The sequence below is a fragment of the Chanodichthys erythropterus genome, chromosome 17 (genome assembly GCF_024489055.1).
Source record: "Chanodichthys erythropterus isolate Z2021 chromosome 17, ASM2448905v1, whole genome shotgun sequence".
Classification (NCBI taxonomy): domain Eukaryota; kingdom Metazoa; phylum Chordata; class Actinopteri; order Cypriniformes; family Xenocyprididae; genus Chanodichthys; species Chanodichthys erythropterus.
This window is the reverse complement of record NC_090237.1, coordinates 41,557,171-41,679,066: the sequence shown is the minus strand read 5'-3', so window position 1 is coordinate 41,679,066 and position 121,896 is coordinate 41,557,171. Positions and strand designations below refer to the sequence as shown.

At 42.2% G+C, this 121,896-nt stretch overlaps 1 protein-coding gene and 149 non-coding genes across 150 annotated transcripts; 149 read left to right on the top strand and 1 right to left on the bottom strand.

The window, feature by feature from the left end:
- Nucleotides 1-13,352: 13,352 nt before the first annotated feature.
- On the bottom strand, nt 13,353-32,996 carry cbln20 (cerebellin 20). The gene is made up of 4 exons (XM_067364458.1): nt 32,925-32,996; nt 14,916-15,057; nt 14,650-14,790; nt 13,353-13,780 (listed from the first exon to the last, which is right to left on the bottom strand). Exons 1-4 carry the CDS (start codon nt 32,994-32,996, stop codon nt 13,353-13,355), a joined length of 783 nt encoding a protein of 260 aa, XP_067220559.1.
- trnat-cgu (transfer RNA threonine (anticodon CGU)) lies at nt 15,821-15,894 on the top strand. Its single transcript has one exon. It is a non-coding gene; the product is annotated as a tRNA-Thr (tRNA).
- Nucleotides 16,184-16,257, top strand: trnat-ugu (transfer RNA threonine (anticodon UGU)). Its single transcript has one exon. It is a non-coding gene; the product is annotated as a tRNA-Thr (tRNA).
- Nucleotides 16,370-16,458, top strand: trnar-ucu (transfer RNA arginine (anticodon UCU)). The gene is given in 2 exon segments: nt 16,370-16,406; nt 16,423-16,458. It is a non-coding gene; the product is annotated as a tRNA-Arg (tRNA).
- Nucleotides 16,869-16,942, top strand: trnat-agu (transfer RNA threonine (anticodon AGU)). The gene has a single exon. It is a non-coding gene; the product is annotated as a tRNA-Thr (tRNA).
- On the top strand, nt 18,906-18,979 carry trnat-ugu (transfer RNA threonine (anticodon UGU)). The gene has a single exon. It is a non-coding gene; the product is annotated as a tRNA-Thr (tRNA).
- On the top strand, nt 19,092-19,180 carry trnar-ucu (transfer RNA arginine (anticodon UCU)). The gene is given in 2 exon segments: nt 19,092-19,128; nt 19,145-19,180. It is a non-coding gene; the product is annotated as a tRNA-Arg (tRNA).
- Nucleotides 19,591-19,664, top strand: trnat-agu (transfer RNA threonine (anticodon AGU)). The gene has a single exon. It is a non-coding gene; the product is annotated as a tRNA-Thr (tRNA).
- trnat-cgu (transfer RNA threonine (anticodon CGU)) lies at nt 20,250-20,323 on the top strand. The gene has a single exon. It is a non-coding gene; the product is annotated as a tRNA-Thr (tRNA).
- Nucleotides 20,603-20,676, top strand: trnat-cgu (transfer RNA threonine (anticodon CGU)). The gene has a single exon. It is a non-coding gene; the product is annotated as a tRNA-Thr (tRNA).
- Nucleotides 20,956-21,029, top strand: trnat-cgu (transfer RNA threonine (anticodon CGU)). Its single transcript has one exon. It is a non-coding gene; the product is annotated as a tRNA-Thr (tRNA).
- On the top strand, nt 21,429-21,502 carry trnat-agu (transfer RNA threonine (anticodon AGU)). The gene has a single exon. It is a non-coding gene; the product is annotated as a tRNA-Thr (tRNA).
- trnat-cgu (transfer RNA threonine (anticodon CGU)) lies at nt 22,087-22,160 on the top strand. The gene has a single exon. It is a non-coding gene; the product is annotated as a tRNA-Thr (tRNA).
- trnat-ugu (transfer RNA threonine (anticodon UGU)) lies at nt 22,450-22,523 on the top strand. The gene has a single exon. It is a non-coding gene; the product is annotated as a tRNA-Thr (tRNA).
- On the top strand, nt 22,636-22,724 carry trnar-ucu (transfer RNA arginine (anticodon UCU)). The gene is given in 2 exon segments: nt 22,636-22,672; nt 22,689-22,724. It is a non-coding gene; the product is annotated as a tRNA-Arg (tRNA).
- On the top strand, nt 23,135-23,208 carry trnat-agu (transfer RNA threonine (anticodon AGU)). Its single transcript has one exon. It is a non-coding gene; the product is annotated as a tRNA-Thr (tRNA).
- On the top strand, nt 23,794-23,867 carry trnat-cgu (transfer RNA threonine (anticodon CGU)). The gene has a single exon. It is a non-coding gene; the product is annotated as a tRNA-Thr (tRNA).
- On the top strand, nt 24,274-24,347 carry trnat-agu (transfer RNA threonine (anticodon AGU)). The gene has a single exon. It is a non-coding gene; the product is annotated as a tRNA-Thr (tRNA).
- trnat-ugu (transfer RNA threonine (anticodon UGU)) lies at nt 24,637-24,710 on the top strand. The gene has a single exon. It is a non-coding gene; the product is annotated as a tRNA-Thr (tRNA).
- Nucleotides 24,827-24,915, top strand: trnar-ucu (transfer RNA arginine (anticodon UCU)). The gene is given in 2 exon segments: nt 24,827-24,863; nt 24,880-24,915. It is a non-coding gene; the product is annotated as a tRNA-Arg (tRNA).
- On the top strand, nt 25,326-25,399 carry trnat-agu (transfer RNA threonine (anticodon AGU)). The gene has a single exon. It is a non-coding gene; the product is annotated as a tRNA-Thr (tRNA).
- trnat-cgu (transfer RNA threonine (anticodon CGU)) lies at nt 25,985-26,058 on the top strand. Its single transcript has one exon. It is a non-coding gene; the product is annotated as a tRNA-Thr (tRNA).
- On the top strand, nt 26,465-26,538 carry trnat-agu (transfer RNA threonine (anticodon AGU)). The gene has a single exon. It is a non-coding gene; the product is annotated as a tRNA-Thr (tRNA).
- trnat-cgu (transfer RNA threonine (anticodon CGU)) lies at nt 26,818-26,891 on the top strand. The gene has a single exon. It is a non-coding gene; the product is annotated as a tRNA-Thr (tRNA).
- Nucleotides 27,181-27,254, top strand: trnat-ugu (transfer RNA threonine (anticodon UGU)). The gene has a single exon. It is a non-coding gene; the product is annotated as a tRNA-Thr (tRNA).
- trnar-ucu (transfer RNA arginine (anticodon UCU)) lies at nt 27,367-27,455 on the top strand. Its single transcript is given in 2 exon segments — nt 27,367-27,403; nt 27,420-27,455. It is a non-coding gene; the product is annotated as a tRNA-Arg (tRNA).
- trnat-agu (transfer RNA threonine (anticodon AGU)) lies at nt 27,866-27,939 on the top strand. Its single transcript has one exon. It is a non-coding gene; the product is annotated as a tRNA-Thr (tRNA).
- trnat-cgu (transfer RNA threonine (anticodon CGU)) lies at nt 28,525-28,598 on the top strand. The gene has a single exon. It is a non-coding gene; the product is annotated as a tRNA-Thr (tRNA).
- trnat-ugu (transfer RNA threonine (anticodon UGU)) lies at nt 29,361-29,434 on the top strand. The gene has a single exon. It is a non-coding gene; the product is annotated as a tRNA-Thr (tRNA).
- On the top strand, nt 29,547-29,635 carry trnar-ucu (transfer RNA arginine (anticodon UCU)). The gene is given in 2 exon segments: nt 29,547-29,583; nt 29,600-29,635. It is a non-coding gene; the product is annotated as a tRNA-Arg (tRNA).
- trnat-agu (transfer RNA threonine (anticodon AGU)) lies at nt 30,039-30,112 on the top strand. The gene has a single exon. It is a non-coding gene; the product is annotated as a tRNA-Thr (tRNA).
- On the top strand, nt 30,697-30,770 carry trnat-cgu (transfer RNA threonine (anticodon CGU)). The gene has a single exon. It is a non-coding gene; the product is annotated as a tRNA-Thr (tRNA).
- Nucleotides 31,060-31,133, top strand: trnat-ugu (transfer RNA threonine (anticodon UGU)). Its single transcript has one exon. It is a non-coding gene; the product is annotated as a tRNA-Thr (tRNA).
- Nucleotides 31,246-31,334, top strand: trnar-ucu (transfer RNA arginine (anticodon UCU)). Its single transcript is given in 2 exon segments — nt 31,246-31,282; nt 31,299-31,334. It is a non-coding gene; the product is annotated as a tRNA-Arg (tRNA).
- trnat-agu (transfer RNA threonine (anticodon AGU)) lies at nt 31,745-31,818 on the top strand. Its single transcript has one exon. It is a non-coding gene; the product is annotated as a tRNA-Thr (tRNA).
- Nucleotides 32,404-32,477, top strand: trnat-cgu (transfer RNA threonine (anticodon CGU)). The gene has a single exon. It is a non-coding gene; the product is annotated as a tRNA-Thr (tRNA).
- Nucleotides 32,767-32,840, top strand: trnat-ugu (transfer RNA threonine (anticodon UGU)). The gene has a single exon. It is a non-coding gene; the product is annotated as a tRNA-Thr (tRNA).
- Nucleotides 32,997-43,595: 10,599 nt separating the features above from the next.
- Nucleotides 43,596-43,669, top strand: trnat-agu (transfer RNA threonine (anticodon AGU)). The gene has a single exon. It is a non-coding gene; the product is annotated as a tRNA-Thr (tRNA).
- A 585-nt stretch (nt 43,670-44,254) lies between these two features.
- trnat-cgu (transfer RNA threonine (anticodon CGU)) lies at nt 44,255-44,328 on the top strand. The gene has a single exon. It is a non-coding gene; the product is annotated as a tRNA-Thr (tRNA).
- Nucleotides 44,329-44,617: 289 nt separating this feature from the next.
- Nucleotides 44,618-44,691, top strand: trnat-ugu (transfer RNA threonine (anticodon UGU)). The gene has a single exon. It is a non-coding gene; the product is annotated as a tRNA-Thr (tRNA).
- Nucleotides 44,692-44,803: 112 nt separating this feature from the next.
- On the top strand, nt 44,804-44,892 carry trnar-ucu (transfer RNA arginine (anticodon UCU)). The gene is given in 2 exon segments: nt 44,804-44,840; nt 44,857-44,892. It is a non-coding gene; the product is annotated as a tRNA-Arg (tRNA).
- A 410-nt stretch (nt 44,893-45,302) lies between these two features.
- Nucleotides 45,303-45,376, top strand: trnat-agu (transfer RNA threonine (anticodon AGU)). Its single transcript has one exon. It is a non-coding gene; the product is annotated as a tRNA-Thr (tRNA).
- A 585-nt stretch (nt 45,377-45,961) lies between these two features.
- trnat-cgu (transfer RNA threonine (anticodon CGU)) lies at nt 45,962-46,035 on the top strand. Its single transcript has one exon. It is a non-coding gene; the product is annotated as a tRNA-Thr (tRNA).
- A 289-nt stretch (nt 46,036-46,324) lies between these two features.
- On the top strand, nt 46,325-46,398 carry trnat-ugu (transfer RNA threonine (anticodon UGU)). Its single transcript has one exon. It is a non-coding gene; the product is annotated as a tRNA-Thr (tRNA).
- A 10,725-nt stretch (nt 46,399-57,123) lies between these two features.
- Nucleotides 57,124-57,197, top strand: trnat-agu (transfer RNA threonine (anticodon AGU)). The gene has a single exon. It is a non-coding gene; the product is annotated as a tRNA-Thr (tRNA).
- A 584-nt stretch (nt 57,198-57,781) lies between these two features.
- Nucleotides 57,782-57,855, top strand: trnat-cgu (transfer RNA threonine (anticodon CGU)). The gene has a single exon. It is a non-coding gene; the product is annotated as a tRNA-Thr (tRNA).
- Nucleotides 57,856-58,144: 289 nt separating this feature from the next.
- On the top strand, nt 58,145-58,218 carry trnat-ugu (transfer RNA threonine (anticodon UGU)). The gene has a single exon. It is a non-coding gene; the product is annotated as a tRNA-Thr (tRNA).
- Nucleotides 58,219-58,330: 112 nt separating this feature from the next.
- trnar-ucu (transfer RNA arginine (anticodon UCU)) lies at nt 58,331-58,419 on the top strand. Its single transcript is given in 2 exon segments — nt 58,331-58,367; nt 58,384-58,419. It is a non-coding gene; the product is annotated as a tRNA-Arg (tRNA).
- Nucleotides 58,420-58,829: 410 nt separating this feature from the next.
- Nucleotides 58,830-58,903, top strand: trnat-agu (transfer RNA threonine (anticodon AGU)). Its single transcript has one exon. It is a non-coding gene; the product is annotated as a tRNA-Thr (tRNA).
- A 585-nt stretch (nt 58,904-59,488) lies between these two features.
- Nucleotides 59,489-59,562, top strand: trnat-cgu (transfer RNA threonine (anticodon CGU)). Its single transcript has one exon. It is a non-coding gene; the product is annotated as a tRNA-Thr (tRNA).
- Nucleotides 59,563-59,851: 289 nt separating this feature from the next.
- Nucleotides 59,852-59,925, top strand: trnat-ugu (transfer RNA threonine (anticodon UGU)). The gene has a single exon. It is a non-coding gene; the product is annotated as a tRNA-Thr (tRNA).
- A 112-nt stretch (nt 59,926-60,037) lies between these two features.
- trnar-ucu (transfer RNA arginine (anticodon UCU)) lies at nt 60,038-60,126 on the top strand. Its single transcript is given in 2 exon segments — nt 60,038-60,074; nt 60,091-60,126. It is a non-coding gene; the product is annotated as a tRNA-Arg (tRNA).
- A 410-nt stretch (nt 60,127-60,536) lies between these two features.
- trnat-agu (transfer RNA threonine (anticodon AGU)) lies at nt 60,537-60,610 on the top strand. Its single transcript has one exon. It is a non-coding gene; the product is annotated as a tRNA-Thr (tRNA).
- A 585-nt stretch (nt 60,611-61,195) lies between these two features.
- Nucleotides 61,196-61,269, top strand: trnat-cgu (transfer RNA threonine (anticodon CGU)). Its single transcript has one exon. It is a non-coding gene; the product is annotated as a tRNA-Thr (tRNA).
- Nucleotides 61,270-61,558: 289 nt separating this feature from the next.
- Nucleotides 61,559-61,632, top strand: trnat-ugu (transfer RNA threonine (anticodon UGU)). The gene has a single exon. It is a non-coding gene; the product is annotated as a tRNA-Thr (tRNA).
- A 112-nt stretch (nt 61,633-61,744) lies between these two features.
- Nucleotides 61,745-61,833, top strand: trnar-ucu (transfer RNA arginine (anticodon UCU)). The gene is given in 2 exon segments: nt 61,745-61,781; nt 61,798-61,833. It is a non-coding gene; the product is annotated as a tRNA-Arg (tRNA).
- Nucleotides 61,834-62,243: 410 nt separating this feature from the next.
- Nucleotides 62,244-62,317, top strand: trnat-agu (transfer RNA threonine (anticodon AGU)). Its single transcript has one exon. It is a non-coding gene; the product is annotated as a tRNA-Thr (tRNA).
- A 585-nt stretch (nt 62,318-62,902) lies between these two features.
- Nucleotides 62,903-62,976, top strand: trnat-cgu (transfer RNA threonine (anticodon CGU)). Its single transcript has one exon. It is a non-coding gene; the product is annotated as a tRNA-Thr (tRNA).
- Nucleotides 62,977-63,265: 289 nt separating this feature from the next.
- trnat-ugu (transfer RNA threonine (anticodon UGU)) lies at nt 63,266-63,339 on the top strand. The gene has a single exon. It is a non-coding gene; the product is annotated as a tRNA-Thr (tRNA).
- Nucleotides 63,340-63,451: 112 nt separating this feature from the next.
- On the top strand, nt 63,452-63,540 carry trnar-ucu (transfer RNA arginine (anticodon UCU)). The gene is given in 2 exon segments: nt 63,452-63,488; nt 63,505-63,540. It is a non-coding gene; the product is annotated as a tRNA-Arg (tRNA).
- Nucleotides 63,541-63,950: 410 nt separating this feature from the next.
- Nucleotides 63,951-64,024, top strand: trnat-agu (transfer RNA threonine (anticodon AGU)). The gene has a single exon. It is a non-coding gene; the product is annotated as a tRNA-Thr (tRNA).
- Nucleotides 64,025-64,609: 585 nt separating this feature from the next.
- Nucleotides 64,610-64,683, top strand: trnat-cgu (transfer RNA threonine (anticodon CGU)). The gene has a single exon. It is a non-coding gene; the product is annotated as a tRNA-Thr (tRNA).
- A 289-nt stretch (nt 64,684-64,972) lies between these two features.
- Nucleotides 64,973-65,046, top strand: trnat-ugu (transfer RNA threonine (anticodon UGU)). The gene has a single exon. It is a non-coding gene; the product is annotated as a tRNA-Thr (tRNA).
- Nucleotides 65,047-65,158: 112 nt separating this feature from the next.
- On the top strand, nt 65,159-65,247 carry trnar-ucu (transfer RNA arginine (anticodon UCU)). The gene is given in 2 exon segments: nt 65,159-65,195; nt 65,212-65,247. It is a non-coding gene; the product is annotated as a tRNA-Arg (tRNA).
- A 410-nt stretch (nt 65,248-65,657) lies between these two features.
- Nucleotides 65,658-65,731, top strand: trnat-agu (transfer RNA threonine (anticodon AGU)). The gene has a single exon. It is a non-coding gene; the product is annotated as a tRNA-Thr (tRNA).
- Nucleotides 65,732-66,316: 585 nt separating this feature from the next.
- Nucleotides 66,317-66,390, top strand: trnat-cgu (transfer RNA threonine (anticodon CGU)). Its single transcript has one exon. It is a non-coding gene; the product is annotated as a tRNA-Thr (tRNA).
- A 289-nt stretch (nt 66,391-66,679) lies between these two features.
- Nucleotides 66,680-66,753, top strand: trnat-ugu (transfer RNA threonine (anticodon UGU)). Its single transcript has one exon. It is a non-coding gene; the product is annotated as a tRNA-Thr (tRNA).
- A 112-nt stretch (nt 66,754-66,865) lies between these two features.
- Nucleotides 66,866-66,954, top strand: trnar-ucu (transfer RNA arginine (anticodon UCU)). The gene is given in 2 exon segments: nt 66,866-66,902; nt 66,919-66,954. It is a non-coding gene; the product is annotated as a tRNA-Arg (tRNA).
- A 410-nt stretch (nt 66,955-67,364) lies between these two features.
- trnat-agu (transfer RNA threonine (anticodon AGU)) lies at nt 67,365-67,438 on the top strand. The gene has a single exon. It is a non-coding gene; the product is annotated as a tRNA-Thr (tRNA).
- A 585-nt stretch (nt 67,439-68,023) lies between these two features.
- On the top strand, nt 68,024-68,097 carry trnat-cgu (transfer RNA threonine (anticodon CGU)). Its single transcript has one exon. It is a non-coding gene; the product is annotated as a tRNA-Thr (tRNA).
- A 289-nt stretch (nt 68,098-68,386) lies between these two features.
- Nucleotides 68,387-68,460, top strand: trnat-ugu (transfer RNA threonine (anticodon UGU)). The gene has a single exon. It is a non-coding gene; the product is annotated as a tRNA-Thr (tRNA).
- A 112-nt stretch (nt 68,461-68,572) lies between these two features.
- trnar-ucu (transfer RNA arginine (anticodon UCU)) lies at nt 68,573-68,661 on the top strand. Its single transcript is given in 2 exon segments — nt 68,573-68,609; nt 68,626-68,661. It is a non-coding gene; the product is annotated as a tRNA-Arg (tRNA).
- A 410-nt stretch (nt 68,662-69,071) lies between these two features.
- trnat-agu (transfer RNA threonine (anticodon AGU)) lies at nt 69,072-69,145 on the top strand. The gene has a single exon. It is a non-coding gene; the product is annotated as a tRNA-Thr (tRNA).
- Nucleotides 69,146-69,730: 585 nt separating this feature from the next.
- trnat-cgu (transfer RNA threonine (anticodon CGU)) lies at nt 69,731-69,804 on the top strand. The gene has a single exon. It is a non-coding gene; the product is annotated as a tRNA-Thr (tRNA).
- Nucleotides 69,805-70,093: 289 nt separating this feature from the next.
- trnat-ugu (transfer RNA threonine (anticodon UGU)) lies at nt 70,094-70,167 on the top strand. The gene has a single exon. It is a non-coding gene; the product is annotated as a tRNA-Thr (tRNA).
- A 112-nt stretch (nt 70,168-70,279) lies between these two features.
- trnar-ucu (transfer RNA arginine (anticodon UCU)) lies at nt 70,280-70,368 on the top strand. Its single transcript is given in 2 exon segments — nt 70,280-70,316; nt 70,333-70,368. It is a non-coding gene; the product is annotated as a tRNA-Arg (tRNA).
- A 410-nt stretch (nt 70,369-70,778) lies between these two features.
- trnat-agu (transfer RNA threonine (anticodon AGU)) lies at nt 70,779-70,852 on the top strand. Its single transcript has one exon. It is a non-coding gene; the product is annotated as a tRNA-Thr (tRNA).
- A 585-nt stretch (nt 70,853-71,437) lies between these two features.
- Nucleotides 71,438-71,511, top strand: trnat-cgu (transfer RNA threonine (anticodon CGU)). The gene has a single exon. It is a non-coding gene; the product is annotated as a tRNA-Thr (tRNA).
- Nucleotides 71,512-71,800: 289 nt separating this feature from the next.
- On the top strand, nt 71,801-71,874 carry trnat-ugu (transfer RNA threonine (anticodon UGU)). The gene has a single exon. It is a non-coding gene; the product is annotated as a tRNA-Thr (tRNA).
- A 112-nt stretch (nt 71,875-71,986) lies between these two features.
- Nucleotides 71,987-72,075, top strand: trnar-ucu (transfer RNA arginine (anticodon UCU)). Its single transcript is given in 2 exon segments — nt 71,987-72,023; nt 72,040-72,075. It is a non-coding gene; the product is annotated as a tRNA-Arg (tRNA).
- Nucleotides 72,076-72,485: 410 nt separating this feature from the next.
- Nucleotides 72,486-72,559, top strand: trnat-agu (transfer RNA threonine (anticodon AGU)). The gene has a single exon. It is a non-coding gene; the product is annotated as a tRNA-Thr (tRNA).
- A 585-nt stretch (nt 72,560-73,144) lies between these two features.
- On the top strand, nt 73,145-73,218 carry trnat-cgu (transfer RNA threonine (anticodon CGU)). Its single transcript has one exon. It is a non-coding gene; the product is annotated as a tRNA-Thr (tRNA).
- Nucleotides 73,219-73,507: 289 nt separating this feature from the next.
- Nucleotides 73,508-73,581, top strand: trnat-ugu (transfer RNA threonine (anticodon UGU)). The gene has a single exon. It is a non-coding gene; the product is annotated as a tRNA-Thr (tRNA).
- A 112-nt stretch (nt 73,582-73,693) lies between these two features.
- Nucleotides 73,694-73,782, top strand: trnar-ucu (transfer RNA arginine (anticodon UCU)). The gene is given in 2 exon segments: nt 73,694-73,730; nt 73,747-73,782. It is a non-coding gene; the product is annotated as a tRNA-Arg (tRNA).
- A 410-nt stretch (nt 73,783-74,192) lies between these two features.
- On the top strand, nt 74,193-74,266 carry trnat-agu (transfer RNA threonine (anticodon AGU)). The gene has a single exon. It is a non-coding gene; the product is annotated as a tRNA-Thr (tRNA).
- A 585-nt stretch (nt 74,267-74,851) lies between these two features.
- Nucleotides 74,852-74,925, top strand: trnat-cgu (transfer RNA threonine (anticodon CGU)). The gene has a single exon. It is a non-coding gene; the product is annotated as a tRNA-Thr (tRNA).
- A 289-nt stretch (nt 74,926-75,214) lies between these two features.
- On the top strand, nt 75,215-75,288 carry trnat-ugu (transfer RNA threonine (anticodon UGU)). Its single transcript has one exon. It is a non-coding gene; the product is annotated as a tRNA-Thr (tRNA).
- A 112-nt stretch (nt 75,289-75,400) lies between these two features.
- On the top strand, nt 75,401-75,489 carry trnar-ucu (transfer RNA arginine (anticodon UCU)). The gene is given in 2 exon segments: nt 75,401-75,437; nt 75,454-75,489. It is a non-coding gene; the product is annotated as a tRNA-Arg (tRNA).
- Nucleotides 75,490-75,899: 410 nt separating this feature from the next.
- On the top strand, nt 75,900-75,973 carry trnat-agu (transfer RNA threonine (anticodon AGU)). The gene has a single exon. It is a non-coding gene; the product is annotated as a tRNA-Thr (tRNA).
- A 585-nt stretch (nt 75,974-76,558) lies between these two features.
- Nucleotides 76,559-76,632, top strand: trnat-cgu (transfer RNA threonine (anticodon CGU)). The gene has a single exon. It is a non-coding gene; the product is annotated as a tRNA-Thr (tRNA).
- A 289-nt stretch (nt 76,633-76,921) lies between these two features.
- trnat-ugu (transfer RNA threonine (anticodon UGU)) lies at nt 76,922-76,995 on the top strand. The gene has a single exon. It is a non-coding gene; the product is annotated as a tRNA-Thr (tRNA).
- A 112-nt stretch (nt 76,996-77,107) lies between these two features.
- On the top strand, nt 77,108-77,196 carry trnar-ucu (transfer RNA arginine (anticodon UCU)). The gene is given in 2 exon segments: nt 77,108-77,144; nt 77,161-77,196. It is a non-coding gene; the product is annotated as a tRNA-Arg (tRNA).
- A 410-nt stretch (nt 77,197-77,606) lies between these two features.
- trnat-agu (transfer RNA threonine (anticodon AGU)) lies at nt 77,607-77,680 on the top strand. Its single transcript has one exon. It is a non-coding gene; the product is annotated as a tRNA-Thr (tRNA).
- A 585-nt stretch (nt 77,681-78,265) lies between these two features.
- On the top strand, nt 78,266-78,339 carry trnat-cgu (transfer RNA threonine (anticodon CGU)). Its single transcript has one exon. It is a non-coding gene; the product is annotated as a tRNA-Thr (tRNA).
- A 289-nt stretch (nt 78,340-78,628) lies between these two features.
- trnat-ugu (transfer RNA threonine (anticodon UGU)) lies at nt 78,629-78,702 on the top strand. The gene has a single exon. It is a non-coding gene; the product is annotated as a tRNA-Thr (tRNA).
- Nucleotides 78,703-78,814: 112 nt separating this feature from the next.
- trnar-ucu (transfer RNA arginine (anticodon UCU)) lies at nt 78,815-78,903 on the top strand. The gene is given in 2 exon segments: nt 78,815-78,851; nt 78,868-78,903. It is a non-coding gene; the product is annotated as a tRNA-Arg (tRNA).
- A 410-nt stretch (nt 78,904-79,313) lies between these two features.
- trnat-agu (transfer RNA threonine (anticodon AGU)) lies at nt 79,314-79,387 on the top strand. The gene has a single exon. It is a non-coding gene; the product is annotated as a tRNA-Thr (tRNA).
- Nucleotides 79,388-79,972: 585 nt separating this feature from the next.
- trnat-cgu (transfer RNA threonine (anticodon CGU)) lies at nt 79,973-80,046 on the top strand. The gene has a single exon. It is a non-coding gene; the product is annotated as a tRNA-Thr (tRNA).
- Nucleotides 80,047-80,335: 289 nt separating this feature from the next.
- On the top strand, nt 80,336-80,409 carry trnat-ugu (transfer RNA threonine (anticodon UGU)). Its single transcript has one exon. It is a non-coding gene; the product is annotated as a tRNA-Thr (tRNA).
- A 112-nt stretch (nt 80,410-80,521) lies between these two features.
- On the top strand, nt 80,522-80,610 carry trnar-ucu (transfer RNA arginine (anticodon UCU)). The gene is given in 2 exon segments: nt 80,522-80,558; nt 80,575-80,610. It is a non-coding gene; the product is annotated as a tRNA-Arg (tRNA).
- Nucleotides 80,611-81,020: 410 nt separating this feature from the next.
- Nucleotides 81,021-81,094, top strand: trnat-agu (transfer RNA threonine (anticodon AGU)). The gene has a single exon. It is a non-coding gene; the product is annotated as a tRNA-Thr (tRNA).
- Nucleotides 81,095-81,679: 585 nt separating this feature from the next.
- Nucleotides 81,680-81,753, top strand: trnat-cgu (transfer RNA threonine (anticodon CGU)). The gene has a single exon. It is a non-coding gene; the product is annotated as a tRNA-Thr (tRNA).
- A 289-nt stretch (nt 81,754-82,042) lies between these two features.
- trnat-ugu (transfer RNA threonine (anticodon UGU)) lies at nt 82,043-82,116 on the top strand. The gene has a single exon. It is a non-coding gene; the product is annotated as a tRNA-Thr (tRNA).
- Nucleotides 82,117-82,228: 112 nt separating this feature from the next.
- Nucleotides 82,229-82,317, top strand: trnar-ucu (transfer RNA arginine (anticodon UCU)). The gene is given in 2 exon segments: nt 82,229-82,265; nt 82,282-82,317. It is a non-coding gene; the product is annotated as a tRNA-Arg (tRNA).
- A 410-nt stretch (nt 82,318-82,727) lies between these two features.
- Nucleotides 82,728-82,801, top strand: trnat-agu (transfer RNA threonine (anticodon AGU)). Its single transcript has one exon. It is a non-coding gene; the product is annotated as a tRNA-Thr (tRNA).
- Nucleotides 82,802-83,386: 585 nt separating this feature from the next.
- Nucleotides 83,387-83,460, top strand: trnat-cgu (transfer RNA threonine (anticodon CGU)). The gene has a single exon. It is a non-coding gene; the product is annotated as a tRNA-Thr (tRNA).
- A 289-nt stretch (nt 83,461-83,749) lies between these two features.
- On the top strand, nt 83,750-83,823 carry trnat-ugu (transfer RNA threonine (anticodon UGU)). The gene has a single exon. It is a non-coding gene; the product is annotated as a tRNA-Thr (tRNA).
- A 112-nt stretch (nt 83,824-83,935) lies between these two features.
- On the top strand, nt 83,936-84,024 carry trnar-ucu (transfer RNA arginine (anticodon UCU)). The gene is given in 2 exon segments: nt 83,936-83,972; nt 83,989-84,024. It is a non-coding gene; the product is annotated as a tRNA-Arg (tRNA).
- A 410-nt stretch (nt 84,025-84,434) lies between these two features.
- On the top strand, nt 84,435-84,508 carry trnat-agu (transfer RNA threonine (anticodon AGU)). The gene has a single exon. It is a non-coding gene; the product is annotated as a tRNA-Thr (tRNA).
- Nucleotides 84,509-85,093: 585 nt separating this feature from the next.
- trnat-cgu (transfer RNA threonine (anticodon CGU)) lies at nt 85,094-85,167 on the top strand. The gene has a single exon. It is a non-coding gene; the product is annotated as a tRNA-Thr (tRNA).
- Nucleotides 85,168-85,456: 289 nt separating this feature from the next.
- On the top strand, nt 85,457-85,530 carry trnat-ugu (transfer RNA threonine (anticodon UGU)). The gene has a single exon. It is a non-coding gene; the product is annotated as a tRNA-Thr (tRNA).
- Nucleotides 85,531-85,642: 112 nt separating this feature from the next.
- trnar-ucu (transfer RNA arginine (anticodon UCU)) lies at nt 85,643-85,731 on the top strand. The gene is given in 2 exon segments: nt 85,643-85,679; nt 85,696-85,731. It is a non-coding gene; the product is annotated as a tRNA-Arg (tRNA).
- A 410-nt stretch (nt 85,732-86,141) lies between these two features.
- Nucleotides 86,142-86,215, top strand: trnat-agu (transfer RNA threonine (anticodon AGU)). The gene has a single exon. It is a non-coding gene; the product is annotated as a tRNA-Thr (tRNA).
- Nucleotides 86,216-86,800: 585 nt separating this feature from the next.
- Nucleotides 86,801-86,874, top strand: trnat-cgu (transfer RNA threonine (anticodon CGU)). Its single transcript has one exon. It is a non-coding gene; the product is annotated as a tRNA-Thr (tRNA).
- A 289-nt stretch (nt 86,875-87,163) lies between these two features.
- On the top strand, nt 87,164-87,237 carry trnat-ugu (transfer RNA threonine (anticodon UGU)). The gene has a single exon. It is a non-coding gene; the product is annotated as a tRNA-Thr (tRNA).
- Nucleotides 87,238-87,349: 112 nt separating this feature from the next.
- On the top strand, nt 87,350-87,438 carry trnar-ucu (transfer RNA arginine (anticodon UCU)). The gene is given in 2 exon segments: nt 87,350-87,386; nt 87,403-87,438. It is a non-coding gene; the product is annotated as a tRNA-Arg (tRNA).
- A 410-nt stretch (nt 87,439-87,848) lies between these two features.
- trnat-agu (transfer RNA threonine (anticodon AGU)) lies at nt 87,849-87,922 on the top strand. The gene has a single exon. It is a non-coding gene; the product is annotated as a tRNA-Thr (tRNA).
- A 585-nt stretch (nt 87,923-88,507) lies between these two features.
- On the top strand, nt 88,508-88,581 carry trnat-cgu (transfer RNA threonine (anticodon CGU)). The gene has a single exon. It is a non-coding gene; the product is annotated as a tRNA-Thr (tRNA).
- Nucleotides 88,582-88,870: 289 nt separating this feature from the next.
- On the top strand, nt 88,871-88,944 carry trnat-ugu (transfer RNA threonine (anticodon UGU)). Its single transcript has one exon. It is a non-coding gene; the product is annotated as a tRNA-Thr (tRNA).
- A 112-nt stretch (nt 88,945-89,056) lies between these two features.
- trnar-ucu (transfer RNA arginine (anticodon UCU)) lies at nt 89,057-89,145 on the top strand. Its single transcript is given in 2 exon segments — nt 89,057-89,093; nt 89,110-89,145. It is a non-coding gene; the product is annotated as a tRNA-Arg (tRNA).
- A 410-nt stretch (nt 89,146-89,555) lies between these two features.
- Nucleotides 89,556-89,629, top strand: trnat-agu (transfer RNA threonine (anticodon AGU)). The gene has a single exon. It is a non-coding gene; the product is annotated as a tRNA-Thr (tRNA).
- Nucleotides 89,630-90,214: 585 nt separating this feature from the next.
- trnat-cgu (transfer RNA threonine (anticodon CGU)) lies at nt 90,215-90,288 on the top strand. The gene has a single exon. It is a non-coding gene; the product is annotated as a tRNA-Thr (tRNA).
- A 289-nt stretch (nt 90,289-90,577) lies between these two features.
- On the top strand, nt 90,578-90,651 carry trnat-ugu (transfer RNA threonine (anticodon UGU)). The gene has a single exon. It is a non-coding gene; the product is annotated as a tRNA-Thr (tRNA).
- Nucleotides 90,652-90,763: 112 nt separating this feature from the next.
- On the top strand, nt 90,764-90,852 carry trnar-ucu (transfer RNA arginine (anticodon UCU)). The gene is given in 2 exon segments: nt 90,764-90,800; nt 90,817-90,852. It is a non-coding gene; the product is annotated as a tRNA-Arg (tRNA).
- Nucleotides 90,853-91,262: 410 nt separating this feature from the next.
- trnat-agu (transfer RNA threonine (anticodon AGU)) lies at nt 91,263-91,336 on the top strand. Its single transcript has one exon. It is a non-coding gene; the product is annotated as a tRNA-Thr (tRNA).
- A 585-nt stretch (nt 91,337-91,921) lies between these two features.
- trnat-cgu (transfer RNA threonine (anticodon CGU)) lies at nt 91,922-91,995 on the top strand. The gene has a single exon. It is a non-coding gene; the product is annotated as a tRNA-Thr (tRNA).
- Nucleotides 91,996-92,284: 289 nt separating this feature from the next.
- trnat-ugu (transfer RNA threonine (anticodon UGU)) lies at nt 92,285-92,358 on the top strand. Its single transcript has one exon. It is a non-coding gene; the product is annotated as a tRNA-Thr (tRNA).
- A 112-nt stretch (nt 92,359-92,470) lies between these two features.
- trnar-ucu (transfer RNA arginine (anticodon UCU)) lies at nt 92,471-92,559 on the top strand. The gene is given in 2 exon segments: nt 92,471-92,507; nt 92,524-92,559. It is a non-coding gene; the product is annotated as a tRNA-Arg (tRNA).
- A 410-nt stretch (nt 92,560-92,969) lies between these two features.
- On the top strand, nt 92,970-93,043 carry trnat-agu (transfer RNA threonine (anticodon AGU)). The gene has a single exon. It is a non-coding gene; the product is annotated as a tRNA-Thr (tRNA).
- Nucleotides 93,044-93,628: 585 nt separating this feature from the next.
- trnat-cgu (transfer RNA threonine (anticodon CGU)) lies at nt 93,629-93,702 on the top strand. Its single transcript has one exon. It is a non-coding gene; the product is annotated as a tRNA-Thr (tRNA).
- A 289-nt stretch (nt 93,703-93,991) lies between these two features.
- trnat-ugu (transfer RNA threonine (anticodon UGU)) lies at nt 93,992-94,065 on the top strand. Its single transcript has one exon. It is a non-coding gene; the product is annotated as a tRNA-Thr (tRNA).
- Nucleotides 94,066-94,177: 112 nt separating this feature from the next.
- Nucleotides 94,178-94,266, top strand: trnar-ucu (transfer RNA arginine (anticodon UCU)). Its single transcript is given in 2 exon segments — nt 94,178-94,214; nt 94,231-94,266. It is a non-coding gene; the product is annotated as a tRNA-Arg (tRNA).
- A 410-nt stretch (nt 94,267-94,676) lies between these two features.
- trnat-agu (transfer RNA threonine (anticodon AGU)) lies at nt 94,677-94,750 on the top strand. Its single transcript has one exon. It is a non-coding gene; the product is annotated as a tRNA-Thr (tRNA).
- Nucleotides 94,751-95,335: 585 nt separating this feature from the next.
- On the top strand, nt 95,336-95,409 carry trnat-cgu (transfer RNA threonine (anticodon CGU)). Its single transcript has one exon. It is a non-coding gene; the product is annotated as a tRNA-Thr (tRNA).
- Nucleotides 95,410-95,698: 289 nt separating this feature from the next.
- trnat-ugu (transfer RNA threonine (anticodon UGU)) lies at nt 95,699-95,772 on the top strand. Its single transcript has one exon. It is a non-coding gene; the product is annotated as a tRNA-Thr (tRNA).
- A 112-nt stretch (nt 95,773-95,884) lies between these two features.
- trnar-ucu (transfer RNA arginine (anticodon UCU)) lies at nt 95,885-95,973 on the top strand. The gene is given in 2 exon segments: nt 95,885-95,921; nt 95,938-95,973. It is a non-coding gene; the product is annotated as a tRNA-Arg (tRNA).
- Nucleotides 95,974-96,383: 410 nt separating this feature from the next.
- Nucleotides 96,384-96,457, top strand: trnat-agu (transfer RNA threonine (anticodon AGU)). The gene has a single exon. It is a non-coding gene; the product is annotated as a tRNA-Thr (tRNA).
- A 585-nt stretch (nt 96,458-97,042) lies between these two features.
- Nucleotides 97,043-97,116, top strand: trnat-cgu (transfer RNA threonine (anticodon CGU)). Its single transcript has one exon. It is a non-coding gene; the product is annotated as a tRNA-Thr (tRNA).
- A 289-nt stretch (nt 97,117-97,405) lies between these two features.
- On the top strand, nt 97,406-97,479 carry trnat-ugu (transfer RNA threonine (anticodon UGU)). The gene has a single exon. It is a non-coding gene; the product is annotated as a tRNA-Thr (tRNA).
- A 112-nt stretch (nt 97,480-97,591) lies between these two features.
- Nucleotides 97,592-97,680, top strand: trnar-ucu (transfer RNA arginine (anticodon UCU)). Its single transcript is given in 2 exon segments — nt 97,592-97,628; nt 97,645-97,680. It is a non-coding gene; the product is annotated as a tRNA-Arg (tRNA).
- Nucleotides 97,681-98,090: 410 nt separating this feature from the next.
- Nucleotides 98,091-98,164, top strand: trnat-agu (transfer RNA threonine (anticodon AGU)). Its single transcript has one exon. It is a non-coding gene; the product is annotated as a tRNA-Thr (tRNA).
- A 585-nt stretch (nt 98,165-98,749) lies between these two features.
- On the top strand, nt 98,750-98,823 carry trnat-cgu (transfer RNA threonine (anticodon CGU)). Its single transcript has one exon. It is a non-coding gene; the product is annotated as a tRNA-Thr (tRNA).
- Nucleotides 98,824-99,112: 289 nt separating this feature from the next.
- trnat-ugu (transfer RNA threonine (anticodon UGU)) lies at nt 99,113-99,186 on the top strand. Its single transcript has one exon. It is a non-coding gene; the product is annotated as a tRNA-Thr (tRNA).
- A 112-nt stretch (nt 99,187-99,298) lies between these two features.
- On the top strand, nt 99,299-99,387 carry trnar-ucu (transfer RNA arginine (anticodon UCU)). Its single transcript is given in 2 exon segments — nt 99,299-99,335; nt 99,352-99,387. It is a non-coding gene; the product is annotated as a tRNA-Arg (tRNA).
- A 410-nt stretch (nt 99,388-99,797) lies between these two features.
- On the top strand, nt 99,798-99,871 carry trnat-agu (transfer RNA threonine (anticodon AGU)). The gene has a single exon. It is a non-coding gene; the product is annotated as a tRNA-Thr (tRNA).
- A 585-nt stretch (nt 99,872-100,456) lies between these two features.
- On the top strand, nt 100,457-100,530 carry trnat-cgu (transfer RNA threonine (anticodon CGU)). The gene has a single exon. It is a non-coding gene; the product is annotated as a tRNA-Thr (tRNA).
- Nucleotides 100,531-100,819: 289 nt separating this feature from the next.
- trnat-ugu (transfer RNA threonine (anticodon UGU)) lies at nt 100,820-100,893 on the top strand. Its single transcript has one exon. It is a non-coding gene; the product is annotated as a tRNA-Thr (tRNA).
- Nucleotides 100,894-112,174: 11,281 nt separating this feature from the next.
- On the top strand, nt 112,175-112,248 carry trnat-agu (transfer RNA threonine (anticodon AGU)). The gene has a single exon. It is a non-coding gene; the product is annotated as a tRNA-Thr (tRNA).
- Nucleotides 112,249-112,832: 584 nt separating this feature from the next.
- trnat-cgu (transfer RNA threonine (anticodon CGU)) lies at nt 112,833-112,906 on the top strand. The gene has a single exon. It is a non-coding gene; the product is annotated as a tRNA-Thr (tRNA).
- Nucleotides 112,907-113,115: 209 nt separating this feature from the next.
- On the top strand, nt 113,116-113,204 carry trnar-ucu (transfer RNA arginine (anticodon UCU)). The gene is given in 2 exon segments: nt 113,116-113,152; nt 113,169-113,204. It is a non-coding gene; the product is annotated as a tRNA-Arg (tRNA).
- Nucleotides 113,205-121,896: the final 8,692 nt, after the last annotated feature.

Sequence of the window (121,896 nt, the reverse complement as noted above, 5' to 3'; positions counted from 1 at the left end):
TCGCCTGTTGATGAGATGATCCAAAGTGCACTGCTTGTATTTCAGAACTGTACTTGCAGGTGAAGTTCTCCGAAAAATCAATGTGAATTAGACATTCATCAGTGGCCATGCTCTTTCTCAGCTCACGGTAGTAGGCATACTGTTGCCTAATATTGAATGAATGCTTCTTGAACTTGCTCAGGTGTGTGTGGAACTGCTCAGCAAGTTGCTCCTGGGTTCCCTCAACAATTTGTTTAACAGATATCTTTACTTTTGGCCCCTCCTGATCATCCATTTTTGCCTTCTCTTCTGTCCCCCACTGAGTATAGGACACTTTTTTTACACTGTCGTACATACTGGAGAGGGGAACTGTTTTATCTTTACAGTTCTCACACTCCCCATACATACAATCCTTGCGAGTGGTATCACAGGACACAATTTTAGTAAGTCTCTCAAGATCTGAGGTCTCAATCAACTTCAGCTGATTAAGCTTTTCTGCTAGAAAGCTTAAATTTTCATGCAGTTTGCACTGGCATGTCTCACGATCAGACAAAGAGGGGTGCACAACCCAAAAGGGACGTAGGCGGCAAAATGAAGAGTATGAGATCCTCACATTATTCTCTGCTAGAAATTTTCTGTGGAGGTTTCTCATTGTGTCTCCAAGAAACCTTTTTGCATCTTTACTTTGTTTCTAGTAATGGTTTGTTTTCTTCCTGTAGTTATCCTGCTGACATCATCTCTGTTAAAGAAGCTCTTTATGTTCTTCTGAATAGATGTATCTGCAAACCTGTTGACAGTCTTTCTGGTAAAACTGGTCAGGCTTTTGCTCTTCAAAAGGTTTCTGCGTTTCTTTGAAAACCCCAACGCCTGTTCTGACCATCTCTGCAGCCTATACTTTTTGACAATCTTTCCCACAGTAACCTTGGCTAAGATTTGCTTATCTCTTTCATTTCTGGCATTCTGGTATTTTCTCTTGATGTCAGAAATGAGTGCTTCATGAAGTAGTAATGTTTTTCTGATCCTATTGTTCACAGGACAGTTCTTAACCAGTTCACGGACTTTGGATCTTGGAGATTCATTTTGTTTTACTGATCGCTGGAGCCTCTTTTTGTACTTTTCTTTAAGTTTCCTCTCCTTTGTGAGTGCATGTTGGAGTTGTGCTATCTCTTTGTGCAGTTTGTATCTTGCTCTTCGGGATTGTTTCTTTCCCTCCAAATGTTGCCTGAATCAAATTATTTTTTTTATTATTTATTATAAATAAATAATAAATAAATAATAATAAATAATAATTATTATTAAATTAAATTATTAAAATAAATAATTACCAAACTGCAGCCAACATTTAAAATCTCACATGGACAAACCCCTAAATACACTTACAGAAACAGTATACACTTACTCTCTCTAACACACACTAACTTACACTCAACTTCATCTAATCTAAATTAACTCATTACAACTGACCTCGAGGACCCAGATCTAGGTTGCTCTGCATTTTGATTATCAGGACTTTGTGGAGGGGTGTCGCTATTCCTCAAAGCTTCCCTGTTCTTCTGTCTTTTTTTAGCATCCCTCCACATCTTTCGCTTATGTCGTTTAGCTCTGTCACCCAGATTGCTTATTTTTTTCTTTTTCCCTGCCTCTGTGTCCCTTTTCCACCTTTCACGCTCACTCCTGAGATAATTTTTCCCGTCTCTCTGGGTCTGCATCCCTTCTTGCTCTGTACTGTCTTTGCCTCTCTGCTGCTGTTTTTGCCATTGGGATGTCTGAAAATATTGAACATAAAATACCATAATCGATTATTTCTGATAGTTCACATCACAATACAACAAGTCTACAATTGAATAATCTACTAAGAAGTGTCAAACATTCAACCCTGTCACAACGATTCAACCCTGTTATAATAAAAAATGTGACGGGGTTGAATGTGACGGGGTTGAAGTTTTTGGCTAACAGTAGCTCTAACTCCATACTTAGCTAAGACAGTAGCACCACATGGCATTTAGGACATCATAAAATTGTAATGTTTTGCAAAACTATTATTTATTTCATCTTAAACCGTTGTTTACTATCATTTAGTTATACAACAGAGTTGAAATGTTGACCCTGACAATCTAAATCTGACAGTAAAAACATGAAATATAGGTAAGAAAAGATACTGACACTTGCCTTTCTTTGCAGCATGTTCTTCAAGAGACTTGTGTGATGTCACTGCCTGGATGTGATGCCACAGGGATTGATCCATTATTTTTTTAGGGGGGAAATAGTATGGCGTGACGGGGTTGAAAACAAACTGGAGGACGTGTATAAATATTGCAATTTCATATATAATTAATGCATTTTTATATATATATTTATATTTTAGTTAAAGTAGACCAACATATGATTATATTAGCAGCAACGTTTTGGTATTAATTGCACTTTTTATTTGTTTGATATTCGATGAAAAAGTAATGATGGTTAGTGAGGACATGCAAACATGCTTGTTGTCTACTACTTAGGCAACCCATTATCTTTAAATTTAAATTTTAAAAAAGCAATTGTGTTGCATTATAATGCAAAGGCACCTGGTTCTATTAATTTACAGCGTTAAAATGCATTTTGTGATTTCCTTCAATTGAAAATCTTTGAAGTAAGTTTGGGGGACTTGAAGGGCACCCAATTCAGAGAATCACCCATTTGTAATTGAGTACCATCTTTATGAAATTCATTAATTTGGATTATATAAGATTTTCTTATGTTGAGAATTGCTGTACCGGTATTTTAAAAGGTATGTAGCAAAAGTACTATACACAACAGTCCTTTATTAATTTTTTTTGAATCTTTATTGACACATAATATCCACTCATTTCTATATTTCCCTATTGTTATAAATAAATTTTAGTGTTAATATTTTCATACTTACCCTTTGTGTTGATTGAAGTTATTCTTGTTGTCGGAGGGTTCTTGCTGTATATAAATATTATTAAATGAGTATAAGCCTAAATACTTTGAGTTACAATAGTCATATAGGGTAATAGGGGGAATATTAATTCATAGTCGGGAGACATCTGTCAGAACCCGGTGCTCCGCCCTATTAAAGGTTAAGGGTAGGGGGCGCTACATAAAGTTTCCATTGATGCTTCGCAGACCAATGACTACGGACCGTCTCTGCCACTGCAAGCCGGATCTTGTTGTAATAAAAAAAAAAGCACCGACACACTTTGCTTTTTTCAGATTAAAATTTACTTAGTTTTTTTGGTGAATGTGCTGTGACTATAAAATAGTTAAATAGTATTTGTAAATATAAGATACAATTTACTTTTTCTTCTCAGTTATGTTATTACATGAATAAATTGTGTAAATTTTACTCAAGATATTATAGTACCAACTTAATCTTGATTTTACAATGTATAAATTACATGAATTAATGTAATAGATTTTACCATACCACAAAGTCATTATTTTCAATGTACTATGCACAAAGCCATGGCGGCAAGCACCTCATCGACATGAAAACCAGTAGCACAGATCCTCAAAAAACTATCTCTATACCAGCGTGATGAATCTGATCTACCAGATGGAACTGGTTTAAATATTTAGATTGTTCCAATCTGACTTCTGACTTGTAAAGCTGCCTGGGTCATAAATCATGCACTGTACGTTTGTTTGTTGTTTGGGTTCCTTGCCTCTGGCTTTCTTAGTTGGGGACACTTAACACTTAATATTCAACAATATTACTGATCTGCCTGCATTGAAACCATTGTATGAGAACTGAACTGAGCTGTAAGATAACATCACTGTTTTCTCCAGAGCTGCTGTAAAGATCCATCCATCCATCCATCCATTTTCTTCCGCTTATTGGGGGCCGGGTCGCGGGGGCAGCAGCCTAAGCAGAAATGCCCAGACTTCCCTCTCCCCCGACACTTCCTCCAGCTCTTCCGGGGGAATTCTGAGGTGTTCCCAGGCCAGCCGAGAGACGTAGTCCCTCCAGCATGTCTTAGGTCTTCCCCGGGGCCTCCTCCCGGTGGGACATGCCCGGAAAACCTCCCCAGGGAGTCGTCCAGGAGGCATCCGAAACAGATGCCCGAGCCACCTCAGCTGGCTCTTCTCGATGTGGAGGAGCAGTGGCTCTACTCTGAGCTCCTCCCGAGTGACCGAGCTCCTCACCCTATCTCTAAGTGAGCATCCAGCCACCCTGCGGAGGATCATTTCGACCGCCTGTATCCGGGATCTCGTTCTTTCGATCGTGACCCAAAGCTCATGACCATAGGTGAGAGTAGGAACATAGATTGACCAGTAAATCGAGAGCTTCGCCTTGCAGCTCAGCGCCTTCTTCACCACGCCAGACTGGTACAACGACTGCATTACTGCAGAAGCTACACCGATCCACCTGTCAATCTCCCGCTCCATCCTTCCTTCACTCGTGAACAAGACCCCAAGATACTTAAACTCCTCCACTTGAGGCAGGACTACTCCACCAACCTGAAGGGGGCAAGCCACCCTTTTCCGGCTGAGAACCATGACCTCAGACTTGGAGGTGCTGATTCTCATCCCAGCCGTTTCACACTGTGCTGCAAACCGTACCAGTGCACGTTGAAGGTCCTGGTTTGATGGAGCCAATAGGACAACATCATCTGCAAAAAGCAGCGACTAGATCCTATGGTCCCCAAACTGGACTCCCTCTGGCCCTTGGCTGCTCCTGGAAATCCTGTCCATAAAAATAATGAACAGGACCAGTGACAGAGGGCAGCCCTGCTGGAGTCTAACACGCACTGGGAACAGGTCTGACTTACTGCCGGCAATGCGAACCAAGCTCCTGCTCTGGTTGTACAGGGACCGGACAGCCCTTAGAAGAGGGCCCCGGACCCCTATACTCCCAAAGCACCCCCCACAGGGCACCGCGAGGGACACAGTCGAATGCCCTCTCCAAATCCACAAAGCACATGTGTACTGGTTGGGCAAACTCCCATGAACCCTCCAGCACCCTGAAGAGGGTGTAGAGCTGGTCCAGTGTTTCACGACCGGGACGAAAACAGCATTGTTCCTCCTGGATCCGAGGTTCGACTATCGTCCGAATTCTCCTCTCCAGTACCCTGGCATCGACTTTCCCAGGGAGGCTGAGGAGAGTGATCCCCCTGTAGTTGGAACACACCCTCTGGTCCCCCTTCTTGAAAAGTGGGATCACCACCCCGGTCTGCCAGTCCAGGGGCACTGTCCCCAACTGCCACGCGATGTTGCAGGCGCGTGTCAACCAAGACAGCCCCACAATATCCAGAGACTTAAGGTACTCAGGGGGATCTCATCCACCCCCGGTGCCTTGCCACCGGGGAGTTTCTGAACTACCTCGGTGACTTCAGCTTGGATGATGGACGAGTCCACCTCTGAGCCCTCAGCCTCTGCTTCCTCCGAGGAAGATCTGTCGGTGGGGTTCAGGAGATCCTCGAAGTATTCCTTCCACTGTCCGACGTCCCCAGTTGAGGTCAGCAGCTGCCCGCCTCCACTGTAAACAGTGTTGGCAGGGCACTGCTTCCCCCTCCTGAGGCGCCGTATGGTTTGCCAGAACCTCCTCGAGGCCGACCGATAGTCCGTCACCATAGCCTCACCAAACTCCTCCCAGACCCGTCTCTCGGGATCCGGTCGAAGCTCTGCCGGAGATGGGAGTTGAAGATCTCTCTGACAGAGGACTCAGCCAAATGTTCCCAACAGACCCTCACAGTACGTTTGGGTCTGCCTAGTCTGTCCAGCTTCCTCCCCCGCCATCGGATCCAACTCACCACTAGGTGGTGATCAGTTGATAGCTCCGCCCCTCTCTTCAAGTTCCATGTCTGGCCCCTGGGTGGGATAAGTAGGCCTAAGTAGGATATCACTTAGACTTCAGCACTCCCCCCACATGCTTGAAGTGGCATCTTTTCAGTAGTTGGTAGTCTTTCTCGCTCTTGAGACCTCTACTCATTGCTTTACTTACTCATTGAGGACTTAGAATCAGTCAAGCTAAGCGGCCTCTCTTTGAAGAAGGCCCTCCTTACCACGCTCACCTCTACAAGTGTTCTCTGGTAGTGAAGCGTGCTTTTGGGTCCGGTCCGGCATACTCTCATGTTGTCCTGAAACCCCAGCCTCGCTATGTGTCCAAAGTTCCTACTACTCCTTTTAAGGATCAAGTGGTGAACTAGCAAGTGCTCCCTCATGTCGACACAGACCCAGCCTTATCCTTGCTGTTACCATTGCATGCTAAGTGCATTTATTTGGACCGGACAGAGCGTTTAGATGCTCAGGAATTGCTCTTTGTCTGTTTCGGCAGATAGCAGAATGGGAAGGCTGTCTCCAAACAGAGGATCGCCCACTGGATTGTGGATGCCATTTCTTGGCATATCAAGTCCAGGATGTGCCTTACCCTTTGGGAATGCAAGCACACTTTGTTCCTTTGTCCTCCCTGAGGTTTTTCCCCCATGTGAATCCCCTGTATCCAGCGAACCCTGGACACCCTTCTATTCTCCAGCAATCATTGGGGTAACACTTTACTTGAAGGGGTGTGCATAAGACTGACATGACACCTTCATAATCTTGACATGACACGTGTCATGAATATGAAGGAGTTTTATGAATGTTTATGACAACTGTCATTAAGTGTCATTCGCTCAATTATGTCATTTTTAATGCAAAGATGACATTGTTTGAGATGTCCGAGTTATGACAACTTGACAACACATAATAACCTGTCTGTGTCTTTGTCACGACAACTTGACATCATTTAGCTTTATGGGTTAACATTACATTAAACTGTCATGTGGTTGGTTTTGACATTGGCTGTCATGAGGCCATTATAATAGTGTCATAAATATGTATCTTGAGCTCAAGTACAGTGGTACAAATTGAACTTGTCATTAAAATGTCATTAAGTGACAATACTGACAAATAATTAATTTCATGTTTTGTTTTTTTTGTTTTTTAAAGTTTCCTCCAACAGAAGGTCAGATAATAGACAATTTCAAATTCTGTAAAAAAGATGACAGTGTTATAAATTAATGGTAACACTTTATTTTAGGGTCTTTTAACTAGTTGCTTATTACTATTAGCATTCATATGGCTAAAATATTGGCTATTTATTAGTACTTATAAAGCACATATTAATGCCTTATTCTGCATGATCTTATTCTACATTGTTAATCCTACCCAATACCTAAACCTAACAATTAACTATAATGAGCAGTAAATTAAGAGTTTATTGAGGGAAAAGTCATGGTTAATCGTTTATATATGTGTTCCCTATACTGAAGTGTTACCAAAATAATGTAATGTATTGTTAACCCATAAAGTATTTTTTAAGTTTGATAATTAATCTATGTCATGTTTATGACAGGTTATGATGTTTTGCTAATGTCAAGTTGTCATGACAAAGACACTGACAGGTTATGATGTATTGGTTTATGTCAAGTTGTCATAACTCGGACATCTCAAACAATGTCATCTTTGCATTAAAAATGACATAACTGAGCGAATGACATTTAATGACAGTTGTCATAAACATGCATAAAACCTCCTTCATATTCATGATATGTGTCATGTCAAGATTATGAAGGTTTCATGTCAGTCTTATGCACACCCCTTCAAGTAAAGTGTTACCATCATTGGTAGCAGAATTCGGTGGCGGAAATCACTGCCAGGCCCATTACTTGTGGTATGCCACTTTTTAGCTCCATATGTGCTGACTTCCTGATGGTTATGCTATACAATGTATTCTGCACTGTTCAGTTTCACATAGCTTCACAGGTTCAACTTTTTGCAAAACATTTTGCACAGTTCTCTACATTAGACACATCACTCAAAACTAACAGCTCTTGTGTTTCATTTGGAAAACGCTGCCATTTACAGTTTTTTTTTTTTTTTTTTTTTTTTCAAATTGCTTACACACTAAAAGTGCCACTTGAGGCCCACTCAGTGAAACCATTCACTCATATACCTAATCTTTAGACTAGGTTTGCCATACCAAAAGCACATTATCTGCTTTACACTCAGTTTTCAATTGTAAAACAAACTTTTTGCAAAACTTTAAACACAGTTCTCTACATTAGACACATCACTCAAAACTAACAGCGAACTCCTGTACATTCCACTGCACTCTGAACAAGCAAAAGACCCAAGATAACAATGTTTTGCATTTTTTCACATATACAGTATAGTCCAAAAGTTTGGAACCACTAAGATTTTTAATGTTTTTAAAAGAAGTTTCGTCTGCTCACCAAGGCTACATTTATTTAATTAAAAATACAGTAAAAACAGTAATATTGTGAAATATTATTACAATTTAAAATAACTGTTTTCTATTTGAATATATTTCACAAAGTAATTTATTCCTGTGATCAAAGCTGAATTTTCAGCATCATTACTCCAGTCTTCAGTGTCACATGATCCTTCAGAAATCATTCTAATATGATGATCTGCTGCTCAAGAAACGTTTAATGTGTCCAATAGTACAAAATATTTGTGTACAATATTTTTTTTCAGGATTATTTGATGAATAGAAAGTTCAAAAGAACAGTGTTTATCTGAAATCTAATCTTTTGTAACATTATAAATGTCTTTACTGTCACTTTTGTTTGATTTAATGCATCCTTGCTGAATAAAAGTATTAATTTCTTTCATTTCTTTTCAAAAAAATAAAAATTCTTACTGACCCCAAACTTTTGAACGGTAGTGTATAATGCTACAGAAGCTTTGTATTTCAGATAAATGCGGTTCTTTTGAACTTTCTATTCAAGGAATCCTGAAAAAAAAAAAAGTACACAACTGTTTTCAACATTGAAAATAATCATAAATGTTTCTTGAGCAGAAGATCATCATATTAGAATGATTTCTGAAGGATCATGTGACACTGAAGACTGGAGCAACGATGCTGAAAATTCAGCTTTGATCACAGGAATAAATTACTTTGTCAAATATATTCAAATAGAAAACAGTTATTTTAAATTGTAGTAATATTTCACAATATTACTGTTTTTTACTGTATTTTTAATTAAATAAATGTAGCCTTTGTGGGCAGACAATCTTCTTTTAAAAACATTAAAAAACTGTAATATACAAATAATAATTATCAAACTTAAAGTTAATGGACTGATTTAGTTATCTGAATATGATTAAGTCCAAATATGAAATGAAAGTAGAAATGGTGTAGGTATTTGTGGGGATGGAAAATCAGTTCTGAAAAAAAGAAAAGAAAAGAAACTGTAAAGGGTTATTAACCTCTTTAAGGCAAAATGAGTGAAAGCATCAGCTAACCAAATCAGAAATCTCCAAATCACAAGACAAGTCACCTTTATTTATATACTTTGGTGACAGAGATGTTCAGACTGCCATCAAAAATCCTACAATCTTGTGCCTTTTGCTTGTTCAGTGTGCTGTGGAGTGTACAGGAGTTTGTCAAGCATACATGTATGTCATGTATGTGCACAAATACACTGTTTATACAGTATGTATGTGCAATTTTACAGTTTTTATCGGAACTGAATCAACACTGAACTGATGGAATAATGACACTATTGGCTTGCTAGAGCTGCTTTACAACCAAATTTGAATTTATTACTATTGTGAAGCTGCTTTGAAATAATTTGTATTGTATAAAGTAATATAGAAATAGAGGTGACTTGTCTTGCATGCATATTCAGTATGTATTTACAGAAAAACAGAAATGCAAGGGTGAAAAATTTACTTGTTTCTCAAAACACTGAGTTTTGATTTCTAAATGATCAAATTACAATATATTTACACTATAAGGGGGTAAAACGTTTTTTTTTTTTTTTACTGCAAGGGGTAAAAAAAAAAAAAAAAACATTTGTTTCTCAAAACAATGAGTTTTGATTTCTGAGTGAACAAATTATGTGTAAGTGTTTTCACACATGATCGTTGGGTGTAGGTAATGGGGAAATGATTATGGCATTTAAATTCCAGTGATTCCCAAATGAAATGCAAGAGCTGTTCATTTTGAGTGATGTGTCTAATGTAAAGAAATTTGTCTAGAGTTTTGCAAAAAGTTTGTTTTACAATTGCAAACTGAATGTAAAGCAGACTACAGTTTTGCAGACTTGGTCTCAAGATTACGTACATTAAATGGTTTCACTGAGTGGGCCTCAAGTACCACCTTTATTGTGTAAGGAATTAAAAAAAACTGTTCTGTGTACGGGTAACTCTTAGTGGGGGAATGCTTACAGACAAAATTTCTGAAACCTGACACTCAAACACCAGAACCACACACCAAATACCATACACAAATTCTCAGCCTTCGAGTTTTCAATTTCATAAAACACTTTTTGCAAAACTATGTAACACACAAAAATCTAACATGAAGTATCTTGATTTCCTTTTTCAAACACAACCACTGTGTCTGTCCAACTACACATGGTTGATGTATTTCTTTTCTTTTGTACTGAGTAATACTGTATTCACAACCACAAATGCTTACTTTAAAAAAAAAAAAAAGAATAGTTTTTACTTTGTTTGCTTTTGAGATGTGTTTGTGATATTTTAAATACAGAAATGTGAGGCATTTTGCATTTTGTGTGTGCAATTCTTGGATGTGGGTGTAAAGTTTTGAAAAAAACTGTAAAGCCTTCATAGTCTCCAGAGTCTTCAGTAAATAATGCCCGGCTTCTGGTCACAACACATGATAGAATTACCACTCTCTTTTCCTAGATATCCCTTACACCACTACACAAAAGTGTAGATAACCTTACAGTTTTTTACGATTGCTTACACACTAAAATTAAAAATAACACACAGTTACTGAAACCTTACACTCAAGGAGCAAAACCTAAGCCCAGATCTGCACAACTATAAGCTCATTCTCAGCCTCACACTTTTTGCAAAACACTAAACACACTTCTCTACATTAGACACAGAAATCTAACATAATGTCACTTCTTTGCCATTTCAAGACACTGCTTTCCAAAATACCACTCCTATAAACCAATTGATCAAACACAGCCGTCAGGTGTGCAGACACTCAGGTGCTTAACAGTAAACTCAACAATCAGGTGCAAGTACTATAAAAAGGCAAAAGGTGAGTTTATGAGTCTTCAACAAAATGGAAGGCAATGTTGCAGAAAGAGGGAGAGTCCTCCACCTGCATGCCAACTTAGACCCTTACAACACGGCCCACATATTCACATTTCAGACAGACTGCACAAAATCGTCACAGCAGAAGACCAAATGGATGCAGAGCAGATGAGATACATTGTCATATGGGATCTGTCAATCTGCTCTGGTCCAAAACTGGTTTCATTAGCATCCTCAATTTTCACTCCAATACATCCCACCATACGGTCCCTTCCTTAAACCCATTGAGTTTTTTTGTTTGTTTGTTTTTTTGGCATGGAAGGTTTACAATCTCCAGCCCTGTGTCAGGATATCCCTCATTCAAGCCATGGAGAAGGCCTGACTGAACTGATGCAGGATCTGTGCAAGGATGGATTCACCTTTCAAGAAGATTCTTCCCTCGCTGTCTTGCGTGAAAGGACATCGCCTGAGATGTGGATGAAGCGCTATGGCCAGATCCAGCTAGGCCAAGAGATGATGCTTTGGTGTTTTGTCTCCACAAATATTTTTGTTTTTGTAATATATTGTATTTAGAATATGTTCTAATTTTCAGTGCAAAATATAACCTTTGGAAAGGCATTGATGTATTGAATGGTTTTACAATGTGGTGAGAAATTAATATTTTCATCAATGTGCAGTACTGATCTTGTGTTTATATATATATATATATATATATATATATATATATATATATATATATATATATATATATATATATATATTCATGTACTTTACTCTAACAATATCTCTGAAAAAAAATCAAACCAGACTATATAATTAGAAAAGTATTAAAGTTACAAGTGTTTAAGATTGAGCACAGCAGTGTGTAAATGAATCAAACAGAATCAGAATGTATGAACCATGTGTGCTCCACACGGTGACAAAGTTGGGTTTTGTTAAATTAATGTAAAGTTTTGAATTTAAGTGTTTCTTTTTGCAAAATAATTGAGGTGTTCTGTTACTTGTGTATGTGGATCTGTGAATTGTGTGTAGTGTTTTGACAAAATGAGCCTTGTTTTTTAAAATTGTGCTTAAGTAATCGTAAAAAAAAAAAAAGTAAGATAACCAGAGGGCCCTGGGCTACAGCATTGTGGTGTATTTTTATTATTATAAAATTTGCCTTTTGCCAATTAAGTCAAAATTTGTCTTCTCGATAACATATACACAATAATATGCAAATTCACTCTTTGACTTTGGATCTAGATGGTAGGTAAAATGAGAGCAATAAAAAAACAAACAAACAAACAAACAAAAAAAAACCCTGAAACAAACATGCAAGGACCCCAATCCTTTCCCATCAAAACCCTCTTTTAAATGCTTATAGTAATAAAGGCAGCTCTAGCCCCAGACTACATTGCATGTTTGAGCTGTCTTAACTGAAAGTAACTTGAAATATTTCAGTGCCATTGTTCTGTATACATAAAAAATGCACTTTATTTTAGGGTCTTTTAACTAGTTCCTTATTACTATTAGCATTCATATGGCTAAAATATTGGCTATTTATTAGTACTTATAAAGCACATATTAATGCCTTATTCTGCATGATCTTATTCTACATTCTTTATCCTACCCAATACCTAAACCTAACAATGAACTATAATAAGCAGTAAATTAAGAGTTTATTGAGGTTATGGTTAATCATTTATATATGTGTTCCCTATACTGAAATGTTACCAAAATAATGTAATGTAATGTTAACCCATAAAGCTAAGTATTTTTTTAAGTTTGATAAGTAATCTGCTATGTCATGTTTATGACAGGTTATGATGTTTTGCTAATGTCAAGTTGTCATGACAAAGACACTGACAGGTTATGATGTATTGGTTTATGTTAAGTTGTCTTAACACAGACATCTCAAACAATGTCATCTTTGCATAGTTGCTAATGTTTTGACAGACGATCTAAAGTTCACAGCAAGAGAAGCTCTGAGTTCCTCATGTAGTGGGCAAATTCAACTGTTTCAATGTGAGATGAATCAATAAATGTTGCTTTTGGAGTAAGATAATATTACTCCGTCCTCATATTTTGATTTCAGCTCTAAGTGTAGTTTGAAAGAAGTCTTGTTTTATTATGTGTAAACATACAGGGTGCTACAGAGAGAGAAACATAGAATTTGTTAATGCGTTTGAAGTCACAATATACCATTCTGGCACTATTGAAATCACCAAGTAGCATACAACAAGATCAACTTTAAGTAGTTGTTGCAAACTTAGTATTGCATTTTATACATTTTTTTTATTTTTATGTAACATTCAGTATAAACTGTGTAGTATGTAATATTGAAAACAGCATTAGTTCTCTCTATATTAATCAGTTGCATAGAGCAGGAACCCGGTGAAAGTGTTGTAGTGGTTGTTGTCGTCACACAGAACGCAACCGGCTGGAAGAGCAACATCCACCCTGTCCCCTGCACGCAGCTGCACTGCTAGCAGAGCGCTAACACTGTCCTCCTGGTCTTGATTGTTCTTCTCACTCGGTGATGCAAGTGTGCGCCCATTCAGCCGGAGTCGAGCACAAGCAGCTAATGCAGCTCCAGCAGCACCAGCATCACTATAAACAGTTAGTGCCAGGCTGTAGACACCAGAACGTGGTGCTACAAAGACACCAGTGTTAGTGCTGTAGCCATCTCCCAAGTTAATAAATACACTGCCATACTTCACAACAGTGTCTTCTCGATTTGGGCCGACACATAGGCGTGTGTCAGTAAGAGCCACAGAGAAGGCACTCCGACTGGCTGTACAAACATAAGAAAAGGCAAAGTGACTCAGCCATTATTAACTTAGAAAAATTGTCACTATGGCACTTTCAGAAGGATATAGCAGTGCTAAGAAGAAAGTAGAACAGTGTTGTAATTTTAGGTAGGTTCATGTTTTAGGCTTTGGCCTAGAGGTAATTAAGGGTGTTTTCACACTTGGCAGGTTTGGTTTAATTAAAATGAACTCTGGTGCAATTGCTCTGTTAGTGCAGTTCATTTGAATAAATATGAACGCTGCCATCTGAACCCTGGTGCGCACCAGTTTTGACTCCTTTACACAATTTATATGCTTTTCACGAGTTGTCAGCTCTATTATATATCATCATATACAACGAGCGTATTTAGCCCAGCGCACAGAATAAAATATGTCATAAAAGCCGTTTTTTATCTTCAGGTTTGGTGTTAAAAATAACAGTGTGAATGCTAAGTGAAATAGGACTAAATGTATCATCTTCTTTTTTAGTCCTGACCAAAAAAACCAAGAGAACCGAACAACAAGTGTGTGAACACACCCTTAATATACATTAGATCCATTTTGCTATTGTCATGACAATTAATATGTGTTTAATAAATTGTTAAACCAAATAAAATAGTAACCACAATTCAATATACAAATACATGGAAGAAATAAGAATAATTGCTATGTAGTATATAAAATTATGATTCCATAGCTGTCAGCTTCATTAAGAATTCTGAACCTTCTAATAATAAATGTTAGCAGGCGATTTTCAAACTTAAATTTTGTTTAAAATGTTTAAAGATGTTTGAATAAAATGCATCCAACAGTTCAAGCTAATTTGAAGTTTGAATGCTAAGAATAGCAAGATTACTACAAATGGCTGTCTTACCACGGATATTGTTTAACACTGCATGGGCTCTCTCCAGTCCCTTTTCTAGCTCATTTAAGCTCAAGTTGAAAAACATCTCCATCTTCCACATCTGCTTCTGCATCAGGCAGCATCCACAAGACGCCACATCAGTCGGACACACTTCAGAGGCAAAGAGACAAGCATCATCATAGCTCACTACCCCTATGCTTGAATTGTTGTTTAAGGTTTTTATATTACATTTTTATTTGCATGTTTTTTTTTTTTTTTTTTTTTTTTTAAGTCACCATTCTCATTGGGGTCAACATCACTGGGTTCTCCCGGACCATTCCATGAAAAAATTCTGTCTTGTGCAAGTGCACATCCCAAAAGGCTTAAGATTACAAGGGCTAAAACATATAAAAGAAAGTTATATACATCCAGGAAATCCTGTACATAATTATATGCAATTGTATAAACAGGTGAAGGATTTAAAATGTAATTTAATTTATTTTAAAGTCAGTCTCACCTTTCATTTCTGCTGATGTCTCTTGACTGTGGTCTTACAGGAAGATGTGTTAACATCAACTTGAATAGATCTGGTTATAAAGGCTACACCTCCAGTCTTTCAATAGCAATGGGCAGGGCCTTTTGTGTGTATGAGTTTTCCATGCAATACAGTGCTGAATATGGGACAAGTATTGTTTTTCAGATAAAGCACATCATGTTATTCCCATGGCTGTTTTCTCTAGGGTACCACTTATACGTAAGTTTGTCTTTGAGCAGAGTATACCAAACAATGTACTGTATGTTGAATTGTAACAACAGTATGCAAAGTGCCTAAATGAACACTTGCCGTGTCAAATAATGGATTTTGACTAAGGTTGATCTAAGGTAAATGACAAATTATATTTTATTACAGCACCTAAATAATAGATTTAACAGGCAACAGGCTTTCTGCATGTTTCCTTTAATGGATACACCCAGCTCAGACCATATTAGCTCAATTAGCTCAATTGACCTTTTTGAAATAAGGAGGATAAAGAAAATGTATCTGGGAGGTTTCACGAATGGTTTGAAAACCACTGACTTAGGCCCAAATCTGCTACTACCTATTGCTGAGCTAAAGCCCATGGACATGTGTAGAAAACACGTGACGGGCTACCTCTTTTAGACTTGTTATACCAACCAATTTGCATCAAGTTTTACACCTGGTGCTGTGGCTTAGTTGGTCAAAGAGCCTGTCTCGTAAACAGGAGATCCTGGGTTCAAATCCCAGCAATGCCTAGGCCACATGATATGGGGGTGCTTTTCTTAATATATATTCTTATATGAAGGTCTTTGCGTGCCGGACAGCGTGCGTCGGCGCAAAACCGGAAAACTCGAGTTTAGATCCAAAAGGAAACGATATCAGATATTCCCTCATCCTTCAACAGAGGCCTGAATGTCCCTTAGGTTTTGGAAATAATCCCGTAACCTCTAAGGGACCTCTTTCATGATGTAATCAGCTATTTTCCTGACGGGCTGCCTCTTTTAGACTTTTTATACCAACCAATTTGCACCAAGCTTTACACCCGGCGGTGTGGCTTAGTTGGTCAAAGCGCCTGTCTTGTAAACAGGAGATCCTGGGTTCAAATCCCAGCAGTGCCTATGCCACAAGATGTGAGGGTGCTCATTTAAACTTTTCAAATAGGAAAACCTTTGGATGCCCAGCACTGCATATCTGCACCAAACTGGAACTCTAAGAAGGCCCTCAAAGCGTGGCTCTGTGGCGCAATGGATAGCGCATTGGACTTCTAGGTTGCCAACAAAGGTATTCAAAGGTTGTGGGTTCGAGTCCCACCAGAGGCGTGGTTTGCCTCTTTTGCTCAGATGTCTTTGTAAGACATTCTCATTTGCTCAGTTCACCTGTTCTAAACAAAGGGAGAGAACAAGAACGGTTTGAAAACCACTAGCGTAGGTCAAAATCTGCTACTACCTATTGTTGGCTACCTACCTGGCAAAAATTGCCTTCCGTTTATCCTAGCTGAGACAGTGTTTAGATGTACTGTAACTGGAGGTTCACAAAACATTTGACACACGAGTATTGAGAGTTTAGATCCAAACTGAAATGATCTGAGGTATTCCCTTATCCCTGAACAGAAGCCTGCACACGTTTCAGGTTTTGGAAAATAATCCTCAAACCTCAAAATGACCTATTCCATGATGTGCTGCCTCTTTTAGACTTTGGCTACAAAAGTTTTGATCCAGGCTGAGTACCCGGCGCTGTGGCTTAGTCGGTTAAAGCGCCTGTCTAGTAAACAGGAGATCCTGGGTTCGAATCCCAGCAGTGCCTAACCGGTGGGTTGTAGGAGTAGACCTTTGATCTTTTCAAATATAAAAGTCTCTGCAGGACAGACAGCCTGGACTTCTAGGTGGTAAACGAAGGCTTTATAAAGGTTGTTGCTGACTCCCACCAGAGGCACGAATGTTGTCTCTTTGCAAGACAGACGTTTGCTTCAACTTGGCATTTTCAAACTTTTTTTTCAGAAGCCTGCCCAGCACATTTGTTCTTGTTTTCCTTATTGGACACAGCCCAGTCACATCAGAGAGTACGTTACTAATCAGTCAATTGGTTAATTCACCTGTTTCAAATGAGAAAGATAACAAAAAAACGTGGTGCAGACAGGCTTGTAGAATGGTTGGAATGCCTCTGGCTTAGGCCAAAATCAGAAGAAAGCTCAAGAAACATTTGAGATGCGAGTATTGAGAGTGTAGAGCCAAAATCCAATGAGTTCCGACATTCCATTGAGGCCTGAGCGGCCCGTTATGTTTTGGAAATAATCCTCCTACCTCCAGGGGACCTCTTTCATGATGTAATCAGCTATCTCCTACCTCTTTTAGGCTTTTTATGCAAAGAAATTTCACCTAGCTTAGCAAGAGGCGCTGTGGCTTAGTTGGTCAAAGCGCCTGTCTCGTTAAACAGGAGATCCTGGGTTCAAATCCCAGCAGTGCCTAGGCCACAAGATATGGGGGTGCTTTTCTTAATATGAAGAGTTTATTTGCAAAAACAGATAACTCCATTTTTATGAATTCTCACAAATCATGTTTTTTTTATTGTGCATTCCAAGTAATAACAATCAAACTGCAGTTGGGCTGTTTTGATTAAGTAATGATAACTCTAAAAAATACAGGTAAATTAAAAAATTAAAATTCATTGAAAGTATGTTTTATATATATATTAAAAGTTTATTTTTTAGCAAAAGCAGATAACTCCAACAGTCGTTTTTTGGCAAAAGCAGATAACTCCAACATTTCATGTTTCATAGTTAAACAAAACCCAAGTAATTGCATTTAAAACACTCTCAAACACACATGTGCACACAAACGCACACACACACACACACCCACCCACCCACACACACACACACACACACACACACACACACACACACACACACACACACACACACACACACACACACACACACACACACACACACACAAACAGATCGGCACACACGTACACACACACACATACACACACGCGTGCACGCTCTCTCTCTCTCAAACACATACACACACACAGATCGGCACACAAGTACACACACACGCACTAATCCACACACGCACGTGCGCGCGCGCGCACACACACACAAGCAAAAGGACAACCAATTTTTCAGCATGTAAGTCGTGTATGATGTACAAGGACTTACAGGAGTCGAAATCATAAATCCTCGATCACTTTTAGTGAGCTTTGATAAAACTTCCCTCAGCTAGCGCGTCTTTTTGAAGTGACTAGAAGCCTTGTCACCTGACCTGAATACTGCGCGCTGATTCGCTAAAACGGACTTATTGGTTTCTGTCTGTACACAAACAAGGGCGCTTGTCGGCTTCTGCTGTAAAACGTGAACTTGCGATGCCTGAAAGTGGACAAAACCGGCTCTTCTGACAAAATTGATTTAGGGTACAGAACGTGCTATATATGGAGAATAATGCACAGCACTTAGTTCATTTTTTAAAAAAATGGCGTTTATCGGTTTTTGCAAATGAACTCTTCATATATATTCCCATATGAAGATCTTTGCGTGCCGGACAGCGTGCGTCAGCGCAAAACCGGAAAACTCGAGTTTAGATCCAAAAGGAAACGATATCAGATATTCCCTCATCCTTCAACAGAGGCCTGAATGTCCCTCAGGTTTTGGAAATAATCCCGTAACCTCTAAGGGACCTCTTTCATGATGAAATCAGCTATTTTCCTGACGGGCTGCCTCTTTTAGACTTTTTATACCAACCAATTTGCATCAGGCTTTACACCCGGTGATGTGGCTTAGTTGGTCAAAGCGCCTGTCTTGTAAACAGGAGATCCTGGGTTCAAATCCCAGCAGTGCCTATGCCACAAGATGTGAGGGTGCTCATTTAAACTTTTCAAATAGGAAAGCCTTTGGATGCCCAGCACTGCATATCTGCACCAAACTGGAACTCTAAGAAGGCCCTCAAAGCGTGGCTCTGTGGCGCAATGGATAGCGCATTGGACTTCTAGGTTGCCAATGGAGGTATTCAAAGGTTGTGGGTTCGAGTCCCACCAGAGTTGTGGTTTGCCTCTTTTGCTCAGATGTCTTTGTAAGACATTCTCATTTGCTCAGTTCACCTGTTCTAAACAAAGGGAGAGAACAAGAACGGTTTGAAAACCACTAGCGTAGGTCAAAATCTGCTACTACCTATTGTTGGCTACCTACCTGGCAAAAATTGCCTTCCGTTTATCCTAGCTGAGACAGTGTTTAGATGTACTGTAACTGGAGGTTCACAAAACATTTGACACACGAGTATTGAGAGTTTAGATCCAAACTGAAATGATCTGAGGTATTCCCTTATCCCTGAACAGAAGCCTGCACACGTTTCAGGTTTTGGAAAATAATCCTCAAACCTCAAAATGACCTATTCCATGATGTGCTGCCTCTTTTAGACTTTGGCTACAAAAGTTTTGATCCAGGCTGAGCACCAGGCGCTGTGGCTTAGTTGGTTAAAGCGCCTGTCTAGTAAACAGGAGATCCTGTGTTTGAATCCCAGCAGTGCCTAACTGGTGGGTTGTAGGAGTAGACTTTTGATCTTTTCAAATATAAAAATCTCTGCAGGACAGACAGCCTGGACTTCTAGGTGGTAAACGAAGGCTTTATAAAGGTTGTTGCTGACTCCCACCAGAGGCACGAATGTTGTCTCTTTGCAAGACAGACGTTTGCTTCAACTTGGCATTTTCAAACTTTTTTTCAGAAGCCTGCCCAGCACATTTGTTCTTGTTTTCCTTATTGGACACAGCCCAGTCAGATCAGAGAGTACGTTACTAATCAGTCAATTGGTTAATTCACCTGTTTCAAATGAGAAAGATAACAAAAAAACGTGGTGCAGACAGGCTTGAAGAATGGTTGGAATGCCTCTGGCTTAGGCCAAAATCAGAAGAAAGCTCAAGAAACATTTGAGATGCGAGTATTGAGAGTGTAGAGCCAAAATCCAATGAGTTCCGACATTCCATTGAGGCCTGAGCGGCCCGTTATGTTTTGGAAATAATCCTCCTACCTCCAGGGGACCTCTTTCATGATATAATCAGCTTTCTCCTACCTCTTTTAGGCTTTTTATGCAAAGAAATTTCACCTAGCTTAGCAAGAGGCGCTGTGGCTTAGTTGGTCAAAGCGCCTGTCTCGTAAACAGGAGATCCTGGGTTCAAATCCCAGCAGTGCCTAGGCCACATGATATGGGGATGCTTTTCTTAATATATATTCCCATATGAAGGTCTTTGCGTGCCGGACAGCGTGCGTCGGCGCAAAACCGGAAAACTCGAGTTTAGATCCAAAAGGAAACGATATCAGATATTCCCTCATCCTTCAACAGAGGCCTGAATGTCCCTCAGGTTTTGGAAATAATCCTCCTACCTCCAGGGGACGTTTTTCATGATGTAATCAGCTATCTCCTACCTCTTTTAGGATTTTTATGCAAAGAAATTTCACCTAGCTTAGCAAGAGGCGCTGTGGCTTAGTTGGTCAAAGCGCCTGTCTCGTAAACAGGAGATCCTGGGTTCAAATCCCAGCAGTGCCTAGGCCACATGATATGGGGGTGCTTTTCTTAATATATATTCCCATATGAAGGTCTTTGCGTGCCGGACAGCGTGCGTCGGCGCAAAACCGGAAAACTCGAGTTTAGATCCAAAAGGAAACGATATCAGATATTCCCTCATCCTTCAACAGAGGCCTGAATGTCCCTCAAGTTTTGGAAATAATCCTCCTACCTCCAGGGGACCTTTTTCATGATGTAATCAGCTATCTCCTACCTCTTTTAGGATTTTTATGCAAAGAAATTTCACCTAACTTAACAAGAGGCGCTGTGGCTTAGTTGGTCAAAGCGCCTGTCTCGTAAACAGGAGATCCTGGGTTCAAATCCCAGCAGTGCCTAGGCCACAAGATGTGAGGGTGCTCATTTAAACTTTTTCATTTGCTCAGTTCACCTGTTCTAAACAAAGGGAGAGAACAAGAACGGTTTGAAAACCACTAGCGTAGGTCAAAATCTGCTACTACCTATTGTATACCTGGCAAAAATTGCCTACCGTTTATCCTAGCTGAGACAGTGTTTAGATGTACTGCAAATGGAGGTTCACAAAACATTTGACACACGAGTATTGAGAGTTTAGATCCAAAATGAAATGATCTGAGGTATTCCCTTATCCCTGAACAGAAGCCTGCACACGTTTCAGGTTTTGGAAAATAATCCTCAAACCTCAAAATGACCTATTCCATGATGTGCTGCCTCTTTTAGACTTTGGCTACAAAAGTTTTGATCCAGGCTGAGCACCCGGCGCTGTGGCTTAGTTGGTTAAAGCGCCTGTTTAGTAAACAGGAGATCCTGGGTTCGAATCCCAGCAGTGCCTAACCGGTGGTTTGTAGAAGTAGACATTTGATCTTTTCAAATATAAAAGTCTCTGCAGGACAGACAGCCTGGACTTCTAGGTGGTAAACGAAGGCTTTATAAAGGTTGTTGCTGACTCCCACCAGAGGCACGAATGTTGTCTCTTTGCAAGACAGACATTGCTTCAACTTGGCATTTTCAAACTTTTTTTCAGAAGCATGCCCAGCACATTTGCTCTTGTTTTCCTTATTGGACACAGCCCAGTCAGATCAGAGAGTACATTACTAATCAGTCAATTGGTTAATTCACCTGTTTCAAATGAGAAAGATAACAAAAAAACGTGGTGCAGACAGGCTTGAAGAATGGTTGGAATGCCTGTGGCTTAGGCCAAAATCAGAAGAAAGCTCAAGAAACATTTGAGATGTGAGTATTGAGAGTGTAGAGCCAAAATCCAATGAGTTCCGACATTCCATTGAGGCCTGAGCGGCCCGTTATGTTTTGGAAATAATCCTCCTACCTCCAGGGGACCTCTTTCATGATGTAATCAGCTATCTCCTACCTCTTTTAGGCTTTTTAAGCAAAGAAATTTCATCTAGCTTAGCAAGAGGCGCTGTGGCTTAGTTGGTCAAAGCGCCTGTCTCGTAAACAGGAGATCCTGGGTTCAAATCCCAGCAGTGCCTAGGCCACATGATATGGGGGTGCTTTTTTTAATATATATTCACATATGAAGGTCTTTGCGTGCCGGACAGCGTGCGTCGGTGCAAAACCGGAAAACTCGAGTTTAGATCCAAAAGGAAACGATATCAGATATTCCCTCATCCTTCAACAGAGGCCTGAATGTCCTTCAGGTTTTGGAAATAATCCCGTAACCTCTAAGGGACCTCTTTCATGATGTAATCAGCTATTTTCCTGACGGGCTGCCTCTTTTAGACTTTTTATACCAACCAATTTGCATCAGGCTTTACACCCGGCGCTGTGGCTTAGTTGGTCAAAGCGCCTATCTTGTAAACAGGAGATCCTGGGTTCAAATCCCAGCAGTGCCTATGCCACAAGATGTGAGGGTGCTCATTTAAACTTTTCAAATAGGAAAACCTTTGGATGCCCAGCACTGCATATCTGCAGCAAACTGGAACTCTAAGAAGGCCCTCAAAGCGTGGCTCTGTGGCGCAATGGATAGCGCATTGGACTTCTAGGTTGCCAACGGAGGTATTCAAAGGTTGTGGGTTCGAGTCCCTTCAGAGTCGTGGTTTGCCTCTTTTGCTTAGATGTCTTTGTAAGACATTCTCATTTGCTCAGTTCACCTGTTCTAAACAAAGGGAGAGAACAAGAACGGTCTGAAAACCACTAGCGTAGGTCAAAATCTGCTACTACCTATTGTTGGCTACCTACCTGGCAAAAATTGCCTTCCGTTTATCCTAGCTGAGACAGTGTTTGGATGTACTGTAACTGGAGGTTCACAAAACATTTGACACAGGAGTATTGAGAGTTTAGATCCAAAATGAAATGATCTGAGGTATTCCCTTATCCCTGAACAGAAGCCTGCACACGTTTCAGGTTTTGGAAAATATTCCTCAAACCTCAAAACGACCTATTCCATGATGTGCCGCCTCTTTTAGACTTTGGCTACAAAAGTTTTGATCCAGGCTGAGCACCCGGCGCTGTGGCTTAGTTGGTTAAAGCGCCTGTCTAGTAAACAGGAGATCCTGGGTTCGAATCCCAGCAGTGCCTAACCGGTGGGTTGTAGGAGTAGACCTTTGATCTTTTCAAATATAAAAGTCTCTGCAGGACAGACAGCCTGGACTTCTAGGTGGTAAACGAAGGCTTTATAAAGGTTGTTGCTGACTCCCACCAGAGGCACGAATGTTGTCTCTTTGCAAGACAGACGTTTGCTTCAACTTGGCATTTTCAAACTTTTTTTCAGAAGCCTGCCCAGCACATTTGTTCTTGTTTTCCTTATTGGACACAGCCCAGTCAGATCAGAGAGTACGTTACTAATCAGTCAATTGGTTAATTCACCTGTTTCAAATGAGAAAGATAACAAAAAAACGTGGTGCAGACAGGCTTGAAGAATGGTTGGAATGCTTCTGGCTTAGGCCAAAATCAGAAGAAAGCTCAAGAAACATTTGAGATGCGAGTATTGAGAGTGTAGAGCCAAAATCCAATGAGTTCCGACATTCCATTGAGGCCTGAGCGGCCCGTTATGTTTTGGAAATAATCCTCCTACCGCCAGGGGACCTCTTTCATGATGTAATCAGCTATCTCCTACCTCTTTTAGGCTTTTTAAGCAAAGAAATTTCACCTAGCTTAGCAAGAGGCGCTGTGGCTTAGTTGGTCAAAGCGTCTGTCTCGTAAACAGGAGATCCTGGGTTCAAATCCCAGCAGTGCCTAGGCCACATGATATGGGGGTGCTCATTTAAACTTTTTCATTTGCTCAGTTCACCTGTTCTAAACAAAGGGAGAGAACAAGAATGGTTTGAAAACCACTAGCGTAGGTCAAAATCTGCTACTACCTATTGTTGGCTACCTACCTGGCAAAAATTGCCTTCCGTTTATCCTAGCTGAGACAGTGTTTAGATGTACTGTAACTGGAGGTTCACAAAACATTTGACACACGAGTATTGAGAGTTTAGATCCAAAATGAAATGATCTGAGGTATTCCCTTATCCCTGAACAGAAGCCTGCACACGTTTCAGGTTTTGGAAAATAATCCTCAAACCTCAAAATGACCTATTCCATGATGTGCTGCCTCTTTTAGACTTTGGCTACAAAAGTTTTGATCCAGGCTGAGCACCCGGCGCTGTGGCTTAGTTGGTTAAAGCGCCTGTCTAGTAAACAGGAGATCCTTGGTGCAAATCCCAGCAGTGCCTAGGCCACATGATATGGGGGTGCTTTTCTTAATATATATTACCATATGAAGGTCTTTGCGTGCCGGACAGCGTGCGTCGGCGCAAAACCGGAAAACTCGAGTTTAGATCCAAAAGGAAACGATATCAGATATTCCCTCATCCTTCAACAGAGGCCTGAATGTCCCTCAGGTTTTGGAAATAATCCCGTAACCTCTAAGGGACCTCTTTCATGATGTAATCAGCTATTTTCCTGACGGGCTGCCTCTTTTAGACTTTTTATACCAACCAATTTGCACCAGGCTTTACACCTGGCGCTGTGGCTTAGTTGGTCAAAGCGCCTGTCTTGTAAACAGGAGATCCTGGGTTCAAATCCCAGCAGTGCCTATGCCACAAGATGTGAGGGTGCTCATTTAAACTTTTCAAATAGGAAAACCTTTGGATGCCCAGCACTGCATGCATATCTGCACCAAACTGGAACTCTAAGAAGGCCCTCAAAGCGTGGCTCTGTGGCGCAATGGATAGCGCATTGGACTTCTAGGTTGCCAACGGAGGTATTCAAAGGTTGTGGGTTCGAGTCCCACCAGAGTCGTGGTTTGCCTCTTTTGCTCAGATGTCTTTGTAAGACATTCTCATTTGCTCAGTTCACCTGTTCTAAACAAAGGGAGAGAACAAGAACGGTTTGAAAACCACTAGCGTAGGTCAAAATCTGCTACTACCTATTGTTGGCTACCTACCTGGCAAAAATTGCCTTCCGTTTATCCTAGCTGAGACAGTGTTTAGATGTACTGTAACTGGAGGTTCACAAAACATTTGACACACGAGTATTGAGAGTTTAGATCCAAACTGAAATGATCTGAGGTATTCCCTTATCCCTGAACAGAAGCCTGCACACGTTTCAGGTTTTGGAAAATAATCCTCAAACCTCAAAATGACCTATTCCATGATGTGCTGCCTCTTTTAGACTTTGGCTACAAAAGTTTTGATCCAGGCTGAGCACCCGGCGCTGTGGCTTAGTTGGTTAAAGCGCCTGTCTAGTAAACAGGAGATCCTGGGTTCGAATCCCAGCAGTGCCTAACCGGTGGGTTGTAGGAGTAGACCTTTGATCTTTTCAAATATAAAAGTCTCTGCAGGACAGACAGCCTGGACTTCTAGGTGGTAAACGAAGGCTTTATAAAGGTTGTTGCTGACTCCCACCAGAGGCACGAATGTTGTCTCTTTGCAAGACAGACGTTTGCTTCAACTTGGCATTTTCAAACTTTTTTTCAGAAGCCTGCCCAGCACATTTGTTCTTGTTTTCCTTATTGGACACAGCCCAGTCAGATCAGAGAGTACGTTACTAATCAGTCAATTGGTTAATTCACCTGTTTCAAATGAGAAAGATAACAAAAAAACGTGGTGCAGACAGGCTTGTAGAATGGTTGGAATGCCTCTGGCTTAGGCCAAAATCAGAAGAAAGCTCAAGAAACATTTGAGATGCGAGTATTGAGAGTGTAGAGCCAAAATCCAATGAGTTCCGACATTCCATTGAGGCCTGAGCGGCCCGTTATGTTTTGGAAATAATCCTCCTACCTCCAGGGGACCTCTTTCATGATGTAATCAGCTATCTCCTACCTCTTTTAGGCTTTTTAAGCAAAGAAATTTCACCTAGCTTAGCAAGAGGCGCTGTGGCTTAGTTGGTCAAAGCGTCTGTCTCGTAAACAGGAGATCCTGGGTTCAAATCCCAGCAGTGCCTAGGCCATATGATATGGGGGTGCTCATTTAAACTTTTTCATTTGCTCAGTTCGCCTGTTCTAAACAAAGGGAGAGAACAAGAATGGTTTGAAAACCACTAGCGTAGGTCAAAATCTGCTACTACCTATTGTTGGCTACCTACCTGGCAAAAATTGCCTTCCGTTTATCCTAGCTGAGACAGTGTTTAGATGTACTGTAACTGGAGGTTCACAAAACATTTGACAAACGAGTATTGAGAGTTTAGATCCAAAATGAAATGATCTGAGGTATTCCCTTATCCCTGAACAGAAGCCTGCACACGTTTCAGGTTTTGGAAAATAATCCTCAAACCTCAAAATGACCTATTCCATGATGTGCTGCCTCTTTTAGACTTTGGCTACAAAAGTTTTGATCCAGGCTGAGCACCCGGCGCTGTGGCTTAGTTGGTTAAAGCGCCTGTCTAGTAAACAGGAGATCCTTGGTGCAAATCCCAGCAGTGCCTAGGCCACAAGATATGGGGGTGCTTTTCTTAATATATATTACCATATGAAGGTCTTTGCGTGCCGGACAGCGTGCGTCGGCGCAAAACCGGAAAACTCGAGTTTAGATCCAAAAGGAAACGATATCAGATATTCCCTCATCCTTCAACAGAGGCCTGAATGTCCCTCAGGTTTTGGAAATAATCCTCCTACCTCCAGGGGACCTTTTTCATGATGTAATCAGCTATCTCCTACCTCTTTTAGGATTTTTATGCAAAGAAATTTCACCTAGCTTAGCAAGAGGCGCTGTGGCTTAGTTGGTCAAAGCGCCTGTCTCGTAAACAGGAGATCCAGGGTTCAAATCCCAGCAGTGCCTAGGCCACATGATATGGGGGTGCTTTTCTTAATATATATTCCCATATGAAGGTCTTTGCGTGCCGGACAGCGTGCGTCGGCGCAAAACTGGAAAACTCGAGTTTAGATCCAAAAGGAAACGATATCAGATATTCCCTCATCCTTCAACAGAGGCCTGAATGTCCCTCAGGTTTGGGAAATAATCCCGTAACCTCTAAGGGACCTCTTTCATGATGTAATCAGCTATTTTCCTGACGGGCTGCCTCTTTTAGACTTTTTATACCAACCAATTTGCACCAGGCTTTACACCCGGCGCTGTGGCTTAGTTGGTCAAAGTGCCTGTCTTGTAAACAGGAGATCCTGGGTTCAAATCCCAGCAGTGCCTATGCCACAAGATGTGAGGGTGCTCATTTAAACTTTTCAAATAGGAAAACCTTTGGATGCCCAGCACTGCATATCTGCACCAAACTGGAACTCTAAGAAGGCCCTCAAAACATGGCTCTGTGGCGCAATGGATAGCGCATTGGACTTCTAGGTTGCCAACGGAGGTATTCAAAGGTTGTGGGTTCGAGTCCCACCAGAGTCGTGTTTTGCCTCTTTTGCTCAGATGTCTTTGTAAGACATGCTCATTTGCTCAGTTCACCTGTTCTAAACAAAGGGAGAGAACAAGAACGGTTTGAAAACCACTAGCGTAGGTCAAAATCTGCTACTACCTATTGTTGGCTACCTACCTGGCAAAAATTGCCTTCCGTTTATCCTAGCTGAGACAGTGTTTAGATGTACTGTAACTGGAGGTTCACAAAACATTTGACACACGAGTATTGAGAGTTTAGATCCAAACTGAAATGATCTGAGGTATTCCCTTATCCCTGAACAGAAGCCTGCACACGTTTCAGGTTTTGGAAAATAATCCTCAAACCTCAAAATGACCTATTCCATGATGTGCTGCCTCTTTTAGACTTTGGCTACAAAAGTTTTGATCCAGGCTGAGCACCAGGCGCTGTGGCTTAGTTGGTTAAAGCGCCTGTCTAGTAAACAGGAGATCCTGTGTTCAAATCCCAGCAGTGCCTAACTGGTGGGTTGTAGGAGTAGACTTTTGATCTTTTCAAATATAAAAATCTCTGCAGGACAGACAGCCTGGACTTCTAGGTGGTAAACGAAGGCTTTATAAAGGTTGTTGCTGACTCCCACCAGAGGCACGAATGTTGTCTCTTTGCAAGACAGACGTTTGCTTCAATTTGGCATTTTCAAACTTTTTTTCAGAAGCCTGCCCAGCACATTTGTTCTTGTTTTCCTTATTGGACACAGCCCAGTCAGATCAGAGAGTACGTTACTAATCAGTCAATTGGTTAATTCACCTGTTTCAAATGAGAAAGATAACAAAAAAACGTGGTGCAGACAGGCTTGAAGAATGGTTGGAATGCCTCTGGCTTAGGCCAAAATCAGAAGAAAGCTCAAGAAACATTTGAGATGCGAGTATTGAGAGTGTAGAGCCAAAATCCAATGAGTTCCGACATTCCATTGAGGCCTGAGCGGCCCGTTATGTTTTGGAAATAATCCTCCTACCTCCAGGGGACCTTTTTCATGATGTAATCAGCTATCTCCTACCTCTTTTAGGATTTTTATGCAAAGAAATTTCACCTAGCTTAGCAAGAGGCGCTGTGGCTTAGTTGGTCAAAGCGCCTGTCTCGTAAACAGGAGATCCTGGGTTCAAATCCCAGCAGTGCCTAGGCCACAAGATGTGAGGGTGCTCATTTAAACTTTTTCATTTGCTCAGTTCACCTGTTCTAAACAAAGGGAGAGAACAAGAACGGTTTGAAAACCACTAGCGTAGGTCAAAATCTGGTACTACCTATTGTATACCTGGCAAAAATTGCCTTCCGTTTATCCTAGCTGAGACAGTATTTAGATGTACTGCAAATGGAGGTTCACAAAACATTTGACACACGAGTATTGAGAGTTTAGATCCAAAATGAAATGATCTGAGGTATTCCCTTATCCCTGAACAGAAGCCTGCACACGTTTCAGGTTTTGGAAAATAATCCTCAAACCTCAAAATGACCTATTCCATGATGTGCTGCCTCTTTTAAACTTTGGCTACAAAAGTTTTGATCCAGGCTGAGCACCCGGAGCTGTGGCTTAGTTGGTTAAAGCGCCTGTCTAGTAAACAGGAGATCCTTGGTGCAAATCCCAGCAGTGCCTAGGCCACATGATATGGGGGTGCATTTCTTAATATATATTACCATATGAAGGTCTTTGCGTGCCGGACAGCGTGCGTCGGCGCAAAACCGGAAAACTCGAGTTTAGATCCAAAAGGAAACGATATCAGATATTCCCTCATCCTTCAACAGAGGCCTGAATGTCCCTCAGGTTTTGGAAATAATCCCGTAACCTCTAAGGGACCTCTTTCATGACGTAATCAGCTATTTTCCTGACGGGCTGCCTCTTTTAGACTTTTTATACCAACCAATTTGCACCAGGCTTTACACCCAGTGCTGTGGCTTAGTTGGTCAAAGCGCCTGTCTTGTAAACAGGAGATCCTGGGTTCAAATCGCAGCAGTGCCTATGCCACAAGATGTGAGGGTGCTCATTTAAACTTTTCAAATAAGAAAACCTTTGGATGCCCAGCACTGCTTATCTGCACCAAACTGGAACTCTAAGAAGGCCCTCAAAGCGTGGCTCTGTGGCGCAATGGATAGCGCATTGGACTTCTAGGTTGCCAACGGAGGTATTCAAAGGTTGTGGGTTCGAGTCCCACCAGAGTCGTGGTTTGCCTCTTTTGCTCAGATGTCTTTGTAAGACATTCTCATTTGCTCAGTTCACCTGTTCTAAACAAAGGGAGAGAACAAGAACGGTTTGAAAACCACTAGCGTAGGTCAAAATCTGCTACTACCTATTGTATACCTGGCAAAAATTGCCTTCCGTTTATCCTAGCTGAGACAGTGTTTAGATGTACTGCAAATGGAGGTTCACAAAACATTTGACACACGAGTATTGAGAGTTTAGATCCAAAATGAAATGAACTGAGGTATTCCCTTATCCCTGAACAGAAGCCTGCACACGTTTCAGGTTTTGGAAAATAATCCTCAAACCTCAAAATGACCTATTCCATGATGTGCTGCCTCTTTTAGACTTTGGCTACAAAAGTTTTGATCCAGGCTGAGCACCCGGCGCTGTGGCTTAGTTGGTTAAAGTGCCTGTTTAGTAAACAGGAGATCCTGGATTCGAATCCCAGCAGTGCCTAACCGGTGGGTTGTAGAAGTAGACATTTGATCTTTTCAAATATAAAAGTCTCTGCAGGACAGACAGCCTGGACTTCTAGGTGGTAAACGAAGGCTTTATAAAGGTTGTTGCTGACTCCCACCAGAGGCACGAATGTTGTCTCTTTGCAAGACAGACATTGCTTCAACTTGGCATTTTCAAACTTTTTTTCAGAAGCATGCCCAGCACATTTGCTCTTGTTTTCCTTATTGGACACAGCCCAGTCAGATCAGAGAGTACATTACTAATCAGTCAATTGGTTAATTCACCTGTTTCAAATGAGAAAGATAACAAAAAAACGTGGTGCAGACAGGCTTGAAGAATGGTTGGAATGCCTGTGGCTTAGGCCAAAATCAGAAGAAAGCTCAAGAAACATTTGAGATGTGAGTATTGAGAGTGTAGAGCCAAAATCCAATGAGTTCCGACATTCCATTGAGGCCTGAGCGGCCCGTTATGTTTTGGAAATAATCCTCCTACCTCCAGGGGACCTCTTTCATGATGTAATCAGCTATCTCCTACCTCTTTTAGGCTTTTTAAGCAAAGAAATTTCATCTAGCTTAGCAAGAGGCGCTGTGGCTTAGTTGGTCAAAGCGCCTGTCTCGTAAACAGGAGATCCTGGGTTCAAATCCCAGCAGTGCCTAGGCCAGATGATATGGGGGTGCTTTTTTTAATATATATTCACATATGAAGGTCTTTGCGTGCCGGACAGCGTGCGTCGGCGCAAAACCGGAAAACTCGAGTTTAGATCCAAAAGGAAACGATATCAGATATTCCCTCATCCTTCAACAGAGGCCTGAATGTCCCTCAGGTTTTGGAAATAATCCCGTAACCTCTAAGGGACCTCTTTCATGATGTAATCAGCTATTTTCCTGACGGGCTGCCTCTTTTAGACTTTTTATACCAACCAATTTGCATCAGGCTTTACACCCGGCGCTGTGGCTTAGTTGGTCAAAGCGCCTGTCTTGTAAACAGGAGATCCTGGGTTCAAATCCCAGCAGTGCCTATGCCACAAGATGTGAGGGTGCTCATTTAAACTTTTCAAATAGGAAAACCTTTGGATGCCCAGCACTGCATATCTGCACCAAACTGGAACTCTAAGAAGGCCCTCAAAGCGTGGCTCTGTGGCGCAATGGATAGCGCATTGGACTTCTAGGTTGCCAACGGAGGTATTCAAAGGTTGTGGGTTTGAGTCCCACCAGAGTTGTGGTTTGCCTCTTTTGCTCAGATGTCTTTGTAAGACATTCTCATTTGCTCAGTTCACCTGTTCTAAACAAAGGGAGAGAACAAGAACGGTTTGAAAACCACTAGCGTAGGTCAAAATCTGCTACTACCTATTGTTGGCTACCTACCTGGCAAAAATTGCCTTCCGTTTATCCTAGCTGAGACAGTGTTTGGATGTACTGTAACTGGAGGTTCACAAAACATTTGACACACGAGTATTGAGAGTTTAGATCCAAAATGAAATGATCTGAGGTATTCCCTTATCCCTGAACAGAAGCCTGCACACGTTTCAGGTTTTGGAAAATATTCCTCAAACCTCAAAATGACCTATTCCTTGATGTGCCGCCCCTTTTAGACTTTGGCTACAAAAGTTTTGATCCAGGCTGAGCACCCGGCGCTGTGGCTTAGTTGGTTAAAGAGCCTGTCTAGTAAACAGGAGATCCTGGGTTCGAATTCCAGCAGTGCCTAACCGGTGGGTTGTAGGAGTAGACGTTTGATCTTTTCAAATATAAAAGTCTCTGCAGGACAGACAGCCTGGACTTCTAGGTGGTAAACGAAGGCTTTATAAAGGTTGTTGCTGACTCCCACCAGAGGCACGAATGTTGTCTCTTTGCAAGACAGACGTTTGCTTCAACTTGGCATTTTCAAACTTTTTTTCAGAAGCCTGCCCAGCACATTTGTTCTTGTTTTCCTTATTGGACACAGCCCAGTCAGATCAGAGAGTACGTTACTAATCAGTCAATTGGTTAATTCACCTGTTTAAAATGAGAAAGATAACAAAAAAACGTGGTGCAGACAGGCTTGAAGAATGGTTGGAATGCCTCTGGCTTAGGCCAAAATCAGAAGAAAGCTCAAGAAACATTTGAGATGCGAGTATTGAGAGTGTAGAGCCAAAATCCAATGAGTTCCGACATTCCATTGAGGCCTGAGCGGCCCGTTATGTTTTGGAAATAATCCTCCTACCGCCAGGGGACCTCTTTCATGATGTAATCAGCTATCTCCTACCTCTTTTAGGCTTTTTAAGCAAAGAAATTTCACCTAGCTTAGCAAGAGGCGCTGTGGCTTAGTTGGTCAAAGCGTCTGTCTCGTAAACAGGAGATCCTGGGTTCAAATCCCAGCAGTGCCTAGGCCACATGATATGGGGGTGCTTTTCTTAATATATATTCCCATATGAAGGTCTTTGCGTGCCGGACAGCGTGCGTCGGCGCAAAACCGGAAAACTCGAGTTTAGATCCAAAAGGAAACGATATCAGATATTCCCTCATCCTTCAACAGAGGCCTGAATGTCCCTCAGGTTTTGGAAATAATCCCGTAACCTCTAAGGGACCTCTTTCATGATGTAATCAGCTATTTTCCTGACGGGCTGCCTCTTTTAGACTTTTTATACCAACCAATTTGCACCAGGCTTTACACCCGGCGCTGTGGCTTAGTTGGTCAAAGCGCCTGTCTTGTAAACAGGAGATCCTGGGTTCAATTCCCAGCAGTGCCTATGCCACAAGACGTGAGGGTGCTCATTTAAACTTTTCAAATAGGAAAACCTTTGGATGACCAGCACTGCATATCTGCACCAAACTGGAACTCTAAGAAGGCCCTCAAAGCGTGGCTCTGTGGCGCTCCCTGCCACCTGTAGATTGTGGTTATTCATGGTTGTGACAGCCAATCACGTTCCCGGCTGCAACCAAGAATCGAATGCTATGGCCAATCAGCGCTCGTATCACAACCATGATTCCCCCAGTAACAACCAGGAATCGACCAATCAACGTCGGAGACCTGCATACATGGCTGGAGAAGGTGATGACGTTCGTCAATTAACTTGACTATTTTTTTTTTTAAAATAAAGTGGCAAATATATATAGATGTTTTAAATGAATAATCTGTTGCTCAGACTATCTAATAATTCAGGTAATTAATACAAAATATTATTAAAAAATAAGGTATGTTAGATCTCTATAGATTATCCTATTGATATCGTTCATCGATTAACTTCTGATCAACATTTGCAAAGTAAGTCAGTCTTTTGTCGATAAAAATAAAGGGGCAATTATATATATAGTTGTTTTGGTAACACTTTACAACAAGATTCATTAGTTAAACATTAGTACATGTATAACTAACATGAACTAACCATGAGCAATACATTTATTACCGTATTTAATAATCTTTGTTAACATTAGTTAATGAAAATACAGCTGTTCTGTGTTTGTTCATGATAGTTCACAGTGCCTTAACTAATGTTAACAAGATTTTAATAATGTGTTAGTAAATGTTGAAATTAATATTAACAAAGATTAATAAATGCTGTAAAATAAGTGCAGTTCATTATAAGTTAATATTTACTAATGTAGTTTACTGTTAACTAATTAACCTTATTGTAAACTGTTACTTTTGTTTTAAAAGAATAACCTGAAGCTCAGACTAGCTAATAATTCAGGCAATTAATACAAAATGTTATTACAAAATATTATATATTTTTTTATAGATTAGCTGACCAAGCAGAATATAAAGTATATACTGTTATAGTTTACTACAGCTTTACCAGCTGCAACATTAAAATGATTCTTACACAGTAATACATCACTAATTATAATCCAATAATATAGTGTACATTATGATTCTACTTTTAGTACTTTAAGTATGTTTTGATGCTAAACTTTGTTGTTTTAGCTAAGTAAAAATTTGAATGCATGACCTTTACATGTTATAGAGCAGAGGGTTTCAAAGTGGGGAAAATCTTTTCAGGGGAGGTTCAGTGAATGGAAGTGAAAAATCCGTCTTCAAAAGGAGATAACATAGAAAAAAAATTTACTTCAAAAGGAGATAGAATAGACTAAACTTTCCCTTATCCACTACCCATTACTTACTTGAAAAATCTTCTGTCTCAGGTGGGACAAAAGTTTAGTGGTATAATATGTATATAGTATTTAATGGTAAAAAAAAATTTGAAACAATTTCCTCTTACTCTGGAATGATTCTGAAATGTTAGCTAACATTTTGAGCCTGTTGGAAATATACAGGCAAAGCATTATATAAAATCAACATCATCAAGGGTATCATAAATATAGTAATGTAATATAAATTACACAGCTGCATTAACTAATGTGTTACCAAATGTGTTTGCTTCTCTATAGTCTTTATATCTTCACATTTTAATTTTGATGGAACCGCGCTTCAGGAGACGGGCTGATGGCAGCCTGAATCTGGCCGATACATTGGAAGCGGCAAAGGTAAAGGAGGCCAACAAGGGAAAGCCGTACACGAGACCCCTGTCCCCGGAGATAGTGCTGAACAAGGCCAAGAAAAGCTTAATTATGCACCACGGAGATCTAGCGAACCGAAAGCACCTGCTAGGTTTCTTTGAAATCCAGTTTGGTGTATTTCGTGGGCAAACATTCAGGTGGGTGGCTGAAAATGCTCTGGGGTATGCTGCTTACCTGGTGGCAGCTATGAAGAGGGACCCCACAGGAGGCAGCAAAGACTCCCAAGAACATGCCCACAACAAGGGGAGTTTTAGGGAGTATATTGAGCTATTTCCTTCTGGCAGAATTGCCATTGCCTTGAAGGAAGAGCAATATGCTGAGAAAGCTCCCCAGCACGCTGCCGCCACCCAGCTCACTCCTCCCACCCAGCACGCTGCCGCCACCCAGCTCACTCCTCCCACCCAGTACGCTGCCGCCACCCAGCTCACTCCTCCCACCCAGTACGCTGCCGCCACCCAGCTCACTCCTCCCACCCAGTACGCTGCCGCCACCCAGCTCACTCCTCCCACCCAGCTCACTCCCATGACCCAGCACACCGCCACCACCCATACTTCCACCGCCTCTCTCCGCTCCCTCTTGGTTACCAGGTTGCCTAACCAGAAAAGTCTGACTAAGACTGTAGAAAGGCTGGTTTCCCCCCACAAAGCTACACCTTGTAAGCAAAGATTTATTTGTATAACACTTTTTTGGTTTGTTAAGGATTTATTGCTGTTCAGTAGTCATGTTTATCTCTTTGTCCTGTGTTTTGTTTTATAGCTTTGGCCCAAGCACGTGCGAAGCCCTCAGCCACCCTCACCCGACCGGCCGCTTCCATTGAGGGAGCCACAGGGCCCTCAGCCACCCTCACCCGACCGGCCGCTTCCATTGAGGGAGCCACAGGGCCCTCAGCCACCCTCACCCGACCGGCCGCTTCCATTGAGGGAGCCACAGGGCCCTCAGCCACCCTCACCCGACCGGCCGCTTCCATTGAGGGAGCCACAGGACCCTCAGCCACCCTCACCCGACCGGCCGCTTCCATTGAGGGAACCACAGGGTCCTCAGCCACCCTCGCCCTCCCCACTGAGATAGATGACAGCACACTGCTGGCAGAGGCAACTGTGTTTGAGGAGGCATATGTGGCATGTATGTTTATACTTAATTTAAACATACAACAAAATATGTTCCTTTCTAGAAATAATAAAGTGAAGCAATGTGAATTTATATATGTTTATTTATGTGTTTATTTCTGTTTTTGTTTTGTTTTTTTTCCAGCACAACGAGTCTGTCTTCCAGCTGGATGGATACACACCCTGCCTGAAGTGGATCAGAGGTGGATATCCAAAGCCCTGTTCAGGTGGACAGCACAGGGGCATCCTGAGCTGATCTTTAGCAGGGTGGACAAACTTTGGTGGTATCCTCCACAGGTGCCACCGAAGACCAGTAATTCTCCTTCCTTGGAGAATTACTTTGGCCATCCCTTGCTGCTCTGGATGCCACGAAAACTGTGGCAAGTGAAGCTGACCTGTCCCCATCCAGACTGTCAGAAAGACCTTCTGACCTCAGCTGGCTTGCATCAAAAGATCAGGCAGGTGGTTGCCTTGGGTAAGATGTACTTTGTGGCATCTGAGTACCTGGCCTGCCGAAGATGTAAGAGGAAGGTCATCAGCTGGAGCCATGGTATCGTCTCCCAACTCGACATTGGCCACAGGGTGCAGTTCCCTTGTATTCTTACATCAAAACTTGCATGTGACCTGGAGGTAGTAAGTTTGATGCGCCAACGAGGGCTGGGAAACAGCAGCAGCCAGATCCAGTGCAAGCTGCAGGAACGTCATGCTGAGGTCTGGTTGCAAAAGACAGTCCAGTATCTGACAGATTGCATGGGGATTGCCAGTGCTGTCACGTCGAGCCTGATCCTGCCTGTGACATTTGAACCTGCTCCTTCAATGCCTTCTATCCCTAAGCACCGGTGGCTGATGCAGGTGTATGCCCAGGATGTCCTGCAAAGGCTGGATGAGAACAAGACCTCTATCACATCACAATATGGTCGGATCTTAAAAATGGATTCAACAAAAAAAGTGGCCAGAAAACTAGCCGGACGCAGCTATGGCACAGCTACCTGGGCAACCAATGTTGGAAATGAGTATGGACAGGTGATCATGTCCGTACTCACAGCCAGTGAAGGTTTTGGTCTCGGACCAATGATTGAAGGCCTCATCAAGCGATACAGAGTGGCTGGGGTGGCTCCTCCCGAGGTACTGTATGTCGACCGAGACTGCTGTGGCAACACTCTTCTGAGGAGGATGTTTGAAGAGTGGGAGCAAATGACCATCCGGTTAGATGTATGGCACTTTATGCAGAGGTTTTCTGTGGGTTGCACCACCGACTCTCATCAGTTGTATGCCACATTTATGAGTCGCCTCAGCCACTGTATTTTCATGTGGGACCAGGGGGACTTGACGGCCCTGAAGAAGGCGAAGCGTGCAGAGCTAGAAGCTGACCGGAAACCATCATCCGAGGCTGATGTGCTGCGCTGTATCAGCCGTAGCGAGCTAGCCCTACATTGCAGGAGGACCACCCGTGGTACCAAGGAGACCTTGGCGATGATTGAGAGCCATATTCAGGCCTTTGATGGAGATGCTGGTCGTGACACTCTTGGAGTCCCACTAATAAACTCAGCCCGGATGAGGGAGATCTTAAAGTCCCAGCGGAAGCATGTGGCCTACATCCAGGATCCTCTAGGTGTGCAGCTCTACATGCAGACAGGCACTGTAGTGAAGGGAGGGCACCGGCTGCCAACCTACCGCTGTGCCAGAGGTTCCACTTCGCTTGAGTCTTTTCACCTGCACCTTAACAGATTCATCCCAGGTAAATAAGCAACTTAACTGAATTATTAAAATAAGATTTGATTTAATTATATATTGAAATAATAATGAGAATTGTAAGAACAGCTATTTGTGTATTTATATGAAATTTTGGTGGTCTTTTTTTTTCTTTTTTGAATTTACAGGTACACTGGCTAGTGACACCTTCTTCCAGGCGTATCTTTTGGATGGACTTGCAAGGTGGAATGAGGACCGGGCTGTGGCAGCAACAACTGATGAGCAGCAGCCACATTCCTACAATCATCTTCTGCGTCATGCTGTCAATACTCTTGCAGAGAAGGTTATGGGCATGAAAATCACCCCTTATGTTGAGCCAAGAAAGTACACTGGTAGATAACTATTTGTTGTTTTTGTTTCATTCAAGTGTACACATACCATTTAACCACTGAGTTATAATATAATATCTTGGTATATTATTTAATTGTCAATGTTTTAATATTTTAAAGGTGAGCTTATTGGAGTGGAATACCTTTACCAGCAAACTGGTAACGTTCTGCAGGACTACAAGTTGGCCATTGAAGAGTTAGAGACCACTGAGGTTGTTATAGAGGAGGGTGAAGATTATGCTGAATTTGAGGAGTTTCAGGACATCACTGTCCCCACCGTTGACACAGAACGGACACCTGCTGCCTCTTCACAAGCATTAGTGTCTGCAGCATCATCTCCAACCCCTCCAGCAACCAGCCCCATGTCATCACTGTCTGTGGTCCCTCCATCACCAGTGACACCTCCTGTTTCCAGCTCCACGTCATCACAGTTTGTAGTCCCTCCATTACCAATGACATCTCCTGTTTCCAGCTCCACGTCATCACTGTCTGTGGTCCCTCCATCACCAGTGAAATCTCCTGTCAATCTCCAATCAAAGCCATCACTCTCTCCTGTGGCACATAGCTGTGAGTTTTACCAAATTGTTCATAGAGGTTTCTATATTATTTGTTGTCAAACTAACTCTAAATGTACATTTGTCATATTGAAAGACACAAAGAAACAAATACAAATTTAAACTAAATATTTATCCTTTTCATGTAGTCCCAGTGGATCAGTTATCTGCAGAAACTGATCTTCCAACATCTGAAGAGAATATTTCACATGATGTAAGTGCACAGTTTCTTTTTTAATGTACATTTACATATGGGTAAACAAAATCCGGGTTATGTTGGCTGTGCTTTCATGTAAATATTTATATTCATTGCTGCTATCAAAAGTTCCTAAAGTATCTTTCATTTTAGGATTCTGTTGGTCCTGATAATATTGAGGGGTAGGGAGCCGTGCAGGACTTGGCTGAGTTTTTGGTTAGCCTCAGAGACCACCGTCTGGCCTTGACTGGAGAAGAGTGTGTCAAGATCATCACCCTATGGCAGGCACTGGGGGAGTATGACAAGAAAAAGACCATTTACTCATCACGTCATCAAACCACCCTAAAACAGGGACGATTCAGGGCCACTAAGAAGATTGTGGCACCAGGTGTGGAGAGCACTAAAAGGTATCTTAAATTTAGCAAACACAGGGTCTGGATTGCCTTTGTCTAAAAGGTTTTGTTTAAATATATATAACTGGCTGAAATATCATCTCCAGCTTTATTTGTTTAGTAAGGATTTCTAGTAAAATTAGTAAAACCTGAAGCCTTCATAGCTAGTTTATCTTCCTGCAGCTTGTTAAGTTCAAACCTAGCCTAGTTATAACAAATTATTAGTTGTGATTTACATTTAATGCTGACTTTATGTTATGTTGCTAAGTAAGTTACGTTGCTATGGACACAGTTCCAACTGTACATCAGACTATTCTATTTAGCAGAAGCAACACAGTCATTTCTTAATCAGTTAAGTCATTTTGGATCAATATTTTGTGTCAAATGATTTGTCTTACTGTCTGTTAGTAAGTAGCTGTGTAATAAGTGGAATAATATGCAGCTATTATTGTGAAAAACAAAAACAAAAAACTGACAGGCTGACTAACGACACCGTATAATGCAGTATAAAGCTGTAATAATGCCACAACACAGTAACCCAGTAAAGACCTAATTTATTGATATGATATTTCAACATCGACCTAGAAAACAAACAAGACAACATAACTATGCACAGATATTAAAAATTAACATCTAGACAACACAAAGCAAAACATACAGAATAGAAAAGGGAAAATAAAATAAAAATAACAGAGTAAGGATCACAAATCGTAAACAATCATACATTAATAATATGTATTCTTTTGTAACTTGCAGGTGTTTCGTTGGGGCTCATAGTCCTGCACAGTGGCCTGACTGCAACCGAGTGGTGGAGGCCATCTTCACAAGGCTCTGTGCTCTCTACCCGAATGCGGTGCGCTGTGATGGAGTGAGGGTGTCCCGCTTCACAATGGTAACACGTGTTTACAAGCACATTCGAGAGTGCATCCTCACCAATGCTAAGGTGATGAGCGAGACCACCATCCAGCTCCCTGAAGTGAACGCTGCAACAGTCACACAGTGGTGAGTAAATTAGCATTGTAACTGCTAAGCCTAAACCTAAAGCATCTGAGGGCTACACAGAGGGTTCAAGTAACTGACGCAGTTAACTTAATGTTAGTGACTGCTTTGACGGGTCTAGAAACAAATCAATTCAACAATTCAGCAATATGAAAGATAATATTTTTTGCTCAGGAAATGGTCTTCAACAGACTGCAAGAATCCATAATCCATAATAGAATGGTTATCTCAATGAAGTAGCCATTTTACAAAAGCAATAATACATGAGACGAGGGTGTGATCAATTGCTATGTGATCTCAGCTGTGTCATGCTTCTGCATCATAGTCGTGATCAAATAGTAGTTGATCACACCATCTTTTGTATTATTGCTTAAATGTTTATTAATATTGGTTGTTTATGTTTTCCCAGGTTCAGCAGGCGTTGCAAGTCTCAGGAACAGGAGATTTTAAAGCAGGGTATCCAAGCCCCAGACGCACCCATGGCAGGACCTGAGGAGCTTCCTGCGGCTATACAGAAAGGACCCACTCTCTATTCAGGCAGTCTGGCTGAGCCTCACCTTTTATCCTGCCACCAAACACTGCTGGGGAGGCAAAACTCAAGGGGAGGTCGCAACCTCAGGCCATCTCCAAGGCTCCACCATCACATCAAGGACTTCCTGTCATAGCACGTCCTATTGCACCAGCACTACCGTTCTCTCTCCCTTTCATTTTACCATCTGTGCAGCTTCCTACAGTGATAGACGCAAGTGCGCCGTCCTCTACAGTGCCTGGTACCTCACAGGTGATGTTCTTCAACCTCCCATTACCTTCAGCTATGCCACCATCAGCTCAGACACAGACATCCAGTCAAGCTGTTCCTTACTCCACTCAGCAATACAGAAAGAGAAAACAGGAGAGGGAGCTCACTGGAACTGTCACAAGAAAATATGTGAGGAAGACAGACGTCATTCTTTGTAAAAAGTGTAAAAAAGAAAGACGGCCACCATCACATCTTCAGTACTTTGGTAACTGGTACTGCAAAGAGTCTGAGACTCAATCATATGGTGAATGGAGGGCTGTGCTGGAGGAACGAGGTTATAGGAAAAAAAAGCCAGGAAATGACAACCCTCCAGCTTCATAAAATTGCTCTTTCAGCACGTTTTTTTTTTTGTTTTGTTTTGTTTATTTATTTGGTTAATGTTTGCATTATAGAGCAATTTACAAGTCTCCAACAATGACTAAAATGTATAATAGGTTTCTAAAAAATCTCTAAAAAAAAACATGTTTTTTTCTTCACTGCTTGTTTCCTCTGCTGCATGCCTCTGTTGGGAAAATATTTCAGGTATAAATGTGATATAATATAATATAATATAATATAATATAATATAATATAATATAATATAATATAATATAATATATATATATGTATGTTTATTAGTGCTGTTCAACGATAACCGTGGTTACCGTGTACAAAATAAGAGTCTGTGTTTACGTAATATATGTGTGTTTGTTTTGTGTATAATTATTATGTATATATAAATATACACACATACATGTATATATTTAAGAAAAATATCTTATATTTCTATATAAATATTTACATTTATATATAATTTAAATATATAAAAATATAAATACATTTATATATTTATACATACATGCTTATATTTCTTAAATATATACATGTATGTGTGTGTATTTATATATACATAATAATTATACACAAAACAAACACATATATTACGTAAACACAGACTCTTATTTTGTACACGGTAACCACGGTTATCATTGAACAGCCCTAATGTGTGTAATATATATATATATATATATATATATATATATATATATATATATATATATATATATATATAAATAATGGTAAGTTTACCTTGTTATTCATGTGTGAGTTTTTTATTTTTATTTTCTCAGGCTGTTATGTCAAAATTGCACTGCAGATGTTTGTTTTGGTTAATTATTTATTCTTTTCTCAGGCTGTTATGTCAAAATTGCACTGCAGATGTTTGTTTTGGTTTATTATTTATTCTTTTCTCAGGCTGTTATGTCAAAATTGCACTGCAGATGTTTGTTTTGGTTTATTATTTATTCTTTTCTCAGGCTGTTATGTCAAAATTGCACTGCAGATGTTTGTTTTGGTTAATTATTTATTCTTTTCTCAGGCTGTTATGTCAAAATTGCACTGCAACTGTTTGTTTTGGTTTATTATTCTTTTCTCAGGCTGTTATGTCAAAATTGCACTGCAGATGTTTGTTTTGGTTTATTATTTATTCTTTTCTCAGGCTGTTATGTCAAAATTGCACTGCAACTGTTTGTTTTGGTTTATTATTTATTCTTTTCTCAGGCTGTTATGTCAAAATTGCACTGCAACTGTTTGTTTTGGTTTATTATTTATTCTTTTCTCAGGCTGTTATGTCAAAATTGCACTGCTGTTCTAAATTTTTTTTATTGACTAAAAATCTATGCAAATAAAAACGGTTGTTAATCTTTGCCCTCACATTATTGTTTCTGTGTGCCTATTTGTATTTTCAAAATATTTGTAGCTGTGGACACAATATGTTTTTTTAAAAACATAAAAACATACAAACATAACTGTAAAACACAATAAAAACAGGGACAGTAAGAATAGGGCAGAAAATATAATTTATAGTTTCTATACTGTAAAAAAAAAAAAAAAAAAAAAAAAAAGGTATCAATTTACATATATTCATATATTCTGTTATGAAAACGCACCAAGAAGATGGCTATTGTTATTGCCGTGTGTTTATTGTCTTCACATTTATTATGTCAAAACATTTCGGCTTTTTTTATCCAGTGATAGCTGGATGCCTTTGTCCACATAAGGTATTTCCTGGAGCGTCACAAATTAGTACTTTTACGAGTCCATTTTGGTCCGCTTTGGGCTTTTCTGCGAGAGAGCGCCCTCCGCCGTCCGGTATGAACGAAACATACACAACGTGAGAGCGTTTACGTTGGAGAGTGCCCAAATTAAAGTACGGGGGGCGAATTTACGTCTGATTAAAGTACGGGGGGCAATAACGATGACACACGCGTGCACCGGCGGCGTCAAAGGGACACGTTCCGCAAATTCCGATCACCGGTCGGAGCGGGGCGCGAACTCGGGTCGCTGTGCCTCTTATGGTTGCTTTACCACGACTAACTGGCGCCGGCCTTGGCGCAATGGATAGCGCATTGGACTTCTAGGTTGCCAACGGAGGTATTCAAAGGTTGTGGGTTCGAGTCCCACCAGAGTCGTGGTTTGCCTCTTTTGCTCAGATGTCTTTGTAAGACATTCTCATTTGCTCAGTTCACCTGTTCTAAACAAAGGGAGAGAACAAGAACGGTTTGAAAACCACTAGCGTAGGTCAAAATCTGCTACTACCTATTGTTGGCTACCTACCTGGCAAAAATTGCCTTCCGTTTATCCTAGCTGAGACAGTGTTTAGATGTACTGTAACTGGAGGTTCACAAAACATTTGACACACGAGTATTGAGGGTTTAGATCCAAAATGAAATGATCTGAGGTATTCCATTATCCCTGAACAGAAGCCTGCACACGTTTCAGGTTTTGGAAAATAATCCTCAAACCTCAAAATGACCTATTCCATGATGTGCTGCCTCTTTTAGACTTTGGCTACAAAAGTTTTGATCCTAGCTGAGCACCCGGCGCTGTGGCTTAGTTGGTTAAAGCGCCTGTCTAGTAAACAGGAGATCCTGGGTTCGAATCCCAGCAGTGCCTAACCGGTGGGTTGTAGGAGTAGACATTTGATCTTTTCAAATATAAAAGTCTCTGCAGGACAGACAGCCTTGACTTCAAGGTGGTAAACGAAGGCTTTATAAAGGTTGTTGCTGACTCCCACCAGAGGCACGAATGTTGTCTCTTTGCAAGACAGACGTTTGCTTCAACTTGGCATTTTCAAACTTTTTTTCAGAAGCCTGCCCAGCACATTTGTTCTTGTTTTCCTTATTGGACACAGCCCAGTCACATCAGAGAGTACGTTACTAATCAGTCCATTGGTTAATTCACCTGTTTCAAATGAGAAAGATAACAAAAAAACGTGGTGCAGACAGGCTTGAAGAATGGTTGGAATGCCTCTGGCTTAGGCCAAAATCAGAAGAAAGCTCAAGAAACATTTGAGATGCGAGTATTGAGAGTGTAGAGCCAAAATCCAATGAGTTCCGACATTCCATTGAGGCCTGAGCGGCCCGTTATGTTTTGGAAATAATGCTCCTACCTCCAGGGGACCTCTTTCATGATGTAATCAGCTATCTCCTACCTCTTTTAGGCTTTTTATGCAAAGAAATTTCACCTAGCTTAGCAAGAGGCGCTGTGGCTTAGTTGGTCAAAGCGCCTGTCTCGTAAACAGGAGATCCTGGGTTCAAATCCCAGCAGTGCCTAGGCCACATGATATGGGGGTGCTTTTCTTAATATATATTCTTATATGAAGGTCTTTGCGTGCCGGACAGCGTGCGTCGGCGCAAAACCGGAAAACTCGAGTTTAGATCCAAAAGGAAAAGATATCAGATATTCCCTCATCCTTCAACAGAGGCCTGAATGTCCCTCAGGTTTTGGAAATAATCCCGTAACCTCTAAGGGACCTCTTTCATGATGTAATCAGCTATTTTCCTGACGGGCTGCCTCTTTTAGACTTTTTATACCAACCAATTTGCACCAGGCTTTACACCCGGCGCTGTGGCTTAGTTGGTCAAAGCGCCTGTCTTGTAAACAGGAGATCCTGGGTTCAAATCCCAGCAGTGCCTATGCCACAAGATGTGAGGGTGCTCATTTAAACTTTTCAAATAGGAAAACCTTTGGATACCCAGCACTGCATATCTGCACCAAACTGGAACTCTAAGAAGGCCCTCAAAGCGTGGCTCTGTGGCGCAATGGATAGCGCATTGGACTTCTAGGTTGCCAATGGAGGTATTCAAAGGTTGTGGGTTTGAGTCCCACCAGAGTCGTGTTTTGCCTCTTTTGCTCAGATGTCTTTGTAAGACATTCTCATTTGCTCAGTTCACCTGTTCTAAACAAAGGGAGAGAACAAGAACGGTTTGAAAACCACTAGCGTAGGTCAAAATCTGCAACTACCTATTGTTGGCTACCTACCTGGCAAAAATTGCCTTCCGTTTATCCTAGCTGAGACAGTGTTTAGATGTACTGTAACTGGAGGTTCACAAAACATTTGACACACGAGTATTGAGAGTTTAGATCCAAAATGAAATGATCTGAGGTATTCCCTTATCCCTGAACAGAAGCCTGCACACGTTTCAGGTTTTGGAAAATAATCCTCAAACCTCAAAATGACCTATTCCATGATGTGCTGCCTCTTTTAGACTTTGGCTACAAAAGTTTTGATCCAGGCTGAGCACCCGGCGCTGTGGCTTAGTTGGTTAAAGCGCCTGTCTAGTAAACAGGAGATCCTGGGTTCGAATCCCAGCAGTGCCTAACCGGTGGGTTGTAGGAGTAGACCTTTGATCTTTTCAAATATAAAAGTCTCTGCAGGACAGACAGCCTGGACTTCTAGGTGGTAAACGAAGGCTTTATAAAGGTTGTTGCTGACTCCCACCAGAGGCACGAATGTTGTCTCTTTGCAAGACAGACGTTTGCTTCAACTTGGCATTTTCAAACTTTTTTTCAGAAGCCTGCCCAGCACATTTGTTCTTGTTTTCCTTATTGGACACAGCCCAGTCAGATCAGAGAGTACGTTACTAATCAGTCAATTGGTTAATTCACCTGTTTCAAATGAGAAAGATAACAAAAAAACGTGGTGCAGACAGGCTTGAAGAATGGTTGGAATGCCTCTGGCTTAGGCCAAAATCAGAAGAAAGCTCAAGAAACATTTGAGATGCGAGTATTGAGAGTGTAGAGCCAAAATCCAATGAGTTCCTACATTCCATTGAGGCCTGAGCGGCCCGTTATGTTTTGGAAATAATCCTCCTACCTCCAGGGGACCTCTTTCATGATGTAATCAGCTATCTCCTACCTCTTTTAGGCTTTTTATGCAAAGAAATTTCACCTAGCTTAGCAAGAGGCGCTGTGGCTTAGTTGGTCAAAGCGTCTGTCTCGTAAACAGGAGATCCTGGGTTCAAATCCCAGCAGTGCCTAGGCCACATGATATGGGGGTGCTTTTCTTAATATATATTCCCATATGAAGGTCTTTGCGTGCCGGACAGCGTGCGTCGGCGCAAAACCGGAAAACTCGAGTTTAGATCCAAAAGGAAACGATATCAGATATTCCCTCATCCTTCAACAGAGGCCTGAATGTCCCTCAGGTTTTGGAAATAATCCCGTAACCTCTAAGGGACCTCTTTCATGATGTAATCAGCTATTTTCCTGACGGGCTGCCTCTTTTAGACTTTTTATACCAACCAATTTGCACCAGGCTTTACACCCGGCGCTGTGGCTTAGTTGGTCAAAGCGCCTGTCTTGTAAACAGGAGATCCTGGGTTCAATTCCCAGCAGTGCCTATGCCACAAGACGTGAGGGTGCTCATTTAAACTTTTCAAATAGGAAAACCTTTGGATGACCAGCACTGCATATCTGCACCAAACTGGAACTCTAAGAAGGCCCTCAAAGCGTGGCTCTGTGGCGCTCCCTGCCACCTGTAGATTGTGGTTATTCATGGTTGTGACAGCCAATCACGTTCCCGGCTGCAACCAAGAATCGAATGCTATGGCCAATCAGCGCTCGTATCACAACCATGATTCCCCCAGTAACAACCAGGAATCGACCAATCAACGTCGGAGACCTGCATACATGGCTGGAGAAGGTGATGACGTTCGTCAATTAACTTGACTATTTTTTTTTTTTTAAATAAAGTGGCAAATATATATAGATGTTTTAAATGAATAATCTGTTGCTCAGACTATCTAATAATTCAGGTAATTAATACAAAATATTATTAAAAAATAAGGTATGTTAGATCTCTATAGATTATCCTATTGATATCGTTCATCGATTAACTTCTGATCAACATTTGCAAAGTAAGTCAGTCTTTTGTCGATAAAAATAAAGGGGCAATTATATATATAGTTGTTTTGGTAACACTTTACAACAAGATTCATTAGTTAAACATTAGTACATGTATAACTAACATGAACTAACCATGAGCAATACATTTATTACCGTATTTAATAATCTTTGTTAACATTAGTTAATGAAAATACAGCTGTTCTGTGTTTGTTCATGATAGTTCACAGTGCCTTAACTAATGTTAACAAGATTTTAATAATGTGTTAGTAAATGTTGAAATTAATATTAACAAAGATTAATAAATGCTGTAAAATAAGTGCAGTTCATTATAAGTTAATATTTACTAATGTAGTTTACTGTTAACTAATTAACCTTATTGTAAACTGTTACTTTTGTTTTAAAAGAATAACCTGAAGCTCAGACTAGCTAATAATTCAGGCAATTAATACAAAATGTTATTACAAAATATTATATATTTTTTTATAGATTAGCTGACCAAGCAGAATATAAAGTATATACTGTTATAGTTTACTACAGCTTTACCAGCTGCAACATTAAAATGATTCTTACACAGTAATACATCACTAATTATAATCCAATAATATAGTGTACATTATGATTCTACTTTTAGTACTTTAAGTATGTTTTGATGCTAAACTTTGTTGTTTTAGCTAAGTAAAAATTTGAATGCATGACCTTTACATGTTATAGAGCAGAGGGTTTCAAAGTGGGGAAAATCTTTTCAGGGGAGGTTCAGTGAATGGAAGTGAAAAATCCGTCTTCAAAAGGAGATAACATAGAAAAAAAATTTACTTCAAAAGGAGATAGAATAGACTAAACTTTCCCTTATCCACTACCCATTACTTACTTGAAAAATCTTCTGTCTCAGGTGGGACAAAAGTTTAGTGGTATAATATGTATATAGTATTTAATGGTAAAAAAAAATTTGAAACAATTTCCTCTTACTCTGGAATGATTCTGAAATGTTAGCTAACATTTTGAGCCTGTTGGAAATATACAGGCAAAGCATTATATAAAATCAACATCATCAAGGGTATCATAAATATAGTAATGTAATATAAATTACACAGCTGCATTAACTAATGTGTTACCAAATGTGTTTGCTTCTCTATAGTCTTTATATCTTCACATTTTAATTTTGATGGAACCGCGCTTCAGGAGACGGGCTGATGGCAGCCTGAATCTGGCCGATACATTGGAAGCGGCAAAGGTAAAGGAGGCCAACAAGGGAAAGCCGTACACGAGACCCCTGTCCCCGGAGATAGTGCTGAACAAGGCCAAGAAAAGCTTAATTATGCACCACGGAGATCTAGCGAACCGAAAGCACCTGCTAGGTTTCTTTGAAATCCAGTTTGGTGTATTTCGTGGGCAAACATTCAGGTGGGTGGCTGAAAATGCTCTGGGGTATGCTGCTTACCTGGTGGCAGCTATGAAGAGGGACCCCACAGGAGGCAGCAAAGACTCCCAAGAACATGCCCACAACAAGGGGAGTTTTAGGGAGTATATTGAGCTATTTCCTTCTGGCAGAATTGCCATTGCCTTGAAGGAAGAGCAATATGCTGAGAAAGCTCCCCAGCACGCTGCCGCCACCCAGCTCACTCCTCCCACCCAGCACGCTGCCGCCACCCAGCTCACTCCTCCCACCCAGTACGCTGCCGCCACCCAGCTCACTCCTCCCACCCAGTACGCTGCCGCCACCCAGCTCACTCCTCCCACCCAGTACGCTGCCGCCACCCAGCTCACTCCTCCCACCCAGCTCACTCCCATGACCCAGCACACCGCCACCACCCATACTTCCACCGCCTCTCTCCGCTCCCTCTTGGTTACCAGGTTGCCTAACCAGAAAAGTCTGACTAAGACTGTAGAAAGGCTGGTTTCCCCCCACAAAGCTACACCTTGTAAGCAAAGATTTATTTGTATAACACTTTTTTGGTTTGTTAAGGATTTATTGCTGTTCAGTAGTCATGTTTATCTCTTTGTCCTGTGTTTTGTTTTATAGCTTTGGCCCAAGCACGTGCGAAGCCCTCAGCCACCCTCACCCGACCGGCCGCTTCCATTGAGGGAGCCACAGGGCCCTCAGCCACCCTCACCCGACCGGCCGCTTCCATTGAGGGAGCCACAGGGCCCTCAGCCACCCTCACCCGACCGGCCGCTTCCATTGAGGGAGCCACAGGGCCCTCAGCCACCCTCACCCGACCGGCCACTTCCATTGAGGGAGCCACAGGACCCTCAGCCACCCTCACCCGACCGGCCGCTTCCATTGAGGGAACCACAGGGTCCTCAGCCACCCTCGCCCTCCCCACTGAGATAGATGACAGCACACTGCTGGCAGAGGCAACTGTGTTTGAGGAGGCATATGTGGCATGTATGTTTATACTTAATTTAAACATACAACAAAATATGTTCCTTTCTAGAAATAATAGAGTGAAGCAATGTGAATTTATATATGTTTATTTATGTGTTTATTTCTGTTTTTGTTTTGTTTTTTTTCCAGCACAACGAGTCTGTCTTCCAGCTGGATGGATACACACCCTGCCTGAAGTGGATCAGAGGTGGATATCCAAAGCCCTGTTCAGGTGGACAGCACAGGGGCATCCTGAGCTGATCTTTAGCAGGGTGGACAAACTTTGGTGGTATCCTCCACAGGTGCCACCGAAGACCAGTAATTCTCCTTCCTTGGAGAATTACTTTGGCCATCCCTTGCTGCTCTGGATGCCACGAAAACTGTGGCAAGTGAAGCTGACCTGTCCCCATCCAGACTGTCAGAAAGACCTTCTGACCTCAGCTGGCTTGCATCAAAAGATCAGGCAGGTGGTTGCCTTGGGTAAGATGTACTTTGTGGCATCTGAGTACCTGGCCTGCCGAAGATGTAAGAGGAAGGTCATCAGCTGGAGCCATGGTATCGTCTCCCAACTCGACATTGGCCACAGGGTGCAGTTCCCTTGTATTCTTACATCAAAACTTGCATGTGACCTGGAGGTAGTAAGTTTGATGCGCCAACGAGGGCTGGGAAACAGCAGCAGCCAGATCCAGTGCAAGCTGCAGGAACGTCATGCTGAGGTCTGGTTGCAAAAGACAGTCCAGTATCTGACAGATTGCATGGGGATTGCCAGTGCTGTCACGTCGAGCCTGATCCTGCCTGTGACATTTGAACCTGCTCCTTCAATGCCTTCTATCCCTAAGCACCGGTGGCTGATGCAGGTGTATGCCCAGGATGTCCTGCAAAGGCTGGATGAGAACAAGACCTCTATCACATCACAATATGGTCGGATCTTAAAAATGGATTCAACAAAAAAAGTGGCCAGAAAACTAGCCGGACGCAGCTATGGCACAGCTACCTGGGCAACCAATGTTGGAAATGAGTATGGACAGGTGATCATGTCCGTACTCACAGCCAGTGAAGGTTTTGGTCTCGGACCAATGATTGAAGGCCTCATCAAGCGATACAGAGTGGCTGGGGTGGCTCCTCCCGAGGTACTGTATGTCGACCGAGACTGCTGTGGCAACACTCTTCTGAGGAGGATGTTTGAAGAGTGGGAGCAAATGACCATCCGGTTAGATGTATGGCACTTTATGCAGAGGTTTTCTGTGGGTTGCACCACCGACTCTCATCAGTTGTATGCCACATTTATGAGTCGCCTCAGCCACTGTATTTTCATGTGGGACCAGGGGGACTTGACGGCCCTGAAGAAGGCGAAGCGTGCAGAGCTAGAAGCTGACCGGAAACCATCATCCGAGGCTGATGTGCTGCGCTGTATCAGCCGTAGCGAGCTAGCCCTACATTGCAGGAGGACCACCCGTGGTACCAAGGAGACCTTGGCGATGATTGAGAGCCATATTCAGGCCTTTGATGGAGATGCTGGTCGTGACACTCTTGGAGTCCCACTAATAAACTCAGCCCGGATGAGGGAGATCTTAAAGTCCCAGCGGAAGCATGTGGCCTACATCCAGGATCCTCTAGGTGTGCAGCTCTACATGCAGACAGGCACTGTAGTGAAGGGAGGGCACCGGCTGCCAACCTACCGCTGTGCCAGAGGTTCCACTTCGCTTGAGTCTTTTCACCTGCACCTTAACAGATTCATCCCAGGTAAATAAGCAACTTAACTGAATTATTAAAATAAGATTTGATTTAATTATATATTGAAATAATAATGAGAATTGTAAGAACAGCTATTTGTGTATTTATATGAAATTTTGGTGGTCTTTTTTTTTCTTTTTGAATTTACAGGTACACTGGCTAGTGACACCTTCTTCCAGGCGTATCTTTTGGATGGACTTGCAAGGTGGAATGAGGACCGGGCTGTGGCAGCAACAACTGATGAGCAGCAGCCACATTCCTACAATCATCTTCTGCGTCATGCTGTCAATACTCTTGCAGAGAAGGTTATGGGCATGAAAATCACCCCTTATGTTGGGCCAAGAAAGTACACTGGTAGATAACTATTTGTTGTTTTTGTTTCATTCAAGTGTACACATACCATTTAACCACTGAGTTATAATATAATATCTTGGTATATTATTTAATTGTCAATGTTTTAATATTTTAAAGGTGAGCTTATTGGAGTGGAATACCTTTACCAGCAAACTGGTAACGTTCTGCAGGACTACAAGTTGGCCATTGAAGAGTTAGAGACCACTGAGGTTGTTATAGAGGAGGGTGAAGATTATGCTGAATTTGAGGAGTTTCAGGACATCACTGTCCCCACCGTTGACACAGAACGGACACCTGCTGCCTCTTCACAAGCATTAGTGTCTGCAGCATCATCTCCAACCCCTCCAGCAACCAGCCCCATGTCATCACTGTCTGTGGTCCCTCCATCACCAGTGACACCTCCTGTTTCCAGCTCCACGTCATCACAGTTTGTAGTCCCTCCATTACCAATGACATCTCCTGTTTCCAGCTCCACGTCATCACTGTCTGTGGTCCCTCCATCACCAGTGAAATCTCCTGTCAATCTCCAATCAAAGCCATCACTCTCTCCTGTGGCACATAGCTGTGAGTTTTACCAAATTGTTCATAGAGGTTTCTATATTATTTGTTGTCAAACTAACTCTAAATGTACATTTGTCATATTGAAAGACACAAAGAAACAAATACAAATTTAAACTAAATATTTATCCTTTTCATGTAGTCCCAGTGGATCAGTTATCTGCAGAAACTGATCTTCCAACATCTGAAGAGAATATTTCACATGATGTAAGTGCACAGTTTCTTTTTTAATGTACATTTACATATGGGTAAACAAAATCCGGGTTATGTTGGCTGTGCTTTCATGTAAATATTTATATTCATTGCTGCTATCAAAAGTTCCTAAAGTATCTTTCATTTTAGGATTCTGTTGGTCCTGATAATATTGAGGGGTATGGAGCCGTGCAGGACTTGGCTGAGTTTTTGGTTAGCCTCAGAGACCACCGTCTGGCCTTGACTGGAGAAGAGTGTGTCAAGATCATCACCCTATGGCAGGCACTGGGGGAGTATGACAAGAAAAAGACCATTTACTCATCACGTCATCAAACCACCCTAAAACAGGGACGATTCAGGGCCACTAAGAAGATTGTGGCACCAGGTGTGGAGAGCACTAAAAGGTATCTTAAATTTAGCAAACACAGGGTCTGGATTGCCTTTGTCTAAAAGGTTTTGTTTAAATATATATAACTGGCTGAAATATCATCTCCAGCTTTATTTGTTTAGTAAGGATTTCTAGTAAAATTAGTAAAACCTGAAGCCTTCATAGCTAGTTTATCTTCCTGCAGCTTGTTAAGTTCAAACCTAGCCTAGTTATAACAAATTATTAGTTGTGATTTACATTTAATGCTGACTTTATGTTATGTTGCTAAGTAAGTTACGTTGCTATGGACACAGTTCCAACTGTACATCAGACTATTCTATTTAGCAGAAGCAACACAGTCATTTCTTAATCAGTTAAGTCATTTTGGATCAATATTTTGTGTCAAATGATTTGTCTTACTGTCTGTTAGTAAGTAGCTGTGTAATAAGTGGAATAATATGCAGCTATTATTGTGAAAAACAAAAACAAAAAACTGACAGGCTGACTAACGACACCGTATAATGCAGTATAAAGCTGTAATAATGCCACAACACAGTAACCCAGTAAAGACCTAATTTATTGATATGATATTTCAACATCGACCTAGAAAACAAACAAGACAACATAACTATGCACAGATATTAAAAATTAACATCTAGACAACACAAAGCAAAACATACAGAATAGAAAAGGGAAAATAAAATAAAAATAACAGAGTAAGGATCACAAATCGTAAACAATCATACATTAATAATATGTATTCTTTTGTAACTTGCAGGTGTTTCGTTGGGGCTCATAGTCCTGCACAGTGGCCTGACTGCAACCGAGTGGTGGAGGCCATCTTCACAAGGCTCTGTGCTCTCTACCCGAATGCGGTGCGCTGTGATGGAGTGAGGGTGTCCCGCTTCACAATGGTAACACGTGTTTACAAGCACATTCGAGAGTGCATCCTCACCAATGCTAAGGTGATGAGCGAGACCACCATCCAGCTCCCTGAAGTGAACGCTGCAACAGTCACACAGTGGTGAGTAAATTAGCATTGTAACTGCTAAGCCTAAACCTAAAGCATCTGAGGGCTACACAGAGGGTTCAAGTAACTGACGCAGTTAACTTAATGTTAGTGACTGCTTTGACGGGTCTAGAAACAAATCAATTCAACAATTCAGCAATATGAAAGATAATATTTTTTGCTCAGGAAATGGTCTTCAACAGACTGCAAGAATCCATAATCCATAATAGAATGGTTATCTCAATGAAGTAGCCATTTTACAAAAGCAATAATACATGAGACGAGGGTGTGATCAATTGCTATGTGATCTCAGCTGTGTCATGCTTCTGCATCATAGTCGTGATCAAATAGTAGTTGATCACACCATCTTTTGTATTATTGCTTAAATGTTTATTAATATTGGTTGTTTATGTTTTCCCAGGTTCAGCAGGCGTTGCAAGTCTCAGGAACAGGAGATTTTAAAGCAGGGTATCCAAGCCCCAGACGCACCCATGGCAGGACCTGAGGAGCTTCCTGCGGCTATACAGAAAGGACCCACTCTCTATTCAGGCAGTCTGGCTGAGCCTCACCTTTTTATCCTGCCACCAAACACTGCTGGGGAGGCAAAACTCAAGGGGAGGTCGCAACCTCAGGCCATCTCCAAGGCTCCACCATCACATCAAGGACTTCCTGTCATAGCACGTCCTATTGCACCAGCACTACCGTTCTCTCTCCCTTTCATTTTACCATCTGTGCAGCTTCCTACAGTGATAGACGCAAGTGCGCCGTCCTCTACAGTGCCTGGTACCTCACAGGTGATGTTCTTCAACCTCCCATTACCTTCAGCTATGCCACCATCAGCTCAGACACAGACATCCAGTCAAGCTGTTCCTTACTCCACTCAGCAATACAGAAAGAGAAAACAGGAGAGGGAGCTCACTGGAACTGTCACAAGAAAATATGTGAGGAAGACAGACGTCATTCTTTGTAAAAAGTGTAAAAAAGAAAGACGGCCACCATCACATCTTCAGTACTTTGGTAACTGGTACTGCAAAGAGTCTGAGACTCAATCATATGGTGAATGGAGGGCTGTGCTGGAGGAACGAGGTTATAGGAAAAAAAAGCCAGGAAATGACAACCCTCCAGCTTCATAAAATTGCTCTTTCAGCACGTTTTTTTTTTGTTTTGTTTTGTTTATTTATTTGGTTAATGTTTGCATTATAGAGCAATTTACAAGTCTCCAACAATGACTAAAATGTATAATAGGTTTCTAAAAAATCTCTAAAAAAAACATGTTTTTTTCTTCACTGCTTGTTTCCTCTGCTGCATGCCTCTGTTGGGAAAATATTTCAGGTATAAATGTGATATAATATAATATAATATAATATAATATAATATATATATATGTATGTTTATTAGTGCTGTTCAACGATAACCGTGGTTACCGTGTACAAAATAAGAGTCTGTGTTTACGTAATATATGTGTGTTTGTTTTGTGTATAATTATTATGTATATATAAATATACACACATACATGTATATATTTAAGAAAAATATCTTATATTTCTATATAAATATTTACATTTATATATAATTTAAATATATAAAAATATAAATACATTTATATATTTATACATACATGCTTATATTTCTTAAATATATACATGTATGTGTGTGTATTTATATATACATAATAATTATACACAAAACAAACACATATATTACGTAAACACAGACTCTTATTTTGTACACGGTAACCACGGTTATCATTGAACAGCCCTAATGTGTGTAATATATATATATATATATATATATATATATATATATATATATATATATATATATATATATATATAAATAATGGTAAGTTTACCTTGTTATTCATGTGTGAGTTTTTTATTTTTATTTTCTCAGGCTGTTATGTCAAAATTGCACTGCAGATGTTTGTTTTGGTTAATTATTTATTCTTTTCTCAGGCTGTTATGTCAAAATTGCACTGCAGATGTTTGTTTTGGTTTATTATTTATTCTTTTCTCAGGCTGTTATGTCAAAATTGCACTGCAGATGTTTGTTTTGGTTTATTATTTATTCTTTTCTCAGGCTGTTATGTCAAAATTGCACTGCAGATGTTTGTTTTGGTTAATTATTTATTCTTTTCTCAGGCTGTTATGTCAAAATTGCACTGCAACTGTTTGTTTTGGTTTATTATTCTTTTCTCAGGCTGTTATGTCAAAATTGCACTGCAGATGTTTGTTTTGGTTTATTATTTATTCTTTTCTCAGGCTGTTATGTCAAAATTGCACTGCAACTGTTTGTTTTGGTTTATTATTTATTCTTTTCTCAGGCTGTTATGTCAAAATTGCACTGCAACTGTTTGTTTTGGTTTATTATTTATTCTTTTCTCAGGCTGTTATGTCAAAATTGCACTGCTGTTCTAAATTTTTTTTATTGACTAAAAATCTATGCAAATAAAAACGGTTGTTAATCTTTGCCCTCACATTATTGTTTCTGTGTGCCTATTTGTATTTTCAAAATATTTGTAGCTGTGGACACAATATGTTTTTTTAAAAACATAAAAACATACAAACATAACTGTAAAACACAATAAAAACAGGGACAGTAAGAATAGGGCAGAAAATATAATTTATAGTTTCTATACTGTAAAAAAAAAAAAAAAAAAAAAAAGGTATCAATTTACATATATTCATATATTCTGTTATGAAAACGCACCAAGAAGATGGCTATTGTTATTGCCGTGTGTTTATTGTCTTCACATTTATTATGTCAAAACATTTCGGCTTTTTTTATCCAGTGATAGCTGGATGCCTTTGTCCACATAAGGTATTTCCTGGAGCGTCACAAATTAGTACTTTTACGAGTCCATTTTGGTCCGCTTTGGGCTTTTCTGCGAGAGAGCGCCCTCCGCCGTCCGGTATGAACGAAACATACACAACGTGAGAGCGTTTACGTTGGAGAGTGCCCAAATTAAAGTACGGGGGGCGAATTTACGTCTGATTAAAGTACGGGGGGCAATAACGATGACACACGCGTGCACCGGCGGCGTCAAAGGGACACGTTCCGCAAATTCCGATCACCGGTCGGAGCGGGGCGCGAACTCGGGTCGCTGTGCCTCTTATGGTTGCTTTACCACGACTAACCGGCGCCGGCCTTGGCGCAATGGATAGCGCATTGGACTTCTAGGTTGCCAACGGAGGTATTCAAAGGTTGTGGGTTCGAGTCCCACCAGAGTCGTGGTTTGCCTCTTTTGCTCAGATGTCTTTGTAAGACATTCTCATTTGCTCAGTTCACCTGTTCTAAACAAAGGGAGAGAACAAGAACGGTTTGAAAACCACTAGCGTAGGTCAAAATCTGCAACTACCTATTGTTGGCTACCTACCTGGCAAAAATTGCCTTCCGTTTATCCTAGCTGAGACAGTGTTTAGATGTACTGTAACTGGAGGTTCACAAAACATTTGACACACGAGTATTGAGAGTTTAGATCCAAAATGAAATGATCTGAGGTATTCCATTATCCCTGAACAGAAGCCTGCACACGTTTCAGGTTTTGGAAAATAATCCTCAAACCTCAAAATGACCTATTCCATGATGTGCTGCCTCTTTTAGACTTTGGCTACAAAAGTTTTGATCCAGGCTGAGCACCCGGCGCTGTGGCTTAGTTGGTTAAAGCGCCTGTCTAGTAAACAGGAGATCCTGGGTTCGAATCCCAGCAGTGCCTAACCGGTGGGTTGTAGGAGTAGACATTTGATCTTTTCAAATATAAAAGTCTCTGCAGGACAGACAGCCTGGACTTCTAGGTGGTAAACGAAGGCTTTATAAAGGTTGTTGCTGACTCCCACCAGAGGCACGAATGTTGTCTCTTTGCAAGACAGACGTTTGCTTCAACTTGGCATTTTCAAACTTTTTTCAGAAGCCTGCCCAGCACATTTGTTCTTGTTTTCCTTATTGGACACAGCCCAGTCACATCAGAGAGTACGTTACTAATCAGTCCATTGGTTAATTCACCTGTTTCAAATGAGAAAGATAACAAAAAAACGTGGTGCAGACAGGCTTGAAGAATGGTTGGAATGCCTCTGGCTTAGGCCAAAATCAGAAGAAAGCTCAAGAAACATTTGAGATGCGAGTATTGAGAGTGTAGAGCCAAAATCCAATGAGTTCCGACATTCCATTGAGGCCTGAGCGGCCCGTTATGTTTTGGAAATAATGCTCCTACCTCCAGGGGACCTCTTTCATGATGTAATCAGCTATCTCCTACCTCTTTTAGGCTTTTTATGCAAAGAAATTTCACCTAGCTTAGCAAGAGGCGCTGTGGCTTAGTTGGTCAAAGCGCCTGTCTCGTAAACAGGAGATCCTGGGTTCAAATCCCAGCAGTGCCTAGGCCACATGATATGGGGGTGCTTTTCTTAATATATATTCTTATATGAAGGTCTTTGCGTGCCGGACAGCGTGCGTCGGCGCAAAACCGGAAAACTCGAGTTTAGATCCAAAAGGAAAAGATATCAGATATTCCCTCATCCTTCAACAGAGGCCTGAATGTCCCTCAGGTTTTGGAAATAATCCCGTAACCTCTAAGGGACCTCTTTCATGATGTAATCAGCTATTTTCCTGACGGGCTGCCTCTTTTAGACTTTTTATACCAACCAATTTGCACCAGGCTTTACACCCGGCGCTGTGGCTTAGTTGGTCAAAGCGCCTGTCTTGTAAACAGGAGATCCTGGGTTCAAATCCCAGCAGTGCCTATGCCACAAGATGTGAGGGTGCTCATTTAAACTTTTCAAATAGGAAAACCTTTGGATCCCCAGCACTGCATATCTGCACCAAACTGGAACTCTAAGAAGGCCCTCAAAGCGTGGCTCTGTGGCGCAATGGATAGCGCATTGGACTTCTAGGTTGCCAACGGAGGTATTCAAAGGTTGTGGGTTCGAGTCCCACCAGAGTCGTGGTTTGCCTCTTTTGCTCAGATGTCTTTGTAAGACATTCTCATTTGCTCAGTTCACCTGTTCTAAACAAAGGGAGAGAACAAGAACGGTTTGAAAACCACTAGCGTAGGTCAAAATCTGCAACTACCTATTGTTGGCTACCTACCTGGCAAAAATTGCCTTCCGTTTATCCTAGCTGAGACAGTGTTTAGATGTACTGTAACTGGAGGTTCACAAAACATTTGACACACGAGTATTGAGAGTTTAGATCCAAAATGAAATGATCTGAGGTATTCCCTTATCCCTGAACAGAAGCCTGCACACGTTTCAGGTTTTGGAAAATAATCCTCAAACCTCAAAATGACCTATTCCATGATGTGCTGCCTCTTTTAGACTTTGGCTACAAAAGTTTTGATCCAGGCTGAGCACCCGGCGCTGTGGCTTAGTTGGTTAAAGCGCCTGTCTAGTAAACAGGAGATCCTGGGTTCGAATCCCAGCAGTGCCTAACCGGTGGGTTGTAGGAGTAGACATTTGATCTTTTCAAATATAAAAGTCTCTGCAGGACAGACAGCCTTGACTTCAAGGTGGTAAACGAAGGCTTTATAAAGGTTGTTGCTGACTCCCACCAGAGGCACGAATGTTGTCTCTTTGCAAGACAGACGTTTGCTTCAACTTGGCATTTTCAAACTTTTTTTCAGAAGCCTGCCCAGCACATTTGTTCTTGTTTTCCTTATTGGACACAGCCCAGTCACATCAGAGAGTACGTTACTAATCAGTCCATTGGTTAATTCACCTGTTTCAAATGAGAAAGATAACAAAAAAACGTGGTGCAGACAGGCTTGAAGAATGGTTGGAATGCCTCTGGCTTAGGCCAAAATCAGAAGAAAGCTCAAGAAACATTTGAGATGCGAGTATTGAGAGTGTAGAGCCAAAATCCAATGAGTTCCGACATTCCATTGAGGCCTGAGCGGCCCGTTATGTTTTGGAAATAATCCTCCTACCTCCAGGGGACCTCTTTCATGATGTAATCAGCTATCTCCTACCTCTTTTAGGCTTTTTATGCAAAGAAATTTCACCTAGCTTAGCAAGAGGCGCTGTGGCTTAGTTGGTCAAAGCGCCTGTCTCGTAAACAGGAGATCCTGGGTTCAAATCCCAGCAGTGCCTAGGCCACATGATATGGGGGTGCTTTTCTTAATATATATTCTTATATGAAGGTCTTTGCGTGCCGGACAGCGTGCGTCGGCGCAAAACCGGAAAACTCGAGTTTAGATCCAAAAGGAAAAGATATCAGATATTCCCTCATCCTTCAACAGAGGCCTGAATGTCCCTCAGGTTTTGGAAATAATCCCGTAACCTCTAAGGGACCTCTTTCATGATGTAATCAGCTATTTTCCTGACGGGCTGCCTCTTTTAGACTTTTTATACCAACCAATTTGCACCAGGCTTTACACCCGGCGCTGTGGCTTAGTTGGTCAAAGCGCCTGTCTTGTAAACAGGAGATCCTGGGTTCAAATCCCAGCAGTGCCTATGCCACAAGATGTGAGGGTGCTCATTTAAACTTTTCAAATAGGAAAACCTTTGGATCCCCAGCACTGCATATCTGCACCAAACTGGAACTCTAAGAAGGCCCTCAAAGCGTGGCTCTGTGGCGCAATGGATAGCGCATTGGACTTCTAGGTTGCCAACGGAGGTATTCAAAGGTTGTGGGTTCGAGTCCCACCAGAGTCGTGGTTTGCCTCTTTTGCTCAGATGTCTTTGTAAGACATTCTCATTTGCTCAGTTCACCTGTTCTAAACAAAGGGAGAGAACAAGAACGGTTTGAAAACCACTAGCGTAGGTCAAAATCTGCAACTACCTATTGTTGGCTACCTACCTGGCAAAAATTGCCTTCCGTTTATCCTAGCTGAGACAGTGTTTAGATGTACTGTAACTGGAGGTTCACAAAACATTTGACACACGAGTATTGAGAGTTTAGATCCAAAATGAAATGATCTGAGGTATTCCATTATCCCTGAACAGAAGCCTGCACACGTTTCAGGTTTTGGAAAATAATCCTCAAACCTCAAAATGACCTATTCCATGATGTGCTGCCTCTTTTAGACTTTGGCTACAAAAGTTTTGATCCAGGCTGAGCACCCGGCGCTGTGGCTTAGTTGGTTAAAGCGCCTGTCTAGTAAACAGGAGATCCTGGGTTCGAATCCCAGCAGTGCCTAACCGGTGGGTTGTAGGAGTAGACATTTGATCTTTTCAAATATAAAAGTCTCTGCAGGACAGACAGCCTGGACTTCTAGGTGGTAAACGAAGGCTTTATAAAGGTTGTTGCTGACTCCCACCAGAGGCACGAATGTTGTCTCTTTGCAAGACAGACGTTTGCTTCAACTTGGCATTTTCAAACTTTTTTTCAGAAGCCTGCCCAGCACATTTGTTCTTGTTTTCCTTATTGAACACAGCCCAGTCACATCAGAGAGTACGTTACTAATCAGTCCATTGGTTAATTCACCTGTTTCAAATGAGAAAGATAACAAAAAAACGTGGTGCAGACAGGCTTGAAGAATGGTTGGAATGCCTCTGGCTTAGGCCAAAATCAGAAGAAAGCTCAAGAAACATTTGAGATGCGAGTATTGAGAGTGTAGAGCCAAAATCCAATGAGTTCCGACATTCCATTGAGGCCTGAGCGGCCCGTTATGTTTTGGAAATAATCCTCCTACCTCCAGGGGACCTCTTTCATGATGTAATCAGCTATCTCCTACCTCTTTTAGGCTTTTTATGCAAAGAAATTTCACCTAGCTTAGCAAGAGGCGCTGTGGCTTAGTTGGTCAAAGCGCCTGTCTCGTAAACAGGAGATCCTGGGTTCAAATCCCAGCAGTGCCTAGGCCACATGATATGGGGGTGCTTTTCTTAATATATATTCTTATATGAAGGTCTTTGCGTGCCGGACAGCGTGCGTCGGCGCAAAACCGGAAAACTCGAGTTTAGATCCAAAAGGAAAAGATATCAGATATTCCCTCATCCTTCAACAGAGGCCTGAATGTCCCTCAGGTTTTGGAAATAATCCCGTAACCTCTAAGGGACCTCTTTCATGATGTAATCAGCTATTTTCCTGACGGGCTGCCTCTTTTAGACTTTTTATACCAACCAATTTGCACCAGGCTTTACACCCGGCGCTGTGGCTTAGTTGGTCAAAGCGCCTGTCTTGTAAACAGGAGATCCTGGGTTCAAATCCCAGCAGTGCCTATGCCACAAGATGTGAGGGTGCTCATTTAAACTTTTCAAATAGGAAAACCTTTGGATCCCCAGCACTGCATATCTGCACCAAACTGGAACTCTAAGAAGGCCCTCAAAGCGTGGCTCTGTGGCGCAATGGATAGCGCATTGGACTTCTAGGTTGCCAACGGAGGTATTCAAAGGTTGTGGGTTCGAGTCCCACCAGAGTCGTGGTTTGCCTCTTTTGCTCAGATGTCTTTGTAAGACATTCTCATTTGCTCAGTTCACCTGTTCTAAACAAAGGGAGAGAACAAGAACGGTTTGAAAACCACTAGCGTAGGTCAAAATCTGCAACTACCTATTGTTGGCTACCTACCTGGCAAAAATTGCCTTCCGTTTATCCTAGCTGAGACAGTGTTTAGATGTACTGTAACTGGAGGTTCACAAAACATTTGACACACGAGTATTGAGAGTTTAGATCCAAAATGAAATGATCTGAGGTATTCCATTATCCCTGAACAGAAGCCTGCACACGTTTCAGGTTTTGGAAAATAATCCTCAAACCTCAAAATGACCTATTCCATGATGTGCTGCCTCTTTTAGACTTTGGCTACAAAAGTTTTGATCCAGGCTGAGCACCCGGCGCTGTGGCTTAGTTGGTTAAAGCGCCTGTCTAGTAAACAGGAGATCCTGGGTTCGAATCCCAGCAGTGCCTAACCGGTGGGTTGTAGGAGTAGACATTTGATCTTTTCAAATATAAAAGTCTCTGCAGGACAGACAGCCTGGACTTCTAGGTGGTAAACGAAGGCTTTATAAAGGTTGTTGCTGACTCCCACCAGAGGCACGAATGTTGTCTCTTTGCAAGACAGACGTTTGCTTCAACTTGGCATTTTCAAACTTTTTTTCAGAAGCCTGCCCAGCACATTTGTTCTTGTTTTCCTTATTGGACACAGCCCAGTCACATCAGAGAGTACGTTACTAATCAGTCCATTGGTTAATTCACCTGTTTCAAATGAGAAAGATAACAAAAAAACGTGGTGCAGACAGGCTTGAAGAATGGTTGGAATGCCTCTGGCTTAGGCCAAAATCAGAAGAAAGCTCAAGAAACATTTGAGATGCGAGTATTGAGAGTGTAGAGCCAAAATCCAATGAGTTCCGACATTCCATTGAGGCCTGAGCGGCCCGTTATGTTTTGGAAATAATCCTCCTACCTCCAGGGGACCTCTTTCATGATGTAATCAGCTATCTCCTACCTCTTTTAGGCTTTTTATGCAAAGAAATTTCACCTAGCTTAGCAAGAGGCGCTGTGGCTTAGTTGGTCAAAGCGCCTGTCTCGTAAACAGGAGATCCTGGGTTCAAATCCCAGCAGTGCCTAGGCCACATGATATGGGGGTGCTTTTCTTAATATATATTCTTATATGAAGGTCTTTGCGTGCCGGACAGCGTGCGTCGGCGCAAAACCGGAAAACTCGAGTTTAGATCCAAAAGGAAAAGATATCAGATATTCCCTCATCCTTCAACAGAGGCCTGAATGTCCCTCAGGTTTTGGAAATAATCCCGTAACCTCTAAGGGACCTCTTTCATGATGTAATCAGCTATTTTCCTGACGGGCTGCCTCTTTTAGACTTTTTATACCAACCAATTTGCACCAGGCTTTACACCCGGCGCTGTGGCTTAGTTGGTCAAAGCGCCTGTCTTGTAAACAGGAGATCCTGGGTTCAAATCCCAGCAGTGCCTATGCCACAAGATGTGAGGGTGCTCATTTAAACTTTTCAAATAGGAAAACCTTTGGATCCCCAGCACTGCATATCTGCACCAAACTGGAACTCTAAGAAGGCCCTCAAAGCGTGGCTCTGTGGCGCAATGGATAGCGCATTGGACTTCTAGGTTGCCAACGGAGGTATTCAAAGGTTGTGGGTTCGAGTCCCACCAGAGTCGTGGTTTGCCTCTTTTGCTCAGATGTCTTTGTAAGACATTCTCATTTGCTCAGTTCACCTGTTCTAAACAAAGGGAGAGAACAAGAACGGTTTGAAAACCACTAGCGTAGGTCAAAATCTGCAACTACCTATTGTTGGCTACCTACCTGGCAAAAATTGCCTTCCGTTTATCCTAGCTGAGACAGTGTTTAGATGTACTGTAACTGGAGGTTCACAAAACATTTGACACACGAGTATTGAGGGTTTAGATCCAAAATGAAATGATCTGAGGTATTCCATTATCCCTGAACAGAAGCCTGCACACGTTTCAGGTTTTGGAAAATAATCCTCAAACCTCAAAATGACCTATTCCATGATGTGCTGCCTCTTTTAGACTTTGGCTACAAAAGTTTTGATCCAGGCTGAGCACCCGGCGCTGTGGCTTAGTTGGTTAAAGCGCCTGTCTAGTAAACAGGAGATCCTGGGTTCGAATCCCAGCAGTGCCTAACCGGTGGGTTGTAGGAGTAGACATTTGATCTTTTCAAATATAAAAGTCTCTGCAGGACAGACAGCCTGGACTTCTAGGTGGTAAACGAAGGCTTTATAAAGGTTGTTGCTGACTCCCACCAGAGGCACGAATGTTGTCTCTTTGCAAGACAGACGTTTGCTTCAACTTGGCATTTTCAAACTTTTTTTCAGAAGCCTGCCCAGCACATTTGTTCTTGTTTTCCTTATTGGACACAGCCCAGTCACATCAGAGAGTACGTTACTAATCAGTCCATTGGTTAATTCACCTGTTTCAAATGAGAAAGATAACAAAAAAACGTGGTGCAGACAGGCTTGAAGAATGGTTGGAATGCCTCTGGCTTAGGCCAAAATCAGAAGAAAGCTCAAGAAACATTTGAGATGCGAGTATTGAGAGTGTAGAGCCAAAATCCAATGAGTTCCGACATTCCATTGAGGCCTGAGCGGCCCGTTATGTTTTGGAAATAATCCTCCTACCTCCAGGGGACCTCTTTCATGATGTAATCAGCTATCTCCTACCTCTTTTAGGCTTTTTATGCAAAGAAATTTCACCTAGCTTAGCAAGAGGCGCTGTGGCTTAGTTGGTCAAAGCGCCTGTCTCGTAAACAGGAGATCCTGGGTTCAAATCCCAGCAGTGCCTAGGCCACATGATATGGGGGTGCTTTTCTTAATATATATTCTTATATGAAGGTCTTTGCGTGCCGGACAGCGTGCGTCGGCGCAAAACCGGAAAACTCGAGTTTAGATCCAAAAGGAAAAGATATCAGATATTCCCTCATCCTTCAACAGAGGCCTGAATGTCCCTCAGGTTTTGGAAATAATCCCGTAACCTCTAAGGGACCTCTTTCATGATGTAATCAGCTATTTTCCTGACGGGCTGCCTCTTTTAGACTTTTTATACCAACCAATTTGCACCAGGCTTTACACCCGGCGCTGTGGCTTAGTTGGTCAAAGCGCCTGTCTTGTAAACAGGAGATCCTGGGTTCAAATCCCAGCAGTGCCTATGCCACAAGATGTGAGGGTGCTCATTTAAACTTTTCAAATAGGAAAACCTTTGGATCCCCAGCACTGCATATCTGCACCAAACTGGAACTCTAAGAAGGCCCTCAAAGCGTGGCTCTGTGGCGCAATGGATAGCGCATTGGACTTCTAGGTTGCCAACGGAGGTATTCAAAGGTTGTGGGTTCGAGTCCCACCAGAGTCGTGGTTTGCCTCTTTTGCTCAGATGTCTTTGTAAGACATTCTCATTTGCTCAGTTCACCTGTTCTAAACAAAGGGAGAGAACAAGAACGGTTTGAAAACCACTAGCGTAGGTCAAAATCTGCAACTACCTATTGTTGGCTACCTACCTGGCAAAAATTGCCTTCCGTTTATCCTAGCTGAGACAGTGTTTAGATGTACTGTAACTGGAGGTTCACAAAACATTTGACACACGAGTATTGAGGGTTTAGATCCAAAATGAAATGATCTGAGGTATTCCATTATCCCTGAACAGAAGCCTGCACACGTTTCAGGTTTTGGAAAATAATCCTCAAACCTCAAAATGACCTATTCCATGATGTGCTGCCTCTTTTAGACTTTGGCTACAAAAGTTTTGATCCAGGCTGAGCACCCGGCGCTGTGGCTTAGTTGGTTAAAGCGCCTGTCTAGTAAACAGGAGATCCTGGGTTCGAATCCCAGCAGTGCCTAACCGGTGGGTTGTAGGAGTAGACATTTGATCTTTTCAAATATAAAAGTCTCTGCAGGACAGACAGCCTGGACTTCTAGGTGGTAAACGAAGGCTTTATAAAGGTTGTTGCTGACTCCCACCAGAGGCACGAATGTTGTCTCTTTGCAAGACAGACGTTTGCTTCAACTTGGCATTTTCAAACTTTTTTTCAGAAGCCTGCCCAGCACATTTGTTCTTGTTTTCCTTATTGGACACAGCCCAGTCACATCAGAGAGTACGTTACTAATCAGTCCATTGGTTAATTCACCTGTTTCAAATGAGAAAGATAACAAAAAAACGTGGTGCAGACAGGCTTGAAGAATGGTTGGAATGCCTCTGGCTTAGGCCAAAATCAGAAGAAAGCTCAAGAAACATTTGAGATGCGAGTATTGAGAGTGTAGAGCCAAAATCCAATGAGTTCCGACATTCCATTGAGGCCTGAGCGGCCCGTTATGTTTTGGAAATAATCCTCCTACCTCCAGGGGACCTCTTTCATGATGTAATCAGCTATCTCCTACCTCTTTTAGGCTTTTTATGCAAAGAAATTTCACCTAGCTTAGCAAGAGGCGCTGTGGCTTAGTTGGTCAAAGCGCCTGTCTCGTAAACAGGAGATCCTGGGTTCAAATCCCAGCAGTGCCTAGGCCACATGATATGGGGGTGCTTTTCTTAATATATATTCTTATATGAAGGTCTTTGCGTGCCGGACAGCGTGCGTCGGCGCAAAACCGGAAAACTCGAGTTTAGATCCAAAAGGAAAAGATATCAGATATTCCCTCATCCTTCAACAGAGGCCTGAATGTCCCTCAGGTTTTGGAAATAATCCCGTAACCTCTAAGGGACCTCTTTCATGATGTAATCAGCTATTTTCCTGACGGGCTGCCTCTTTTAGACTTTTTATACCAACCAATTTGCACCAGGCTTTACACCCGGCGCTGTGGCTTAGTTGGTCAAAGCGCCTGTCTTGTAAACAGGAGATCCTGGGTTCAAATCCCAGCAGTGCCTATGCCACAAGATGTGAGGGTGCTCATTTAAACTTTTCAAATAGGAAAACCTTTGGATCCCCAGCACTGCATATCTGCACCAAACTGGAACTCTAAGAAGGCCCTCAAAGCGTGGCTCTGTGGCGCAATGGATAGCGCATTGGACTTCTAGGTTGCCAACGGAGGTATTCAAAGGTTGTGGGTTCGAGTCCCACCAGAGTCGTGGTTTGCCTCTTTTGCTCAGATGTCTTTGTAAGACATTCTCATTTGCTCAGTTCACCTGTTCTAAACAAAGGGAGAGAACAAGAACGGTTTGAAAACCACTAGCGTAGGTCAAAATCTGCAACTACCTATTGTTGGCTACCTACCTGGCAAAAATTGCCTTCCGTTTATCCTAGCTGAGACAGTGTTTAGATGTACTGTAACTGGAGGTTCACAAAACATTTGACACACGAGTATTGAGGGTTTAGATCCAAAATGAAATGATCTGAGGTATTCCATTATCCCTGAACAGAAGCCTGCACACGTTTCAGGTTTTGGAAAATAATCCTCAAACCTCAAAATGACCTATTCCATGATGTGCTGCCTCTTTTAGACTTTGGCTACAAAAGTTTTGATCCAGGCTGAGCACCCGGCGCTGTGGCTTAGTTGGTTAAAGCGCCTGTCTAGTAAACAGGAGATCCTGGGTTCGAATCCCAGCAGTGCCTAACCGGTGGGTTGTAGGAGTAGACATTTGATCTTTTCAAATATAAAAGTCTCTGCAGGACAGACAGCCTGGACTTCTAGGTGGTAAACGAAGGCTTTATAAAGGTTGTTGCTGACTCCCACCAGAGGCACGAATGTTGTCTCTTTGCAAGACAGACGTTTGCTTCAACTTGGCATTTTCAAACTTTTTTTCAGAAGCCTGCCCAGCACATTTGTTCTTGTTTTCCTTATTGGACACAGCCCAGTCACATCAGAGAGTACGTTACTAATCAGTCCATTGGTTAATTCACCTGTTTCAAATGAGAAAGATAACAAAAAAACGTGGTGCAGACAGGCTTGAAGAATGGTTGGAATGCCTCTGGCTTAGGCCAAAATCAGAAGAAAGCTCAAGAAACATTTGAGATGCGAGTATTGAGAGTGTAGAGCCAAAATCCAATGAGTTCCGACATTCCATTGAGGCCTGAGCGGCCCGTTATGTTTTGGAAATAATCCTCCTACCTCCAGGGGACCTCTTTCATGATGTAATCAGCTATCTCCTACCTCTTTTAGGCTTTTTATGCAAAGAAATTTCACCTAGCTTAGCAAGAGGCGCTGTGGCTTAGTTGGTCAAAGCGCCTGTCTCGTAAACAGGAGATCCTGGGTTCAAATCCCAGCAGTGCCTAGGCCACATGATATGGGGGTGCTTTTCTTAATATATATTCTTATATGAAGGTCTTTGCGTGCCGGACAGCGTGCGTCGGCGCAAAACCGGAAAACTCGAGTTTAGATCCAAAAGGAAAAGATATCAGATATTCCCTCATCCTTCAACAGAGGCCTGAATGTCCCTCAGGTTTTGGAAATAATCCCGTAACCTCTAAGGGACCTCTTTCATGATGTAATCAGCTATTTTCCTGACGGGCTGCCTCTTTTAGACTTTTTATACCAACCAATTTGCACCAGGCTTTACACCCGGCGCTGTGGCTTAGTTGGTCAAAGCGCCTGTCTTGTAAACAGGAGATCCTGGGTTCAAATCCCAGCAGTGCCTATGCCACAAGATGTGAGGGTGCTCATTTAAACTTTTCAAATAGGAAAACCTTTGGATCCCCAGCACTGCATATCTGCACCAAACTGGAACTCTAAGAAGGCCCTCAAAGCGTGGCTCTGTGGCGCAATGGATAGCGCATTGGACTTCTAGGTTGCCAACGGAGGTATTCAAAGGTTGTGGGTTCGAGTCCCACCAGAGTCGTGGTTTGCCTCTTTTGCTCAGATGTCTTTGTAAGACATTCTCATTTGCTCAGTTCACCTGTTCTAAACAAAGGGAGAGAACAAGAACGGTTTGAAAACCACTAGCGTAGGTCAAAATCTGCAACTACCTATTGTTGGCTACCTACCTGGCAAAAATTGCCTTCCGTTTATCCTAGCTGAGACAGTGTTTAGATGTACTGTAACTGGAGGTTCACAAAACATTTGACACACGAGTATTGAGAGTTTAGATCCAAAATGAAATGATCTGAGGTATTCCATTATCCCTGAACAGAAGCCTGCACACGTTTCAGGTTTTGGAAAATAATCCTCAAACCTCAAAATGACCTATTCCATGATGTGCTGCCTCTTTTAGACTTTGGCTACAAAAGTTTTGATCCAGGCTGAGCACCCGGCGCTGTGGCTTAGTTGGTTAAAGCGCCTGTCTAGTAAACAGGAGATCCTGGGTTCGAATCCCAGCAGTGCCTAACCGGTGGGTTGTAGGAGTAGACATTTGATCTTTTCAAATATAAAAGTCTCTGCAGGACAGACAGCCTGGACTTCTAGGTGGTAAACGAAGGCTTTATAAAGGTTGTTGCTGACTCCCACCAGAGGCACGAATGTTGTCTCTTTGCAAGACAGACGTTTGCTTCAACTTGGCATTTTCAAACTTTTTTTCAGAAGCCTGCCCAGCACATTTGTTCTTGTTTTCCTTATTGAACACAGCCCAGTCACATCAGAGAGTACGTTACTAATCAGTCCATTGGTTAATTCACCTGTTTCAAATGAGAAAGATAACAAAAAAACGTGGTGCAGACAGGCTTGAAGAATGGTTGGAATGCCTCTGGCTTAGGCCAAAATCAGAAGAAAGCTCAAGAAACATTTGAGATGCGAGTATTGAGAGTGTAGAGCCAAAATCCAATGAGTTCCGACATTCCATTGAGGCCTGAGCGGCCCGTTATGTTTTGGAAATAATCCTCCTACCTCCAGGGGACCTCTTTCATGATGTAATCAGCTATCTCCTACCTCTTTTAGGCTTTTTATGCAAAGAAATTTCACCTAGCTTAGCAAGAGGCGCTGTGGCTTAGTTGGTCAAAGCGCCTGTCTCGTAAACAGGAGATCCTGGGTTCAAATCCCAGCAGTGCCTAGGCCACATGATATGGGGGTGCTTTTCTTAATATATATTCTTATATGAAGGTCTTTGCGTGCCGGACAGCGTGCGTCGGCGCAAAACCGGAAAACTCGAGTTTAGATCCAAAAGGAAAAGATATCAGATATTCCCTCATCCTTCAACAGAGGCCTGAATGTCCCTCAGGTTTTGGAAATAATCCCGTAACCTCTAAGGGACCTCTTTCATGATGTAATCAGCTATTTTCCTGACGGGCTGCCTCTTTTAGACTTTTTATACCAACCAATTTGCACCAGGCTTTACACCCGGCGCTGTGGCTTAGTTGGTCAAAGCGCCTGTCTTGTAAACAGGAGATCCTGGGTTCAAATCCCAGCAGTGCCTATGCCACAAGATGTGAGGGTGCTCATTTAAACTTTTCAAATAGGAAAACCTTTGGATCCCCAGCACTGCATATCTGCACCAAACTGGAACTCTAAGAAGGCCCTCAAAGCGTGGCTCTGTGGCGCAATGGATAGCGCATTGGACTTCTAGGTTGCCAACGGAGGTATTCAAAGGTTGTGGGTTCGAGTCCCACCAGAGTCGTGGTTTGCCTCTTTTGCTCAGATGTCTTTGTAAGACATTCTCATTTGCTCAGTTCACCTGTTCTAAACAAAGGGAGAGAACAAGAACGGTTTGAAAACCACTAGCGTAGGTCAAAATCTGCAACTACCTATTGTTGGCTACCTACCTGGCAAAAATTGCCTTCCGTTTATCCTAGCTGAGACAGTGTTTAGATGTACTGTAACTGGAGGTTCACAAAACATTTGACACACGAGTATTGAGAGTTTAGATCCAAAATGAAATGATCTGAGGTATTCCATTATCCCTGAACAGAAGCCTGCACACGTTTCAGGTTTTGGAAAATAATCCTCAAACCTCAAAATGACCTATTCCATGATGTGCTGCCTCTTTTAGACTTTGGCTACAAAAGTTTTGATCCTAGCTGAGCACCCGGCGCTGTGGCTTAGTTGGTTAAAGCGCCTGTCTAGTAAACAGGAGATCCTGGGTTCGAATCCCAGCAGTGCCTAACCGGTGGGTTGTAGGAGTAGACATTTGATCTTTTCAAATATAAAAGTCTCTGCAGGACAGACAGCCTGGACTTCTAGGTGGTAAACGAAGGCTTTATAAAGGTTGTTGCTGACTCCCACCAGAGGCACGAATGTTGTCTCTTTGCAAGACAGACGTTTGCTTCAACTTGGCATTTTCAAACTTTTTTTCAGAAGCCTGCCCAGCACATTTGTTCTTGTTTTCCTTATTGAACACAGCCCAGTCACATCAGAGAGTACGTTACTAATCAGTCCATTGGTTAATTCACCTGTTTCAAATGAGAAAGATAACAAAAAAACGTGGTGCAGACAGGCTTGAAGAATGGTTGGAATGCCTCTGGCTTAGGCCAAAATCAGAAGAAAGCTCAAGAAACATTTGAGATGCGAGTATTGAGAGTGTAGAGCCAAAATCCAATGAGTTCCGACATTCCATTGAGGCCTGAGCGGCCCGTTATGTTTTGGAAATAATCCTCCTACCTCCAGGGGACCTCTTTCATGATGTAATCAGCTATCTCCTACCTCTTTTAGGCTTTTTATGCAAAGAAATTTCACCTAGCTTAGCAAGAGGCGCTGTGGCTTAGTTGGTCAAAGCGCCTGTCTCGTAAACAGGAGATCCTGGGTTCAAATCCCAGCAGTGCCTAGGCCACATGATATGGGGGTGCTTTTCTTAATATATATTCTTATATGAAGGTCTTTGCGTGCCGGACAGCGTGCGTCGGCGCAAAACCGGAAAACTCGAGTTTAGATCCAAAAGGAAAAGATATCAGATATTCCCTCATCCTTCAACAGAGGCCTGAATGTCCCTCAGGTTTTGGAAATAATCCCGTAACCTCTAAGGGACCTCTTTCATGATGTAATCAGCTATTTTCCTGACGGGCTGCCTCTTTTAGACTTTTTATACCAACCAATTTGCACCAGGCTTTACACCCGGCGCTGTGGCTTAGTTGGTCAAAGCGCCTGTCTTGTAAACAGGAGATCCTGGGTTCAAATCCCAGCAGTGCCTATGCCACAAGATGTGAGGGTGCTCATTTAAACTTTTCAAATAGGAAAACCTTTGGATCCCCAGCACTGCATATCTGCACCAAACTGGAACTCTAAGAAGGCCCTCAAAGCGTGGCTCTGTGGCGCAATGGATAGCGCATTGGACTTCTAGGTTGCCAACGGAGGTATTCAAAGGTTGTGGGTTCGAGTCCCACCAGAGTCGTGGTTTGCCTCTTTTGCTCAGATGTCTTTGTAAGACATTCTCATTTGCTCAGTTCACCTGTTCTAAACAAAGGGAGAGAACAAGAACGGTTTGAAAACCACTAGCGTAGGTCAAAATCTGCAACTACCTATTGTTGGCTACCTACCTGGCAAAAATTGCCTTCCGTTTATCCTAGCTGAGACAGTGTTTAGATGTACTGTAACTGGAGGTTCACAAAACATTTGACACACGAGTATTGAGAGTTTAGATCCAAAATGAAATGATCTGAGGTATTCCATTATCCCTGAACAGAAGCCTGCACACGTTTCAGGTTTTGGAAAATAATCCTCAAACCTCAAAATGACCTATTCCATGATGTGCTGCCTCTTTTAGACTTTGGCTACAAAAGTTTTGATCCAGGCTGAGCACCCGGCGCTGTGGCTTAGTTGGTTAAAGCGCCTGTCTAGTAAACAGGAGATCCTGGGTTCGAATCCCAGCAGTGCCTAACCGGTGGGTTGTAGGAGTAGACATTTGATCTTTTCAAATATAAAAGTCTCTGCAGGACAGACAGCCTGGACTTCTAGGTGGTAAACGAAGGCTTTATAAAGGTTGTTGCTGACTCCCACCAGAGGCACGAATGTTGTCTCTTTGCAAGACAGACGTTTGCTTCAACTTGGCATTTTCAAACTTTTTTTCAGAAGCCTGCCCAGCACATTTGTTCTTGTTTTCCTTATTGAACACAGCCCAGTCACATCAGAGAGTACGTTACTAATCAGTCCATTGGTTAATTCACCTGTTTCAAATGAGAAAGATAACAAAAAAACGTGGTGCAGACAGGCTTGAAGAATGGTTGGAATGCCTCTGGCTTAGGCCAAAATCAGAAGAAAGCTCAAGAAACATTTGAGATGCGAGTATTGAGAGTGTAGAGCCAAAATCCAATGAGTTCCGACATTCCATTGAGGCCTGAGCGGCCCGTTATGTTTTGGAAATAATCCTCCTACCTCCAGGGGACCTCTTTCATGATGTAATCAGCTATCTCCTACCTCTTTTAGGCTTTTTATGCAAAGAAATTTCACCTAGCTTAGCAAGAGGCGCTGTGGCTTAGTTGGTCAAAGCGCCTGTCTCGTAAACAGGAGATCCTGGGTTCAAATCCCAGCAGTGCCTAGGCCACATGATATGGGGGTGCTTTTCTTAATATATATTCTTATATGAAGGTCTTTGCGTGCCGGACAGCGTGCGTCGGCGCAAAACCGGAAAACTCGAGTTTAGATCCAAAAGGAAAAGATATCAGATATTCCCTCATCCTTCAACAGAGGCCTGAATGTCCCTCAGGTTTTGGAAATAATCCCGTAACCTCTAAGGGACCTCTTTCATGATGTAATCAGCTATTTTCCTGACGGGCTGCCTCTTTTAGACTTTTTATACCAACCAATTTGCACCAGGCTTTACACCCGGCGCTGTGGCTTAGTTGGTCAAAGCGCCTGTCTTGTAAACAGGAGATCCTGGGTTCAAATCCCAGCAGTGCCTATGCCACAAGATGTGAGGGTGCTCATTTAAACTTTTCAAATAGGAAAACCTTTGGATCCCCAGCACTGCATATCTGCACCAAACTGGAACTCTAAGAAGGCCCTCAAAGCGTGGCTCTGTGGCGCAATGGATAGCGCATTGGACTTCTAGGTTGCCAACGGAGGTATTCAAAGGTTGTGGGTTCGAGTCCCACCAGAGTCGTGGTTTGCCTCTTTTGCTCAGATGTCTTTGTAAGACATTCTCATTTGCTCAGTTCACCTGTTCTAAACAAAGGGAGAGAACAAGAACGGTTTGAAAACCACTAGCGTAGGTCAAAATCTGCAACTACCTATTGTTGGCTACCTACCTGGCAAAAATTGCCTTCCGTTTATCCTAGCTGAGACAGTGTTTAGATGTACTGTAACTGGAGGTTCACAAAACATTTGACACACGAGTATTGAGAGTTTAGATCCAAAATGAAATGATCTGAGGTATTCCATTATCCCTGAACAGAAGCCTGCACACGTTTCAGGTTTTGGAAAATAATCCTCAAACCTCAAAATGACCTATTCCATGATGTGCTGCCTCTTTTAGACTTTGGCTACAAAAGTTTTGATCCAGGCTGAGCACCCGGCGCTGTGGCTTAGTTGGTTAAAGCGCCTGTCTAGTAAACAGGAGATCCTGGGTTCGAATCCCAGCAGTGCCTAACCGGTGGGTTGTAGGAGTAGACCTTTGATCTTTTCAAATATAAAAGTCTCTGCAGGACAGACAGCCTGGACTTCTAGGTGGTAAACGAAGGCTTTATAAAGGTTGTTGCTGACTCCCACCAGAGGCACGAATGTTGTCTCTTTGCAAGACAGACGTTTGCTTCAACTTGGCATTTTCAAACTTTTTTTCAGAAGCCTGCCCAGCACATTTGTTCTTGTTTTCCTTATTGGACACAGCCCAGTCAGATCAGAGAGTACGTTACTAATCAGTCCATTGGTTAATTCACCTGTTTCAAATGAGAAAGATAACAAAAAAACGTGGTGCAGACAGGCTTGAAGAATGGTTGGAATGCCTCTGGCTTAGGCCAAAATCAGAAGAAAGCTCAAGAAACATTTGAGATGCGAGTATTGAGAGTGTAGAGCCAAAATCCAATGAGTTCCGACATTCCATTGAGGCCTGAGCGGCCCGTTATGTTTTGGAAATAATCCTCCTACCTCCAGGGGACCTCTTTCATGATGTAATCAGCTATCTCCTACCTCTTTTAGGCTTTTTATGCAAAGAAATTTCACCTAGCTTAGCAAGAGGCGCTGTGGCTTAGTTGGTCAAAGCGCCTGTCTCGTAAACAGGAGATCCTGGGTTCAAATCCCAGCAGTGCCTAGGCCACATGATATGGGGGTGCTTTTCTTAATATATATTCTTATATGAAGGTCTTTGCGTGCCGGACAGCGTGCGTCGGCGCAAAACCGGAAAACTCGAGTTTAGATCCAAAAGGAAAAGATATCAGATATTCCCTCATCCTTCAACAGAGGCCTGAATGTCCCTCAGGTTTTGGAAATAATCCCGTAACCTCTAAGGGACCTCTTTCATGATGTAATCAGCTATTTTCCTGACGGGCTGCCTCTTTTAGACTTTTTATACCAACCAATTTGCACCAGGCTTTACACCCGGCGCTGTGGCTTAGTTGGTCAAAGCGCCTGTCTTGTAAACAGGAGATCCTGGGTTCAAATCCCAGCAGTGCCTATGCCACAAGATGTGAGGGTGCTCATTTAAACTTTTCAAATAGGAAAACCTTTGGATCCCCAGCACTGCATATCTGCACCAAACTGGAACTCTAAGAAGGCCCTCAAAGCGTGGCTCTGTGGCGCAATGGATAGCGCATTGGACTTCTAGGTTGCCAACGGAGGTATTCAAAGGTTGTGGGTTCGAGTCCCACCAGAGTCGTGGTTTGCCTCTTTTGCTCAGATGTCTTTGTAAGACATTCTCATTTGCTCAGTTCACCTGTTCTAAACAAAGGGAGAGAACAAGAACGGTTTGAAAACCACTAGCGTAGGTCAAAATCTGCAACTACCTATTGTTGGCTACCTACCTGGCAAAAATTGCCTTCCGTTTATCCTAGCTGAGACAGTGTTTAGATGTACTGTAACTGGAGGTTCACAAAACATTTGACACACGAGTATTGAGAGTTTAGATCCAAAATGAAATGATCTGAGGTATTCCATTATCCCTGAACAGAAGCCTGCACACGTTTCAGGTTTTGGAAAATAATCCTCAAACCTCAAAATGACCTATTCCATGATGTGCTGCCTCTTTTAGACTTTGGCTACAAAAGTTTTGATCCAGGCTGAGCACCCGGCGCTGTGGCTTAGTTGGTTAAAGCGCCTGTCTAGTAAACAGGAGATCCTGGGTTCGAATCCCAGCAGTGCCTAACCGGTGGGTTGTAGGAGTAGACATTTGATCTTTTCAAATATAAAAGTCTCTGCAGGACAGACAGCCTGGACTTCTAGGTGGTAAACGAAGGCTTTATAAAGGTTGTTGCTGACTCCCACCAGAGGCACGAATGTTGTCTCTTTGCAAGACAGACGTTTGCTTCAACTTGGCATTTTCAAACTTTTTTTCAGAAGCCTGCCCAGCACATTTGTTCTTGTTTTCCTTATTGAACACAGCCCAGTCACATCAGAGAGTACGTTACTAATCAGTCCATTGGTTAATTCACCTGTTTCAAATGAGAAAGATAACAAAAAAACGTGGTGCAGACAGGCTTGAAGAATGGTTGGAATGCCTCTGGCTTAGGCCAAAATCAGAAGAAAGCTCAAGAAACATTTGAGATGCGAGTATTGAGAGTGTAGAGCCAAAATCCAATGAGTTCCGACATTCCATTGAGGCCTGAGCGGCCCGTTATGTTTTGGAAATAATCCTCCTACCTCCAGGGGACCTCTTTCATGATGTAATCAGCTATCTCCTACCTCTTTTAGGCTTTTTATGCAAAGAAATTTCACCTAGCTTAGCAAGAGGCGCTGTGGCTTAGTTGGTCAAAGCGCCTGTCTCGTAAACAGGAGATCCTGGGTTCAAATCCCAGCAGTGCCTAGGCCACATGATATGGGGGTGCTTTTCTTAATATATATTCTTATATGAAGGTCTTTGCGTGCCGGACAGCGTGCGTCGGCGCAAAACCGGAAAACTCGAGTTTAGATCCAAAAGGAAAAGATATCAGATATTCCCTCATCCTTCAACAGAGGCCTGAATGTCCCTCAGGTTTTGGAAATAATCCCGTAACCTCTAAGGGACCTCTTTCATGATGTAATCAGCTATTTTCCTGACGGGCTGCCTCTTTTAGACTTTTTATACCAACCAATTTGCACCAGGCTTTACACCCGGCGCTGTGGCTTAGTTGGTCAAAGCGCCTGTCTTGTAAACAGGAGATCCTGGGTTCAAATCCCAGCAGTGCCTATGCCACAAGATGTGAGGGTGCTCATTTAAACTTTTCAAATAGGAAAACCTTTGGATCCCCAGCACTGCATATCTGCACCAAACTGGAACTCTAAGAAGGCCCTCAAAGCGTGGCTCTGTGGCGCAATGGATAGCGCATTGGACTTCTAGGTTGCCAACGGAGGTATTCAAAGGTTGTGGGTTCGAGTCCCACCAGAGTCGTGGTTTGCCTCTTTTGCTCAGATGTCTTTGTAAGACATTCTCATTTGCTCAGTTCACCTGTTCTAAACAAAGGGAGAGAACAAGAACGGTTTGAAAACCACTAGCGTAGGTCAAAATCTGCAACTACCTATTGTTGGCTACCTACCTGGCAAAAATTGCCTTCCGTTTATCCTAGCTGAGACAGTGTTTAGATGTACTGTAACTGGAGGTTCACAAAACATTTGACACACGAGTATTGAGAGTTTAGATCCAAAATGAAATGATCTGAGGTATTCCATTATCCCTGAACAGAAGCCTGCACACGTTTCAGGTTTTGGAAAATAATCCTCAAACCTCAAAATGACCTATTCCATGATGTGCTGCCTCTTTTAGACTTTGGCTACAAAAGTTTTGATCCAGGCTGAGCACCCGGCGCTGTGGCTTAGTTGGTTAAAGCGCCTGTCTAGTAAACAGGAGATCCTGGGTTCGAATCCCAGCAGTGCCTAACCGGTGGGTTGTAGGAGTAGACATTTGATCTTTTCAAATATAAAAGTCTCTGCAGGACAGACAGCCTGGACTTCTAGGTGGTAAACGAAGGCTTTATAAAGGTTGTTGCTGACTCCCACCAGAGGCACGAATGTTGTCTCTTTGCAAGACAGACGTTTGCTTCAACTTGGCATTTTCAAACTTTTTTTCAGAAGCCTGCCCAGCACATTTGTTCTTGTTTTCCTTATTGGACACAGCCCAGTCACATCAGAGAGTACGTTACTAATCAGTCCATTGGTTAATTCACCTGTTTCAAATGAGAAAGATAACAAAAAAACGTGGTGCAGACAGGCTTGAAGAATGGTTGGAATGCCTCTGGCTTAGGCCAAAATCAGAAGAAAGCTCAAGAAACATTTGAGATGCGAGTATTGAGAGTGTAGAGCCAAAATCCAATGAGTTCCGACATTCCATTGAGGCCTGAGCGGCCCGTTATGTTTTGGAAATAATCCTCCTACCTCCAGGGGACCTCTTTCATGATGTAATCAGCTATCTCCTACCTCTTTTAGGCTTTTTATGCAAAGAAATTTCACCTAGCTTAGCAAGAGGCGCTGTGGCTTAGTTGGTCAAAGCGCCTGTCTCGTAAACAGGAGATCCTGGGTTCAAATCCCAGCAGTGCCTAGGCCACATGATATGGGGGTGCTTTTCTTAATATATATTCTTATATGAAGGTCTTTGCGTGCCGGACAGCGTGCGTCGGCGCAAAACCGGAAAACTCGAGTTTAGATCCAAAAGGAAAAGATATCAGATATTCCCTCATCCTTCAACAGAGGCCTGAATGTCCCTCAGGTTTTGGAAATAATCCCGTAACCTCTAAGGGACCTCTTTCATGATGTAATCAGCTATTTTCCTGACGGGCTGCCTCTTTTAGACTTTTTATACCAACCAATTTGCACCAGGCTTTACACCCGGCGCTGTGGCTTAGTTGGTCAAAGCGCCTGTCTTGTAAACAGGAGATCCTGGGTTCAAATCCCAGCAGTGCCTATGCCACAAGATGTGAGGGTGCTCATTTAAACTTTTCAAATAGGAAAACCTTTGGATCCCCAGCACTGCATATCTGCACCAAACTGGAACTCTAAGAAGGCCCTCAAAGCGTGGCTCTGTGGCGCAATGGATAGCGCATTGGACTTCTAGGTTGCCAACGGAGGTATTCAAAGGTTGTGGGTTCGAGTCCCACCAGAGTCGTGGTTTGCCTCTTTTGCTCAGATGTCTTTGTAAGACATTCTCATTTGCTCAGTTCACCTGTTCTAAACAAAGGGAGAGAACAAGAACGGTTTGAAAACCACTAGCGTAGGTCAAAATCTGCAACTACCTATTGTTGGCTACCTACCTGGCAAAAATTGCCTTCCGTTTATCCTAGCTGAGACAGTGTTTAGATGTACTGTAACTGGAGGTTCACAAAACATTTGACACACGAGTATTGAGAGTTTAGATCCAAAATGAAATGATCTGAGGTATTCCATTATCCCTGAACAGAAGCCTGCACACGTTTCAGGTTTTGGAAAATAATCCTCAAACCTCAAAATGACCTATTCCATGATGTGCTGCCTCTTTTAGACTTTGGCTACAAAAGTTTTGATCCAGGCTGAGCACCCGGCGCTGTGGCTTAGTTGGTTAAAGCGCCTGTCTAGTAAACAGGAGATCCTGGGTTCGAATCCCAGCAGTGCCTAACCGGTGGGTTGTAGGAGTAGACATTTGATCTTTTCAAATATAAAAGTCTCTGCAGGACAGACAGCCTGGACTTCTAGGTGGTAAACGAAGGCTTTATAAAGGTTGTTGCTGACTCCCACCAGAGGCACGAATGTTGTCTCTTTGCAAGACAGACGTTTGCTTCAACTTGGCATTTTCAAACTTTTTTTCAGAAGCCTGCCCAGCACATTTGTTCTTGTTTTCCTTATTGAACACAGCCCAGTCACATCAGAGAGTACGTTACTAATCAGTCCATTGGTTAATTCACCTGTTTCAAATGAGAAAGATAACAAAAAAACGTGGTGCAGACAGGCTTGAAGAATGGTTGGAATGCCTCTGGCTTAGGCCAAAATCAGAAGAAAGCTCAAGAAACATTTGAGATGCGAGTATTGAGAGTGTAGAGCCAAAATCCAATGAGTTCCGACATTCCATTGAGGCCTGAGCGGCCCGTTATGTTTTGGAAATAATCCTCCTACCTCCAGGGGACCTCTTTCATGATGTAATCAGCTATCTCCTACCTCTTTTAGGCTTTTTATGCAAAGAAATTTCACCTAGCTTAGCAAGAGGCGCTGTGGCTTAGTTGGTCAAAGCGCCTGTCTCGTAAACAGGAGATCCTGGGTTCAAATCCCAGCAGTGCCTAGGCCACATGATATGGGGGTGCTTTTCTTAATATATATTCTTATATGAAGGTCTTTGCGTGCCGGACAGCGTGCGTCGGCGCAAAACCGGAAAACTCGAGTTTAGATCCAAAAGGAAAAGATATCAGATATTCCCTCATCCTTCAACAGAGGCCTGAATGTCCCTCAGGTTTTGGAAATAATCCCGTAACCTCTAAGGGACCTCTTTCATGATGTAATCAGCTATTTTCCTGACGGGCTGCCTCTTTTAGACTTTTTATACCAACCAATTTGCACCAGGCTTTACACCCGGCGCTGTGGCTTAGTTGGTCAAAGCGCCTGTCTTGTAAACAGGAGATCCTGGGTTCAAATCCCAGCAGTGCCTATGCCACAAGATGTGAGGGTGCTCATTTAAACTTTTCAAATAGGAAAACCTTTGGATCCCCAGCACTGCATATCTGCACCAAACTGGAACTCTAAGAAGGCCCTCAAAGCGTGGCTCTGTGGCGCAATGGATAGCGCATTGGACTTCTAGGTTGCCAACGGAGGTATTCAAAGGTTGTGGGTTCGAGTCCCACCAGAGTCGTGGTTTGCCTCTTTTGCTCAGATGTCTTTGTAAGACATTCTCATTTGCTCAGTTCACCTGTTCTAAACAAAGGGAGAGAACAAGAACGGTTTGAAAACCACTAGCGTAGGTCAAAATCTGCAACTACCTATTGTTGGCTACCTACCTGGCAAAAATTGCCTTCCGTTTATCCTAGCTGAGACAGTGTTTAGATGTACTGTAACTGGAGGTTCACAAAACATTTGACACACGAGTATTGAGAGTTTAGATCCAAAATGAAATGATCTGAGGTATTCCATTATCCCTGAACAGAAGCCTGCACACGTTTCAGGTTTTGGAAAATAATCCTCAAACCTCAAAATGACCTATTCCATGATGTGCTGCCTCTTTTAGACTTTGGCTACAAAAGTTTTGATCCAGGCTGAGCACCCGGCGCTGTGGCTTAGTTGGTTAAAGCGCCTGTCTAGTAAACAGGAGATCCTGGGTTCGAATCCCAGCAGTGCCTAACCGGTGGGTTGTAGGAGTAGACATTTGATCTTTTCAAATATAAAAGTCTCTGCAGGACAGACAGCCTGGACTTCTAGGTGGTAAACGAAGGCTTTATAAAGGTTGTTGCTGACTCCCACCAGAGGCACGAATGTTGTCTCTTTGCAAGACAGACGTTTGCTTCAACTTGGCATTTTCAAACTTTTTTTCAGAAGCCTGCCCAGCACATTTGTTCTTGTTTTCCTTATTGGACACAGCCCAGTCACATCAGAGAGTACGTTACTAATCAGTCCATTGGTTAATTCACCTGTTTCAAATGAGAAAGATAACAAAAAAACGTGGTGCAGACAGGCTTGAAGAATGGTTGGAATGCCTCTGGCTTAGGCCAAAATCAGAAGAAAGCTCAAGAAACATTTGAGATGCGAGTATTGAGAGTGTAGAGCCAAAATCCAATGAGTTCCGACATTCCATTGAGGCCTGAGCGGCCCGTTATGTTTTGGAAATAATCCTCCTACCTCCAGGGGACCTCTTTCATGATGTAATCAGCTATCTCCTACCTCTTTTAGGCTTTTTATGCAAAGAAATTTCACCTAGCTTAGCAAGAGGCGCTGTGGCTTAGTTGGTCAAAGCGCCTGTCTCGTAAACAGGAGATCCTGGGTTCAAATCCCAGCAGTGCCTAGGCCACATGATATGGGGGTGCTTTTCTTAATATATATTCTTATATGAAGGTCTTTGCGTGCCGGACAGCGTGCGTCGGCGCAAAACCGGAAAACTCGAGTTTAGATCCAAAAGGAAAAGATATCAGATATTCCCTCATCCTTCAACAGAGGCCTGAATGTCCCTCAGGTTTTGGAAATAATCCCGTAACCTCTAAGGGACCTCTTTCATGATGTAATCAGCTATTTTCCTGACGGGCTGCCTCTTTTAGACTTTTTATACCAACCAATTTGCACCAGGCTTTACACCCGGCGCTGTGGCTTAGTTGGTCAAAGCGCCTGTCTTGTAAACAGGAGATCCTGGGTTCAAATCCCAGCAGTGCCTATGCCACAAGATGTGAGGGTGCTCATTTAAACTTTTCAAATAGGAAAACCTTTGGATCCCCAGCACTGCATATCTGCACCAAACTGGAACTCTAAGAAGGCCCTCAAAGCGTGGCTCTGTGGCGCAATGGATAGCGCATTGGACTTCTAGGTTGCCAACGGAGGTATTCAAAGGTTGTGGGTTCGAGTCCCACCAGAGTCGTGGTTTGCCTCTTTTGCTCAGATGTCTTTGTAAGACATTCTCATTTGCTCAGTTCACCTGTTCTAAACAAAGGGAGAGAACAAGAACGGTTTGAAAACCACTAGCGTAGGTCAAAATCTGCAACTACCTATTGTTGGCTACCTACCTGGCAAAAATTGCCTTCCGTTTATCCTAGCTGAGACAGTGTTTAGATGTACTGTAACTGGAGGTTCACAAAACATTTGACACACGAGTATTGAGGGTTTAGATCCAAAATGAAATGATCTGAGGTATTCCATTATCCCTGAACAGAAGCCTGCACACGTTTCAGGTTTTGGAAAATAATCCTCAAACCTCAAAATGACCTATTCCATGATGTGCTGCCTCTTTTAGACTTTGGCTACAAAAGTTTTGATCCAAGCTGAGCACCCGGCGCTGTGGCTTAGTTGGTTAAAGCGCCTGTCTAGTAAACAGGAGATCCTGGGTTCGAATCCCAGCAGTGCCTAACCGGTGGGTTGTAGGAGTAGACATTTGATCTTTTCAAATATAAAAGTCTCTGCAGGACAGACAGCCTGGACTTCTAGGTGGTAAACGAAGGCTTTATAAAGGTTGTTGCTGACTCCCACCAGAGGCACGAATGTTGTCTCTTTGCAAGACAGACGTTTGCTTCAACTTGGCATTTTCAAACTTTTTTTCAGAAGCCTGCCCAGCACATTTGTTCTTGTTTTCCTTATTGGACACAGCCCAGTCACATCAGAGAGTACGTTACTAATCAGTCCATTGGTTAATTCACCTGTTTCAAATGAGAAAGATAACAAAAAAACGTGGTGCAGACAGGCTTGAAGAATGGTTGGAATGCCTCTGGCTTAGGCCAAAATCAGAAGAAAGCTCAAGAAACATTTGAGATGCGAGTATTGAGAGTGTAGAGCCAAAATCCAATGAGTTCCGACATTCCATTGAGGCCTGAGCGGCCCGTTATGTTTTGGAAATAATCCTCCTACCTCCAGGGGACCTCTTTCATGATGTAATCAGCTATCTCCTACCTCTTTTAGGCTTTTTATGCAAAGAAATTTCACCTAGCTTAGCAAGAGGCGCTGTGGCTTAGTTGGTCAAAGCGCCTGTCTCGTAAACAGGAGATCCTGGGTTCAAATCCCAGCAGTGCCTAGGCCACATGATATGGGGGTGCTTTTCTTAATATATATTCTTATATGAAGGTCTTTGCGTGCCGGACAGCGTGCGTCGGCGCAAAACCGGAAAACTCGAGTTTAGATCCAAAAGGAAAAGATATCAGATATTCCCTCATCCTTCAACAGAGGCCTGAATGTCCCTCAGGTTTTGGAAATAATCCCGTAACCTCTAAGGGACCTCTTTCATGATGTAATCAGCTATTTTCCTGACGGGCTGCCTCTTTTAGACTTTTTATACCAACCAATTTGCACCAGGCTTTACACCCGGCGCTGTGGCTTAGTTGGTCAAAGCGCCTGTCTTGTAAACAGGAGATCCTGGGTTCAAATCCCAGCAGTGCCTATGCCACAAGATGTGAGGGTGCTCATTTAAACTTTTCAAATAGGAAAACCTTTGGATCCCCAGCACTGCATATCTGCACCAAACTGGAACTCTAAGAAGGCCCTCAAAGCGTGGCTCTGTGGCGCAATGGATAGCGCATTGGACTTCTAGGTTGCCAACGGAGGTATTCAAAGGTTGTGGGTTCGAGTCCCACCAGAGTCGTGGTTTGCCTCTTTTGCTCAGATGTCTTTGTAAGACATTCTCATTTGCTCAGTTCACCTGTTCTAAACAAAGGGAGAGAACAAGAACGGTTTGAAAACCACTAGCGTAGGTCAAAATCTGCAACTACCTATTGTTGGCTACCTACCTGGCAAAAATTGCCTTCCGTTTATCCTAGCTGAGACAGTGTTTAGATGTACTGTAACTGGAGGTTCACAAAACATTTGACACACGAGTATTGAGAGTTTAGATCCAAAATGAAATGATCTGAGGTATTCCATTATCCCTGAACAGAAGCCTGCACACGTTTCAGGTTTTGGAAAATAATCCTCAAACCTCAAAATGACCTATTCCATGATGTGCTGCCTCTTTTAGACTTTGGCTACAAAAGTTTTGATCCTAGCTGAGCACCCGGCGCTGTGGCTTAGTTGGTTAAAGCGCCTGTCTAGTAAACAGGAGATCCTGGGTTCGAATCCCAGCAGTGCCTAACCGGTGGGTTGTAGGAGTAGACATTTGATCTTTTCAAATATAAAAGTCTCTGCAGGACAGACAGCCTGGACTTCTAGGTGGTAAACGAAGGCTTTATAAAGGTTGTTGCTGACTCCCACCAGAGGCACGAATGTTGTCTCTTTGCAAGACAGACGTTTGCTTCAACTTGGCATTTTCAAACTTTTTTTCAGAAGCCTGCCCAGCACATTTGTTCTTGTTTTCCTTATTGAACACAGCCCAGTCACATCAGAGAGTACGTTACTAATCAGTCCATTGGTTAATTCACCTGTTTCAAATGAGAAAGATAACAAAAAAACGTGGTGCAGACAGGCTTGAAGAATGGTTGGAATGCCTCTGGCTTAGGCCAAAATCAGAAGAAAGCTCAAGAAACATTTGAGATGCGAGTATTGAGAGTGTAGAGCCAAAATCCAATGAGTTCCGACATTCCATTGAGGCCTGAGCGGCCCGTTATGTTTTGGAAATAATCCTCCTACCTCCAGGGGACCTCTTTCATGATGTAATCAGCTATCTCCTACCTCTTTTAGGCTTTTTATGCAAAGAAATTTCACCTAGCTTAGCAAGAGGCGCTGTGGCTTAGTTGGTCAAAGCGCCTGTCTCGTAAACAGGAGATCCTGGGTTCAAATCCCAGCAGTGCCTAGGCCACATGATATGGGGGTGCTTTTCTTAATATATATTCTTATATGAAGGTCTTTGCGTGCCGGACAGCGTGCGTCGGCGCAAAACCGGAAAACTCGAGTTTAGATCCAAAAGGAAAAGATATCAGATATTCCCTCATCCTTCAACAGAGGCCTGAATGTCCCTCAGGTTTTGGAAATAATCCCGTAACCTCTAAGGGACCTCTTTCATGATGTAATCAGCTATTTTCCTGACGGGCTGCCTCTTTTAGACTTTTTATACCAACCAATTTGCACCAGGCTTTACACCCGGCGCTGTGGCTTAGTTGGTCAAAGCGCCTGTCTTGTAAACAGGAGATCCTGGGTTCAAATCCCAGCAGTGCCTATGCCACAAGATGTGAGGGTGCTCATTTAAACTTTTCAAATAGGAAAACCTTTGGATCCCCAGCACTGCATATCTGCACCAAACTGGAACTCTAAGAAGGCCCTCAAAGCGTGGCTCTGTGGCGCAATGGATAGCGCATTGGACTTCTAGGTTGCCAACGGAGGTATTCAAAGGTTGTGGGTTCGAGTCCCACCAGAGTCGTGGTTTGCCTCTTTTGCTCAGATGTCTTTGTAAGACATTCTCATTTGCTCAGTTCACCTGTTCTAAACAAAGGGAGAGAACAAGAACGGTTTGAAAACCACTAGCGTAGGTCAAAATCTGCAACTACCTATTGTTGGCTACCTACCTGGCAAAAATTGCCTTCCGTTTATCCTAGCTGAGACAGTGTTTAGATGTACTGTAACTGGAGGTTCACAAAACATTTGACACACGAGTATTGAGAGTTTAGATCCAAAATGAAATGATCTGAGGTATTCCATTATCCCTGAACAGAAGCCTGCACACGTTTCAGGTTTTGGAAAATAATCCTCAAACCTCAAAATGACCTATTCCATGATGTGCTGCCTCTTTTAGACTTTGGCTACAAAAGTTTTGATCCAGGCTGAGCACCCGGCGCTGTGGCTTAGTTGGTTAAAGCGCCTGTCTAGTAAACAGGAGATCCTGGGTTCGAATCCCAGCAGTGCCTAACCGGTGGGTTGTAGGAGTAGACATTTGATCTTTTCAAATATAAAAGTCTCTGCAGGACAGACAGCCTGGACTTCTAGGTGGTAAACGAAGGCTTTATAAAGGTTGTTGCTGACTCCCACCAGAGGCACGAATGTTGTCTCTTTGCAAGACAGACGTTTGCTTCAACTTGGCATTTTCAAACTTTTTTTCAGAAGCCTGCCCAGCACATTTGTTCTTGTTTTCCTTATTGGACACAGCCCAGTCACATCAGAGAGTACGTTACTAATCAGTCCATTGGTTAATTCACCTGTTTCAAATGAGAAAGATAACAAAAAAACGTGGTGCAGACAGGCTTGAAGAATGGTTGGAATGCCTCTGGCTTAGGCCAAAATCAGAAGAAAGCTCAAGAAACATTTGAGATGCGAGTATTGAGAGTGTAGAGCCAAAATCCAATGAGTTCCGACATTCCATTGAGGCCTGAGCGGCCCGTTATGTTTTGGAAATAATCCTCCTACCTCCAGGGGACCTCTTTCATGATGTAATCAGCTATCTCCTACCTCTTTTAGGCTTTTTATGCAAAGAAATTTCACCTAGCTTAGCAAGAGGCGCTGTGGCTTAGTTGGTCAAAGCGCCTGTCTCGTAAACAGGAGATCCTGGGTTCAAATCCCAGCAGTGCCTAGGCCACATGATATGGGGGTGCTTTTCTTAATATATATTCTTATATGAAGGTCTTTGCGTGCCGGACAGCGTGCGTCGGCGCAAAACCGGAAAACTCGAGTTTAGATCCAAAAGGAAAAGATATCAGATATTCCCTCATCCTTCAACAGAGGCCTGAATGTCCCTCAGGTTTTGGAAATAATCCCGTAACCTCTAAGGGACCTCTTTCATGATGTAATCAGCTATTTTCCTGACGGGCTGCCTCTTTTAGACTTTTTATACCAACCAATTTGCACCAGGCTTTACACCCGGCGCTGTGGCTTAGTTGGTCAAAGCGCCTGTCTTGTAAACAGGAGATCCTGGGTTCAAATCCCAGCAGTGCCTATGCCACAAGATGTGAGGGTGCTCATTTAAACTTTTCAAATAGGAAAACCTTTGGATCCCCAGCACTGCATATCTGCACCAAACTGGAACTCTAAGAAGGCCCTCAAAGCGTGGCTCTGTGGCGCAATGGATAGCGCATTGGACTTCTAGGTTGCCAACGGAGGTATTCAAAGGTTGTGGGTTCGAGTCCCACCAGAGTCGTGGTTTGCCTCTTTTGCTCAGATGTCTTTGTAAGACATTCTCATTTGCTCAGTTCACCTGTTCTAAACAAAGGGAGAGAACAAGAACGGTTTGAAAACCACTAGCGTAGGTCAAAATCTGCAACTACCTATTGTTGGCTACCTACCTGGCAAAAATTGCCTTCCGTTTATCCTAGCTGAGACAGTGTTTAGATGTACTGTAACTGGAGGTTCACAAAACATTTGACACACGAGTATTGAGAGTTTAGATCCAAAATGAAATGATCTGAGGTATTCCCTTATCCCTGAACAGAAGCCTGCACACGTTTCAGGTTTTGGAAAATAATCCTCAAACCTCAAAATGACCTATTCCATGATGTGCTGCCTCTTTTAGACTTTGGCTACAAAAGTTTTGATCCAGGCTGAGCACCCGGCGCTGTGGCTTAGTTGGTTAAAGCGCCTGTCTAGTAAACAGGAGATCCTGGGTTCGAATCCCAGCAGTGCCTAACCGGTGGGTTGTAGGAGTAGACATTTGATCTTTTCAAATATAAAAGTCTCTGCAGGACAGACAGCCTGGACTTCTAGGTGGTAAACGAAGGCTTTATAAAGGTTGTTGCTGACTCCCACCAGAGGCACGAATGTTGTCTCTTTGCAAGACAGACGTTTGCTTCAACTTGGCATTTTCAAACTTTTTTTCAGAAGCCTGCCCAGCACATTTGTTCTTGTTTTCCTTATTGGACACAGCCCAGTCAGATCAGAGAGTACGTTACTAATCAGTCCATTGGTTAATTCACCTGTTTCAAATGAGAAAGATAACAAAAAAACGTGGTGCAGACAGGCTTGAAGAATGGTTGGAATGCCTCTGGCTTAGGCCAAAATCAGAAGAAAGCTCAAGAAACATTTGAGATGCGAGTATTGAGAGTGTAGAGCCAAAATCCAATGAGTTCCTACATTCCATTGAGGCCTGAGCGGCCCGTTATGTTTTGGAAATAATCCTCCTACCTCCAGGGGACCTCTTTCATGATGTAATCAGCTATCTCCTACCTCTTTTAGGCTTTTTATGCAAAGAAATTTCACCTAGCTTAGCAAGAGGCGCTGTGGCTTAGTTGGTCAAAGCGCCTGTCTCGTAAACAGGAGATCCTGGGTTCAAATCCCAGCAGTTCCTAGGCCACATGATATGGGGGTGCTTTTCTTAATATATATTCCCATATGAAGGTCTTTGCGTGCCGGACAGCGTGCGTCTGCGCAAAACCGGAAAACTAGAGTTTAGATCCAAAAGGAAACAATATCAGATATTCCCTCATCCTTCAACAGAGGCCAGAATGTCCCTCAGGTTTTGGAAATAATCCCGTAACCTCTAAGGGACCTCTTTCATGATGTAATCAGCTATTTTCCTGACGGGCTGCCTCTTTTAGACTTTTTATACCAACCAATTTGCCCCAGGCTTTACACCCGGCGCTGTGGCTTAGTTGGTCAAAGCGCCTGTCTTGTAAACAGGAGATCCTGGGTTCAAATCCCAGCAGTGCCTATGCCACAAGATGTGAGGGTGCTCATTTAAACTTTTCAAATAGGAAAACCTTTGGATCCCCAGCACTGCATATTTGCACCAAACTGGAACTCTAAGAAGGCCCTCAAAGCGTGGCTCTGTGGCGCAATGGATAGCGCATTGGACTTCTAGGTTGCCAACGGAGGTATTCAAAGGTTGTGGGTTCGAGTCCCACCAGAGTCGTGGTTTGCCTCTTTTGCTCAGATGTCTTTGTAAGACATTCTCATTTGCTCAGTTCACCTGTTCTAAACAAAGGGAGAGAACAAGAACGGTTTGAAAACCACTAGCGTAGGTCAAAATCTGCTACTACCTATTGTTGGCTACCTACCTGGCAAAAATTGCCTTCCGTTTATCCTAGCTGAGACAGTGTTTAGATGTACTGTAACTGGAGGTTCACAAAACATTTGACACACGAGTATTGAGGGTTTAGATCCAAAATGAAATGATCTGAGGTATTCCATTATCCCTGAACAGAAGCCTGCACACGTTTCAGGTTTTGGAAAATAATCCTCAAACCTCAAAATGACCTATTCCATGATGTGCTGCCTCTTTTAGACTTTGGCTACAAAAGTTTTGATCCTAGCTGAGCACCCGGCGCTGTGGCTTAGTTGGTTAAAGCGCCTGTCTAGTAAACAGGAGATCCTGGGTTCGAATCCCAGCAGTGCCTAACCGGTGGGTTGTAGGAGTAGACATTTGATCTTTTCAAATATAAAAGTCTCTGCAGGACAGACAGCCTGGACTTCTAGGTGGTAAACGAAGGCTTTATAAAGGTTGTTGCTGACTCCCACCAGAGGCACGAATGTTGTCTCTTTGCAAGACAGACGTTTGCTTCAACTTGGCATTTTCAAACTTTTTTTCAGAAGCCTGCCCAGCACATTTGTTCTTGTTTTCCTTATTGAACACAGCCCAGTCACATCAGAGAGTACGTTACTAATCAGTCCATTGGTTAATTCACCTGTTTCAAATGAGAAAGATAACAAAAAAACGTGGTGCAGACAGGCTTGAAGAATGGTTGGAATGCCTCTGGCTTAGGCCAAAATCAGAAGAAAGCTCAAGAAACATTTGAGATGCGAGTATTGAGAGTGTAGAGCCAAAATCCAATGAGTTCCGACATTCCATTGAGGCCTGAGCGGCCCGTTATGTTTTGGAAATAATCCTCCTACCTCCAGGGGACCTCTTTCATGATGTAATCAGCTATCTCCTACCTCTTTTAGGCTTTTTATGCAAAGAAATTTCACCTAGCTTAGCAAGAGGCGCTGTGGCTTAGTTGGTCAAAGCGCCTGTCTCGTAAACAGGAGATCCTGGGTTCAAATCCCAGCAGTGCCTAGGCCACATGATATGGGGGTGCTTTTCTTAATATATATTCTTATATGAAGGTCTTTGCGTGCCGGACAGCGTGCGTCGGCGCAAAACCGGAAAACTCGAGTTTAGATCCAAAAGGAAAAGATATCAGATATTCCCTCATCCTTCAACAGAGGCCTGAATGTCCCTCAGGTTTTGGAAATAATCCCGTAACCTCTAAGGGACCTCTTTCATGATGTAATCAGCTATTTTCCTGACGGGCTGCCTCTTTTAGACTTTTTATACCAACCAATTTGCACCAGGCTTTACACCCGGCGCTGTGGCTTAGTTGGTCAAAGCGCCTGTCTTGTAAACAGGAGATCCTGGGTTCAAATCCCAGCAGTGCCTATGCCACAAGATGTGAGGGTGCTCATTTAAACTTTTCAAATAGGAAAACCTTTGGATCCCCAGCACTGCATATCTGCACCAAACTGGAACTCTAAGAAGGCCCTCAAAGCGTGGCTCTGTGGCGCAATGGATAGCGCATTGGACTTCTAGGTTGCCAACGGAGGTATTCAAAGGTTGTGGGTTCGAGTCCCACCAGAGTCGTGGTTTGCCTCTTTTGCTCAGATGTCTTTGTAAGACATTCTCATTTGCTCAGTTCACCTGTTCTAAACAAAGGGAGAGAACAAGAACGGTTTGAAAACCACTAGCGTAGGTCAAAATCTGCAACTACCTATTGTTGGCTACCTACCTGGCAAAAATTGCCTTCCGTTTATCCTAGCTGAGACAGTGTTTAGATGTACTGTAACTGGAGGTTCACAAAACATTTGACACACGAGTATTGAGAGTTTAGATCCAAAATGAAATGATCTGAGGTATTCCATTATCCCTGAACAGAAGCCTGCACACGTTTCAGGTTTTGGAAAATAATCCTCAAACCTCAAAATGACCTATTCCATGATGTGCTGCCTCTTTTAGACTTTGGCTACAAAAGTTTTGATCCAGGCTGAGCACCCGGCGCTGTGGCTTAGTTGGTTAAAGCGCCTGTCTAGTAAACAGGAGATCCTGGGTTCGAATCCCAGCAGTGCCTAACCGGTGGGTTGTAGGAGTAGACATTTGATCTTTTCAAATATAAAAGTCTCTGCAGGACAGACAGCCTGGACTTCTAGGTGGTAAACGAAGGCTTTATAAAGGTTGTTGCTGACTCCCACCAGAGGCACGAATGTTGTCTCTTTGCAAGACAGACGTTTGCTTCAACTTGGCATTTTCAAACTTTTTTTCAGAAGCCTGCCCAGCACATTTGTTCTTGTTTTCCTTATTGGACACAGCCCAGTCACATCAGAGAGTACGTTACTAATCAGTCCATTGGTTAATTCACCTGTTTCAAATGAGAAAGATAACAAAAAAACGTGGTGCAGACAGGCTTGAAGAATGGTTGGAATGCCTCTGGCTTAGGCCAAAATCAGAAGAAAGCTCAAGAAACATTTGAGATGCGAGTATTGAGAGTGTAGAGCCAAAATCCAATGAGTTCCGACATTCCATTGAGGCCTGAGCGGCCCGTTATGTTTTGGAAATAATCCTCCTACCTCCAGGGGACCTCTTTCATGATGTAATCAGCTATCTCCTACCTCTTTTAGGCTTTTTATGCAAAGAAATTTCACCTAGCTTAGCAAGAGGCGCTGTGGCTTAGTTGGTCAAAGCGCCTGTCTCGTAAACAGGAGATCCTGGGTTCAAATCCCAGCAGTGCCTAGGCCACATGATATGGGGGTGCTTTTCTTAATATATATTCTTATATGAAGGTCTTTGCGTGCCGGACAGCGTGCGTCGGCGCAAAACCGGAAAACTCGAGTTTAGATCCAAAAGGAAAAGATATCAGATATTCCCTCATCCTTCAACAGAGGCCTGAATGTCCCTCAGGTTTTGGAAATAATCCCGTAACCTCTAAGGGACCTCTTTCATGATGTAATCAGCTATTTTCCTGACGGGCTGCCTCTTTTAGACTTTTTATACCAACCAATTTGCACCAGGCTTTACACCCGGCGCTGTGGCTTAGTTGGTCAAAGCGCCTGTCTTGTAAACAGGAGATCCTGGGTTCAAATCCCAGCAGTGCCTATGCCACAAGATGTGAGGGTGCTCATTTAAACTTTTCAAATAGGAAAACCTTTGGATCCCCAGCACTGCATATCTGCACCAAACTGGAACTCTAAGAAGGCCCTCAAAGCGTGGCTCTGTGGCGCAATGGATAGCGCATTGGACTTCTAGGTTGCCAACGGAGGTATTCAAAGGTTGTGGGTTCGAGTCCCACCAGAGTCGTGGTTTGCCTCTTTTGCTCAGATGTCTTTGTAAGACATTCTCATTTGCTCAGTTCACCTGTTCTAAACAAAGGGAGAGAACAAGAACGGTTTGAAAACCACTAGCGTAGGTCAAAATCTGCAACTACCTATTGTTGGCTACCTACCTGGCAAAAATTGCCTTCCGTTTATCCTAGCTGAGACAGTGTTTAGATGTACTGTAACTGGAGGTTCACAAAACATTTGACACACGAGTATTGAGAGTTTAGATCCAAAATGAAATGATCTGAGGTATTCCATTATCCCTGAACAGAAGCCTGCACACGTTTCAGGTTTTGGAAAATAATCCTCAAACCTCAAAATGACCTATTCCATGATGTGCTGCCTCTTTTAGACTTTGGCTACAAAAGTTTTGATCCAGGCTGAGCACCCGGCGCTGTGGCTTAGTTGGTTAAAGCGCCTGTCTAGTAAACAGGAGATCCTGGGTTCGAATCCCAGCAGTGCCTAACCGGTGGGTTGTAGGAGTAGACATTTGATCTTTTCAAATATAAAAGTCTCTGCAGGACAGACAGCCTGGACTTCTAGGTGGTAAACGAAGGCTTTATAAAGGTTGTTGCTGACTCCCACCAGAGGCACGAATGTTGTCTCTTTGCAAGACAGACGTTTGCTTCAACTTGGCATTTTCAAACTTTTTTTCAGAAGCCTGCCCAGCACATTTGTTCTTGTTTTCCTTATTGGACACAGCCCAGTCACATCAGAGAGTACGTTACTAATCAGTCCATTGGTTAATTCACCTGTTTCAAATGAGAAAGATAACAAAAAAACGTGGTGCAGACAGGCTTGAAGAATGGTTGGAATGCCTCTGGCTTAGGCCAAAATCAGAAGAAAGCTCAAGAAACATTTGAGATGCGAGTATTGAGAGTGTAGAGCCAAAATCCAATGAGTTCCGACATTCCATTGAGGCCTGAGCGGCCCGTTATGTTTTGGAAATAATCCTCCTACCTCCAGGGGACCTCTTTCATGATGTAATCAGCTATCTCCTACCTCTTTTAGGCTTTTTATGCAAAGAAATTTCACCTAGCTTAGCAAGAGGCGCTGTGGCTTAGTTGGTCAAAGCGCCTGTCTCGTAAACAGGAGATCCTGGGTTCAAATCCCAGCAGTGCCTAGGCCACATGATATGGGGGTGCTTTTCTTAATATATATTCTTATATGAAGGTCTTTGCGTGCCGGACAGCGTGCGTCGGCGCAAAACCGGAAAACTCGAGTTTAGATCCAAAAGGAAAAGATATCAGATATTCCCTCATCCTTCAACAGAGGCCTGAATGTCCCTCAGGTTTTGGAAATAATCCCGTAACCTCTAAGGGACCTCTTTCATGATGTAATCAGCTATTTTCCTGACGGGCTGCCTCTTTTAGACTTTTTATACCAACCAATTTGCACCAGGCTTTACACCCGGCGCTGTGGCTTAGTTGGTCAAAGCGCCTGTCTTGTAAACAGGAGATCCTGGGTTCAAATCCCAGCAGTGCCTATGCCACAAGATGTGAGGGTGCTCATTTAAACTTTTCAAATAGGAAAACCTTTGGATCCCCAGCACTGCATATCTGCACCAAACTGGAACTCTAAGAAGGCCCTCAAAGCGTGGCTCTGTGGCGCAATGGATAGCGCATTGGACTTCTAGGTTGCCAACGGAGGTATTCAAAGGTTGTGGGTTCGAGTCCCACCAGAGTCGTGGTTTGCCTCTTTTGCTCAGATGTCTTTGTAAGACATTCTCATTTGCTCAGTTCACCTGTTCTAAACAAAGGGAGAGAACAAGAACGGTTTGAAAACCACTAGCGTAGGTCAAAATCTGCAACTACCTATTGTTGGCTACCTACCTGGCAAAAATTGCCTTCCGTTTATCCTAGCTGAGACAGTGTTTAGATGTACTGTAACTGGAGGTTCACAAAACATTTGACACACGAGTATTGAGGGTTTAGATCCAAAATGAAATGATCTGAGGTATTCCATTATCCCTGAACAGAAGCCTGCACACGTTTCAGGTTTTGGAAAATAATCCTCAAACCTCAAAATGACCTATTCCATGATGTGCTGCCTCTTTTAGACTTTGGCTACAAAAGTTTTGATCCAAGCTGAGCACCCGGCGCTGTGGCTTAGTTGGTTAAAGCGCCTGTCTAGTAAACAGGAGATCCTGGGTTCGAATCCCAGCAGTGCCTAACCGGTGGGTTGAAGAAGTAGACATTTGATCTTTTCAAATATAAAAGTCTCTGCAGGACAGACAGCCTGGACTTCTAGGTGGTAAACGAAGGCTTTATAAAGGTTGTTGCTGACTCCCACCAGAGGCACGAATGTTGTCTCTTTGCAAGACAGACGTTTGCTTCAACTTGGCATTTTCAAACTTTTTTTCAGAAGCCTGCCCAGCACATTTGTTCTTGTTTTCCTTATTGGACACAGCCCAGTCACATCAGAGAGTACGTTACTAATCAGTCCATTGGTTAATTCACCTGTTTCAAATGAGAAAGATAACAAAAAAACGTGGTGCAGACAGGCTTGAAGAATGGTTGGAATGCCTCTGGCTTAGGCCAAAATCAGAAGAAAGCTCAAGAAACATTTGAGATGCGAGTATTGAGAGTGTAGAGCCAAAATCCAATGAGTTCCGACATTCCATTGAGGCCTGAGCGGCCCGTTATGTTTTGGAAATAATCCTCCTACCTCCAGGGGACCTCTTTCATGATGTAATCAGCTATCTCCTACCTCTTTTAGGCTTTTTATGCAAAGAAATTTCACCTAGCTTAGCAAGAGGCGCTGTGGCTTAGTTGGTCAAAGCGCCTGTCTCGTAAACAGGAGATCCTGGGTTCAAATCCCAGCAGTGCCTAGGCCACATGATATGGGGGTGCTTTTCTTAATATATATTCTTATATGAAGGTCTTTGCGTGCCGGACAGCGTGCGTCGGCGCAAAACCGGAAAACTCGAGTTTAGATCCAAAAGGAAAAGATATCAGATATTCCCTCATCCTTCAACAGAGGCCTGAATGTCCCTCAGGTTTTGGAAATAATCCCGTAACCTCTAAGGGACCTCTTTCATGATGTAATCAGCTATTTTCCTGACGGGCTGCCTCTTTTAGACTTTTTATACCAACCAATTTGCACCAGGCTTTACACCCGGCGCTGTGGCTTAGTTGGTCAAAGCGCCTGTCTTGTAAACAGGAGATCCTGGGTTCAAATCCCAGCAGTGCCTATGCCACAAGATGTGAGGGTGCTCATTTAAACTTTTCAAATAGGAAAACCTTTGGATCCCCAGCACTGCATATCTGCACCAAACTGGAACTCTAAGAAGGCCCTCAAAGCGTGGCTCTGTGGCGCAATGGATAGCGCATTGGACTTCTAGGTTGCCAACGGAGGTATTCAAAGGTTGTGGGTTCGAGTCCCACCAGAGTCGTGGTTTGCCTCTTTTGCTCAGATGTCTTTGTAAGACATTCTCATTTGCTCAGTTCACCTGTTCTAAACAAAGGGAGAGAACAAGAACGGTTTGAAAACCACTAGCGTAGGTCAAAATCTGCAACTACCTATTGTTGGCTACCTACCTGGCAAAAATTGCCTTCCGTTTATCCTAGCTGAGACAGTGTTTAGATGTACTGTAACTGGAGGTTCACAAAACATTTGACACACGAGTATTGAGAGTTTAGATCCAAAATGAAATGATCTGAGGTATTCCCTTATCCCTGAACAGAAGCCTGCACACGTTTCAGGTTTTGGAAAATAATCCTCAAACCTCAAAATGACCTATTCCATGATGTGCTGCCTCTTTTAGACTTTGGCTACAAAAGTTTTGATCCAGGCTGAGCACCCGGCGCTGTGGCTTAGTTGGTTAAAGCGCCTGTCTAGTAAACAGGAGATCCTGGGTTCGAATCCCAGCAGTGCCTAACCGGTGGGTTGTAGGAGTAGACATTTGATCTTTTCAAATATAAAAGTCTCTGCAGGACAGACAGCCTTGACTTCAAGGTGGTAAACGAAGGCTTTATAAAGGTTGTTGCTGACTCCCACCAGAGGCACGAATGTTGTCTCTTTGCAAGACAGACGTTTGCTTCAACTTGGCATTTTCAAACTTTTTTTCAGAAGCCTGCCCAGCACATTTGTTCTTGTTTTCCTTATTGAACACAGCCCAGTCACATCAGAGAGTACGTTACTAATCAGTCCATTGGTTAATTCACCTGTTTCAAATGAGAAAGATAACAAAAAAACGTGGTGCAGACAGGCTTGAAGAATGGTTGGAATGCCTCTGGCTTAGGCCAAAATCAGAAGAAAGCTCAAGAAACATTTGAGATGCGAGTATTGAGAGTGTAGAGCCAAAATCCAATGAGTTCCGACATTCCATTGAGGCCTGAGCGGCCCGTTATGTTTTGGAAATAATCCTCCTACCTCCAGGGGACCTCTTTCATGATGTAATCAGCTATCTCCTACCTCTTTTAGGCTTTTTATGCAAAGAAATTTCACCTAGCTTAGCAAGAGGCGCTGTGGCTTAGTTGGTCAAAGCGCCTGTCTCGTAAACAGGAGATCCTGGGTTCAAATCCCAGCAGTGCCTAGGCCACATGATATGGGGGTGCTTTTCTTAATATATATTCTTATATGAAGGTCTTTGCGTGCCGGACAGCGTGCGTCGGCGCAAAACCGGAAAACTCGAGTTTAGATCCAAAAGGAAAAGATATCAGATATTCCCTCATCCTTCAACAGAGGCCTGAATGTCCCTCAGGTTTTGGAAATAATCCCGTAACCTCTAAGGGACCTCTTTCATGATGTAATCAGCTATTTTCCTGACGGGCTGCCTCTTTTAGACTTTTTATACCAACCAATTTGCACCAGGCTTTACACCCGGCGCTGTGGCTTAGTTGGTCAAAGCGCCTGTCTTGTAAACAGGAGATCCTGGGTTCAAATCCCAGCAGTGCCTATGCCACAAGATGTGAGGGTGCTCATTTAAACTTTTCAAATAGGAAAACCTTTGGATCCCCAGCACTGCATATCTGCACCAAACTGGAACTCTAAGAAGGCCCTCAAAGCGTGGCTCTGTGGCGCAATGGATAGCGCATTGGACTTCTAGGTTGCCAACGGAGGTATTCAAAGGTTGTGGGTTCGAGTCCCACCAGAGTCGTGGTTTGCCTCTTTTGCTCAGATGTCTTTGTAAGACATTCTCATTTGCTCAGTTCACCTGTTCTAAACAAAGGGAGAGAACAAGAACGGTTTGAAAACCACTAGCGTAGGTCAAAATCTGCAACTACCTATTGTTGGCTACCTACCTGGCAAAAATTGCCTTCCGTTTATCCTAGCTGAGACAGTGTTTAGATGTACTGTAACTGGAGGTTCACAAAACATTTGACACACGAGTATTGAGAGTTTAGATCCAAAATGAAATGATCTGAGGTATTCCATTATCCCTGAACAGAAGCCTGCACACGTTTCAGGTTTTGGAAAATAATCCTCAAACCTCAAAATGACCTATTCCATGATGTGCTGCCTCTTTTAGACTTTGGCTACAAAAGTTTTGATCCAGGCTGAGCACCCGGCGCTGTGGCTTAGTTGGTTAAAGCGCCTGTCTAGTAAACAGGAGATCCTGGGTTCGAATCCCAGCAGTGCCTAACCGGTGGGTTGTAGGAGTAGACATTTGATCTTTTCAAATATAAAAGTCTCTGCAGGACAGACAGCCTGGACTTCTAGGTGGTAAACGAAGGCTTTATAAAGGTTGTTGCTGACTCCCACCAGAGGCACGAATGTTGTCTCTTTGCAAGACAGACGTTTGCTTCAACTTGGCATTTTCAAACTTTTTTTCAGAAGCCTGCCCAGCACATTTGTTCTTGTTTTCCTTATTGAACACAGCCCAGTCACATCAGAGAGTACGTTACTAATCAGTCCATTGGTTAATTCACCTGTTTCAAATGAGAAAGATAACAAAAAAACGTGGTGCAGACAGGCTTGAAGAATGGTTGGAATGCCTCTGGCTTAGGCCAAAATCAGAAGAAAGCTCAAGAAACATTTGAGATGCGAGTATTGAGAGTGTAGAGCCAAAATCCAATGAGTTCCGACATTCCATTGAGGCCTGAGCGGCCCGTTATGTTTTGGAAATAATCCTCCTACCTCCAGGGGACCTCTTTCATGATGTAATCAGCTATCTCCTACCTCTTTTAGGCTTTTTATGCAAAGAAATTTCACCTAGCTTAGCAAGAGGCGCTGTGGCTTAGTTGGTCAAAGCGCCTGTCTCGTAAACAGGAGATCCTGGGTTCAAATCCCAGCAGTGCCTAGGCCACATGATATGGGGGTGCTTTTCTTAATATATATTCTTATATGAAGGTCTTTGCGTGCCGGACAGCGTGCGTCGGCGCAAAACCGGAAAACTCGAGTTTAGATCCAAAAGGAAAAGATATCAGATATTCCCTCATCCTTCAACAGAGGCCTGAATGTCCCTCAGGTTTTGGAAATAATCCCGTAACCTCTAAGGGACCTCTTTCATGATGTAATCAGCTATTTTCCTGACGGGCTGCCTCTTTTAGACTTTTTATACCAACCAATTTGCACCAGGCTTTACACCCGGCGCTGTGGCTTAGTTGGTCAAAGCGCCTGTCTTGTAAACAGGAGATCCTGGGTTCAAATCCCAGCAGTGCCTATGCCACAAGATGTGAGGGTGCTCATTTAAACTTTTCAAATAGGAAAACCTTTGGATCCCCAGCACTGCATATCTGCACCAAACTGGAACTCTAAGAAGGCCCTCAAAGCGTGGCTCTGTGGCGCAATGGATAGCGCATTGGACTTCTAGGTTGCCAACGGAGGTATTCAAAGGTTGTGGGTTCGAGTCCCACCAGAGTCGTGGTTTGCCTCTTTTGCTCAGATGTCTTTGTAAGACATTCTCATTTGCTCAGTTCACCTGTTCTAAACAAAGGGAGAGAACAAGAACGGTTTGAAAACCACTAGCGTAGGTCAAAATCTGCAACTACCTATTGTTGGCTACCTACCTGGCAAAAATTGCCTTCCGTTTATCCTAGCTGAGACAGTGTTTAGATGTACTGTAACTGGAGGTTCACAAAACATTTGACACACGAGTATTGAGAGTTTAGATCCAAAATGAAATGATCTGAGGTATTCCCTTATCCCTGAACAGAAGCCTGCACACGTTTCAGGTTTTGGAAAATAATCCTCAAACCTCAAAATGACCTATTCCATGATGTGCTGCCTCTTTTAGACTTTGGCTACAAAAGTTTTGATCCAGGCTGAGCACCCGGCGCTGTGGCTTAGTTGGTTAAAGCGCCTGTCTAGTAAACAGGAGATCCTGGGTTCGAATCCCAGCAGTGCCTAACCGGTGGGTTGTAGGAGTAGACATTTGATCTTTTCAAATATAAAAGTCTCTGCAGGACAGACAGCCTTGACTTCTAGGTGGTAAACGAAGGCTTTATAAAGGTTGTTGCTGACTCCCACCAGAGGCACGAATGTTGTCTCTTTGCAAGACAGACGTTTGCTTCAACTTGGCATTTTCAAACTTTTTTTCAGAAGCCTGCCCAGCACATTTGTTCTTGTTTTCCTTATTGGACACAGCCCAGTCACATCAGAGAGTACGTTACTAATCAGTCCATTGGTTAATTCACCTGTTTCAAATGAGAAAGATAACAAAAAAACGTGGTGCAGACAGGCTTGAAGAATGGTTGGAATGCCTCTGGCTTAGGCCAAAATCAGAAGAAAGCTCAAGAAACATTTGAGATGCGAGTATTGAGAGTGTAGAGCCAAAATCCAATGAGTTCCGACATTCCATTGAGGCCTGAGCGGCCCGTTATGTTTTGGAAATAATCCTCCTACCTCCAGGGGACCTCTTTCATGATGTAATCAGCTATCTCCTACCTCTTTTAGGCTTTTTATGCAAAGAAATTTCACCTAGCTTAGCAAGAGGCGCTGTGGCTTAGTTGGTCAAAGCGCCTGTCTCGTAAACAGGAGATCCTGGGTTCAAATCCCAGCAGTGCCTAGGCCACATGATATGGGGGTGCTTTTCTTAATATATATTCTTATATGAAGGTCTTTGCGTGCCGGACAGCGTGCGTCGGCGCAAAACCGGAAAACTCGAGTTTAGATCCAAAAGGAAAAGATATCAGATATTCCCTCATCCTTCAACAGAGGCCTGAATGTCCCTCAGGTTTTGGAAATAATCCCGTAACCTCTAAGGGACCTCTTTCATGATGTAATCAGCTATTTTCCTGACGGGCTGCCTCTTTTAGACTTTTTATACCAACCAATTTGCACCAGGCTTTACACCCGGCGCTGTGGCTTAGTTGGTCAAAGCGCCTGTCTTGTAAACAGGAGATCCTGGGTTCAAATCCCAGCAGTGCCTATGCCACAAGATGTGAGGGTGCTCATTTAAACTTTTCAAATAGGAAAACCTTTGGATCCCCAGCACTGCATATCTGCACCAAACTGGAACTCTAAGAAGGCCCTCAAAGCGTGGCTCTGTGGCGCTACCCTCCAGCGACCAGACAGCCAAACTATTCCTAACTATTTGTTACAGGTCCTAACACATTCGAAGTAAGTCCTAACACATTCTGAAAAAGTCCTAACACAAGTCCTAACAATCCTTACAGTTAATGGTCTCAGTCCTAACAGTTCCGAACAGTGCTCAAAGGGGCAAAACAGCCATTGGCTGAACGGGGCATAACAGTCATTGGCCGAAACATAGTCGTGTGACACAGTCATAAAAGAGCGCCAGTTCCCGAAACACTCGTAGCAGTCTATGCACATGTGTCACGCGAGAAAAAAACATTTTTAATCACTAAAAACATTTTTTAAATCAATTTGACTCTTCGGATAACTTTCAGGTAAGTACAGTTTAACATATAACATGAAAGGAGAAGCAGTTCGTGACGTATCTCCGTTCGACATTACGGTTCAAACTCTGCTTACATTGCACATGTGTAATTTAGCTATCTTTATTCTTAATTCGGTGGTTTAACACTTATTCAGAGATAAGAGGCCATGTTTGGGCAGATATAACGTTAGTGATATAATTCACGGTGGCCATTGCAACAGTGAAGACGGAAAGACTTGTTGCAGTAATATAAAACATCAATGAGGATAATAATTACTATGATGATTAATATTAAAATACAGAGTGGTGTTTTGTTTTGTGTTAAAACAGTGAGAAAAATTCAACCCAAAACATTTCGCGGCCTTTTCTGATAAGCGCGTTTAAAAATAATAATAATAAGCGCAAATAAAATTCACTCTAAAGCAGTCAAATACGCTTAAAATAAAATTCATCAGTTTTTGTCTCTGTTCAAGCACAACAGGTAATTAAGGTGAGCGAAAGCAGTATGTAACCAATAATATTCTATAATTTCTACATAATTACTATATAAAATGCAATCTGTTGCTTCTTACTGTTTTCAGTTTCTTTATTTGAATTTAGTTTAACATATCCTTCATTCTATTTGCCATAGAGCTTAAAAATTGTCTTTGCTACTATCATAAATTAATTGACAAATAGCCTATATACATAATATGGCAACCATCAATGTGTATAAAATCAAACAAGCATCCATGTGACAAAACCCCCTTCTACCTAAAAAGTCGTCTTTTTTTGTTTTTCCCTAACCCTTTTCTTTAAATTTCACTTAATTTGTATCTTAAGTTATCTGATATTTACACTGTTGTTTCATATTTATAGACATGACTAAGACAGGTAAACCTGATTCATACTGGCATGACATTATGTGCAAGTATGCCCAAGGGAAGTACCACTTCACAACAGGAAAGAAGCCAGGGGTGAAGAAGTGGAAGGATGAATTGGACAGAATTAACAACTGCCCATCACACAAGCAGACCTGTGTCTATGATATCTGTGGGAACCGAATCCTTTGCAAATGTGGTTATCATTAGGTATGTAGAGATAAATGTGATTATTTTACCTAGACTGGTGCTAATTAATAATTTCTTTCTTTTTTAAATTTCCATAATAGAAAATTGTTCATTATTTGAACTGTAAAGCCTAACATATAAAATAATAGTCAGAAAAGGGCATATATTTATATGAAGAGGTTTATTGAACTTTTTGACAACATTAAATAAAAACAGGTTTTGACTCATATTGTGATATAGTGGAAATATGGAGCTCAAACTTGAAAAAACATCAGTTTTATTCAGAGGCACAAACTGCAAAGCTGTTAAATTTAGTGCAGATGCTGTCAGTATGCTAGATGAATTTCTCATAGCTAGTAATGTAATTCAAAGAGGTCTTTAACAGTATAATAACAGACTACTTGCATAAAACACATATAAATATCAATTTCACTCACAGTAAAAAGACTGTTGCACAAAGACCTGAAGGTGGGTGTTTTTACAATTATACTAAAGGTGTTTTACTTTCTAAAAATATAAACTATCAATCAGACAGCAGATGGCATGTAGTAATTGTGTACAACTGTTTTTTTCAGCAAAGTTTTGTGTACCAAATGATGCAGCTTAATACAAATGATTTTGCTTGACTTTACTGGCAATATTTTCAGACCTAGGGAAAACGCTAACATTTCTTTCACAGTCAGCAGACAGTGTTAGGTATGCAGACAGGCCCACAGACCAGTGCAGGCATGCAGGCAAGACCACTGAGCAGTGCAGCCATGCAAGTAGGACCATCGAGCAGTGCAGCCATGCAAGTAGGACCATCGAGCAGTGCAGCCATGCAAGTAGGACCATTGAGCAGTGCAGAGATGCAGGCAGGACCATCGAGCAGTGCAGAGATGCAAGCAGGACCATCGAGCAGTGCAGCCATGCAAGTAGGACCTCGAGCAGTGCAGCCATGCAAGTAGGACCATCGAGCAGTGCAGCCATGCAAGTAGGACCATCGAGCAGTGCAGCCAAGCAAGTAGGACCACTGAGCAGTGCAGGTGTGCAGGCAAGACCACCAAGTAGTGCAGGAAAGCAGGCAAGACCACTGAGCAGTACAGTCAAGCAAGTAGGACCACTGACCAGTGCAGTTGTGCAGGCAAGACCACCAAGTAGTGCAGGAAAGCAGGCAAGACCACTGAGCAGTACAGCCAAGGAAGTAGGACCACTGACCAGTGCAGGTGCAAAACCAGCCCCACAGAGCAGTAGTTCAATTAAGTGTGCTCTTTGTAGTAAAGTTGTGATGTGGAGGGTTTCACTGAACATCTGTCTGACTACCATGTCCAAGAAAGTTGTGACCAGTGTGGTGCAAAAGTCTGGGGTGCAGTTGGACTGCTTCACAACATTGAAAATCATCATCTTTGGACTAGTCTTGCAGACCGAGACAGAAAATCTGTGGATCAACCAACATCTTCTCCCACAGCATCATTTGCACAGTCACCTGCTTACATTGAAGAGCAGCAAGGAGCTCCACAAAGTGTACCTCACACACCATCACCGGTCATTAACCTGAGGCCTCCAGAAGTGAATTGGGTGAGTTTTCTCCCCAAGCAGTTCTGTCGAGTGATTAAACCAGCAGACCAGAAGTGGATCGCACAGTGTCTATATGACAGCACAGGACGACTGAAGCAGCAGTTTTCACAAAACTGGTTTCATCCACCAAGTCCCAGCAAGCCTACTACTTCACCTCCTGATCCTAGTAGCTACTTAAGACAGCGGATGTTTCTGTGGGCTCCAATGAGAATGTGGGGAATTCCTCTGAAATGCACACAGTGCAAAAAGAAGATGCATCATTCAGGAATATACACCAAAGTGAGGGAAGTCATTGATATTGACTTCAAATACTACTTAGTTGGAGCAGACTACCCCCGCTGCAGTAATTGTATGATTCCTGTCTGCCCTTGGAGTTCAGAGATGCTTAACCAACTTGATCCCTCCCACAGAAATAAATTTCCCGCTGTTCTGACAACTCAGCTTGCTCTAGACAGGAAGTGTGTGACTTTGTTGAAGCCCAGAACTGCAGGGAACAGCTCCAGTTTCTTGCAGCAGGCGCTTGAAGAAGTACACAGTGAGGAGTGGGCAAGACGGACCATAGACTATCTGACGGACTGCGAGTTTCACAAAAAGAGATGTGCCCTGACACAGTCTGAAGTGGTTTATCAGCAGCCACCACCTTTTTGCCCCCTACCTCTGGCACAGTGGTTTAGGACCGTACATGCCAATGAGATCCTGAGTCACATTGATGAGCTAAAAGGTGTCATAACATCAACGTATGGTAGCATCCTCAAGCTGGATTCTACCAAGAAGGTAAATGTAAATAAAAAGAGGGAAATGCATGTTAACTTTAACTGATGTTAAGTGATTTTAATGTGTATATGTATTCATATAGATAACTAAAAAGCTTGCTGGTGGCATTGCGGACACTGCTACATGGATGACCAATGTTGGCAATGAGATTGGCCAAGTCCTAAATTGTGTCCTAACCACTGGTGAGGGAGCTGGCCTAGATGACTTGTGTCAGGGCATCGTAAAGCGATACAAAGATGCTGGGGAGCCAGAGCCAGCTGTAATTGACCGGGACTGCTGCAGCGAGACAGGTTTGTGACCTTAAGTGTTTAATTAATAGGAATGTGTGTGCATTTATGCTATTTATGCATTTCTAATTCATATTAGCAAACATTTCAGGCATGTTTCTGAAGGAGAATAAATCAAAGATCTGCATTATTTCAACTAATTTTGGAAAGTGAAATTTGAAATTTACATGGCTTTTCTAGATGTATTTTTTAAAAGCACTCATAAAGAGAATATTTAGAACTATTTACTATAGAAATTTTAGCATGAAAACCCTGATTTGGTGTTTGCAATCAAGTAAACAAAAGCTTGCATAAAACAGCATTGGCATATTTGTTTAATGTTGCAAATTAAATTGAGAGAACGTGTAAATGCACTGCTTGTTTATCATAGGTGTAGGCGTGACTCCAGTTCTTAACTGGTTTCGACCATGGAAAGTCACGGTGCGCCTCAACGTTTTCCACTTCATGCGCCGGTTCACTGCTGGTCTTACAACGGAGCACCATCCACTGTATGGCACGTTCTGCTCCAAGTTGTCGAGCTGTATATTTGAATGGGACAAGGATGACATCTCTCATCTTAAAGAAGCGAAAAAGACCATGCTTTTAAAAAAACATGGGGGCCATATTCCAACAGAGGCCCAAATCCTGTCAAGCATCACCTCCAATGAGCTGGCCAAGCACTGCAGGAGGAGGACGCGTGGAGTGGAAGAAACTCGTGCCTTGATACAAGGACTGCTGGACTCTATGTGGGATCTGACCGACACCACTGGTTTGCACCTCATCAGTCCAGAAAGCATGACGCATGTGTGGGAGGTGCAGCAGAAACACTTACCTTGCATTCAAGAGCCACCCGGTGTTCAGCTTTACACAAAACTGGGCTCCGGGTTACAGAAGGCTGATAAGGTTCTGGATGTACTGAGGTGTGGTAGAGGGTCCTCTTTCCTGGAAAGCTTTCATCGCCACCAGTGCACTTTCATTCCAGGTAAGTGTATTTAAGTGTTGTCACAATATAGAAAATTTGCCACAAATTAAAGGTATAAAATTTGAACAGATTTTGGTCAGAAGTAAATAAGCTTAAATATTAGACAATTAGCTAAGTATTTACACATCAACTGAAACTGAGGGGGGTTATTATATTATTATAAAATATTATATTTCATAATATATAAAATATTATATAATAATTTTAATCATGTGAAATATTTTGTCTTCCAGGGTGGAGATGTAATGCTGTACATACTCAGATGTACATGCTTGAGGGTGCATCTAGGTGGAACATCAACCGAGGTCGTCAAGCTGTGGACATGGGTGGTACATCACTAACTAAGATCTATGATGTTCGTTTAATGTCCCACATGAATGACCTCAGCAACAGAGTCCTCGGATGTTTACTTCTGCTAGAATTCATACCCCCTGGGAAACCCACTGGTAAGATTCAACATGGTATATTTTATTATGATAGCAAAGCTTTGCTTGCTTGCTAAACAGTCAGACCACCATTTTCATTACTGAACATTTCTATTAAAGTGCCCATTCTTAGTTATAAGATGTGTCTGTTCATGAAGTTGAAACGTATTTCCTTTTTTAGTGTTTTTTTTTTTTGTTTTGTTTTTTGTTTTTTTTTCCTCCTGTTTTTAATTTAACTTTTCATGTGTGTTGTTAATGGATTATTTGTTATCAATTACATATGATAATATGATATATTCCTCTCATTACAAAATGTTTAATAATTCTTTATGGCAGATGAGCGTATAGCTGTGGAGTACTTGTTGGCACAGTCGGACAGAGGAGACCTGCTTTCTCCACTGGTGCAAGGTGAAATCACTTTGCCAGAGATGCAGGTTGAAGTTCAGGAGGACGAGTGCCTGGATGTCACAATAAGTGATGCAGCACACATCAATATAGATGCACACACCCTTGGATGTTCCAGCAGTCATGATGATTCATTGATCTCATCTCTGGTATTGTCAGTTTTCTTGTTCATTTGTAATTACAATTGCATAGGAATGTTAGAGGATTATTAATAATGTTAAACATTTGTTTAGCATAAATTTTGAACAGTCAACTTTGAAACTCAAATTTATTCTTCTTTTACAAATGTTTAAAAATAATCTAGGAAACCAGTGGTCCAAGTGGTGGCTCTTACAGTCCTGATATTGAAGACATTTCCTGCGCTGGGCCCAGCACATCAACTTCGGTAAAGTTTTCTAATACTTGATGCTTGTAATTTGTGAAGAATAGTTTATCAGAGAACCGTTAATAAAACAATTCGGAATGCGGGATTTTGGTTTTTGTTTCCAATTTCAGGACAGTAGATGTGATTCAAGGGGTGTTCCTGGATGGGAGGCAGTGGATAACCTGGCAGGGTACCTCGTCAGCCTCAACCGCACTATCACTGCTTTGTCAACCAACGAAATAGCAGAGATCTTGCGGTTGTATTCGTATCTGCATGCCATTGATCAGTCCCCCTCCAAGTATTCCCTTAAGTGCAAGAAAAAAAATTTGCCAGGTCCTTGGAGAGCTTCTCGGAAGCGTAGTGGCTCAGCCCCTGGTCAGCAAGCAGCTGAGAGGTGAGTTAAATTGTAGTTCACCAGTGATGATTTTGAGTTGATTTTCATGCTGTCTGTGTAATTAATTCCTTTTGTAAGGCTAAAAAACAAACAAACTTCAAACTGTTTTGAGAATTGTGAAAATCATGAGATCTAGGAACTTTTTCAGTGTTTCTTAGTCTATCCTATAGTCTATAGCTCGTACAGAACGCTGCTGCTAGGATTCTGAGCAGAACCAGAAAACATGAACACATCACACCAGTCCTCAGGTCCTTGCACTGGCTTCCAGTTGCATTTAGAATTGATTTTAAAGTACTGTTACTTGTTTATAAATCACTCAATGGCCTAGGACCTCAATACATTGCAGATATGCTCATAGAATATAAACCTAACAGATCACTCAGATCATCAGAATCAAGTCATTTAGAAATACCCAGGGTTCACTCAAAGCAAGGAGAGTCTGCTTTTAGCTGTTACGCCAGCCGCAGCTGGAACCAGCTTCCAGAAGAGATCAGGTGTGCTCCAACAGTAGCCACATTCAAATCCAGACTCAAAACACATCTTTTTATCTATGCATTTGCTGATTGAGCACTGTGCTATGTCCGAACTGTTTGCACTTTATTGTATACGTATTATCTTTTTATTCTTTTAATTCCTTTTCCTGTTTTTATTTCATTTTTAATGTATTTTATATCTTTTATGTATCATCTTGTTATTCTGACTTTTAATGCATTATTGCTGTCTGGTTGAAAGAGCTGGGAGAATTAGGAAGAAATTGATTAGGTTAAAATTTGGTAAATTTGACAAACCATGGGGAAATTTAAGCTGTGGTGCATGGTTAAGATATCTCTGGATTACAGTCAGGACACTTTCCAAAGGGGGAAATTTCCAAAGGGGAAATTTGAACTGCGTTCCATGGGTAAGATGTCTCCGGAAGGGGGATTAGGGCTGTGTGGTGCAGTTTGAGGTGTCTTGACAAAAGGGGAGATTGAAACTATGTTTATCAGTTTGAAGTGCCCTAACAGGTAGCAGTCCTGTTGGATGAGGAAGATCCATTCTGATCTGCTCTGATGAATAGATCCGTTTAGATCCAACTCTGATGGACGACAACAACAAAAAACTCCCTGAGACTTCCTAGCTCTTCCATCCAGATAGCAAAATTCTCTGTTTTTACTGTTATTTCTATTCCTTATGTTCTATTTTTATTATTCTTTTTTTATGTAAAGCACTTTGAATTACCATTGTGTATGAAATGTGCTATACAAATAAACTTGCCTTGCCTTTGCCTTGCCTATCCATCTAAAGTCTATTCATTATTGCCATAAAATTCAAAAACCTAGTTAGTCTATATGTTTACAAAGCTATAATGAACCATAGAATACTTAATACAATAATACATAATACAATCAATGCATCTTTTTATACACAGACTGTTCATGACTCATGGCCAGGCTGCCCAGAGGCCTGATGTGAAAAGGGTTTCAGAATGCGTCGCCCTCAAGCTTCTGAAGGAGTTCAGGGAAGCCAGGAATAGGCCTAAAGACAACAAGGGCAAAACATTTCCCATTCCTCAGGCGATAGTGATGACGTACAGTTACATCAAACAGCTTCTTGAAGACTGCAGAGAGCTACTGGACCAGACCAACTTGGTGCTAGTCACTATAAACAACACCACAGTGTCTTCATGGTGAGTTTAATTCACGTCAGTAATAAGATTCCTATGAAAAACTGCACTTCAGAAATAATAAATCTATTGAATTATCATTGGTTCCAAATGTATTTGTATGTTACATACATTAAATGTACACATTTTTTTCAGTCTGGTCTCATTTTGTCTCAGTCTGTTTATCACAGCTGATGTGCAACAAAATAATGATGAATGAACGACACTCCTCGACTGTCATATGCCCCTTAATGCTGATTGGCCACTGATTGTTGGTGTCAGTGTCGATCTGACTTTCAAACAGTGTTTTTGAAATATAGCTTACCCCACATTTGTGTCACCTTTATCAGTCAGTAGAGATTTGCTATGTTTTGTGAATGTAATGTAGGTAAAGTTGCAATTTTAAAAACAGTTGTGCTGTCTTCAAACTAATTGTTTGTTTTTCTTTGAGAGGCTTCTTGACAGACAGAAAAGAACTGACCGGGACACCTTGCTACAAGGTGTGAAGCTTCCCCAGCCTGTTGGTTTGGCAAAGGAGCCACTGCCAAAGCCTAGAGAGCTCCCATCTGCACCTGTTCAACATGGACATGTTGCCATTGAGTTCCAGGAGCCTGAAAATCGAGAGGGTGAGGCAGTTATTCGCCAACGTAAGTGTGCACGAACTGGAACTGCAGTGTCTTCCATTACATACACAGACACTGGGCTAGGATCTGGCACAGACTATACTACTGCAGCAGACAAACATTTTTTCTGGCCTGGGGCCCAGCACTTTCCAGGGTGGCATACCTGGCCTGGGTATTCTGATTGGTCTTTTCCACCACACTCTCAGCATTGGTCGTCCTTTCCACCGGGCCAACAGCCATCAGCTCCACTGCACTATCAAGGATGGTCGTCCCTTCCGCTGGGCCAACAGTCATCAGCTCCACCACACTCTCAGGATTGGTCTTCCCTTCCACCGGGTCAACAGCCATCAGCTCCACCGCACTCTCAGGGATGGTCGTCCCTTCCGCTGGGCCAGCAGTCATCAGCTCCACCACACTCTCAGGGATGGTCTTCCAATCCACCCGGTCAAAAGCCATCAGCTCCACCGCACTCTCAGGGATGGTCGTCCCTTCCGCTGGGCCAGCAGTCATCAACTCCACCACACTCTCAGGGATGGTCTTCCAATCCACCCGGTCAACAGCCATCAGCTCCACCGCACTCTCAGGGATGGTCGTCCCTTCCGCTGGGCCAGCAGTCATCAGCTCCACCACACTCTCAGGGATGGTCTTCCAATCCACCGGGCCAACAGTCATCAGCTCCACCACCTCCCCAGAACCGTCAGCGTGCATGGAGACTGCACAAGGCAGCACTTGAGGATCAAGAGCGTGTGGCGAGAGGGGAGCCACCAAAGAAGCGTCACACAAAAGAGCACTACCATTATCAGTGTAAAACATGTGGCCAGACCATTACAGAGTGGAAAGACTCTCTTTAGGCTTTTTGTCTTTACTTTCATACATAATACATTCGGTTGATTCGGTGGTGTTAGTGCATTAAGTGCACTAAGTAAAATTAGAATTTGAAGGAAAGCTCTTAAAAATTGTTGTATTTTTTAATTTATTTATTTTTTTATTTTAATATTTATATGCATGTATGTATGTGTGCATAATTACTCTTATCATTACTATTGTTTGTACATTTTATTATTAAACCATATTTGTAAACATATTTTATTTTAATTATTATATATAGCTATTTAAATGACTTATTCAAGCTCTTGGAATAAACTTTGTGGAAGTGATTATTATTATTATTATTATTATTATTATTATTACATGTAGATATTTGCATTTTGTATTATAAGAATTAAAATATTTGTGGAAGAGTTATTATTATTATTATTATTATTATTATTATTATTATTATTATTATTATTATTATTATTATTATTATATCCAATTTGTATATATTTGCACTAGTTTTGTTTTCTTAATAATAAACCATTTGTGGTAGTAAATGTATAATATTTGTAACTATTATGTTTTTATATATATATATATATATATATATATATATATCTTTTTATTATTATATATACTTTTTATTATTATATATACTTTTTATTATAATATACACACACGTATGTCATATTTAAGCTTTTGGAATAAACTGTATTTGTGGAAGTAAGTGTTGAATGTTTTCTTTCAATTTGACAAAAATTAATATAAAGGAATTGTTTTGTGATAAGGTAAAATGTCCAAATATTTACTTTTCACTTTTCAGTAACTTGTTGAAAGTGAAAATATGAAGAGAACTAATTAAAAGACAAAAGTAACCCCACTCAATTTCCATTCATTTTTTCCCATGCATTCCCTTATTTTATTTTTTTCCCTTTCCTTTTTTTTTTTTTTCCTTTTCCTCTTTGTTTTTTCTCATTTTTTTCTTTTCCCCCACCCATAGCAGTCCCTTTTGCCCCGTTTTTGGCACAATGGATAGCGCATTGGACTTCTAGGTTGCCAACGGAGGTATTCAAAGGTTGTGGGTTCGAGTCCCACCAGAGTAATGGTTTGCCTCTTTTGCTCAGATATCTTTGTAAGACATTCTCATTTGCTCAGTTCACCTGTTCTAAACAAAGGGAGAGAACAAGAACGGTTTGAAAACCACTAGCGTAGGTCAAAATCTGCTACTACCTATTGTTGGCTACCTACCTGGCAAAAATTGCCTTCCGTTTATCCTAGCTGAGAAAGTGTTTAGATGTACTGTAACTGGAGGTTCACAAAACATTTGACACACGAGTATTGAGAGTTTAGATCCAAAATGAAATGATCTGAGGTATTCCCTTATCCCTGAACAGAAGCCTGCACACGTTTCAGGTTTTGGAAAATAATCCTCGAACCTCAAAATGACCTATTCCATGATGTGCTGCCTCTTTTAGACTTTGGCTACAAAAGTTTTGAACCAGGCTGAGCACCCGGCGCTGTGGCTTAGTTGGTTAAAGCGCCTGTCTAGTAAACAGGAAATCCTGGGTTCGAATCCCAGCAGTGCCTAACTGGTGGGTTGTAGAAGTAGACGTTTGATCTTTTCAAATATAAAAGTCTCTGCAGGACAGAAGCCTGGACTTCTAGGTGGTAAACGAAGGCTTTATAAAGGTTGTTGCTGACTCCCACCAGAGGCACGAATGTTGTCTCTTTGCAAGACAGACGTTTGCTTCAACTTGGCATTTTCAAACTTTTTTTCAGAAGCCTACCCAGCACATATGTTCTTGCTTTCCTTATTGGACACAGCCCAGTCAGATCAGAGAGTACATTACTAATCAGTCAATTGGTTAATTCACCTGTTTCAAATGAGAAAGATAACAAAAAAACGTGGTGCAGACAGGCTTGAAGAATGGTTGGAATGCCTCTGGCTTAGGCCAAAATCAGAAGAAAGCTCAAGAAACATTTGAGATGCGAGTATTGAGAGTGTAGAGCCAAAATCCAATGAGTTCCGACATTCCATTGAGGCCTGAGTGGCCCGTTATGTTTTGGAAATAATCCTCCTACCTCCAGGGGACCTCTTTCATGATGTAATCAGCTATCTCCTACCTCTTTTAGGCTTTTTATGCAAAGAAATTTCATCTAGCTTAGCAAGAGGCGCTGTGGCTTACTTGGTCAAAGCGCCTGTCTCGTAAACAGGAGATCCTGGGTTCAAATCCCAGCAGTGCCTAGGCCACATGATATGGGGGTGCTTTTTTAATATATATTCCCATATGAAGGTCTTTGCATGCCGGACAGCGTGCGTTGGCGCAAAACCGGAAAACTCGAGTTTAGATCCAAAAGGAAACGATATCAGATATTCCCTCATCCTTCAACAGAGGCCTGAATGTCCCTCAGGTTTTGGAAATAATCCTGTAACCTCTAAGGTCTTCAAAGCGTGGCTCTGTGGCGCAATGGATAGTGCATTGGACTTCTAGGTTGCCAACGGAGGTATTCAAAGGTTGTGGGTTCGAGTCCCACCAGAGTCGTGGTTTGCCTCTTTTGCTCAGATGTCTTTGTAAGACATTCTCATTTGCTCAGTTCACCTGTTCTAAACAAAGGGAGAGAACAAGAACGGTTTGAAAACCACTAGCGTAGGTCAAAATCTGCTAATACCTATTGTTGGCTACCTACCTGGCAAAAATTGCCTTCCGTTTCTCCTAGCTGAGACAGCGTTTAGATGTACTGTAACTGCAGGTTCACAAAACATTTGACACACGAGTATTGAGGGTTTAGATCCAAAATGAAATGATCTGAGGTATTCCCTTATCCCTGAACAGAAGCCTGCACACATTTCAGGTTTTGGAAATTAATCCTCAAACCTCAAAATGACCTATTCCATGATGTGCTGCCTCTTTTAGACTTTGGCTACAAAAGTTTTGAACCAGGCTGAGCACCCGGCGCTGTGGCTTAGTTGGTTAAAGCGCCTGTCTAGAATGCCAGCAGTGCCTAACCGGTGGGTTGTAGGAGTAGACGTTTTATCTTTTCAGATATAAAAGTCTCTGCAGGACAGAGGACACCTTATTCGCCTGTTTCAAATGAGAAAGATAACAAAAAACGTGGCGCAGACAGGCTTGAAGAATTGTTGGAATGCCCCTGGCTTAGGCCAAAATCAGAAGAAAGCTCAAGAAACATTTGATATGCGAGTTTTGAGAGTGTAGAGCCAAAATCAAATGAGTTCCGACATTCTGGCCTGAGTGGCCCGTTATGTTTTGGAAATAGCGTTAGGGCTAGTCAAAAAGTTTGAAAAAGCCAAGTTGAAGCAAATATCTGTCTTGCAAAGAGACACCATTTGTGACTCTCGTGGGAGTCAGCGACAACCTTTATAAAGCCTTCGTTTACCACCTAGAAGTCCACGCTGTCTGTCCTGCATAGACTTTTACAGGTGCTGGGCATATAATTAGAATATCATCAAAAAGTTGATTTATTTCACTAATTCCATTCAAAAAGTGAAACTTGTATACTATATTCATTCATTACACACAGACTGATATATTTTAAATGTTTATTTCTTTTCATTTTGATGATTATAACTGACAACTAAGGAAAATCCCAAATTCAGTATCTCAGAAAATTAGAATATTGTGAAAAGGTTCAATATTGAAGACACCTGGTGCCACACTCTAATCAGCTAATTAACGCAAAACACCTGCAAAGGCCTTTAAATGGTCTCTCAGTCTAGTTCTGTAGGCTACACAATCATGGGGAAGACTGCTGACTTGACAAAAGAGGCTGGCTGTTCACAGAGCTCTGTTTCCAAGTACATTAATAGAGAGGTGAAGGGAAGGAAAAGATGTGGTAGAAAAGAGTGTATAAGCAATAGGGATAACCGCACCCTGGAGGCTATTGTGAAACAACACCTATTCAAAAATTTGGGGGAGATTCACAAAAAGTGGACTGCAACTGGAGTCAGTGCTTCAAGAACCACTACGCACAGACGTATGCAAGACATGGGTTTCAGCTGTCGCATTCCTTGTGTCAAGCCACTCTTGAACAAAAGACAGCATCTAAGCATCTCACCTGGGCTAAAGTCAAAAAGGTCCAGAGTTATGTTCTCTGATGAAAGTAAATTTTGCTTTTGGAAATCAGGGTCCCAGAGTCTGGAGGAAGAGAGGAGATGCACACAATCCACGTTGCTTGAGGTCCAGTGTAAAGTTTCCACAGTCAGTGATGGTTTGGGGTGCCATGTCATCTGCTGGTGATGGTCCACTGTGTTTTCTGAGGTCCAAGGTCAACACAGCCGTATACCAGGAAGTTTTAGAGCACTTCATGCTTCCTGCTGCTGGCCAACTTTATGGAGATGCAGATTTCATTTTCCAACAGGACTTGGCACTTGCACACAGTGCCAAAGCTACCAGTACCTGGTTTAAGGACCATGGTATCCCTGTTCATAATTGGCCAGCAAACTCGCCTGACCTTAACCCCATAGAAAATCTATGGGGTATTGTAAAGAGGAAGATGCGATATGCCAGACCCAACAATGCAGAAGAGCTGAAGGCCACTATCAGAGCAACCTGGGCTCTCATAACACCTGTGCCACAGACTGATCGACGCCATGCTGCATTGCTGCAGTAATTTAGGCAAAAGGAGCCCCAACTAAGTATTGAGTGCTGTACATGCTTATACTTTTCAGTTGGCCAAGATTTCTAAAAATCCTTTCTTTTTATTGGTCTTAAGTAATATTCTGATTTTCTGAGATACTGAATTTGGGATTTTCCTTAGTTGTTAGTTATAATCATCAAAATTAAAAGAAATAAACATTTGAAATATATCAGTCTGTGCGTAATGAATTAATATAATATACAAGTTTCACTTTTTGAATGGAATTAGTGAAATAAATCAACTATTTGATGATATTCAAATTATATGACCAGCACCTGTATTCACATATGATCAATAAAGGTGCAGCTAATTTGAAGACGTTATTTAAACCAATCAACAAACATCATTTTCTAATTTTGTCACTGTTAGTATAGATAATGTTTCGAAACTGGTCATGTCTTTGAGTTCATTTACATGTTCTCTCAACCCCCTGCCTACTGAGGTTCTAAAAAGTGCCTACCATGCTTATGCCCCTCTATCACTGCAATTATTAATGATTCCTTAGCTACTGACCAGGTTCCTGTGGCCCTTAAGGTCCTGTTTACACTAGTGCATTTTTGTTTTGAAACACACACTTTTTGCTATGGTTACGGCTGTTTTTACACTACGCTGGCGTTTTCAAACCTCGAAAATGGAGACTTTTGAAAACATTGCATTTTAGTGTAAACATACCAAAACTGAGACTTTAAAAAACAATGGCATGGCTGTCCACGTTCGCTCTGCATATCCTTGACAACTGTGTAAACAATAACATGGAGAATGACCTGCAATCTTTACGGAGATATTTCCTGAAACACTGTGGAAACACCAGTGTAGATGAGGATCGTTTTCAAAAACGCACTAGTGTAAGCGGGGTCTAAGACTGCTGCTATAACACCAGTTCTTAAAAATCCTGGCTGTGCTGAAGATGCTGAAGATTTATCCAACTACAGGCCTATTTCGAATCTGCCCTTTCTGGCCAGGGTTCTTGAGCGAGTTGTTGTTGGCCAGCTACAGCAATATCTGTCCAAAAACAATCTATTACAACCGTTCCAGTCTGTATTTAGATCTGGACACAGCACAGAGACTGCTCTAGTCTAGGTCACAAATGACCTTCTTACTTTTGCCAACAGGGGTGCTTGTAGCATTCTAGTCCTGCTACACACAGGCACGCTGGGTGCTTGAGCACCTGCCCCTTTGCCCCTTGGTGCTCAAAGTGCCCTTTTGTCAAAGCAAAATTTCCTCTATTTTTTTGTAATAACATGACCTTTTGTGAATGTCTAAATATTAGTAAAATTTATTAATAATAATTTAGCCGTAAATAAAATGACCCACATGATGACCTTTTACCTGACGATGACGACCTCATCCGACCGGGACGATTCCCCACGCCGCACGCGCATTTTTAATTGCCAGGGGATATTTTCAACACCGCGGCAGCTGGTAAGTGGTGTTTCATTCTCAGCGAAGTGATTTTGAAGTTTATTTACTTATTATTATTTTACAAGAACGATGTGATGTGAGAACATTCAGATGTGTTGTTTATATTGCGTTGTGTAGTCTGTAGTGTAGAAGTAACGTTAGCGTGCTGTTTGAGGGAGAAAAGTTTCACAGGCAGGCATCGAGGGGTCTGTTCTTTTTTATGTTAATTGACTAAACTATTATTATATTACAATATTTATTTATTTTTTTTAAAACGTAGAGTGCCTTAAAAATAATTATCACAACACTGGTAAGACTTATTCAAATTTTCTCATTCTCTGAATTATCATTATGAAAATAAAAACAATTCAGAAATGAATTAAAATATAATTATATTTTAAATGTGACACACATTTTTTTCCCTATAATAGCAACATTGTTTACAACAGCAAGACCACTTTAGCCTGTAAACTCAATAATATCTCTCTGGAAATAAATGTAAAAATATCAATGTCAATATAAAATGAATAATATACCTGACCTGACATCAAAGTGCAGTGTGAAGGATATGTGACCCTAGTGACAATGATGTCATTAACATTTTTAGGGACATGTCCAACAGGAAACTTCTGTTATAAGTGCCTACAACCACTCATCCTCCACTGTGATTTTTAGTGGGTGCCATCAGAATGAACACACACACACACACACACACACACACACACACACACACACACATTTTAGTTTCTTTATTTATATTTTTGATGATTTCTCACTCTTACCCCTTACATGGCCACCATCATCCTATCCCCCAATTAATGTTTTTTTTTTTTTTAATCAGATAATAAAACTATATTGTACTGTACGAAACATAAGTTTTCTATAGTTTTTACTATAACAGCTGTTCTTAATTATTCTGTAAAACAGAGAAGAAAAAGCCATCAGGTTGGGACAACTTAAGACAACTTTCTAATCCCAGAGTTATTATTAGGTGGAAAGAAAATATTTTTTTTAACTTTTAAACTTTCCCATTCTGTTTCCTTTTCAAAACTGCATCACAGCATTTGCTGCTGTATCAATACATAATCATCCATATCGATACGCGAATCAGCAAGGAATGCATCACAATATATTGCTGTATTGATATTTTGAGCAGCGCTAAAGCCTTGTTCCATGTGCCCCTTTTATACTTTGAGCACCTGCCCCTCCAAAGGTCTCTGCACGGCCCTGGCTATACAGTAGTGCTGCCTGTCTGGAAGAAATAATGGTTTGGATGCATGACAATTATCTTAACTCAGTCAGTCTAAAACTGAACTTCTACTTGTTGGGATGCCGTCAGCTTTGCATAAATTCAATAATCTAAATTTGATAACTGATTCTAACCATGTGTCTCCATCTTCACAAGTGCATAACCTTGGTGTTATTTTTGATTCGCAATCATCAATCGATGCCCATATTAAAATGGTCTTGAAATCTGTGTTTTTCCATCTCAGAAATATAGCCAGACTACGTCCTTCTCTATCTCTGTCTGATGCGGAAAGGCTTATCCATGCCTTTATTACGTTGAGGCTAGATTATTGTAATGCACTTTAAATCTTGATTTTAACATATAAGGCTCTTCATGGGATGCTTACTGCTTTTGAGTATATTATTTTAATATTGTACTTTTGCTGTTTTATTTTTATTTTGTTTGTTTGTTGTTTTTATTGTATTTTGTCTATTTTTTGTGAAGCACTTTGGGTTTGAGCATCATCATCATCATCATCATCATCATCATCAGTAGAGACCTAATTAATTGATATTATATTTCAACATCAACCTAGAAAACAAACAAGACAACATAACTATGCACAGATATTAAAAATGAACATCTAGACAACACAAAGCAAAGCAGACAGAATAGAAAAGGGAAATAAAACAATAAAAATAACATAGTAAGGACTACACATTGAAAACAATCCTACATTAATAATATGTATTCTGTTGTAATTTGCCGGTGTTTTGGTGGGGCTCACAGTCCTGCACAGTGGCCTGACTGCAACCGAGTGGTGGAGGCCATCTTCACAAGGCTCTGTGCTCTCTACCCAAATGCTGGGTGCTGTGACGGAGTGAGGGTGTCCCACTTCACAATGGTAGCATGTGCTTACAAGCACATTCGAGAGTGCATCCTCACCAAAGCTAAGGTGATGAGCGAGACCACCATCCAGCTCCCAGAAGTGAACGCTGCAACAGTCACACAATGGTGATTAAATTAGCATTGTAACTGCTAAGCCTAAACTTAAAGCATCTGAGGGGGCTACACAGAGGGTTCAAATAATTGACGTGGTTGACTTAATGTAACCATGGCTGCTTTGAAATTGCTTTGAAAGTCCAACTTTTGCTTTCTTCTCCATTATGAAAGATAAGATTTATTGCTCACGACATGGTCTTCAATAGACTGCAAGAATCTATAATAAAATGTTAATCTCAATGAAGATTAAAGCCCCAGACACATTCATGGCAGGACTGGAGAAGATTCCTGTTGCTATGTAGAAAAAAACAACTCTTTATTCAGGCAATTTGGCTGAGCCTCACCTTTTAATCCTGCCACCAAACACTGCTGGGGAGGCAAAACTAAAGGGGAGGTCGCAACCTCAGACCATCTCCAAGGCTCCACCATCACATCAAGGACCTCCTGTCATTGCACCAGCACTACCCATCTCTCTCCTTTTCATTTTACCATCCTACAGTGATAGACGCATGCCTGCCATCCTCTACAGTGCCTGGTACCTCACAGGTGATGTTCTTCACCCTCCTATTACCTTCAGCTATGCCACCATCAGCTCAGACACAGACATCCAGTCAAGCTGTTCCTTACTCCACTCAGCAATACAGAAAGTGATAACAGGAGAGGGAGCTGAGACTCAAGGTTATAGGAAATCAAGCCAGAAAATGACAACCCTCCAGCTTCTTAAAATTGCTCTTTCAGCAGCCTCTAACACTCAACGGCCGCACCAGCGATACCAACTCGTTTTTTTCTTACCAGCGCAAAAGAGACTCAAAATACACCGTCAATTTGGACTTCCGGTTTGGCGAGCATGGGGTAGAGACGTGTTTATCCACCGATTTTCTTTAACTTATTGAACCTACTTAATTGCTTATTTTGATGTGAAACTCCCTTGAGACACCTTGAGAGGTATGCGTTATTATTTTGTCCCGTTATGCCACCCAAATCTAGTAAAATTAACTGAAAAAACAACAGAGTCGAAGGCTGTTGCCTCTGCAGCTATTAGCCGAGCCGACATAACAGCCTTGCTAGCCGAACACAGGACAGCTCTAGTTGCAGAATTGAAAGCAACTTTTTTTGACGAAGTGAATGGGAAATTGGATGGACTTCAGAAGGCATGGGATAGCCATGATGAACGTTTGACATCGCTGGATGATGATGCCGAAACTCTCCATCAGCGTCTTGCCAAAGTGGAGGCTAACTGTGTGACTCTACAGGCCTGTAATGAAAAGCTTAAAACTAAGCTAGCGGACATGGAGGGGAGAAACAGGCGGAATAACGTGCGCATTGTGGGTCTACCAGAGGGGATTGAAGGTCCTCAACCATCTAAATTCTTTTCACGGCTGTTACAGGATGTTTTTGGGCAAGATACTTTCCCCTCCCCGCCAGAGTTGGATTGTGCACATCGCGGCCTGACCCCCAAACCTGGTCCTGGGGAGAGGCCGCGGCCTGTTATCATTTGTTTTCACCGGTATCAAAATAAAGATGGGACTGAGACCGTCGCTGTTGTACCCGGCGCGAGTCCGCATCACCAAAACAGATGGTACCCGCTCCATGTTCGGCACTGTGGCTGAGGCTGAAAAGTTTGTGAAGGACTCAAAGACGGACTGAACAGGTTGTTTTGTAGCGGGTGAAGTATGGGACAATTTAAACTGGAAGAAGTTTTAACAGTTGTGTATCGTTTAAATATGCTAACCGCTGCCGCATTACAGCCATACTATTGACGTGTTTATAATCACGAATATGCATGACGGGTGGGTGTTTTTTTTTTTTTTTTGTCTCTTTGTGTGGCAGGTTTCATCTCCTTTTATTCTATTTTTTTTATTATGGGGTTCTGTGGAGTTTAGTTAGAAGTAGTTTATGGAAGTTCTGCAATTGGATAGGGTAGGTGTGCTGTTTGTTCTGGTGTCACCTGGGGGTTCAGGGTTTTTTTTGGGAGGGTTTGTGTGCATCGTTGTGAATGTTAACAGACAAATTCTTTTTTTTTTTTTTAACTTTGTCTCAGGAATTTCAGCCAGGATATTGTTGTTATTACAATCTTTTTTTTTTTACTCACCTTATTTAATTATGTGTAATGCAAGTTAATAATGAAACTTTCCTATTTTCTTAAAATACATATTGCCCTTTAATGGCTTGCTCACTTAATATTATCACCTGGAATGTTAAAGGCCTTAACCACCCAGTCAAAAGGAAGAAGGCTCTTACGCACTTGAAAAATATGGGTGCAGGAATAGCATTTATTCAAGAAACTCATCTTAAAACCTTGGATATTGCCCGTTTGAAATGTGGATGGGTGGGGCAGCTTTTTCACTCAACTTTTCAGGGCAAAGCGAGAGGTGTTGCAATTTTGATAAACAAAAGTGTTCGCTTTACTCCTTTTTCAAGTTTGGCTGACCCCAATGGTAGATATATCGTAGTCACTGGTTTACTTTATAATCTTAATGTTAGATTAGCCAATATATATGCTCCAAACTGTGATGATCCACACTTTTTTGCACGAGTCCTCGGACGGATACCTTGTTTTAATTCACACATGCTCATCTTGGGGGGGGGGGGGGGACTTTAATCTTTGTCTAGATCCCGGGATGGATAGGTCATCTGTTAGGCCTGGTTATATAGTATCTAAATCCACTTCCTATTTACAGTCATTCCTCTCCACCTATGGTATTTCAGATATTGGGCGTTTTTTACACCCACAGGATAAACAATATTCTTTCTTTTCAAATGCTCATCAATCTTATAGCAGAATTGATTATTTTTTTACAGACAATAAACTGACCACCAATATTCAGTCATATGATTATCAACCCATCGTGATATCTGACCACGTGCCTCTCTTATTAAAACTAAGCATACCTGGTGTTTTCCCTACCAGGCGGCTCTGGAGATTTAACTCTCTTCTTTTAAGTGAT

What these genes read in the sequence shown, in the direction of transcription:
- cbln20 (XM_067364458.1), bottom strand. Translation starts at nt 32,996, where the DNA reads ATGAATAACCACAATCTACAGGTGGCAGGGAGCGCCACAGAGCCACGC. An exon ending in TGTTGACCCCAATGAGAATG is followed by an intron (nt 14,791 to 14,915) that starts GTGACTTAAAAA and finishes TTGCCTCTGAAG; the next exon opens with TGTGTCCGACTGATGTGGCG. An exon ending in AGTGTTAAACAATATCCGTG is followed by an intron (nt 13,781 to 14,649) that starts GTAAGACAGCCA and finishes ATGTTTGTACAG; the next exon opens with CCAGTCGGAGTGCCTTCTCT.